The following is a 131,258-nucleotide window of genomic DNA, read 5'->3' as shown; positions in this document are numbered from 1 at the left end:
AATAGACCAATATGAGTTTAAAAATGCAAATTAACAGATGCCCAACCCTACGACAAATGAAATGGTTATAAAATTTACCGTGAGACTTGCAAATACAAGCAAATTCAAGGGAAACAAATTTACAATAAAGCGAATAATTACAATTTCAACTTACTACACCTTTTGTTACAGCACAAAAACTTCCACGAAACTTGACTTTCTAAATTATCGCAAAATAGAAGTGTACGCGGTGAAGGAAAAAGCAAAAGTGACGCTACCCTTATGAACCTACAAAGTACAACATTAGCAAATCTAATTCGAGATAATATTCCGTTCGTAGAAACGCAACCTGCACATATCAAAACTGTTAACTTTTAACAATTCTACGAACCTGTAATACGCAAATTACAACCGAATTATGTGCCACACTTTTTCTACGCCCTCAGTGATTTCGAAATGAAAATAAGGCAAAACCCAAAAAGACGTCTGTTGACAGTTTTGACATTTGTATACTCTTGTTTTTTAACTAGGAAGACGGATTTAAAAGTTCCCGCAAAAATCCTTAGTTTCTATTGGCTCCCGCTGCGCCTGTTTTACACCCAGGTAAAATTGCTATTGACATGATTTAACTGTCAAATTTAATCGCAATTCTCGTCCGTAACTGTTGTACTTATTTTTGAGTTTTTGTGTGTTCTGAGTTCATTTGCATAAATTTTAACAAACAAAAACAGTTCTTTTAAGAACTAAAGTTGATATTTCGCGTCCTAAGTGTACTGGCATTAGTGATGGATTCAACTTCAAGTACCAGTAAAGCAAGCTTGTCTCCTTTGAAAAAACGTAATCGCTTAAACTTGGGTCATTTTATCAGTCTTCGAGAAGCAGTTTATTATAAACAAATGTTGTCTGATATTCCGGATATGAATTTTGCTACCCTTGTGTTGAAGAGGTAACCACAGGTAACGTAAATAATGATGTAGACATATATTTGGTTATTAAAGTATGACACATATTAGGAGTTGCACGATCTACAGTATACCGGATAAATAAAGAATATCGAAGTACTGGGATTGTTACCCCTTCGAAACGTTCCGGTGGTCATAACGCTGTTGCAAATGTGAGCTCTGATGATTGGCGGAATTGTGAGCAACACGTTATTAAGGAAGAAAATAAGATGTGTAGATTGGATGGCCTAATGGATACACTTATAGAACCCTGAATTATTTCACTCTGACCGAAGGACAGTGACAGTTCTAGTGAACTCTCGGAAGACAGTGACTAAATCTCTTATACACAAAGCAGTGAACTGTGTTGTCTAATAATATGAGTATAATTCCATTGTTCTGAATTTGTTCAATAACTTAACATTCGTTGTAAATTGTAATGTGGATTGTGTAGTATTACAACTGATAAAGCATTTAAAACTACAATTCAAAATAATGTTTCAAAGGCCAAAAAATGTATGCAGGATGATTACCTATTATCAATGTATTACCTATTTATTATAATTCGCGTTTAAAAGTATGATGTTTGCATAATATAAAGGATTTCCTACCAAATAATAACCCAAAAGCATAAATAATGAAATCTATCCAAATGTGAAAGAAAATCACATCACGCAACCCACAATACATGTCTGCATAAAATGAGTCTATTATTTTTGTTACTAGCTTCTAGTGACATTTTCAGTGTAAATCAGGTTTTTAAATCCGTCTTCCTAGTTAAAAAACAGAGTATAGATATAATTATCACTTCCAAACGTGCATGATCTATTCTAATTTGTTTCATTGTGCACGGGTGTAGGTAATGGCTACTATATCATGCCTCTAAATTATACCATTGTTTAAATACTACGTTATGATCTCAGTTTCAAGGAGGTCGCAGAAAAAGGTATTATCAAACGTTAAAACAGTGTCTCTGTATTCTATTTACACCAACGGTACTCGTAAGTTGAATTTTAAAACTGAAAAACTCAGTAGGTACAGTACAACGTGTCTGACCTCTATGTTTTTTTTTATAAATTTAGCAGGATGATTCCTGATTCCATAACGAAGCGAAAGAAAATTTTAAAAGGGGAAAATCGTATACCGTATCTACAGACCTATAAATCAATTCGATTTGGTGATTAATCGTTATAAATAACAAATTTATCCGTATAAGTCAGAACGTTAATCAAATTCAGTAGCTTTGGCAATTTAAATACAGGAGGTCGGTATCGCTTTTGTAAATGAATTATTGATGTGAAGAGTAATTCGTGAGAAAGGAAGCCTGTTAAAAGCAAGGCGTCTGAAATCTGCAACCAAGAGATAAAAGCGAAAAATCGAAACCAAATTATACCGTGAAATATAAAAAGCGAGCCGAAGAAATACTGACATTCGTTACTAATTAATTTGGATAACGATTGGGCATTTTCCGAGGCATTTTCCTGGATTAAATCGCACAAATTGACATTTTCCGCTATTTTAAGTCACAGGTCAACTCAATTTTGCACTTTCTGGGCTGTTGTGTTGCATTATTTCGCTAATCAAATAAAAAAACCAATCTGAATTTCAAAATCCAAAAGAAACTTAGTTTGCGTAATAATAAAAGAACAGAGAAAAGGATGAAGGATAAATGCTCAACACCGTGGAAATTAGTCAACCTTAGAGGTAGACAGAAGAGCTCTCCTTAATTGTTCCAAACCTCCTACAAGCCCTCCAAATATTATGTTCGCCTAAAAAGGTAAGATGCGTGGAGACGTATATAAGAAACGCGGTCACTAGGAACTTTTTCCGTAGGATCGTACAATTCCAGAAAGCTCGTATTTCCACGCCAAGATCGATTGCTGTAAACGCAAAGGTTTCCACCTTCGTTTGTAACAATACCGTTTAAAAGTACAAACTCTTAACTTTTTAAGCTACCCACAGACGATCATGATGTATCGCTGTTTCTGCATGTTAGATTTCCATCGAAATTTCACTACAACAAGAAAAAAGATACAGATAATTGTGATTGTGTCTTTCTTGGAAAAAATTGCTACCTACATTAGTTTTTCTATAACAATGCAAGTGGAGATTTTATCTAACGAAATTGCGCTATACACACCAACTTTGTGGTTGATTTTAAACGAGGGATCGACGCCCAATTACGTTGGAGTTTTACGAGACGCCATAAAAATCAAACGCTGAAAAGGATGTCGCTCATAAAAGCATCATCTTACGCAAACGGTTTGTTATAAATATTTTTTGATAGATAGTATCTCGGATATGACCTAGGTACAAATTGTAACACTGTAATAAATGTGTAAACAAATATAGTAAACGAACGCCTGGGTATGGCCATATAGCTTGGCATTGCGTATTATATGCCTAAATTTCATGCAATTCGGTCGGGAGATGTCAAAAGGGACTTCCTTATTTTTTGACGTACATTGCCAATTCACGAACTCCACTCTACAAATTTGATAAAGAACCCACTTGCAAAATTTCATCGTAATTGATCCATCCGTTCTCTTTTAAATCCATGGACATCAAGCCATCAAGAGAGAGCGATCGGACGATTGGAAAAGATACCGTGCTAACGGGCAGACATCGCAAAATGATGAAATCGCTAGGATTTCGTTAGTAATGTACATAGGCAACAGTTCACCTCAGTGGCGGATTTGCCATCAGCAGGCTGAGTAGAGTAGAGCCTACGGCGGCAGGCTTTGGGGGACGGCAATTTTTTTTCTTACAGAAATTTAAAAAAAACCTGGAAAAAAGCAAAACCCAGGGTGTTTTTTTCATTTTCACTATGGCGGGAATCTCGTAAAGAGTAAGAGATACAAAGTCGCTTAAATAGGCAAAGTTATGCAGAATTGTATGTTGTTTAATTTTCTTTTTCAAAGTTTCTGGTAGCTCTACAAATAGCGAAGTTATGGCCAAAAAATAGAAAAATGTCATTTTCGAGAACCCGCGCTGGGGTTTATTTTGTTTCAAAAATATCAAAAAACAATAACAAAACCCTTATTATTTTTTTCTCGCCTTTCTGATGGTTTAAAATAAGATTTTCCTCAAAATGATCTCAAACATCGACATTTGATGAAGCATGCCCAAAAAACTGTAACGTATCTGTATGAAAAAAATATGTAAAACATACTTTTGTGATCAGAAATAGTTCAATAGCGAACCAATATTACAATTTAAATTTGGTAGCTAATTTTGACAACGTTCACAATAAAAATGAAACGTGTAAATGCTAGTACAATTATTTTTTTATAGCAAAAAATTATTTTCTAGAAATAAAACAAAAACTCAACGTCTAAATTGAGCTTAGGCTGGAAACGCACCGAACGCAACATAACGTTGCGAGCGACGCGATTCCTTCAGAATCAGATGGAACTGTCGTGCATCGGCCCCAACACGTGCTTGAAACGTTGCGCAAATAATGCCATTAAATGCCAAAAAATTCCATTGCTTGTACACCAAAATGCCACAACAGAAATTCCCCTCGTTGCGCAACGTTGCAAAACAAAAACGTGATGTTGCGCTGCCGAAGACCTTGCATCAGTTTGTCATTGTCTGCAACATTAAGTGCGGAAGGGCATAATTTTATTACTTTCGTCTTTTTTTCGTGAAGTGAAGTTAACAAATTTTTTTGGATCATCTCGCAAGTCAGTTAAAAATCCAATGGTGTTTTTCTTTGTGTTTATTGGGTGAACACAACAACTATGGCCATCTACTACCATTTGGAAGAATAGCCATAGAAGTGTGACATCGTCAATTATATTATATTATGGATACAACTTCAATGGAAAGCAGCAATAAAGTTGGAAATTTTGTGAATACTAATCCGGATTCTTTTGTAATAACGATCAACTTGACGACTGCGTCATAAACTGCATACTTAAAGATCCACTAAATTGATCATTTTTTCAGTTCAATGTAAATTCTGTGAGCTCTCATTTAAACCACGTGAAATAAAACATCATTTGTCTAATCGCCACAAAGAATAAACTAAACAAATATAGAAAACGAGCTCCAGGGTATGGCTATAGCATGTGCAAAACCAAATTTTAAACCTGATGTTAGTTTTGCTTTTCTTTAAAGTGTATATGTTTGAAATTTCATTTAATTGCTTACATAAATAAGAAAGTTGGCACTGTGCATGCGCAAAACCAAATTTTGAAACTGTCGTTATATTTGCTTTTATTCCAAGTGGCTATGTATCAAATTTCATTTAAAAGCAAACAAAACTGCATAGCAAGGTCTATTTTCGCTTCGGGTATGTTTGTAAATTTGGTCCGCCAGTATTGGCCGCTCTTTTCACACCGGTATGGTTTTATCCATTACACTTGATCCGCCGAAGCAATGGTGTTCAATACCTCCAAATACACCAAATAACAGGTATGAACTTTTAAAATATTGCCCACTCGTTTAATCCTCAAAAGAGCTTTCTTTCGATACTGTACATCGAGTGGAGAGGAAATCGAAACAAGCTTACACGAAGCTGACAGTCAAGCGAATGCCCGACAGGAAACAGACAAGAGAAAGATCCAGATTTACAATATGGCAGGAAAACAAGAACTTTATCAGAAACGGTTCAAAAGGTCAAGTACAAACAATAAACTAAGACTGTAGGCAACACATATGACATACAAACATAAAGCAAATTTGCAACGAATTTTTAATATGTTACACACGTTCACCTCCCCCCCCAAGATTCCGATGTAACCGAATTACTCTTCTCATCTGCTCAGGATATATTTCGTCTCACAGAGGAGTACCAGGGACTTGCACACTTAAATGTAAATCCGATTTGAAGTACAAGTACAAACCCTTGAGAAACGAGTATTGAAACTATTCTCATCAGTAGTAATTCGACCTAGGAGACAGAAGTCATGTTCATTCGAGGGTATTGCTTGAACACGAACCATTGACCTCACTCAGCATGAAAATAGCACACCTAGGACAAACTCTAGCTAAACTTAAAGCCAGGACAAGGACTTCGCGTCACTGTCCAAAGGGAGCTAGAAGAGAGGCTGCTTCATGTTTTGGTGAACATATTGAAGACGCCGCAACGGAAAATAACTCCCACAGTCTACTTTGTTCGGATGACATATAATTATGCCGCCGACAAGGCATCGAGTCAACTCACTACTGTCAAAGCACCTGCCTCACCCGCAACCCGTCGACTTTCTCGAAGTCACAGACGTTTCATGCGCCCTTATCACTGAAAAGGAAACAAAAACTTCAATTCTTAATTACCTGGATCAGCCGGTGGTCTCGACGGCCTATATCCACAAATTATCAAATAATTGATTTGCCACTCAACTGGTGAAGATGCTGATCGCTTGATTAGAGTAATCACCTCTCTACAAAACGATGTCATACAATGTGCTTTGCCAGAAGATATTCGACCATTATTTTTCTGGGCGTCGTTGGTTGTACTACAGAAGAGAAATGGTGGAATTCGTCCAATCGCCATAGGAAATACGTGGCGAAAACTTTCATTTAAAATAGATTTATCAAGGATGTCATCAACATTCACCCACTCAGCTCGGTGTAGCAGTCTGCGCTGACGCTGAGGCCGCACAAATCTACTTCTCAGCAAATTGCACCAATGCCTTTAATGAACTCCGGCGCGACTGGATGCTGAAGGAACTATACTCACTGTTCCCAGAATTCTACAACTTTGCCTCCCAGTGTACAAGTTTGACTCCAATCTTTATTTTGGAGAAAACTTGATCACCGGCATACAACAGGGTGGCCCCCCTAAATGGTGGTCTCCTTGCAAAGCTGATCCGGTAGCCGAGGACAACACATTGCAACAGTTCCAGCAGATAGCTCCTGATATTTACTATTCTGAAACACGATGATGTCGAACTCCTCGAGGCTCCTTTGTCTGTGAACTCAAATAATCGAAGAAATGCTACTCTGAAAGATCGAAAACTTGAAAACGTTTGGTCGGCGTCTGGGTGTAATTTCCGAGAGGAAGATCTACTCATTAAGTACGATGCCGCGTTCTAAAACGCCCTACAGACGGTACGACTTGTCTTACGATCGTACAAGTTGTATCAAACATCGTTTCAACTTGTCGTACGACGTGATTCCATACAAACGTAAATGATAAGTCGAACGACAATGCTACACACGGTACGGTTATTATCGTTCAGACGGTAGTATCGATCTAAAGTCGTACGAAGAGGCGTAGAAATGTTTGTAGCATTTTTATCCAGTAAAATACGGGGATGGATAACCTTCCAACCACGCTTCATCTCCTTTTGTGACAATGGTCAACTTCATTTCCCCATGCAAGTATAGAATGGTGGCTATTTCTGATATAGGAATGTCCCAGGCAGATTATCAAGCATCGTTAGCTTCAAGTGGTAGCTCGGAGGGACGACAAAGAATCTTCCGTGCATCTGTAATCAGTTGTACATATATTAATTTCCAACTTTTTCATCAATTTGCTACAAATTTATGGATATCTTTTACGTTTAAGAAATTATAGGTACAATGCGTACGCCACTGGTCAATGCATACGGACTCGATCAAAAAAAATCTGTAGCAATTAAAATAAAGGCGATATCTTTTCCATTGTAGTATATACTTGTACTCATTACATTTGGCAATAAAATTAAAAGTTATTTTCTCATGCATATTGATCTACGACCAGTTTAAAGCAACTCACATTAAAGTAACCTATAATTACCTGTGAAACAATATTCCTTGTGCGTTTTTTGACTATCACTTCCGCACTTCCGTGCACGACAATGTACCATTGTCCACTAATGTTTTTAAATGCACACTTAGAGATTTAAGGACCACATAAACACGAAAATGCAAATACACCCACGCAATTAGCAAAAAGTAAACAAACTTGAGCTCCGAAAATATGGCCGCCTCAGGCTTCACCGCGCAGCATTGCGCTGGATAGGATATTGTCAGTCCCCTTTCTTTCATAGTCGAAGGTTGTAGCCGTTGTAGGTTATGTCTCACATTTTGTAAACTTCTTTCAACAGAGTTACTCATAATTTGTTTAAACATTGCCGTTTGTATGAGAATGGAATGAGCGCACTAAAAATCAGCGTGTGAAATGTAAAACGGACGCAATCCATGGAGCCTGTATGTAATTTATTAGCCGTGTCCAATTATTTTTCATAATCGTAATGGGCTACTCAAGATTGGTTTTGAAGCTGCGTTTAGTTAATTAAGCTAACTCTGTTGCTACTATTTTGTATTTTAGAAAACTACAATAAGTACTCGAAGAATTAATGTAGGTATGGTGCCAATTACGACTTGCATGGAACACGGAATAATGCACTTTAGAATACTGGGTAGTGCGATGCTTCCTTCCCGGGAAAACTCGTTAAAAGACGCAGCGTTTTGAAGGCCTTAGTATTATCGATAGTTAGGCACCTAATACATTGGCAACTGCAACAATAGAAATCGTTCAAAACTGTGATAAAAAGAGCACAAACACCACCTGAGCTAGTTAGGTAGTAATCTTCAACTTCAACCCTTGTATCTATGAAACTCACATTGCAGTAAGGAATAGGGATGTCAAAACCCTGCAATACACTTCCAATCTAAGTAAAAAGTATTTATCAAATTCTTGTTTGCTGGCATGCCTTCATGGAATATAAGTGAGGTTACGTTGTATTTTGTATTCCTTTTAAATAGTCTTTGACACTTGACAGTTCTAATTTTTAGTTCGAAGTTCGAATGTTTAGAACCAAATCAATCGTAATCTATCAATCTTTTATCAATTATATTCAAGTCGTAGAAAAAGTATAGTACAATTCGAGTGCTAATGCCTATTACGCACTCGATTTTATTACAACACTCGCTCGCTACGCTCGCTCGTGTCGCAAAATACTCGTGCGAAATAGGCTTCTTAGCACACTTATTATGCAATATACTATTAAATAGACTTCCATAGTACATTAAAACACGTCTGTTTTTATAAAAGAAACCGACTCTGTACTGACTTTAACCTCGTGTTGCGCAGCAAAATATTGCTTGAAAAAAGGTCGACTTTTTTCCGTGCAACATTTTGTTGGGCAACAAAATGTCTCGCAACGTTGCGAAACAAAAAGTTGGGCCCGGTGCGTTTCCAAAGCAGAAGCGGCAGATTTTTTGCATCGGCAACTATATAGTTAATCTTTTAGACTTGTGGCAACGTTTCATTGAAACTCCATGACATGACAAGGCATATTATAAATGATCAAAAGTGGAGGCTTAAAAAAATTTGAAATGCAAAAGTGCTTACCGTTAGTGTGTAAACTGTAAAGTGTCTACTGAGGTATCTACCAGACTTTTTGAGTGCAATCATATAGTCGGCAAATGGACAGATTTCAGATTTTAATCAAAGTAATAGTGAATGGCTCTGAAACATGTTTGAGTAATTTTAAATCCAACACAACACGTCAGATTTTCGGTCAAAAGTGGGATTAAACACAGACAGCTGTCATAATTAATTAATGTTATGGAATAATCAAAGTAATGAAATTATAACGTTGAAGTTTCGCCACGTTAATTCACCAACGGCCCAATTTCGATTAAACAATTTATTTCACGGTAACTCAGGAAATGAAATAATCATCCCAAAAAATTGAATTATTCAATTACGTTATTAAAATGCAATTCTCAAAATAAATAACTCTTTGTTGTTGACGAGCACACAGAATTCAAAAATCGTACATGACGTTCAATCAATAGAATCCTATTTAAATGTGGGGAACGCTATAAAGGGAGAGACGGTCTAGGTCTAGAGGGAAAACTTGAACGAGGGCGCTCAAAACATCTCCGTTTAGCTCTAATGCAATAAATTATTTTAATGCAGACTTTATACCAATTTTCGCGAAAACTATATTTCTAAGCACATTGAAACCACCGTAACTTATCTCAGAATTTAATTTAAGCCAAATAAAGCATGCATAAAGCACGAAGCCAATGTAAGTATACGTTCAGGAATTTCTTAGTTGTAACTACCTATTGTAATATCTTCCGCTTGTCAGGAAGACTTAGTAGTCAGCAGCAAGGTAGCTTATATAAGAAAATATCATTCTCCCTCACTGCTATTAATTTAGGGGATTTTTTATTCAATTCAAGCAGTACGCTTAAACCTATCCTTTCGTAGATTCCAACAATTATGGATGACGCAAAAACATATTTTGCCATTGAGATTTTAATTCACTTTTGATTAAACTCGTTCACATTTGCACCTTGTGCTTTTACGTATGCCAGGTACTCAGTACATAGATTTTGAAATTAGATCCTATGGTTCTTTCACGAACTCGCTTTTCATATACGACGTTACATGTGAATAATTATACTAAATTATGAATTACCTAGAGAGACTGACTATTTCATAAGCTTAAAGGGAATAATCTTGCTATTCCAAGTACGTAAAAATTGAAATATGCTACCCTTCCGTGTAAAAATCATAAATTTATATATTACTGTTGTTATATAGACCGGTCAAAATCTACATAAAATAAAGAAAACATTGCAAACGCGCATGTAACTACGATTTTTTTATATGTTGTTAGGTCCCTTGAGAGTAGTTAACACCCAAGTTTGCAACCCTGAAAACCTTGTGCTATCCCCACGGTGCTCGAAAAACTGCGAAATTTTGGCACATATTTCAGTTGTTTAGAAAAATGTACCTTAACGAAGAGTTTTTTCAAGTACGTGTTCTAGTACTTTAATAAAGATAACTAAATTTGCTACAATTTCAGCGAAACCTGAGCACGCTATATCTTTTGGTTGCGAAAATACAGCAAGTCAAAGATGGGCAATTTTCCCGCAGTGCTAGGAAAACTCATCTGTTCAGTAGTTTGAAAGATTAACAAACATCCATGCGTCCATTTCATACTTATAAACTTTCACGTTTATAATATTAAAGGATGATTAGGTTTTCGCTAAATAATAAAAACATTGTGCTCAATAATATATGTATTATTCATGAAGAACAAAAAGTACAAATTTGGCATTTAAGATGCAAGTAAATACAAAAAACAGTAATAAATTAAAACTTTAAATTTACACAAATTAAGAGCTTTAGACTCTCGCCCTTTTGGAAGGACCAGGTCTCAAGTGGGTGTGGAGAGATAGTGTTTAATTTAACTCGACCCTAATAACAACTGTGATCAATTTCCTTGTACCTGTCCGCCTTTGAAATCTGGAACCAGTGTCCCTAAGAGTCCTAAGACGTAGTGAAAGCATTTTTATCCCTCACTACTGCAAATTATGAAGATTCGCGTCAAGACATTGAAAAATCTGGGGGTGTCTCCCTTCAGATTGTTATCTGTTCAAAATCCCAGATCTTTTTGTAACAGGCAAATAAATACCTTACAAACTTTATTCCAGAACAAACAGATTTTCGTACTTTTTAGCATTGGGGGAAAATTGCCCATCTTTGACTTGCTGTATTTTCGCAACCAAAAGATATAGCGTGCACAGGTTTCGCTGAAATTGTAGCAAGTTTAGTTATCTTTATTAAAGTACTAGAACACGTACTTGAAAAAACTCTTCGTTAAGGTACATTTTTCTAAACAACTGAAATATGTGCCAAAATTTCGCAGTTTTTCGAGCACCGTTGGTGCACAAGGTTTTCAGGGTTGCAAACTTGGGTGTTAACTACTCTCAAGGGACCTAACAACATATAAAAAAATCGTAGTTACATGCGCGTTTGCAATGTTTGATGTCGATATTGACCGAGCTAATACGTTTATGTTGTTGTGTAAAGAACGTGATGTAGATTTTATGTTGGTCTAAACGCCGAAAATAATAACGGGACATCCTGTATATGAGTGTAAATCTGGGTTATTATTTACGAATAAGCACAAAGGTGTTTTATTGTTCGTGAATTTGTTAATTGTTATCTCAGTGTCATTTTCCCTTCTGGAAGTGTTTGCAATTGTCTAATCCTTTTTAAATTTTATCACTTTTGTAAACTGTTTATTTAGATTTGTGTATTTAATTGAAAACATAAAATTGCGTCTTAAAATGTAGGGACACTTTTCCATCGACCGAAATTTAATTAACGCACGTGTTGTATCGCTGTTAAAGTAAAAGGCGTTTTACGATGTGAGAGTTATTTCGATGTAAGTGGGGACGCATTCCTTCGAAGCTGGGGATATCAAGTCTAATTGTGATTGGAGGTGTTTATGGCAAAATTGAATTATTGATATTATTATATAGTGGAAATGGTGTTCCCTTAAATACGTGAATCAACCTAAAAACGAGGCTGCTGATAGCTGTTAGTTTTTGCAGCGGTAAAAAGAACGTTTAAATTTGTTTACGCTCAATCCCCGGGCAAAGAATCCTATAGTTATATCTGAGTTTTGTGGAAGACGCAGTTCGTCGGTTTCGAAATAAAGTGTATAGCAGAAGTGAAGCATCTTAACAAAAGATTTAGGCTATTATTATTATTTATTTCCATGCTTTATTACAGGAAGTTCCCAATTACAACGAATAGTTCTATTGTATGTATACATTCACAAAAACAGATAGACACCACAAATAAAGATAACTAAACCTGTAATAACAGCGATTCTAATAATTGTAATACAGGTGATAGAACATAAAATTGATTATTAATAAGTCAAGGTCAAGTGAAGTAGTAAAAGTTTGTTCATATTCATAAAAAGTTAGATCGAGTGTGAGTAAACAAATCAGTTGTCTGCTTAGTGAAAGCTAAAAGTTTCTACCGTTCGAGCAGCCACCGAAAATTTTTATCATCTTATTTAACAAGTTGAGTTCAGTTTAATAATGAAAAAGTGAATTTTATGAATTGCTGTCAGCGAGTGCTTGTGCCTTTGATAAGTGCGCCTGAATATCTCAAACATTTTACGATCAGATTATTTGGATTATTACGGAAAGAAGATACGATAAGATAAGATTCGTTTTATTTTTAATTAGCGACCGGCTGCGTGCGGGGTATTATGTCCATACAGCTTTGTAAGCTTTTCTTTCTTGCAGGGATGTCGCTTTAATTTTGTTTCATGTTAGTACAGTGCAATTAGATTCAAGCTGAAAATTGTTCTGTGCAGTCCACAGATTGTTTGGTAAAAAGTTACATCATTTTAGTCATCGGGTTTGGATGGGAGCAGGGAGGAAAGTTGGAAAATTAGTAGTTATCAACCGTAATATCCTAAGTGCATAAAAATAGCCGATTAAATTTTGACGTTTTCGTCAAATGTTTTGCTTAGAAGTATGTCGAACCAAAATTTGACTTTTGCTAGTGTAGTCATTCGAATTATTGATTCTTTTTGAGTATTAATTACAGTTTTAATGTCCGATTGCCTCCGCGTCAAACGTTAGCATTGCTTACGCATCATTTTATGTCGCAATTTTACTACCCCTTTTATTTGTCTGTTTGTGTTGTTGTCTGTTACACATTGGCAGAAAGCGTCCTTCTTGAGCTCAATAAGGCCGTTGCGACCTGTAGTTCAAAAGGTAATTTTTTTATTTCGTCGACTCCTTGATTAACGTTTGATTACATACCTACTGGTTTTCGATACAATCAAATTGTTATTATTATATTTGCTTGATATTCACTTAACGATTATAGTTCCGCTATTTTCTGCGAAAGCCTGTTTTGATATTAATATTTTCTCTGACTACGTGTATTCCTTTTACTAAAAATTAATTTAAATTAAAACATTGACATAGCAGATCTATATATTACAGTGACATAATTGTAATATTTTTAGAGCATTGATTGAATTACCCTTAGATTTCCGCTGCCCATCAATTAGATTTAATATTCAACGTTAGCAAGCGACGGAGTCTTAAACGGTTTAAATCCCACCGAAGACCTTAATAAGTGATTGTGGAATCAAAACATCCGTCGTTGAAGCGCCACGCACCCTCCAATGCTGATTGCATACGTCACCTTCACCGCCGCCGCCCTCGAATCAATATTTGGTGGCGTCTCGCTGTATTGATATCAGATCTCGCGGAGATTGTATATTATATGAGCTTTTCGTGTTCAGATACATATAAGGATGCGGTTTAGTGTCAGGCTGATTTACCAGCCGATCTGGTTCGCGCGGAAATTCGCAATTATTATCTTTCGGTATATTAAAATCAGATTTAAATTCCGATACATTTGTCCTCATTAACATAAACGTGATGTTTTTGAAATATCGTTTAATTATACACAGCCCATATTTGCATAACGATGAACAAAACTCAGTTTTGACAATAAAACTATAACGCATCGAGTCGTACTATATGCAGCGCCTTAATGGGGCCACCAACTAATTAATTTCATTAGGAATAATTAAATTCTTTTTTGATCGCAGGTAATATAGGTACATAATTACGAGAAAGTCAACCGGTGATTACAAAATGATTTACGCTCATTGGCGAAATCAGTTCGATAATTACGCAATTACGCTAGGCGCCTGATTGATTCGCAAAATTAAATCGTTGATTGTCATAAAAATGCAATTTGTGAACGGGGACAGTTAAAACATTAAACACGTGAAATGCAAAACACTCAAATGAAAGCTTGAACAAAGCTCATCTAAGAACTAATTAAAATACTTGCTAGCAAATCCCAAATGTTTATACAAGTGTTAACATCTATCTCAACGTTTATACGTTGTCTATGTTATGGACAAAGAGATTTGGTTAGCAACCCTCTGATTGAAATTTGAACGCTGGACTTCCAAGTTTAGTCTGCAGTTTATTTTTCTACATGTTTTCTAAAGCTGCCAAAGTTTGATAGTTTCATTTTTAAACGTGTATCGTCTCTACAGCAAATATCTAAAAGTAGGATAGGATATAGTAGGATTTTCCTAAGTTTGCACACACGTCATCGGTATATTACACCTGAATTAGTTATGTTTACATAGATAGCATCTGATCTGCAATCGATAGAACGGAAGAAGTATGTAGGAAACCATACGAACGTGCTTGGTATATTGTAGAGGATCGTTGGTGTACACCAACTACAATGCACACTGTTTATATGGTTTCCATTCTTCCTGTTGTACCGATTTTCGGCTATATTTCGAAAATGGCAGGTCGTAGTAAAAAATTAAAAGCTCATAAAATTTTCGGCCACCAAAAAACAGAACAACGATTAACGTCCACTACTTTCATCCCTCTCTCAGTGTCCGCCTCTCCTCTACTTGAGTTTGCTTCTCAACACCTGTGCTTTCTCATCGGCGAAACCTGCTTATTTCAGCGATAACAAATATCTTATAGCAACAATAAAATAAAATCAAAATACTACGCGATTATTTAAACCAAATGTAACAGTTTAGTTTATCCATATTCAAATTTCAAAATTACCGCTTGCTACATTAGGCAGGATATAGGTGAGATGGCGCCACTTGTACGCGTGCTTCTTTCCTTGCGCAGGATCGCGTTAATTTTTCACTTCATTTCCGTTTTAAAGCCAACGAGGTTGTACGTGTAGAGCGTGGCATTGTGAATTCTTCTAAAACCAGTGGGTAATATTTGCCATCATTCACGTAAAATCTCTGGCAATTTTACCTGTTTATTGGCGTTGTCGAGTAGAGTAACTCAGAAGCCGTTTTCTCCGTTGTGAGGCTATTATCTGGTTGAAGTTCATCGCCCTACCTACATATTCACAACCTCTTGGATAATTTCCATATTTCATTGATTTAAGTATTTTTCATTACCCTCCTGACGATTTCAGGGGGTCCAGGTAGTAGACGAATGCTTGTAGGTAAATGAATTTGCATCTTGCGAATATTCCGGAGTACGAACACCTGTTGATTGCCGGCAGCTATCCGGCGTACCACCGAGTAGATAAGCGCTAACACCTAAACGATACCGGGAGCGACCAGCTGATGGTGGAATTTTCGGAAGATACGATCTTTTACACAACCTTTTTTTTATTTGCTTCAATACTGTTAATCTAGTGTAACCTTCCGACGATTTATGATCGGAGCTTTGTATTTTGTTCGCATCAAGTGTTTGAGGTCGTGACTCTCTTCAAGAGCAACGCACCTGTATTTAACGTATGGGTAAACGAGCCGGCTACGAGTAAGCTATTTTTGGCCCTTCCGGCTCATATAATCGTTCCGAGCGTTGTAGCTTGGGGTTTGTTTTTTGTGTTACAGAACTGGAACTTCGAAGGAGAGCTCTTTTTCGGAGAAGACAGCGTATGTGTTATTCAAGGTAGGATTTTTAATTTACTTGTACCCAGTGTTGCCTATATGAGTTGTTATTCGGGTTAACTTAATTCAATCTTTGAATCCATTGAAATCTTAACTACATTTTTGCTCGATCATTGTTGTAGGGGGCTGGTAACGTAATTATTAAGGAAGTGTTCAGGAATTTATTTGGGGATTATTTTTGTCATTTAAAGTATTTGTTATTGTCGTATTGAAGATACATTTTATTTGCCGATCCTGCACCGTTTTGTCAGGATTAATAAATCAGAATTGCTCGTAGTGAATTTATTATTTGGCTCTCTTGTGTTTTCCCAATTTCTATACAGGAGAGGTCAGAATTTGTGCAAAATTGGGTGGCGCTCAACTAATATTTCTAGTGACTACCAAAGATCAAAAACTTATGTTATATGCCCAAACGAACAAACCGCTGTGGAAGATTCTCATCTCGAGCCCTTCTTTTAATTAAGAATCTGAGCTAGCTGGCCGTTTATGCGGCGGGGTTTGAGTTTTACAGCGCCGAACTAACCTCACGTTATAAAGTGACACCCTTCAACGTGTGGCCTGGGCATAATTTGTTTAAATTTAAGTTTTTGGCCTTATTTTTAAATTATCTCTTCTAAATTGAATTTGTGGTTATTACTGATATTTGTGTATTTCTTGGTATTTAACAGGTACCTATATTGTGTTATCTTTTTATATTTGTATTTTGAATTTATTGTGTGATCATGGCTATGGAAATTAACCGATTAAGAGAGACTGAACTCCAATATGAAATTGAGATTAGAGCGGGACAAATGGGGAGTAATATGAACGAAAGTCGTTTAATTCTCAGAAAATTGTTAGAGTTAGAGAAAGCACCTGGTTATGTTGCTCCAGAGTACCCTTTTTCCTTTGCTCAGGATTTAGCTGCTCTTACTGAATTGACAGTGATCCTTCAGAATAAGATTGACAATTTTGATGATGCTTTTGGGGGAGGTTCATATTTGTCAATTGTTACCATGCTAGCTCATGCCGACAGACGTTTACATAGGACTCGCACATTATTGCAGCCTTCTGCTGAACAATTAAGTAAACTTGGGGAATTAGTTGGTTTATTTCGACAATTAAGAGCTTCACTCGATAACAAAGCTTTTCATTTTAACGACTCAATTATGCCTTCAGCAACTGCTGTAGTTTCTTCTACACCTACTAGACGTACTGCAGAACTACAACCAAGATTATCCGTACCGAGTACTCCTGTACATAAATGGGGATTAAAATTTTCCGGGGATAGTAGAGGTGAAACTTTGAATTCATTTATCGACCGAGTTGAGCGAATGGCTCGTGCTCGTGGAGTAGATCATCCAACTTTATTTGAGACCGCCTACGATTTATTTGAAGGTACTGCGAACACCTGGTACAACATTAATTCTCATAAAGCTACTTCATGGGAGCACTTAGTGCAATTACTACGAGATGCATTTCTACCACCACACTATGAGGAAGATTTGCTCGACGAAATTAAAGCTCGTTTACAGGGTCAGAATGAAAAAGTAGACATTTATTTTGCAGTAATGCAGGGTTTATTTTCACGACTAAAATTACCACCTCCAGAATATGAACAAGTCCGTTTAATTAAACGCAATTTATCACCATTTTATTTGACTAAATTAGGTCCTAATGTTCCTCAGACATTAGATGAACTTTTAATTGAATGCAGACGTTTTGACGATATCAAACATGATTTAGACAGACACCATGCCTTACGCAACCGAACATCATTACCATTACTCGAACCTGGGTTTAGCTGTCCCACCAGTAGTCGACAAATGTCACCACGTCCACCTATTTATGCAATGGAAACTCCAAATTCTCCTTGCTTTAATTACCAAAAATTAGGTCATCATCGTGTTGATTGTCCTGAACCAAGGCAATTATTTTGCTGGAAATGTGGCGCACAAGGCGTTACGGTGCGCAGTTGTTCTTTTTGTTCGGGAAACGCTCCGAGAAACGCTCATTAAGTCGTCGTGACGTTTCTTTAGTACAGGCGACAAAAATGTTGAAAATTTCTTCCAAACCTAAACTTGACTTTTTATTACAGCATGTGGGAAATGACTTGAGACCTTATGTCCAAATTAAAATTTTAGACATTCCTTTTTTGGGATTATTAGATTCTGGCGCTTCACGTTCTTTTATCAATTCCGATACTTTAATTCAATTGCAAATACTCAATTTCAATTTTGTACCGAAAGTTATTTCTTGTACGGTAGCAAATAGCTCCGATGCACATTCGATTGGTTACATCACTGTGCCAATTACCTTAAAGGATCGTACTGTGCTGTTAGATTTGTTGGTGATGCCTGATTTGGTTACTAATTTAATCCTGGGAGTAGTTTTTTGGGATAGGATGGGTATCATTCCGAATATTAGCGATGACTGTTGGCATTTTACTTCTTGCACGCCAACTCAACCTAGTGTGGCCATAGTGGAACAGTCTCGTCTCACTGATGAACAACACCATTCTTTACAAACCCTCTTAGATCTGAAATTTTCGCTCATGGGAGACAAGTTAGGATTAACCCCAGTAGGTAGACACGAGATACGCCTGGTAGAGGGCGCTGTTCCTATTAAACAGCGGTACTATCCAGTAAATCCGATTAAACAGAAAATCATTAACGACACCATTGATGAGATGCTTAGGGACAGAGTCATCGAACCATCGAACAGCGGATGGGCTTCACCTGTCTGTCTGATTCCCAAGAAAGACAAAACCTATAGATTTTGTGTGGACTATAGGAAACTTAACTCTTTAACTGAGCGCGACGCTTTTCCTTTGCCCTATATCAATACCATCTTAGACCAATTACGTGACGCTAAATATCTTAGTTCCCTGGACATTAAGTCAGCTTATTGGCAAATAGAGGTTGCTGAGAATTCGCGCCCTTTCACAGCTTTTACTGTGCCTGGTCGTGGTCTTTTCCAATTTCGAAGGATGCCCTTCGGCTTGACTAATGCCCCTGCGACTTTTCAGCGCATTATCGATACCATTTTGGGACCTGAATTGCAACCCAACGTTTTGGTTTATTTGGACGATGTGGTTATTATATCACAAGACTTTGACTCACATTTAAAAATTTTGAACACCGTTTTTGACAAATTAATTGCTGCTGGCTTCACTCTGAATAAAAACAAATGTCACTTCTGCCGTTCAGAACTTAAGTATTTAGGGTATGTTGTGGATTCCTTTGGCTTACACCCAGATCCTGACAAAGTCAAGGCGATTTTAGATATTCCAACACCCACTACGGTGAATGATATACGACGTTTCTTAGGAACTTGCGGTTGGTACCGTAGGTTCATTCCTGATTTTTCAACCGTTCTTGCTCCTTTAACCAGACTTCTTCGGAAAAATGTTAAATTTGAATGGACGTCTGAATGTGAGGAATCTTTTCTCAAATTAAAAGAACTTTTGGCAACTGCACCTGTGCTCAATTGCCCGGATTTTACCAAACCTTTTGTCCTTCAGACCGATGCTTCTGCTTATGGGCTAGGAGCTGTCTTGACTCAAACTTTTCCGGATGGGGAGCGAGTGGTATGTTATTTATCCCGATCATTATCCCGAGCGGAACAAAATTACAGCACGACTGAACGTGAGTGCTTAGCAGTCATTTGGGCGGTAGAGCAACTTCGACATTACCTCGAAGGAGTTTCTTTTACAGTCATTACTGACCACCATTCTCTTTTGTGGTTGCATTCTTTGAAAGACCCCCAAGGACGTTTAGCACGCTGGGCTCTTCGTTTACAGCCGTATACCTTTACTCTTGTCCATCGTAAAGGCAAGGACAATATTGTTCCCGATCTTTTGTCACGTACTGTACCTGTGATCGAAGCTGTACATTCTTCAGATGTTACGGTGGATCCGAACGATTTCAAAACTTCTAAAGACCCTTGGTACCTTGGTATGTTTGAAAGATTAGAGCGAAGTCCTCATAAATATCCCGATTGGCGAGTGAAAGATTCGTTGTTGTATAAATATATCAAGTCCGCTTTACAATCTCATGATTATGAAAAATGGAAACTTGTTGTTCCTTCTGATTTTAGACAATCTCTTATACAAGAGAACCACAATAATGTTACTTCAGGACACCTTGGTGTTTATAAGACCTTTTGGCGCATTCATCACCGATATTATTGGCCGAGAATGAAGTGCGATATTAAGCGTTATATTTCTCGCTGTACCACCTGTGCACAACATAAACCTGAACAACTTCGACCTGCAGGGCTTATGGGTTCACATCCTCAAATTTATGAACCGTGGCAGATGATCAGCTTAGATTTTATTGGTCCTTTACCTCGATCCACTCAAGGGCGAACTCATTTATTAGTTGTTAGTGACTATATGAGTAAATTTGTACTTCTTTTTCCCATAAGGACGGCGAATGCCAAAACTCTTGTCAAATGTATTGAAGATTCTGTATTTCTTGTGTATGGAGCTCCACAATTCCTTATTTGTGACAATGGCGTGCAGATGCGCAGTAGACTCTTCTTAGATCTGTGTGAAAGCTACCGTGTAAAGGTTCGGTTTACTCCTTTTTATCATCCACAGGCTGATCCTGCGGAGAGGGTGAATCGTGTGGTAAAGCAATTGATAGCCACTTATGTTAAGAACAATCACAAACATTGGGACGTTCATTTAGCTTCGATAGCTTGTGCTCTTCGAACTTCTAAGCACGAAACCATAGGTGTGACTCCCTATCGTGCTAATTTTGGGAAAGAATTTCGTATTCGAGGGAACAGCTTCGACACTGACATGACGGACAATGAGCCGATTGACGTAGAACAACGGTTAGCGCAACAGCAAGGACTGTACGACAAAATTATTGCACGCATTAAAGACAGTCATGACCGCAACAAGCAACATTATGACTTACGACGTAGGCATGTTAACTATGAGATAGGAGATTTGGTTTGGCGTAAAAATAAGACTTTGTCTGATGCCACTAAAGATTATTCAGCGAAGTTAGCTCCCAGATTTTTAGGACCATTTACGGTTAGCCGTAAAATGGGGTATTTGACCTATGAGTTGAAAGATTCTAATGGTAAATCTTCTGGAACGTGGCACGTCCAGGATCTCAAACCTTATATTGAACCCGATGATCATGGTTAGACATTTATTGTCGCCGGCTTGCTTGTTTATTGACGATTTTGAACCACTAATTTTGACGTATTCTTATTCTTGGATTTGACTTTGATATATGTATTTATATGTTATATGTTCCATATTTCTTCTTCTTCTTACTCTTTGGGTGGTTTGGTTGGGCATAGGGGATGGTTTCTAGGATCATAGCTTAAGACCTGCTAGGGGGGGATTTTCTTCTTTTCTCCCGATCCATTTCCTCTTTTTTCTTCCTTTTTCTATTTGCACCTCGACCACTTCTTTTCTTCTAATTTCCACAGGGGAGATTTGGGAGAGGTTGCCCTTTTCTTTTCACTTTCCTATTTTTCTATCTTTTTCTACTCTTCTTTCTTCCGTTCCACAGAGTGTATGTTCGTATGAATGGATGTATGAGTGATACACAAGAGGAAGGGGGTGGGTGCGCCTTCCCTGTGCGAGCCTCGGTGACCATGGGACCCCTGGAATCGGCATGAATGAGTTTTTTTTCTCCGCAAATGTGATTTCTTCTTTCTCTCTTACTGTCTTCTATCCATAGCACCTTCTTCATTTCATTGCGCTAGTGCATGGTGGAGTTGGGTTGGAAAGGTACCTTCTTTTTGGGGGTTTCCTTCTACACTTTTTCGGCAAGGGGGGTCAAAATTTGGGCTTTTGTGTCGTTTTTAGTCAGGGAGGGGGGTTTCTTTATTTTGGGGATTTTGGTGCTGCATCACTTGAAACTGTAGGGTTTCTTTCTTCTGGGTGGGCACTGGATTTGGTTTTCTTGGGGGTGACTAGTAGTTGGATTGGGTTGTAAGAAAGGGGTTGCTATTGTCATGATACCCGACGGCGCGAGATTCCATCTTTACGCGAGGGCATGTCAATACCCGATTTTGCATACCTTTTCCGCTGCTGGAGAACCTGGGAAAATTCTTTGAAGGTGAAATTCTTTGGGGGGGAGTTTTTTTTACACTGGGGTGGGTTTTCGGGTTTTCAATTTGTTTGCTTCCTTTTCGAGTGTGTGTGCTGGGTTTTTCGATCGTCGGAAAACTTGTAGTTTCCCTCCTGTCGAAGGAGAGGGGGGGTGTAACAGTTTAGTTTATTTATATTCAAATTTCAAAATTACCGCTTGCTACGTTAGGCAGGATATAGGTGAGATGGCGCACTTGTACGCGTGCTTCTTTCCTCGCGCAGAATCGCGTAATTTTTTCACTTCATTTCCGTTTTAAAGCCAACGAGGTTGTACTTGTAGAGCGTGGCATTGTGAATTCTTCTAAAACCAGTGGGTAATATTTGCCATCATTCACGTAAAATCTCTGGCAATTTTACCTGTTTTATTGGCGTTGTCGAGTAGAGTAACTCAGAAGCCGTTTTCTCCATTGTGAGGCTATTATCTGGTTGGAAGTTCATCGCCCTACCTACATATTCACAACCTCTTGGATAATTTCCATATTTCATTGATTTAAGTATTTTTCATTACCCTCCTGACGATTTCAGGGGGTCCATGTAGTAGATGAATTCTTGTACCGATCAATCCATGTAGTAGATGAATTCTTGTACCGGTCAATCCATGTAGTAGGTCAATCCATGTAGTAGATGAATTCTTGTACCGACGAATCCATGTAGTTATCCGGCGTACCACCGAGTAGATAAGCGCTAACACCTAAACGATACCGGGAGCGACCAGCTGATTGTGGAATTTTCGGAAGATACGATCTTTGACCCAACCTTTTTTTATTTGCTTCAATACCGTTAATCTAGTGTAACCTTCCGACGATTTATGATCGGAGCTTTGTATTTTGTTCGCATCTAGTGTTTTGAGGTCGTGGCTCACTTCAAGAGCAACGCACCTGTATTTAACGTATGGGTAAACGAGCCGGCTACGAGTAAGCTATTTTTGGCCCTTCCGGCTCATATAATCGTTCCGAGCGTTGTAGCTTGGGGTTTGTTTTTTTGTGTTACAGAACTGGAACTTCGAAGGAGAGCTCTTTTTCGGAGGAGACAGCGTATGTGTTATTCAAGGTAAGATTTTTAATTTACTTGTACCCAGTGTTGCCTATATGAGTTGTTATTCGGGTTAACTTAATTCAATCTTTGAATCTATTGAAACCTTAACTACATTTTTGCTCGATCATTGTTGTAGGGGGCTGGTAACGTAATTATTAGGGAAGTGTTCATGAATTTATTTGGGGATTATTTTTGTCATTTAAAGTATTTGTTATTGTCGTATTGAAGATACATTTTATTTGCGATCCTGCACCGTTTTGCCAGGATTAATAAATCAGAATTGCTCGTAGTGAATTTATTATTTGGCTCTCTTGTGTTTTCCCAATTTCTATACAGGAGGGTCAGAATTTGTGCAAAATTGGGTGGCGCTCAACTAATCATTTCTAGTGACTACCAAAGATCAAAAACTTATGTTATATGCCCAAACGAACAAACCGCTGTGGAAGATTCTCCTCTCGAGCCCTTCTTTTAATTAAGAATCTGAGCTAGCTGGCCGTTTATGCGGCGGGGTTTGAGTTTTACAGCGCCGAACTAACCTCACGTTATAGACGGTTCCGTCGCTATCCGGAACTGTTTTTCGGCACATCTGAACTTTTCAGAATTTCCATTATATATACGCTAGATGTAGAAGCTGCAGTAGGCTAATACTTACTTTCTTATGGACGCCATACTGCATTTTTATGAATGAGATAGACGACAAGAAAAGAAAAATAATGACGCGTCACACTCACTATTTACACAAATATACAAAGATCCCAATATAGTGGGCCACGAATTTGAACCACCCTGTACATGTGTACACATTTTTATCATGATTAATTAATAGATATAAAAAATTAAGTTAAAATAAACAAAAAAGCAACGAGCGGAATTTTCGAGTGGTTACCCGTCCATAAATTCTAACAGGGAATAATGTTGCTTGACTTTAGAAAATAAAATGAAACGAAAGTAAAACAAGTTGTAAATCAGCATACCTATGCATAATGAAAGCGCATTTTTGGTAATGCAAATCAGTATTTCATTAGTAAAGTTTAAAATTATCGATCTCACGAGTAATTTAACGCAAAATAGACTAGAGCCTGCACATCTACACTATAACAGAAAGCTTTTAGTGAAAATGTAAAGTCTCTAGCAATTGTAATTCCTGAGGTCTCAGTCGGACAGTCGGCCATAACGAATATAATAGCGTATTTTTTTCCAAAAATGCGCTAAAAAAGGTGCAATGCGCGCTTTTTGGTTTGAGTTATTATATAATCTGTCCTGTCAAGAATTATTGGTACTTTTGTACCTAAGAAGTCAATTTCATATACAAACTGCCGCAACGAAAATTTGTACCACGACATTGATTTTTAAGTTTCAAACTTTGAAACCAAAGCGCGATTTTTAGGTAACTATTTGATCAATTTGAAACAAATAAAAACGGTTGGATATAAATAATAAAAATCCCTTTCAAATTATTAATCATTTGCCTCTTCGTCCCATATAACAATGGGGGGATTTTTGCACAAAAATTAGCCCCCTCTATATAAAAATCAAGTTGTTTTTAGGGGAAACAAAATTGTGATGTGATGGTTTTGTCCATCTATCTGTCTGTTCCTCGTCTAACTCGAGAACGAAAAAAGACAGCGATGTGAACCTTCGTCAATCGATCTCTACGAGTTCAAGGATCAGTGGCGCTATTGAATATATGAGCCGGATGCGAGTTGATTTAATTCGGTTCGAGCGGTGCACAAACGATTTACTGCGCAGTGATTAACTTATTTGCGGAATATTTACGAAATTCCTCTGGTAGAGTCAAAACTTCATATGCGAATATCTTGAGAATCGAGTGTCGGAAGTCATGTACTCACAAAGGGAAAGTGGTAGGTCTCTCTGACACTCATCCAACCATCGGATAACTAGAATCAGAGATATGATATATTTTAGGGAACGGAGTGTGGGAACAGGTACCCACTCACAAAGGAAAAAGGGACGAGACGCACAGTGAATATTAAAGTTTTTTGCTAGATGCATGTGTGCAAATTTGAATTTGGATATCTCTAGAACTATTTGGTGTAATGAAGTCCTATGTTTTGAATAACCTAATTGTTTATTCTGTCTTTTATTACTATGTATTGTTATGTTAACATCCTGTCACCCTTCTAGAACTTAAACCCCTGGTGCTTGCTTTAGTTCGTATATTAGGTAGGTAGTAAGTATCTTATAAGTTATTAATAGGACTTCCCCAAACGTTAAATAAAAACATTGAGTAATTTCCTAATCCTTCACTCAACGATAAAAGTAAGTTTTTAAGGTGTTAAGTGACATATTTCCGCAAGAAAAGAGTGACATGATGGTAGTTCAATGGGCCGTATGAATAAAAACATACATTTTTGTCTTATGTATGAATAAAAATAAGCAAATGCTTATACTTGCAAAATTCAAAGTAAATACTCGTAACTGCCCCTTTATACTGGTTTGTTTAGCAGCGCTGCATTGCGTCCTGTGACCCTGTCCTTCTGCTTAGCAGCGCTGCCAAGTCGCCTAGAGCGAAGGAGAAGGAGCACTTACGAGTATTTGCTTTGAATTTTTCAAGTATAAGCATTTGCTACTTTTATTCATACGGGCCAATAATTGTTTATATTCATTTGGAATAAACAGTGGTATAGGTAGTACCAAGCAGAATTCTAAAGACCCCACAGAACAATTAAATTACGCACTTGGATTTTTCTAAAATTTTTCTTGAGAATGAAAATTTACCCATATCATTGAATAATAATTTATTATTCAATGCCCATATCTACTCATAGTCTCATAAACACGTATTTCAATTTTTTATGCGTGTGTATAGTTATACAGATATTTCACTTGACCTGAATGAACAATGTTGGAAAACCCCTGCACTTGATTCTATTAATCGATAGCGGTTTCACGCATTTGTACGTTCATTATTAGGAACAACTGTTGAAATATTGCGAAATATGATATACATACCTAAATAAATCTATTAATTTTTTTAAAATTTCGTTTCGCATCCTTTATTCCGGCCTATGACCAGCTGTGCATAGTCTAGGTACAAAATAACAAAACGGAGAGCGATTGTCAGCTGATCAGCTGATCGCTGCCGTTTTGGACCATTTTAATTTCAAGGGCATTTTCGCCCAAACAAAAACAATACAATCTTGATGATTCAGCGAGAGAATCCACAGCAGAGGATCTAATTATTACGTATAGGTTTTTCTGCTTTTGCAGGAGGTGGTTTCTGGTTTTTTACTTGTGTTTTCTCAGAATTGCCTAACCCCTTCCTTGGATACACAGCCAATAAAGTATAAAGATATCCTAATCTAATGTAGGCTCACTTTGTTTGTTTGTCCTGATTAAACGATTTGTGGCATAACTTCATTTGCACACATCATAAAAATGTCTAACAAAATTGGCACATTCAAGCTGTTGAGCGGATATTCAATTCCGTTAACAGTCCGTAAGTTTAAAATATATCTCTTGCATAGAAGACAATTGTTTGATTTCAGTGGGTACTTATCTTATGGAAGGCGATGAGCTTTTCAAATCCTTAGACAAAGCTTTAGCAGCGGGTTACCGAGCGTTTGGTACGTATAGAGAGCAGCTAAACTTGATTAATAATGGGAGATTTGTAGACACGGCTCATATGTACAACAACGAAAAAAGCATGGGCGACGCTTTAAAAGAGTTGTTACCAAAGCACAATTTAAGTAGAGAAGATATATTTATACAAACAAAGCTTGGTAAGTAGCTTTAATTATGAATTGTTGCTGGTTGCATTCTATTGCTGGCATTACTAGATCCATCTCATCATGGTGATAAAGCAAGACGTGCTTTGGAGGCTTCACTAAACAAACTACAGTGCGATTATATAGACTTATATTTAATTCACTGGCCCGGTTCTTATACTGTTTCATCTAAGAGTGGGGAAAATTTAAAGTTGCGTACTGCCAGTTGGGCAGCACTTGTTGAAGCACAGAAAGATGGGTTAGTCAAGAGTCTTGGTGTTTCGAATTATATTACTCGTCATCTCAATGAATTGTTAAGCAATTGTTACGGCGTTAAACCGGTACTGAATCAGGTCAGTAAAACAGATTTGTGACGTTTTCCATTTGCAAACAATATCCAACACAAGTTCGCTTTACCGGTCGGCTATAATTTTTGTTTGCAGATGGAGTGGCATCCGGGTTGTTTCGATAATGAACTAAAGCAATTGTGCGATAGAGAAGGTATACTTATACAGGCATATATGCCTTTAGGTGGTAGTGGAAACTCAAGTCTGTTAAGAAATAAAGCTGTCAGCTCTATTGCAAAAAAATTGGAAAAATCACCAGCACAAGTAGGTCTTAGTTAATCTCGAGTTTCCCTTATGTGTAATTTTGTAGGTATTGCTACGTTGGTGTTTACAACAAAATGTTGGCGTGGCACCTAAAGCTCGTTCAATGGAGCATTTAAAGAATAATCTAGAAACGGATTTTGTTATACCAGAGAGTGATATGGCATTACTTAATGATGTAAATAGTATAAGATTTGATTGGAACCCATATAATGTACTTTAGACAGTCGTTTAACCTTCATAAAATGAACTTTGATAATACAACCTGGCCGTTATAAATAAAAGTAATTCAAGATTAGCTTTTTTATTTGGTCTTAATCTTTTAAACATTCTAACAAAATAACATATTTGGGAATGATTACAACTTGGCAATTCCAATAACACCACATGCTACCCTTGCGCCGGCATTACCAGTAGTTTTGCTTAATTCATGAGTAGTAACTCCAAGATCATCGGGATCGGCGTGTACTACTAAAGTACGACCAATAATGCAGTTGGCACCTTCCAATGAAATCGCCTTATCGGAAATTTTTACCTTTGCAATTCCATCATTTCCAGCTTCCACATTTCCCAAATCGCCGACATGGCGAACTGAAGCGTTGGGAGCACCATGATCTTTACCCTCGGGATTGAAATGGGCACCGGCGGAGATGCATCCATTGGTATTATCACCAAATTCGTGAATGTGGAAACCGTGAAGGCCTTTACCTAAACCGCTGATTTCGCCTGTGACGACCACTGGATCTTTGCCGCTCTGTAATTGTTGAAAAAATATCATTTCTGTCTTAAATTTTACCTTTAGACGTTACCGCTTGGTCGAACCAAAGGGTTCCCTTTACAACTTCACCATTTAAAACACACACAGCTTTAGTAGGCATTCTGCAAAGTAGTTGAGACAAGACCGTTCAAAAACAAGCGCCGGTAATGATGTAGCAGAAATTAATTAAAGCGAATTATCTTAATACCACCGGAATGGAAGGTTTTCAATGTCAGAAGTCAAAGATTACACAATTCCAGAATATAACATGCGAGAAGGGACACGTACTTTGCCACCTTCATCCTTAGTACGCTGTACTGATACTAGAGAGCATTGTTTCATTCTATGGATTCTAGATAACCAAAGTTCCAAAATTTCCCCGCCACTTAACCGTCAGATTCATACGCTTGAAGCATTGTTTATTCATATGGAATTATTCATTTAAATGAATAAACAAAACTTGAAGCTATTAAAATTTAACACGTAGATTACATATATAGTACACTTTAACCTCTGATTTATTATCTTGACAGTGAACGTACAAACTGTGGATCACACCCGTATTCCAACATGTGGCACTTTAGTAGTTTCAGTCTTTGTGTCTACGGGCATTGAGCGCCTTTGTAACATGGGTGGACTTCTTTTTGCACCACTACTTTATTTATGAACCGATTTTAACGAATCTTTTTTTAAAATAAACATAGTAGGTACCTTTTTTTGTATCTCGTTTACTTTCGATGATATAAGACATGCAAAGAAATGACCGATTCTAGTTTTGAAATTACGTCCAACCTATCGGACATTTTGAACTTTCACATGGAAATTTTAAATAAACATCTAATCTAATAAACATTTAATAATAAGAAAGTTGCCCATGCAATCTGGGCCACACTGTATATTAAAGAATTTCTAGTCAAACGGTAAAATTTCTATATAAATTTGAAAACATGTCTTGAAAGGTAAATTCAGTATTTAGTAAAACAGTACTATCATTATGCATACAATACAATACAATCAATGGTACTACATATTAATAGCGTTGTTAAAATTACTTCAAAACTGTTATCTTTTGGAATTTTCCGATTTGGCAACATCGCTAACAAAAAAAAGATTTCTTCATGCAACCTAACCAAACTTTTCTTTTAAAAACTCATCACAAACATAGTGTTTTTCACAATAAATCTGTTGTTACATTATGAATAGGCCAGAGTTGGAGGGCACGGCGCATTTATTGGATGAATTAGACAGCAAGTAATAATACGCAATCTTTAAATTAATTAGAGCATTTTTTCACAGAGAAATTAATCGTAGTCTTACGCGATGGCAGGACATTAATTGGATACCTTCGAAGTGTTGATCAATTTGCCAATTTGGTATTACATAAAACGATCGAAAGAATTCACGTAGGCAAGGAGTTTGGCGATATACCAAGGGGCGTGTTTATTGTAAGAGGTGAAAATGTAGTTCTTTTAGGTGAAATAGTACGTAGGAAATGCTGTCGGTATTTGATAAATAATGCCGTGATTTACAGGATGCTCAGAAGGAAGCTAACTTGCCTTTACGACAGGTTACTGTTGATGACATTTTAGATGCACAAAGAAGAGAACAAGAATCGAAGCAGGATCAACAAAGACTGTTAACAAAAGCGTTGAAAGAACGTGGCTTAAATTTGATGCCCGATTTAACTCACGATGATATGTTTTAAATTAAATTAAGATTAGTATTTACAGATTTAATGAACGGAAATTTCAATACTGTTAGGTTCTAAAATAAAGCTACTGTATTAAAAAAATGTTTCATAAATTATTGGTTTTTCATCATCGTCAAATTCTTTGGGTTGTAATATTAGTTCTTTTGACTCGACAATTAGAGGTGGTGAATAACCATTAAGACAGTGCAGTAGAGATGAGCTCAGTTTGTTATCGCTCATTTCCGCAGAGCAATAATCTTCTGCGCAGCTAGTAAAACTTGAGTCCGTCGGTGATCTCGTTGCTCTATGTTCTAGGTATTTACAGAAACTGGATGATAATGAGGCACCATCTTCAGTATCTTCTTTGATTTGATCAACACTCTTTGATCTCCTCATTGGGTTTGAGGTAACATACGCATCAGATAATTCTTCTTCTATACTATCGATTGAACACTCGTTGGTGGTAATCTTTGGTAAATTGTTTATATTGGTTCGGGACACTAGCAACACAGGCTTGCGACTACGTGGTGTCATCATTGTTTCCTACAATAAGAATAATTATATCCCATACTGCTCTTTAATAATTAGGGCTGTACAGCTACGCATTAATAACTAAATTCTGAGGATATATTAAAACAGAACCTGATCCCGAATGGAAACTGCAAAACTATCATACAATATCTATCTAAGCATATAGGTACCTATACAAAATTAAAATATAGCAATCATTTACATATTATTCATAAATATACTGAGATGAAAACTTGAATATGTAATACAAACGACAATTGCACAAACTCGCCCGTAAATTTGAATGTTTCTGTTCTTTGAATAATCAAAACTTCTGATTGTCATGTATGTATAATAATAATAATACTTTTATTTCCATAGGACATAGGTATAGATAAATTACATAACGTATTTATGGAAACCAGAAAACGGATCTGTTTCAGTTTACCATGTAGGTTCACTGGTCTCCCACCAGACCCAATATCGATGCCTATTATTATTAAACATTTAGTAAAAATTAGAATTGAGTGTTCTGTAGTAATTACTATAAGGAAGAGAAAATGATAAATGTGATTGATAATGGTGTGTTTATTGACTTAGGCGAAGCAAGGTTTTAAACATATTTCAAACTCAAAATGGACAAACTTCGAAACGAGGATACCTAATTTACAACAACAATGTGGATATTTTTAGAGAGTACATCGGCCTTTACTCAAGACACTCAAAGAGCAACAGTAATTTCAACATAAGTATGTTGAAGCCAAAGAGATGTGAAGCATCAAGTTTGGAGATTACATGCTCATCATCACTGTTCAAGCTACACTATTTGCTCCTATTCCTCTCACAATAAAAGAATGGTTTATTCTTTACCTATAGATTTCTAAAAAAAATGTAAGTCTGAGTTGATAAGAATTCTGCATACTTAAACTTGCAATGAAAATATACATAACATGAAGATTATCTTTTGAATTATCTAGATAATTATCATCTTCTATCTGCTTCTAGATAATATCTTTCCTGATTATCTGTTATCTAGATAAAGAAACGGTTATCTATGCACAACACATAACATAAGGATACAAGCAATGTGTTAGTAAAATAAACAAAAGATTACTCATGCATGTACAATACCTGCATAGCTTTTGACATTCGTTGAGCTGACTGTGTTATTGGCGACATTGACTTACGTCCTTGTTCTTCGGGTGTAAATACTAGTTCGGAATACATACGTTTAGAAACGCATGCAGGTGTACTTGTTACGTACATGCTGCATTCACGTTCTTTATGTATTGATAAATTTGGATCGGAATTACTACGCTTCCCTTCTAATACAGGCGTTTGTAATTTTTTTGAAATGTTCTCATCATCCGAACTAGAATCACATTTATTACAAAATAGCTTAGCTCGAACCAACACCCCTTGAAAAGGACTCTGTAAATACATGCACGATTGTTATTTTGTTAATTGCACATATATAACGTTCACAAATTAACAAAAAGTGACCTACGTTTAAAAGTTCTTCACTGGATGCACGCAAGGGTGTTGCGTTTCGTTTGTGAACCTTGGCAATGCTTCTTTGGAAAATATGTTTCTTAATTGAGCTACCTACACTTTTATTCTTGTTAGCTACAGAACTTCTTATTACTTGCAATGGAGTTCCATAACCATTTTCTTTGTTAAATTGTTTTATTAACTTTTGCTTCTTGGAGGACTCGGGGAGACTTTGAATGTACGCATACAGTTGTGCTAGCGCAGTTTCAGTTGGGTTTGACTGATTTTCTTTGGTTGTACGTTCAACATCGACAAAGCTATATACTGTATTTGCAGCAAAATTGTCACTAAGTGATTCATTACAATTTCTAGATGACAGTTTCCGCCGTTCTTGTTCAGTGTAATAGGCTTTAATATCCACTGCCAGCTTGGGAGGTAGCTCAAAGAGTTTTGACGAATTTGTAATCATAAATGAAACAGTATTAGAAAGGATTTGGGAGTTAGTGTGCAGTATTTCCGGTGTCAAATTGCGTGGGCACAATAAATGTGGCGTAAATAATGTTGCTAAACTATCAGCTGACATTTTGTTATTCCTTTCGTACGATGCAGTGTAATGTAATAAATCCAGCACATCCTTTAACAAAATTCTGTTTTCGGATGGAAGTAGCAACAAAAGCAGCTGTAGAGCATGTAGAAGTTTAGCTTCCATCGCCGAATTTTCACAAACACCGCATAATTCTAAAAGTAAATTAGATATGAATGTGTATATCCTGGCATATATGTACTAACCAGCAATTTGACAGTGAGCCGGATAATGAGCTTCAGTAAGTAATGGTTCAGGTAAATCGGCCAGGAATCCTTTCAGTACAGATGCACAATCGTGTACTGAATAAGTATTATTTTCCAAGGAGACGGTAACACCTTGATTTAACAAATTTTTTAATTCCTGTTGCCTTGCTAAAGATCCGGTACGTCTAAATATGCCTTCAGTTGATATATCTAAAGATATGTTAACAGTAAGTGAAAAATTATAAGCCTGCCTTACTTGGTTCTTGCTTCAAAAACTCGATTAATTGATATACCTGACAAATTCCTTCCTGCGTCAAGGGGATACCATCCATAATACCTCTACAAATCTTACTTTTCTTGTTAAATGGAATGAAACTCCATTTCCTTAGTTTGGATTTCTCCGACAAAGCATCTCTGTCAAATAAAAGAATCTCACTACAGGTGCATAAGATTACTAAAATACCTACTCTTCGGTGCTTAAATCCAATACAAACGATAAATGCATTCTTACTAGAGTATTAAACTGTTCCACATTTTCTCTACGAAGTTTTTCAGCAAGACAGTCTCTTTTAAACATTTTCACAGGTGGGTTATGCTCGCGTTTTACCCAAAGTTCCCTCGAAAATTCCTCTTGCAAAATGGTAAATGAACACCACGTCGTGTCGGTTAAAATTTAAATTTGAAAACATCAAAATATAAAAAATACTCTCTTAACTAAAAACATCAAACTACTTTTCTGTCACCTGTGATTACTACACCGTCTTGTATCTTGTGATTAACTACCACCACCAGCTCAACTACTTACTGTACATATACAGGGTGTAAATCGAAAAGTGGAACATAGGCGTTTAACATGGGAAATTACTTTTTCTTTGCGCAAACGTTTCCTAATTATTTTACGCAAAAATACTTCAAATAAAAGTTATAGAGATACCTATACATTCTGCATCTAAATCATGTGATAAGATTATTCTACCTCTTCTTGCCCGCGAACAAATTAATTATAAAGGTTCTGTTTTCACGAGTTTTTAGTCATGGACTATGATAAAAGAAAACTACAAGAATTTTGTCACTTATAATTGCACAAGAGGTTTGTATTTTACCGAGTAAATTTGGGTTGTTTAGGTAATGAAAATCTGTTGCCTAGCAATTAGACGAGAAAAACTGTCAACTAATAAAAATGCGACACCGCAGGTGGAGCATTTTTAGGTTGACAGTTTTTCGAGTCCAATTGCTAAAAGGAAACAGATTTGAATTGCCACAACCCAAATTTATTCGGTTTAAATACAAACCTCGAGTGTAATTCGGCAGGACAATTTAACGAACAAGAAATTCACCAAACTAATCAATTATTGACAGACGTCAAACTAGTCATATGGGAAAGGATAATGCGATTATTGGTTCGAAAATGAATAAGTGAAAAAACCACTAGTGCATTTGTCGCTGGAAAAGTTGCAGGTAACTTTTGCCGCTGTGAAAGTGACAATTACACTGCGGCTTATGTGATTTTTTATACATGAGTTGAATTGTCACCGAAAAATTATCTAAGGTATTTCAAATTAAAGACCTAGAAGAAGCAACGCAATGCCTTACGATACGAATCACAAGGAATCTCCATAAAAGATTGGATCAAAGTGAATATTTAAAGAAAACTCCATTTGATTCCAGCTTCAATAGGTATTTCAAAAGAAGCAAGTACATCATCTATGCCAGGGTAATGTTTAAGTTGGTATTAAAAGGAAGTTAAGTAAGGTTGGTACCACGCAAATGAAAGTCGGTTTTTCACGAACTTTCTACGGAGGTTACGGGTGGATGAATGAAGCAGATTTTTTTACAGACTAATGGTAGGCACTACCAATGACTTTGTGGCGATCCAATGCAAAGTTTTTTCTTAAGATATCTTATATAATTACAATTAGAGAAAAAATTTAAAAAAGAAACACTGCCATAGTCATTTGCTGTACATATCATTAGTCTGTAAAAAAAAAATCAGCTTCATTCATCCAACCATAACCTAGTTATATCCATAGAAAGTTCGTGAAAAACCGACTAAGAATTGTTTTTTTACGGAGTTATCAATGTTCGCGATTTTTGAAAATATTTTTTTAAGAGCTATTATCCAAGGGGCGGCAGACGGTCGATTTTAGCATACTCGGGATAGGGCAAAATGGAACTCGCATCAGTTAAAATTTTGATCATTCTCGTTCAGTGGATTTCGAGCTAGTTCCCCTACTATGACAGTTCGAATTAATTTATTAAGTTTTTCTTTTATTTATAAGAGATAAAGATAATTGTTTCGAAGAGAACATGGTCATTGTAATCACTAAGAAAAATTGTATTGTATGGTCGACCCTGAGAATTAAATAAATTTATCTCATAAATTATGAACGAACGACCAAAGCAGTTTCATATTCACATCATGATTAATTTTATTTAATTCTTGCCCAGAGTTTATTTGAATGTTTAACAAAATTTTGCTTAAGGTAGGTTCGTAGTGTTTTGTTATTGGTCCTTTTTGACCTGGGAACAATGCAAACAGCATTTTTATTTGGCGCCCAACGTGGGGCATTGCATTTACTTTTGGAATGTATTGTAGCTCGAAATTAAAGGGTCACAGCAATAATATCCAACTTTATTTATTCAAAAGTATTTTAAGAGCTTGTGTGACAAACAGTTTTTGATTTATAACACATGGCATAGTTGAATAAGACTTAAATCTTCATATCACTTTGGGCCTCTCATTCTAAATTCCACATTTTGATTAACCAGGTAGGTATAGTACATGCCACAACTTTTAACTTCACTTATTCCGATTCGCTAGTGGAGTTACCATAATCTCCCACTAGAGAAGGCGTCAACTTGATTTTTTTAGCCTGTGTAGGCTTATTAATTAAAACTAATTTTTTTAAATCGTTGTTATTTAACACCTTGATGGCTTTTCGTTCTTTAGCAGGTGTAAAAGAAGTACATGGCAAAGATGACTCGCTGATAATATTCTTTCGGATCAATTCTGTGGTCTTTTCTGCATCCAGTTTGGGTTTCAACTTTAAACTGAGCACAGCAGCCAACTGTTTATCTTCTTCTGCTTCTGGCACCAATTTGATGTTCAAACTGGACTTTTTCAATAAGGCGTTATCTTTTGCAATGGATGTTTTAAAATCATTTTTATTTTTCTGAAAAATATTGTTACACTGTGTGTAGGTACAATGAAAATAATAAAACTTACCCTGAAAGCTTGTCTTAACATACAATTGGCACTGTAATCATCAGCCCATGTTGATTCGTTTCTATTGTATAAATTAACCAGTGCTGTCTTTGCATTCTCCGCATAATTTTGATCATCAGTACCATGCTCCAACTTAAACATTGAATCATCAAACAAGCGCTTCTGCGTTTCTTTAGTTTCAGGCACAACTTGTTCGTTCTGTGTTGGATCCCATCTATTTTCTTGCCGACGTGCTCCCGACAAAACTATGTATTCCAAATTCTACAATTATGAAATTAGCAGAAGATTTCGTTAAACATTTTAGTATTACCCCAGGATCAGTTTTAATCAAAAAGTGATTATCACACAAGTGGCATTTCATTTTAAACTCAAACACGGGCGTAGTATAATACATTCCAACTTTCTTTTTTTCCGCATTATAACGAACGCCCATTCCAATATGATTATTGCAGCCCTCACACCATATATTGAAGGGCATCTCGAAACGAACAATGATAATGCCCATATGAATTTTACGGGCACGTTCCCTTAGTGCGTGTGTTCCTTGCCATTTATTTAAACCCCCCGCTCTGGGGTCATAGTCTGGCGGGTAGTATTTGTTCGTTCCTTTGCGCTCACCCATGCTGTTGTGATTTAAATTGCAGCTTTAAAGATGGAAAAGTAGTTTGGAAATGAGAAACCTGAAAACAACCGATCAAGATTTGTTAACAAACGTTACAGTTCGATGGTTAACAAGTAATAACATAAATAAAAATATAACAATAACATAACCTCTTTAAACTACATAACCTTAAAGACATGGGCGGCGACAGCACATTGCTCTACAGGATTAAAAAATGAAATTATTGAAATACTTGGCTCAATCATTGATTATACGCGGTTGCTCGAAGTAATTGGGCTCTCTGCTTTTATTCGCTCTTAAAAAAGTTACTGTGTATAATCAATGGCTCAAATTACAACACTAAAAATCTTGGCATTCTTGACCGTAAATTATGATTCAAATTTATCTTATCTTGCGAAGACGTGCGAGATTCTAAAGCGAAGTTATTTTAAGAAAAAAGGGCTGCTCTATTATGCTGTTTGTGTCATTCGCAAGCTGCGACCTTGTATGGGTGTTGATGTGGGGAGATTTGTTTGACTGTCTACTTTATTGCAAATTAAAATACCGTAGATTTTAATCCATACCTTGATTCTAATTAAATGTACCCAGAGACCTTAGTCAAACAATTGTACTAAAAATATCTGTACGCACGGGATCATTTCAAATTTTGCACATTTACTTTCATTCCGTAGAACTTTCCTTAATAACATTTGTGCATGCATATCTCGGCCCCAAAGAGAACGAATAAACGTTTTTTGAAAATTTCAAAGACACACCTTTGATATTTAGAAACTAAAATGTACTTAATATTAGTTTACAAAAGACTATTGATCCATTTATTTTGCTACACAATGTAATGTTAATTTGACAGCTGGTTTGAACTTTTCTTTTAAATTTTCAATAACGGCAAATTCAAAAATTATAAAACTTTAAGAAATGTTGGCTTGCATTACTAGCAATCGATTAACGCTTAAACGAAGTTGATTAAAGCATTTTGAATTTTTATTTATTTTTATAACCTGTTACAGGCGAATTTTATTAGTGTGTACCGACTACAGCAGGCGCGATCTGTGTATGATTCTTATGAGAGCATATAAAAGGTGTCCCAGTAGGCAAAGAAAAATGTAATTTTGGCGAAATTTCGTTCAGGTGAAGTAAAAGGGACAACTGTGGCGGATGCTCGGTGAAACCTGCATTTTGTGTTGGATGTTTTGATCCGTGGCATGGCACCTAAATGAAATAAAATAACTGTTTTGTATTTCAATACTTTTTTGTGTAAAAAGAATATATATTTGAGTTAAGATAATGTACTCGTATTAGGCATACATATTCAGTGTTCCTCTTTAAAGGTCCGTAGCCGTTCTGTCCCATAAGACCAAAATTGACGACTCGTGTGGGAGAGTGACCGCTATAATAGTCCTGTTTTTAAAAAAAAATTGAACAAAAATCATGTTTATGTACACAATTCAATTTGTATTTATAATAACTAACTAATAATTTGAATTTAATAAAAAATACCTGATTATTTTTGGACGTTTTCGTCACTAGTACTGGCCACGAATGTGTTAAAGAGGTATATTTTAAAACATGCCACATTCATGGATTTACGTGCAGTCTGTTCGTCATTTATCAAAGCACGATACATCGAAAAATACCTATTGTTTTTGTAATTTTTCCACAGCGGATTTAAAGCATAATCAACAAAGGAATGTCGGCGAGTTGTAAAGTTGAACAAGTACGTTAGAAATTGATTGATAAATAAATTGTGGTCTTTATTTGTAAATTACACCAGCGCCTCTGTAGGGTTAATCTGTATCACGCGGTAGTTTGAAAAATACATTGTCTTTTTTTCAAACATCTTGTACTAGAACTACGTATTACTAGACACACTGACACAGGGAATTCTCTTCTTTTTGACATCTGATTGACAGTTGCAGAGACACAGCAGTTTGTAAATAAGAAAATCAAAATTCAACTGATGAACTGAATTCTTTCTAGTTCTACATAGACAACCAGAGAAATAAACTTGGTTTTGCAGTTGATTTTAATAGCTCAGTTGGAGTACTTTTCTGCTATAAAGTTTCGTCATAATGCCAAGCGGAGCACGTCGACTACCTCGTACGGTTCGTTCAACACTACATCCAGCTGTTGTTCCTCTTGTATCAGGTGATATGGCCAGTAATAAATACACATCTATAGGAACATCATCATTGACAGGTTTAGAACCATTGGCACCTAAACACTTTCCATTCCCTAACACTCCGGTCGATAATGATTTAACTTTTGAATTTCTTATGTTTCTGTACACAATCATAGCTGCAGGATTGCAATTTTTACAGTTGTACCGAAGCGTTTGGTGGTTACCACATTCTTATAATAATAAATCTGTCGTAAGTTGAGATTGACTGTGTTGAATTTTGACTTATTCTTCATTTTGCAGAATTTTTACCTTATCGACATCAATCTAGTGATTTTTATTTTTATTATTTTATCTAGAAGACTTATTTATCTGCTTGGTTGTCGAGTTTTAGAAAGGTGGCTACCAGAAAAATTCCTGAATGGAACATGTCTCTGTTATAGGTAAATTAAGATTTGTCTTTACCGAATACGTTTATGATTTTGTAGGATGTTTCTTTTTGGTTTTATGGTTGTAATGCTGTCTTGGTGTGCATACGAGATTATTCAAAATCATGCGATTGTGAACATATTTTATCTTTGTTATCCGTAAGTATACGCCTGTGTGAAATTAGCAGCTTATTGTTTCCAGCAGCCAAACTGGCAAACGTTTCCTATCCACCAGTGTAACTATGCTACAATAAAAGAATTGTTTAAGTGCTAAAAGAATAGTAGTGGATTTCACTCTTTTAGACCACATCTGAGCAAAAGCAAATTTGAAAATGAAAGTACGTTTAGTCTGCTATAGGCTCCTCAGGCTGCACTGTTCGAATTGTGCCCGCTTAAGAATAATTGATATGCCAGCTCACTGGATCTTAGGTAATAAATAGGTACTGATCTGGCTGTATTGTGTTGTGTATGCCTATTAAACATGAAATAAATAATTTGTTCTCTATTTGGCGCAAGCAAATAAAAAGAATAAGTTTGGTAATGGACGGTCTGTTTTTATAGCCTACAAGCTTAGTGGTCTTAAGTTTTTAGCAAATGTTGTACTGATATAATTGAAAGTCTTTTTATTCCAGCATAGTTATTAGTTACTTACTGGTGGATAACATATGGCTATTTTTTTTTAAATTTTACTGTATTTCTGTTAGCAATGTTTTAGGCATAGTGACTGATGGATTCTGATTGCTAACTTCACACAGACTTAGAATAATACAAACTGTTAGTGTTTTTGTAACAATATCCTTTACAGTATATCTGTGTACGTAATTTTGTTTGGGTTCACAATTGTACCGTTTTTCGAGCTTGTCAGTTGTAATGTGGATGGTTTACCTCCTCTACATGCCTGTACATCAAATGCTGCCGACATAAGAAGTGAAGTGGAAAATTTAAAGGGCAATTTCAATGGTCGAATGAAACAGATTCTGTTTAGCTCAGTTCTTAATGCGTATTATGCCGGATTACTTCCATGCTGTTTTGCACAGGTGTTATATGTAAATGAAACTATTTGCATATGTATCTGTGTGTAATTGCAGAGCTTCGTATATTACGACACAAATTGGGCTACTCAACACGTCATCTTCCTTTGGTTAAGCTGTTTTGCTTCATACGCCATTCATATCTTGCCATTGCGCTACTGTGATATTTTACATAGATCGGCATTACATTTAGGTTACTGGGACAAAGTGGAAACTCGCTCACATTTACCAGTAACACACACATGGCAAGAAGATGTATTGTGGCCATTTGGTTCACTTGTTCGACATGGTCGTGACATTTATCGTGGCTTGGGAGAGATAAATGCTGCAGAACCTGGAAATACAATGTATGCCCGATTTTTTGTAAGTGATACCGTTTTTGTAACAGTTCTGTTCGAATTAGACAAATTTTAGACCATTTTTTGGAATCCATCAATTGTTCTTGCTGGGCTACTGGCAATTCATGTGGCTCTTGTATTATTTCAGCTGACTCTGCTATTGAGAAGTTACTTTTACTGGTATAATATTGTGTCAGTCACTTTACTTTTATTTTTTAATTATTATACATTATTTAAAATAGGTAGGGATTATCTTATAAGTCAAAAAGTATATAAGGCTGAACAGGCAATGCATGATAAATTACCTGAAACATAGTTTATACTTTTATAATTATTTTTAGACAATTAATATCTACCTACACCTACAGTGCTGTGACATATTTTTTAGGATGATTTTGACTGAGTGTGACACTAGTGTTTATAATAGAGGAAACGATAATATTATAAAAGGCCTTGTTATTTACCTAAAATATGGGCGGGGAATGGGCTTTTACATATGAAGGGGTTGAAAACTACTTCTTTCGTCTTTACCTGCCCGCTTCCGACCCGAATTTCTTCTAACACAATTATTGATTCTCGGCTAGCATTAAATGAAATGATTTTAAATTAAGAAAAGTAACGGCCCCTCTTCCTTTTTTGCTTGAAACTTTGTAATGATCCTGAGAGTCCTCAGAAGTCGGCACCTCAATGGTGACTTACCCTATACCATTGAATTTAGTTATAAATTCAATGCCTATACTTACAGTTGGCAACACTGATGAAAAATTTGTACGTTTCGCGGCACTTTTGAATTTCAGTAGCAGTTCGCTCGGTATGTATAGCACAAATGAACTAGAATTCAATGCTCAAACCAAGGCATACCATACTTTTTTCCAAGCTGCGTTGTGAAAATCCCTTAGTCTTCGCATCTGCGCAGAACGGTCGAAATCGAAAATGTAGCACGATTCACAAATCACATTTGTGCTCGTCAGTGTGATAATTTTCTTATTAATAGCGTTTTCGATTGGCAAAACTCGTGCTGCGCGAGTGCAATTTTTACGTTCTATTGGTAATTTTAGGGCAATTTTCTGTGTTCCATTGGCAAATGTGATGCAACAATTACGCACTCAGTGCAAATTTCGACGCACGAGGTCCGAGAGCTCGTGGAGCTGCTAGTTAACAAATTTTCAAAACAAACGTGCGACCATTTGAATTTGTTTCTGGCGTTGGGAGAGTTTTTTGTCGTCATCTAGCGATAGCGAAGATGATGAACTAGCCATAATTTCTATTTTACAAAAAGTTGCAGTTACTCATTAAACTGAACGCCAAAAATTGGTCCTTTACAGGAATTTCAAATTTATATTCCTCATCGTTTATCATAAATAATACTGAAATCGTTTGTCATTTTTTAGGATAGAGATTTCGCGATTACCTAAATCTAAAATGAGGTTATGGACAAATGACAACAAATATTTACGAATATTTATGTTCCATTGAGAGCAATTTTCACATGGATTTTTTCAATTTCTCGTGCAACACTCGTGCAGTACGAGTTTTGCCAATCGAAAACGCTATAAGATACTAATTTCACACCTATCGTTACATACAGTGTGCGTAAATTTTAGCTCTGAACATGTAAATCTCCTACGTTCAATTCTTAAATATACAAGTCAAATAAGTACCTACCCTTTAAGATATGCAACCAATCTTACCTACTTTCATCTTTTTCAAATGTTTTTCAATAAACGTCAATATCTGAATGATTTATTAAATCAGGATTATTAATTATATTCTTAATAAAATGTATGTATACAAAAGAAGAAAAAATGGTAATGTCACAGTTGTATTTCAATAATAAGAGGATTTATTTGCTGCTAAATTTCCCGATAAGCAAATTCCGTCAATTGCACAATTCACAACAGCATTAAACAAGTTAAAAAGTAATCGTAAACGATTTACATAAAGCGCATTTCCACTTGCATTCATTTCCCATTATTGTAAGATGCAACTTCTATTAAAATCGTAAAAATCCGGCCACAAATATGAAAGATAGCGTTGCACATGGGCAATCCATTTTTGACGTGCTACTTCAATTTCAGTTTATGAGAAGAATTTCATTTCAATGTTTTTCTAAATAAGAAAGTTGGAACTGCGCATGCGCAAACCTAAATTTTGAAACTAATGTTAGATTTTCCTTTGTTCCAAGCGCCTAAGTATCAAATTTCAGTTAAATGCTTCCGTAGATAAACAAGTTAAAAAGTAATCGTAAACGATTTACATAAAGCGCATTTCCACTTGCATTCATTTCCCATTTGTAAGATGCAACTACTGATAAAATCGTAAAAATCCGGCCACAAATATGAAAGATAGCGTTGCACATGGGCAATCCATTGTTGACGTGCTACTTCAATTTCAGTTTATGAGAAGAATTTCATTTCAATGCTTTTCTAAATAAGAAAGTTGGAACTGCGCATGGGCAAACCTAAATTTTAAAACTAATGTTAGATTTTCCTTTGTTCCAAGCGCCTAAGTATCAAATTTCATTTAAATGGTTCCATAGATAAAAAAGTTGGCACTGCGCATGCGCAAAATAAAATTTTGAAACTGGCGCTAGATTTTCCTTTATTTCAAGTGCCTATGTATCACATTTCATTTAAATTCTTCCATAAATAAAAAAGTTGGCACTGCGCATGCGCAAAACCAAATTTTGAAATTGGGGTTTGATTTTCCTTTATCCCAAGTGCCTATGTATCAAATTTCGTTTAAGTTCTTCCATACATAAAAAAGTTGGCACTGCGCATGCGCAAAACCAAATTTTGAAACTGGCGTTTGATTTTCCTTTATTCCATGTGCCTATGTATCAAATTTCGTTTAAATTCTTCCATAAATAAAAAAGTTGGCACTGCGCATGCGCAAAACCAAATTTTGAAATTGGAGTTTGATTTTCCTTTATCCCAAGTGCCTATGTATCAAATTTCGTTTAAATTCTTCCATAAATAAAAAAGTTGACACTGCGCATGCGCAAAACCAAATTTTGAAATTGGCGTTTGATTTTCCTTTATTCCAAGTGCCTATGTATGTATCAAATTTCATTCAAATACTTTTATAAGTAAAAAAGTTTGCAATTCGGTTTATGGTCGAGATGCAAAAAGGGCACTGTGAATTTTGAATCGATTCGATTCAACTTTTGGCATTGCGTATTATATGGCTAAATCTATGCCCATATTGAATTTCATGCAATTCAGTGCATAACTAACGGAGATGTAAAAGCGATCGAACACTTCTAAACAAAGTTATCGTTCACACGGACAGATAGATGGACAGACAGACAAAGGAACAGACGGAGAGACCAACCGGCAGGCGACAGATAACAATGCAAAATTATAAACGATCTCTAGGATCGTTAATAAACGGCAAAAGTGTAAAATTATGGAACATGTAAAAACGGTTTTTTGTTTTTTTTTACAATAACTTTTTTTGTAAGCGGTACAGAAAAAATTCCTTCCTTGGTACAAGACTCGACACCATAACGAACCAAATAGCGGAAAAAGTAGAACAATAGCTCTTAAGATAAAGAACTAGTAGCGTCGCAAAACGAGCGGACGGACGGACGGACAAAGTGACCACAATAGCGCATTTTTATTTTATTTTTGTGGAAATGCGCTAAAAATGCATGTTCATTGTTGAATTGTTGTTAATTAACATTACACCAGAAAACGAACTTGCCTTGTTTTAATTGAGGAAATGAAGTTAAATATGTTAACGTACGTAGAAGAAAATCCAATTACATCACTGTTCAAAATTTAGCTAGACAATTTCAAATTTCATCTGTATTAAATATGACAATTCACAGCAAATGAGTCAAATTCCAGTAACTGAAAAAACACTATAAAACCACTGTAAAGACAGTTTCACGGTTAATAAGTTGAATCTGCTCATCAAATCGGTCGAATGCGTATCTAAAATAAACGTGTAAACAAATATAGCAAACGAGCTCTCCTGGCTACGGCTAAAGCATGTGCAAAATCAACTTTTGAAGTTGGCGTTATATTTGCTTTTATTCCAAGTACATATGTATCAAACTTCATTTAAATGCTTTCATAATTAAGAAAGTTGGCACTCCGCATGCACAAAACCAAATTTTGAAACTGGTGTTACATTTGCTTTTATTCCAAGTGCCCGTTTAATAAAAATGCATAGTATATTCGGGATGAGGTAAATGAAGTGGATCATTGTAATTGAAGTAGAGCAAGGAGAGCCGAGTTAAAGTACGTCTACCGCAACCGAATGTTAAATGACTAAAAGATTTTACAATAGAGACATTTATAAATATGAGTGTATATAGTGGGAAATGATCATTCATTAAGCGCCGTTACATAGTGCCAAATCTGTGATGGTAGTTTTGGCAAAGCTCGCCGTGTCATCTTAAGGCAATCTGTTCATTAAGCGAATCCCGAAGAAAGTATTTAAGCCAAGAGAGACCCATCGTGTGCATCAAGTTGGCTTCGCGCTGCCGACGAAGTTTTTCGGAAATTTTTAAAGGAAGGAAGCCGTGACTCGAAAGCATCAAGAATTCCTGGTCTAGAAACTCTAAAGGTATTTGTGAACGTTTTAGTTTAATCACGTTGTAGTATTGCCACTTTTCGTAGTTACTGCCATTTTCGTAGTTTCGTAGTCGCCTTATTTTAGAATATAAACATCGTTGTGGTTATCTTGTATTTAAGTATCTACCAAACAGTTTAAAACGTTTTGTTCAAGCGATTTACAGTTGTGTTATACTTATGAGAATGCGATTAATCCCCTACTTGCGATGTATATCTTGGCGTTGGTGGGCACTGGCCACTGAGTGCAGTAGAATTCAAACATGCGCCTGAAAATCCTTAAAATATTAACGTATTGCCGTCCGATTCATTTTATATTATACACGGTGTGTATAAAGATACAAATAATTTATTGCTTTCAGTGATTCATTATACTCCTATAACATTTTTCTATGCAAACACTCCGTTTTTGCCTGTTAAAATGCAGTCTTATCGCTAGTAAATTAAATCATCTATTTAACAAAAGTAATAAAAGTGCCCATAAATTAAAACAGAACGATAACTTAAATAATTTAACAAAGAAAAATTGATAACAAAATAAACGATAATTTCCCCTACATTTAATAATTCTAGGAATTAATGTTTTAAAAAGGAAAAACAAACCACTTGGATACAACTAACAAACGCAATAAGCATTTTGTGTTTACTGTAAAGACCTCACCAGAATAATTAAATAAATTTGGGAAAAGTGAACGTTTTTTAGAGTATAGGTACACACACAGATCACTAACTATAATCGAAGGATTCTAAAAACGTTTCTAGTAAGTGGAAAGCACTGAAAAACTGAGTAGTTAGTACTTAATAGTTCAGTGGAATAAAGGTAAAGAAAGTCAAACTTCGGAAAAACTCCGGGAAAACTTTCTCACCAGGTAATATTTTCAACACAAATTCATACTCAGCTGAACTACAAAAATGTGATCAACTTTTTAAAAAAACTCCCCCTCGCTTAGTACGTCCAGTCACGTAAAATCTTCGAGGGCCAAAATTTCAGGTAGAGTTTTGCGGGAGGGTTCTCTTTTAAGGGAAAGTTTTCGAAAACGAATTTTGTCACAAAATTGAGTAGATAGGAATGATTTCAAGGGCGAGCTGTAAGTGTACTTTTATCTTACGTGAATGTAGTATTACTTACTTGAAAGCGATATTTTTTAAAGAGGAAAATTCGCAGAGCCAGAGAGTATAGATTGTGCCATAGAAATAAAAATGAATTTAGAATTGAGATTATAAATATTTCAAACGGGAGTTGTGGAGCTTTCTAGAACGTAAATTCTCCTGGGAAGAAGTTTCGGGCAACTCGAAGGGGTGAATTTTCCTTGGAGGCGAAAATTCTTAGGGACAATCTTTCAGAGACGAATGTTTGAGGGGCCAGTATCCTAAGATGAATATTCCAGAGGCGAAACTTCCGAGAGCGAATCTTTCGGAGACGAATTCTTCGGTAGCCGAATGTCACAGAGCTGAGTGTTAACTGATATCTATAGTCATTATTGCAAGTGCCAGTATTGGGGTGACGGAGAATTTTCCTTGAGGACGAGAATTCTGGAGGTCAAACTTTCGGAGGCGAACCTTCCAAGAGCGAATATTTTGAGGGTAGGTAGATCTCTCTGGGACAGACATGCGGGTAATGCGTTTACTTGGAGGAGAGGTTTCTTGTTAATCATCAAGCATCAAAATAATAAAACGACATAAATCTTTATTCATGTTGAACAGTAACCATAGGTTATTTCCATAAAATGTAAAATATAATTACTCTGTTGTTGTCCAAGATTTGTCTTCCATACTTACAACAATGGCTTGTTCGATTTTTTCTTTAAGCCACATTAATGTTTCTTTATCGCCACAAATTGTTAAGTTTTCTGTTGAAGTTGCGTATTTATTTTCATCCTAATGACATTGTAGTTATAGTCACTTTTGTAAATGTGGATACTAAAAAATGAGAATGACCCAACAGACGGTACGACTTTGGATCGATACTACCGTCTGAACAATCGTACCGTATGTAACGGCGTCATTTGACTTATCGTTTACGTTTGTAGGGAATTGCGTCATACGACAAGTTGAAACGATTGATACGACTTGTCGTACGAATGTACGATAAGTCGTACAAGAAATCGTACCGTCTGTAGGGCGTTTTAGTTACCTGTCGCACGTTGAGAACTAATTCTTTTGTTTCTATTTGGGGCACAGAAATGATATCATCTAAATCTAAACACCATTCTACTTCCCAAGTGCCCCACAATCTGCACTTGTTTACTCGAATTATGTGCCTAAAATAAAACACAATGCGTAATTCACACATGTGTAGCAAGAAAGTGACGTGGCATTTTTGAATATCAAAATGATTGAATTTTGGATCAAAAAGCAATTTTTTATTACTCAATATCTTTCACGTCACTACAACGTAGGTGAACAGAATACGTACTGTAAGCTCAGAATTATAACGGACTTTCCCACTTTATCAGTGGGTGCATGGGCCCAATATGAATCTTCAAAGTACTTGTAATTGGCGATACTCTCCAGCAAATGATTCCCCATGGATTCATATATACAGAAAGGTTTTAAGCCCTAAGTGTAATGTAGGTAAAAATCGCAATGGTATAGACATTAAATTACCAGATGTGGATTGCAATACCGCGTCAATCTCTGGTGAATCGAAATAGGTTCACCCAAAATACAGGCTCTCCTCAATGCTTCAATCGCGACTTGTACGTTGTCAGACTTGTCGTCAGGGTGCCTAGTTATAAGTGAAAACAGAGCTTTACCTGTACCTCTGAAAAATACTTCTCCGTCATAATGCATTCCTAAAATATGTTTTGTTTGAGCTGTTAGTATATTGTGTTCTGTTGGGCTCACCATTCTGACTGTGTTTAGCAATTAATTGACTGAGAGCTATTGTAACGCCAGTGTTAAAGTTTTTACTTAGCGTGGTAACACTTTTGGGAACCGTGCTTGTCTTATGATACGAATCATGCCTCCTAATACGATGCGTATTCTCAATAGATTGATGCGCGAAAGTTTCCAAAACACATTGTTCCAATGCAGCTGGTGACATATTGACATGACCTAAGAGGCACCGACAACCAGATATTAGCAAGTTGGCTGTTTTGTCGTATTCTTTGAGAGCACACTGAAATGAATTTCAAAATTTTGCATTAAATAGCTTCGTATGGCATTGAGCTTACCTCATGATTTGCAACGGATTGAACAGAGTAACTATTAACCAGTACCTGTAAACCTAATACTTGGGAGTAATACTGCTGTAGAAATTGAGACTTTAAATGCTGTAGAATCTCAAAGAAGACATCTGCGTTTGAACCTTTGACATCGATTAATTCAAGAGGCGAAACTCTAAAAAATGCTATGATGCATGATATGGAAAACCAGTAAATCTGGTACCTATGCTGCACCCCTTCCGCTGGCATGTAGGGGGATGCATTCAATGGAAATAAATAATTAAATAGGTTGCTGAATAGAATATTAAAGTTTTGATTATGTGATTGATTTCTGCTGGAAATATTTAACTGAACTGTAATAGGAGATATTTGAAGACATTCTATTCTGGTATTCCACATTTCTGATTCCTACAAAAAAATCGATGAGACATTTTACTGTAATGAAATGATGAAAAACCTTAGATGGTGCAATTAAAGGTGCATGGATGCTGCCGATTTCAAGACGGTAGAGGCCTATGACGTTTTCCTTTATTTTGAAAGGTTCGGATAGTAGTTCAGCTACCTCAGTCAGAAGCTGAGATTCTAGATGAAAATAAAATTGTTCGACATTCAACCGTATGTCTTTGTAAACGCTAACATTTGTGTTATAAAACTTAAAAACTGCTAGATCTATGAATGGATTTGTTCCTTTTATGTTGACAGACGGTGTTGGGTGCAAGATGACAAAGTCATTCGAAGATGATTGCTTGTTGTCAATTTGAAGCGACTGTACTTTAACACTAAGATATTGATGGTTACGCGATCTTCTGTATAGTCCATAAATAGCGGAGTTGTAACATCGTCGCAGTTCAGCGAAGAAAGGCTTCAGCATAAACATCTTTTCAAAGTCTATGTGGATGTAGTCCTTTAATTGGCACTTCTTATAGTGCAACCGATATTTATCCTCAATCCAGGAAGCCAGTTCCAGAGTGAGAGTTTTCCACTTGTGACCCACGTTTACTTCCCATACGGCTGGAGCATCTGACACGGATACGTATGCTATCTCCTTCTTGAGGTTCTTACCAAAAATTGAAATTCCAATACCTGACATGGATATCAAGCACTCCACGTCACACAGCCTGGTTAAATATGACTTCATGGTAAAGGTGGCGATTTTTTGCTCTTGAGTAAACAAAAGCGTTTTTTGAAGCCCGTCGCTGTAACAAATCCAATACACGACGATCTTGTCCCTACGAACTTTACGGTTCAGCGTAGTTTTTACACTGTCTGCTGTATCTGAATCTTCGCTACTCGAACTTTCGACACTCGACTTGTTCGGATTTGCACTTCCTGAGGGCACACTGTGAAAATTGATCCTTTCTTCTCCATAACTGAAAAGACAAGTTAGAGTGACGTCAAGTAATAGTCACTCACCCATCCTTGAACACGTCTATAAAAAATCCGGATCCTTTATTGTTATAAACATTCCACAATAATTGACGAGGTTTAATCGGGTCGTCCCACGTATACATTAGTGAAGTGAACGGGTTTAGGAGGGTAACAGGGCTTTGACCTTGTTGTTGAATTTTCAAAAACAAATCTGCGCACATATTTTTTATCAGTATTGGAGCATCCCCTTCCGCGTATTCCTTAAAAGTTACGTGAAACGGTCCGCTTGTACCGCCGGTCACGTTAACACAAATCGCGGTCTGGAATTTGACAATTTACATTCGGACCTAAACGAAATTGGTGATTACCCCCTTGTCCATACGAAGTACAGTGTGGTGGACGGTTGCAATAAAAAATGGCTGAGAATTTAGTTTGCTGTCTCTATACTTGACGTACATTTCCATGGATCCAGTTTCGGGCCAAAAGAGTTTGTGCTGATTTGGGGGTAGGTCAACCCATAAGTCAGTTTTTTCGTTGTGTTCCATAAACCTAAAAGGGCTACATTGTAGTACAGTCCAAGCTTGATCTTATGTGGTTGAAGAGGAAGGTTGTATTAAGACCATACGTTCATAAATTATGAAGGTTTTATACAAATGTGTCTTTCATGATATCAATGGATAACATTTTTTGTCAGTTTTCTAGTGATACAGCGTAAGTGGTAGACTGCAATTTAAAATTTTCGTAGGAAGCAAGTGGTTTGTGTCATTTCTACTGAAATGCTTTGAAGTGTTTTTTGATATCTTAAATAGGTCTATTGAAACGTTTTAGCACAGGTATAGAAGGAAGTACTGAAGTGGAAGAAGGGAAGGAATTTAATTGGACTCGAGTCGTCGTAGAGATCACGTTAAAATAATACCTAGTGTTTTTTTAATAACTCGCATTGGAGTTTCTCTGTGAGTTTAAGACAAAGACCCGTAGCAAAAAAATTGCGCCGAACTATTCTTTAGTCCAAATTGATATAGTTATCAATAATCGAATTCGTAAAATCAAAAGTCGTGCAATTTGTCATTTTGCGTACATTATGAATATACAGCGATAAAAAACTTTTTCGGCACAACCAGCAGGCGATGGATTCGCATTTAAAACTTTCGGACAATTACAAAAGTGTTACGAGGCGATTATTAGCTTGCAGGACACGATGTCGTGACATTTGCTTTGATCCCGTTTCGGTCTTTTAATGGGCAATTATATACTGAAAATTATAGAGAAAAGTGAAAGTTCCAGCTTAAGGGCGGCCGTACTCGAGCCGCATTTTGCAGTTCAGGTAACCACAGAATTGTGGTCCGATCGACTGCACCACATGGTTGACCAAACAACATTTTTGTGGTTGACTTGCGGTCATGTTAACAACACCGATCAATGTATCGTCGTTTCATTGCGATCGTAGAGGTTGAAATGAATTCCGGCACGTCCCGACCCAGTGGGGTACAACCGCCGTTGGTGTGTACGGCTGGAACGAGACGACTAATTGCTTGGCTATGGTTTTAAATTACACGCTGAAAATTCGTCGTCTTCTGTTATTTCTGCAACTCACCAAATTAAATAAAGCTCGATAAAAGCCGGCTGAACCAATGAAAATTAATAAAATATTCGCGCCATAACTTTTTCCACCATTGTGCATTAAAAAATTTATGCGTATTTAGAGAGAGGAATACTTTGCAAAAGTTACATTTATTCGCTTTTGGCAGTGGAGCAAAAAAGAAATAGAGCATTCGAAGAGCCGTTAGTTGAAAAAAGTACGGTCCAAAAGAGATTGATTAATTTGCGTTTTGTTAGTCGAGTTGGTCAGAAAATAGTCTAAATAAATTCATAGCGACCTTAGTGGTCATGTTAGAAAACGCGTTTCGCATTTCGTTGTAAAACGAATGGTGAATAGAAGTCGTACATTCGCAAGTGCGCAGTTTTTTTTACAAGTTTAATATAATGGGTTGATTTGACCTTTACCAAAAGGCGCCGCTGTTCAAACTTCAAACAAGATCTGTTCAGAAATAGGAATTTACCTCTGTACATACGTGCACGTGAAGTTTTTTCATACGTCTAATATAATCGATCCCTTTGTCTTGTCTGCATTAAAAGGTGCTAGTTGCTACCTACTGTTAAAATTTCAGTAGGGCCGGATTAGTCCATTGAAATGTTATATTTTTTGGGCTTAGCGTGCATTTATCAGAGGACGCGATTTTATTTTTTAGATATCAAGGAGAGTTTAAAGTTAAATTCAAGCTTGTGAGGTTTGCAGCCATTGTCCCGCGGCCGCCATCTTGAAAAAGGGGTGAAAATGGTTTTTATGGTTTATCTGACAAACTTTTGGTCTCACAAAAAATTCAGACATTTTTGAATAAAAATAAAATTTTCTACAACTTTGGTTCAGTAACTTTTAGTCGTAGAACCAAAAACAACAAAGTTGGTTCTTATAACTTTTTTTCTGGGCATTTGATAAAAAAATGACTTCAGATCATTTTAATAGAGGGGTTTTCAAGGAATAATTTTCATTACAAATTTTTTCAATTTCAATTTTTATTTTTTTTCAAAAATGTCTGAATAATTTTTTTGTGAGACCAATAGTTTGTCAGATAAAGTTACTTGTGCGCATGCGCAGAGAGATCCGGTCTACTGGTCTGAAAATTAATATAGGTGTCGTCTCCAAGTGGCAAGTAATACGCGTGCAAACATGTACGCTATTTGTCCCATTCAATTTTGAGTTATCGTGCCAACAAACCGGACCATGGACTTTTCTATGATGAAAATAAACCCCTAAAGTGTATCTAAAAAAGCGTCAGAGCACCTCCTCGGAGTGACCATACGGATAATTGGATTTGATCCACTTTCAATAGGATTGTTACATGTAGCATTATAGGTCAACTGTGCAAAGTTTGAACCGAATCGGCCCAAGCGTTTGGCAGTTATCGTGTTCACGGACAGATTGCCTACCCATATATGGGCGCGGAAAAGGAAAAATTATGGTATAAATACAAAATTATGTGGCCATTTCAAAGAAAATTTTATTATCCAAATTGTGACAGGTAGAAAGATTAGTAATTGAAAGGTCAATGTAAAAGGGAGATGCATTCTTAAACAATATTTGACATTTTTCGACTTTGTTCTTTGAATCTAACATTTATTCAAAGCTTTGTTTCAATATAAGATTATATGGCCTTTCAGTGTTGATATTTTGCTGGAAAGTGGAAAGTTGTAGCCAATTTTCTGATTACAAAACGCACATTTCTCACGTAACCAAAAAGAATTATCATGGAGGTAAAGTTTTGGTAAAAAGGACTAGGAGTTAGTCGTCGGCATTTGAGTAATGTCTTAGTAATATAGTTTTATTGTTGAAATTTCAATTTTTATAAAAAACAAAGGACATTTTCAACCCTATTTGTCAAAGCAAGCAATATTCAAATTAATTAAGGACAGCCAGATCTTTATTTGTTTTAGTAAGGTATTTTGGTTGCGTAAAATTAGGCGCCCTTCAGAAGAGATTTTAAAATTTTTTTTAAAGATATTTGGTATTCAGGTGAACCCAATTTTCTTTACCTTATTTAATGTTAGGCGCTCTCTGTAACATAAAAAAACCGGAAACATGCCTGAAGTTATTAATCAAGAAAAAGCTTTAGACAGATGAAATTGTATGTATCGAATAGTCCAGTCATTTTAGAAGTTTTGTATACACCTTTATTACGGCATTTTAATGAATATGTGAAAAATCGACATTGATATCGTGCCGGATAAAAAAGATATTAAGGTCAAAAGGTTTGCGAAAATCAGTTTTTCGCGAATATCTTGTGACCTATTGTTCGGAGGACAATAGAGGTTATTACAAAAATTGTTCATCGTACAAGTATCTACAAAAAATGACTCTTTCGTTTTTCTGTAGGATCAACCGTTTTTTTGAAGTAGAGCGCTCAGAAGGCTACTAGAATGCATTCATATACGGTAGGTATTGTACGAGTATACCGTACACCAAAGCGTAAACTTGATTGCTATTTATTCATGTTTTTAAGTATATTAAAATTAAAGTCATGAAGATGTTTGCAAAAAGACCCGAATGAAATAATTCTGCAGAAAAATTTCGACAAGAAAATTGGGAGTTAAAAAATAACATACTGCAGCCTGTAACAACCTCATTACCACCAGCACCTGATGATCTACGAAAGCCAATCCTTTGTAATTGTAGAAATTATAGCGGCAAATGTGGATACAAAAAAATTGGTTTGAGATGCTATAAAGTTAGAGGATATCGACAATGAATGAATTAAAAAAATTACGTACGAAAGTTTATTGTTTTTGATGTATTTTTCAGTTTTAAATAGAAAATTCCTCACTCTCAAATAAAAACCTTTTATTACATACCATGGATTATGCCTACAGGGGAAACCATGTAAAAAATACGAGATTTGTCTACCTCGGAGTGGTACGAAACGAGTGCATAATCATAATGTAGTCACATTCTCAGCGCTCTACTCCAAAAATGGTTCATCTTACAAAAAATACGATAGACATTTTTTTACAGATAATTGCACGGTGAATAAGTTTTGTAAAAACCGCTATTGTCCTCCGAGCAATAGGTCGCGAGATATTCGCGAAAAACTGATTTTCGCAACCTTTTGACCTTTATTACTTATTTGTGTACCAAGGCCGTAAAAGTGATCTTTTTTGGCCGAAGCTGCTGTTTGCGACCGAGGCGGTAGCCGAGGCCGCAATTCAGATGAGGCCTAACAAATCACTTTTGGCCAAGGTGCACACAACATTTTTTAGGCGATCATCAAAAAAGAATTCAAAAATTTGCTCATAAACATATTTTTTCTGAAAATCATAGTTATCTTAGACAATTAAAAACAAAGCATTTCCTGTCATATGTAATTATAATTAGCATCTTTGCGTGTGTTTTGTGCGTATCAAAATGGGTGATAGCGACAGTTCAGATACCCCAAATGAAATTTTGGAAGCTGCAAGCGTTGCGACCCTAAGTCATATACGTATGATATAAGAGCAGGCGTTTGAGAGTAAAAGTACAATCGCAACTTCCTCCGTTGCACAAGATTTAAATAATGTCAAATGCAATAGGTCCTACGTAACTGTAGCTTCCAAGACCTTATACCTGTACAATTATTGGAAACCTGATTACCTGCTTTGATGGTAGGTATAGGTAGCTACTTGTGTTAATTGCTGGTGATTCTTCGTAGAATAATGTAAACAATAACATCTTCCTCATGTTTTGGTTCTACACTTCAAAAAGTTCTGCAAGCAGCAAAGATTGAAACGTCAAACTATAATTTTAAATGTGAACATTGTGTTTATGCAAAATAGTGTGAAACATTCCTACAAGTCCGAAAATGAAAAAACGCACATAGATGACCCAATTCTTGATGGGGCTAGACCAGATAGACGCTTTGTATCAAACAGATTACTGTTTCTTACACATCAGTTTCAAATAAGTACAGTTTGACAGATGTGTACCTACAATAAAGTAAAGTTTGACAGAAGCGTACAATAAAGTGAAACTTTATGGCCGCAAAGGCGACCACAAAATCAACGTTTTTGTGATGATGCCTAAAAAATTATTTTAGCCGGCATGATATCAATGCCGATTTTTCACATATTCATTAAAATGCCGTAATAAAGGTGTAAGTATACAAAAATTCAGCTCACTAGGAATTTTTCCGAAGATAACATTTATAATGACTGGACTACGAAACCATTAAATTCTGTTAGCAGTATTGGTACCTATATGAAATAATATACCTACACAGTACCTACATCTTTAAATTTTATATTCAAAACCTACATGTTTACTGTAAATCCAACAGTTATGGTTTAGAGTGGACTCAAGGGGTGTAAAACTAAGTAAAATACTGTTTAGAATACCACCTGCTTAACAATTACATTTGAACTTACCTTAAATGTTTCCTGGTACTATTTATAATAATAAAACTGGGCAGGAATGTAACAACTTTTGTGTATTGCGGGCACATTTCAGAGAGTCGTATTGAAAGGAGGAGCGAGTACCTCTTTTTCCTTTCATGATCCTTGCATACCACCAAACCAGTAGTTCCAGCACAATCTAAACCAAAATCATTTGACCAATTTGACTCATACACTCTGAGAGTTATGCTTTGTTTTGTGTGCCTTTTGAACGAAAATAATAAGATATCTTCGTTTGTGCTCTCAAAAATATTCGGATTGGACGTTGCCTATAGATGAACGATTATCAGCAGTCCTACACGTCAAAAAACTTACCTTTAATTGAAGAGGCAGCTCAGTCTTATTTACGATCCAGTACGACGCATAAAAAAATATGTTATAATTATTTTCTTTCTCAATCTTGACGTGAATAGGTAACTGTTTATTGGTCCCATTTGATTTGGCATCCGTCGACAGCATAATAATTTTTTCGTCGAAATCCGCAGTTACGTTTAGTAATCCGGTCCATACAAACCCGGAATAGGAAACTTTTACCAAAAATCTCTGATCTTTAGATAGATCGATGGAGTATATGCTTGACTTCTCCCCTGGTTCGACCTTCATTTGCTGTTTAAGCTCAATATTTTGTACCTCCAATGTGTAGGGTAGTAAATTTTGGAATGCGAGAGGAGGAAGTAGGCGGATAACGTAATTGGGACTCGCGTACAAGTGAGAATTTCGGACGTCGACATTCCGATTTAGTAACACTTTCAGGGCAAATACTTCTAAGTTAGATGTGGATTTTGGTTTACAGGTGATATGATGGGGCATATCCAGTTCAGTTGCCAGATCTTTCCACCATAATCCAGTTTCGGACATATAGTGTCCCCTGTAATGTATCATTAAGACAGCGTAATGAACATCGCGCTGACTTACTCAGCATAAGCGGGCTGAATAAACAATTTGCAGTGATATGCGATGTAAAGAGGCACGTTGTAATGTTCGTGTGGTTCTAGGACTGTTATGCGCATGGTGGTCTCGAAGGGGTTCATTACATCTCCCACCGGTTCTAGGTTCAGTTGTTGCAAAATGGACGGTTGATAAAGCACACTGAGTGCAAAGCACGTTTCGTTACGTATCTGCAGATCAGTTTAAAAGAAAATGACCAATGTTTGCGTACCGGTATTTACCTGCAAAGGCGAACTGACGACGACAGTCCTGCCATGTTTATTAATATTGTGCTTCGCAATGAGATAGTATGTTTTATTATGAGAACTCGATTGCAACGGAATGAACTTCTGCCAATTTTTTTTAGGACAGTTGGTTTGTAACGGTAAAAATCCAGGAATGTGTATTTTCAAAAAGTGCCTGTGGATTTTTTCATACAATCTCGCTGAAGTTGTGATGGGAAACTGAAGGGTGTCTGTTAGCTCATAGTCGTAGCTTAAGTCTAAATCTAACTTTAACAGTTCCTCTGACAAACTAAAAACGAATTTGGGTATTACTTTTCTACCATCTTCCACTCACCTGTCTCTGTCATCATTCGATTCTTCAATAAAATCTTGTACCGTTTTCGTTGGACTATTTGGACATGATTCCTCATTTTCGTATGCCTTACTATGGACCAGTACTTTCTCTTGTAAGAGTTCGGTCCCTTTAGATTCGTATAGTTCCACAACAGTTTTTGGTCCAATATCATTTAATAAGTTAATGGACTTGGTTATAGGCATTATGGACAAAGTCTTACTGGAGTATACAGTAAAAATTTCATTTAACACTTTCAAAAACGCGGGCGTTATAGTGATATTTAATGATTCCTTTGTATCGATCAGAAAGTATGTGGACTTCTTGAATCGTTTTGTTAATTCTACGCTTGGACGAGCACTTTGCAGTTTTGAATCTAGATTATCTTCGGATTCGTCTTCGGCGTCACTTGAGTGATCGTAATCGCTTTCTTCACTTTCATTCCAGTCTCTAAAATCGTTTTATGTGTACAGTGATCAAAGTTTATCTAAGTGCCTACCCTGTAAATAAATCTGAAATAGCGGAAGCTAGTTTTTCCATGGCACCGTCTTCATTCTCTGAATCAGTCTCATCTAAAAATGTAGATAAACTAGTTTTAATGCCTTTGCTGTTGAATTTGTGATACATTTTTGGGGGCTGGAGATACACCATCCCGTCCTTTGATTCGTCATCTTCAGTTGACGAAGGAGAAGGACTCGCCTTTCTAGTTTTGGAATAGTCCTTTTTAACTTTATTATCAGCTGTATTTAAAATAGGCAAAGCTTTATCTTGAAACACTTTGATCATGATATCCCACGGTACATAATTGTTTTCGTTAGCGACTACAGGATCAATCACCGGTTCCCACGTTTGTAAACTTTCGTTGTAGTAGTTTGCTTGGATTGTTATTTCGCAAGTACTATTTAATAACGAACTCCAATCGCAGACGGTCATTTCGATAGTCGACTTAAAAACGATTACGGGTATTTCATCCAGTTCAAATACGACCACGACTTCCGTTTTCGGAAATAAAATCAGTTCGTGTATTTTGTCTTTTGTGCTTATTTTTTCGTAATCATCTTCGACTCTGGTTACAATATCGTTTAGTTTTTTTGGTTCCCAAAGGTCGTCGGAATCCAACTTAGATTTGCTCTTTCTTATTTCGAGAGGCAGTTCGGGTATTTTAAAATGATCAATTATGTCATTCAGTATATCATTAATCGAATGAACAACGCCGCTACAAAGCTGTACACAAAGTGAAGAAACCGTCATGGTTATCTTCTCGCCTTTCACTTCTGTGCATGTTTTTGAAAATTCCACATCGCACCTTTTCAAAACAACGTACGGAGTTGACGTATTTAAACCTAGGTCGTAAAAAAGTGTATGAAAACCAGATAGGGAGAGCGTTAGGTTTAGTCTGGAACTATGCCGCGAATAGTCTGACAAAATTTCAGCTTTCGTGATGAAATACCTCTTCTTGTTCGAAGTTGTCTCAATTAGAAAAATAAATTCGGGTTTATTTACGCGAAGAGCAACTGTAATACTTGAACCTTTGTGAGGACTCGTCTGACCATTATCTCCTTGTATATCACCGATGTATCCATGGTTTATAATACCCAAATCGATATTCTCTCTGGGAAGACATTCCAAAACAAACAGTGCAATTTTTTCGCACAACGGAACTGAAAGGCACAGACTTAGCCGGCCCACAATGATATCTATCGTCTTGTCTTCCGTTTTATTTTGATGAAACGTAATGTCGATTATTGGTGGCTTATTTACGGTGATATTGCAGTTGTTATTTTTATTACTATCTACTGGAGAATGCAAAATTCTAAAAAAACAAACATTACTCGAGCAGATTATTATCTTCTTAACTTACTCTTTATCGTAAATATTAGCATCGGGTCCTAGCTCTTCGATCAACAAGCTGTCGATGGATAGCTTCCCTTCGAAGCTTTTATCCGTGAAAATAATTAACGACGTTAGAATATCTGATATCTCAAATTTGCACAAACCGTGGTTCAAATCGCGAATCGGCGAGCTAAGAAGTTCGCCCGAATCAAAGAACAGAAGCACTTTGACGGCATCTACCGAAAACTTTAAGGATATGTCTTTCTGCTTGGGTTCGCAAAAGAATGCCTCTAGCGTTTTAACCGTGTCATCGTTTTCTATGGCTTCCTGATAAGTTTTTATGGTTGTCGGAATGAGATCGATCAATTTTCCTTCGCCGATATTGTCAACGTAAACTGCTAAGATTATCGAGAGATCACGTTGACCAAGCGTAATTTGGATAACGTCCAAAGCTCCATCTATATCCCACGTGAACAGTTTTTTCACTGATTTTGAATGACTGATGAAGTGCTTCACGTCCAATTGGACATGAACCGGTTCAACCATTGTCTCCTATAATGCAAATTAGAAGTAATCAGTGCACATCGTTAACTGTCGTAAAAAGACCAATTTGTTTTCAATAGTGAAATGTAGGTAAGTCAACTCGAGAATAAAATCTCTACCAAGATTGTGCTCGGATGGGGAAGTGGGTATGAGAATGACCGCAAATCTTTATAATACGGTCACTAGCAGCATTTTGTTCACGGTGGGAGTGGCTTCGTGTCGGAGACGTGTCCATCCGACGATAAAGAAATGTCTATCGAATATCTTTGGAAACTTCTCTAATCCTTTTGGTGCCGGTGGGATTACGTGACGGCATGGATGCGTGAGATAAATTCAAACGTTAAATTATGAGCAATCAGGTTTATAAACGTTTTCATAAACTAGAAAATCTAGACTAGAGAAAAACAAAAATCAAGAGAGAAACAGGAAGACTAACCACTTCTACACCTGTAGGAAAAACAAAGAAGTCGACTCCGTAAGTGCAGACACAGACAACGTATACGTGCAGAGGACAAAGATGAAAAAACTGAAGATTATTTTATCAAGCTGGCGGTGTAAACCGTGGCCACCTTCGAAAGAAATGTTTTGGAATTTGGAATTTTGGATAAAGGATGCTAGAATCAGGAAATAAAGTAACGTCCTAACAAAACACTGAGCAGGGAAGCGGTCCAAAGAGCGTCTAGAAAACAACAAATGAAAAGAAATTATCCATGTGGCTTACACGCAAAAATGAACATTATATTCAGCTCAAGCTGACTCGAAAAAAGGGCCGGACTTACAATCAATGGGAGAAAGTAGATCCGGTAGCGACAAAAGATTGCAATGACGTGTCAAGTGACGTAGGAGTGCAGATCAGGGGAGGTGTAAGGGGAAATAGAAGGATGGAATTGAATAACTGTATTAACGGAAATGTTATTAGGTAACATACGTGTGCATTAACTCGATAATCCGTTAATCGTTAATTAACGCAGTTAAGAATTTGCTTAACGAATTAACTTTTGACTTCTACAAATGTTAACCCTTCTGTAAAGTAAACATTAATCTATGGTGGTACCTATCGCGGTAAGTGATATGAGGTGGGCTTAAGGTGGGAAGGGAGGCACAAATGTTTTTTTTGATATTTCGGAAACGGTGAACGGTTTTCCAGTTATATGTTATGGAATAAGTATCCATAATTTTCGAAAAATTCATTTTTACCCAGCTATTTTTGTCAAACATTCGATTCTAACGATCTTTTGAGACGTTGAGAAACGAAGTTGTAGGGCATTAAATTTCCTTTAATTTGCTGTATCTTGTGCTACTTTTATCTTCAACTAATCAAAAGGTGCATAACACCAAATTTTTTCAACATTATCACAATATCTTCTATTATACGTCGTTTTAGTATAAGAACAATCGCAGGTAGCCGCCCACTGCAAAACTTACGATTTTTTCTTCGCATGAGCCCTATAGAGATAAAAATATAATATCAGAATTTGTGTGCAACTCACAAGCGACCAGTTTTGCAGCGGGCGTTACCTGCGATGATTGACGTGAGTGTTTTTATACTAGAAGATGTCTAATTACGCTTTTTAAAAATGCGTGATTGCATCGCAATTTTGTTTATTTAATTAATTAACGTCGCTTGAATATCACGGATCATAAGGGATTACGTTCTTCACTATTTGTATATAGCTAATTTACATTAACGTTATATTTTATATGTGAAACCTAACACTAAACATTTCATTGTTATATTTTCCCTTAACCTTGAGAGTATTAATACATTTTAATGAGTTGAGACGTTTTCTTCTTCGTGTCCGGGGGTAGATGGTTTCTTCTTCCGAGTTCTATATTGCGATGGAATATAATATTAACGAAAAAAGCACATTTTTTTCATTATATAGGCTCTGAAAGCTTTATTATTATCATTTCATTCATTCGATAGATAATAGGAGTGCTGGTAATAGGTATCTTGACGTTACTTCAGCTAAAGAATTTTGGAAGGTTTTGGATTGCTTGGAAACATAAATACCATACAGAAATCTACGCCAATATTAGTATTGTTCACGTAAATAAGTAGATATATCATCTCTGTCTCACCTGCATTTCTAAACTGGAAGTTAATGTCATTATCCCTCTCAATACAGTAATATCTTTCAGTTTAATTAAAATATTTTCTATTCTTTCAGTGGTGTACTCCTTGAAGAAGTTTTCAATATTCAGTTCACCTGTAAAAGAACATAATTATAGAGCGATAGGTACTCTGCAAACTACACAAATATTGTACCTGTATCAAACACGATCACATTAGGTGAATCGGATTTCTGAGGAAACAGCAGGACAGGACCCTGGATATTGATGGATAAATTAATCTTGGCATGTCCTTTCATTGTATCAGTTGCCCGGTTTAGAGAAGTTCGTAAGAAGTGTACTATACATCGAACAAAAGCGACGCCCTCCAAATTCAAAATAAACCTCTGCAAGAGTACTCAGTAGTAAGCAGTTATAATAAAGGTACTTGCGTACCTGTAGTTGCACGATTAATTTGTATAGGAAAGTGATGTGTATCCGACCCAGTTGGAATTTGAAGCTACCATCGGTGCTAAGGTCTTCGGTGCTTGGAGATATGTCGTTCTTTTGCATAATGTTGGCAGCATGTCGTACGTATTTGATTTCATACACCTTATCTCCATCAGTTGAAATTACCTTTTAAAAAAATGATAGTTTATTATGACGCACATATGTAATTTGTTATACATATATCTTTGGCATTGAAAAAAATACGTCGATATTTTGTTTCAGTAGATACTTTAAAATCGGTAAATTAAATGTGACTGTAGTGTTTCTAAAGTGAGTAGCAGTGTATGCTAGATATTTGGAACAACTGCATGATTTTGTATGGTTGTTGAGGATCAGAGCTTACCTTCGAGTATAATGTACCGTCCGATAAATGTTCAACGGTTATTGTGTTGAGGTATGAACGAAAAACGAATCTTTCGTTCGCTCTAAACAAAAAATCCATTTCTATCCCGGAAAGGCTAATGTTGATTATATCGAAATCGGAATCGCACACTCGAATTTTTAAATTTGATAAATGAGCGGAATGGGAAAACTTCACAGCGCCAGGGGGAACTGGCGTTTCGGGTTGTTTGCTTTGGAGTGATTTTTTGACCTTTTCAACAGCATTCTTTAAAATTCGGATGACATTACTGGAAGTTTGTTTGGAAATCCTAAAACAATAAAACAATATTAGTAAAAATATGTTGTGTTTATTTCTTTCGATTGATTCTTAAGAAGCACGCAAATTGAGATGGTAATGGTAAGATAATATGGGTTGTTTAAAAACTTAAAAAAACAAAATGTAATTTAAAGTTACAGGTTTTAACTGGATGAATAGTAGTTCGAGGGGATCAATGAAATGTTCTCAGTAATCTTTTTAGCGCCTAAACATTAAAAAAATGCGCTATTGTGGCCACTTTATCCGCCCATCTGTCCGTTCGCCCGTTCGTCCGGTCGCTACTAGATCGTTATCTTAAGAGCTATCATTCTACTTTTCGCTATTTGGTTCGTTATGGTGTCGAGGCTTGCGCCAAGGAAGGAATGTCTGTCCGTGTGCACGATAACTTTGGGCCGAAATGTCGGATCGCTTTGAAAATTGGTAAAATTGGGCAAAAAAGTTACAGCCCAAAAACTGGCCAAACCTTCAAAAAATTTTTGTTGCAAAGAACAAGCAACTATGCAGACGAATTTAAATAATTTGCACATGCTCAATCCAGCTTTGGCATTTACGCAATCCAATTTTTTTATTTGTTAATGAAATTTTGTATATACCTTAGACAAGGAAAGAGAGATATATACGCACCTCGAATAAAAGCGACTAATACCAAATTTAAAAATTTGATTTACAAGCTATACTGATCTGAGGGGACAGAATCAACCCCTTAAGGAGGTGTGTGGTGTGGAAATCGAGGCCCATCGAGTTGAATTGCACGTGTGGTAGGGATGTTCCTTAATAATAATACTTCTTGAGCCCGAGAGTAAAATAACATCAATTCACTAGTGGGGAGTCCCAAACAAGCAAATTATGGCATAATGCACCACATTTGAGTAAGGTTTGACAATGTTCCATGTTCATGGTCTAATAAGTAAGCCATATGGTTCCACGGGCCAGTCATCATGTCGGTATAATTTGGGGGTACTAATTTTCCTTTTTACAGCGGTTGTACACGTTTATTAGGATGCCAAAAAATCATGGTTGTTATTTCAAAGCGGTAACTAATAGAAATGATGGCCAATCAAAGATGGCTGATGTTGAGTTTTATAGAATCAACTATACCTGTGGAACTATTAATCCGATTTCATTTTCCTTTTTTTTTTAATTCAAGCTCTTGAATGGTACTACAAATTTTGTCATAAGCACTTCTTCGATCAAATCTACTGTTACGAAGTAATAAAAAAAATGTCTTTTTTTAATTTTTCTTCTGATTTTTGCTACGATTTGTATTAATTGTGCTTTTCTGTAAATTAATAATGTGTATAAGTAACAAATGGTAAAGTTACAGAATACCTAATAATATAGGCACTGTCAAGTAATACCCTCCCTCACATACCTCAACTGATGTAGCAAAAGTACTATTATTTCAGTTCCTCCCCGATTTAGTTCAACAATTATATACCTATACCTACTGTTTGGTTCTACTTCACTTCAATCTTAGGGATTTTCCTCATATTGAAAAGAAGCTCCAAACACACAGTTACTGAACTACTGAACTGGGGCATATATATGACGGAACTGTTGTACACCGTGAAATACCATCATAAATGTTGGGTCAATTTTACCAATATCACGACCCAGAAGCGTTTGAAACGAGAAAAATCAAACCTAAGAATTCAATATAAATATAAGAAGGGAAGCCGATCTAGGAAACCATAATTCCTTCATGTTCTTCACCTTAACACTGATAAGAAACTTCTTGAAATTGCTATAGAAAAACGAAACACAAAAATATTGCAGTAGCGTCTGGAAATATTGTAGCTGCAGATGCATGTTATCATAAGTCCTGTTACCGCGCATATTTTAAAATAACACCAGATAAGTACCAAATGATGATGAAGATTGGTATGAGCAATGGCAAATGGTCACTAAACCACCCACACATACATTTGTCCAGCTAGCTCAATTTAAACTCGGGTACTACCTAACGATACCTTGTACGATATAATTATAATTTTTTCAGGGCATGTCCAGCTTCTGCCACAACTAAAAACCGCAGACTTAATTTGATTAAATTGAGAAACTCAGCAGACTTGATCAGTCTCACAATTCCAAAGAAAAGGAAAAGTTAAATAATCCCTAACATCCGGTCACCTGCGGTTCACTTCAAGTGACGAACAAAGAACACAAACACCAAGCTGATGATGCTACTATAACTTTACTCATCTACTTTAATTGCACTAGAATGTCAATTTAGACGACACTGGATTCGTTGTAATTACAGATGTAAAATTGGCTCTTTGATGGTGGAAAAACCCTTTAACGGGAAAATCTCAAAGAAACCCTTCACATAAGCGATAACGCTCGACAAACAGTGGATAATGTTAACAACAATTGAAATTCAACATACATAGTGACCCAACATTAGTATAGGTTGATGCCAAATAAAACGTCCGCATGACGTAGTATGCAGAACTACAGCAGAAAAGGTGGCATACGAGAAGATTTATTCTAATCTGAGGGTACAGCCTCAAAGTTTTCTACTTTGAAACTTATTTCTTACCTTGGTGCTACAAAAGGAGTTTGTCAATATGAAGTGTATATTGCGCCAGATAACTTTCCATATGTTTCGTTGCTGTTAGATTATGTGACAACAAAGAATACATTGGAAAATCTTACGTGACAATTAGAGGCTCAACTTTCAACAGGACATTGTGGTTCCTCCTCACTCAGACACACTTTCGATGAGCTTCCTGCGGAACTCGTTTCCAGGTCATGTCATTTCAAGATTTGGGCCGTAGCCTCGTCGTTCTTCCGACATCAAGATGTGCGATTTTTTTGTGTGGAAATATTTGATGGAAAGGGTTTTTCAACGCAAACCTCGTAATTTGGATGATCCGAAGGAGGCGATTTGTGAGCTGGCACTAATTACCAAGGAGACACTACAGCGAGTGTCGCAGAGCTTCCTAAACAGAATTGAAAACTGTATTATGGAAGACGAACGTCACCTTCATGACCTTATTTTTGCGACTTAAGAAGTTAAATGGCATATCCTACCAAACATGTTAGAAAAGTAAACCGTTTTTTTAATCAACACTGTTTTTTCGTTGCCACCGATAGATATTAAAATAAGATTAAAGTAAAATTGAGGTTTCAAAAAATCACTATAACTCTCGCCAGGAAAGACTGCCGGTCACAGCACACCTTGTGTCGATTTACAATCTTTGTTTTTATTAAGATGCGTGCGACTTCCGGAATAGGATCGTGCTAATGTTGAACAAAAAGCCTTTTCGTTCAATATTGACACGATACTATCCCGGAAGTCGATAGCACCTTACGAAAAACAAAGATTGTAGATCGGGATCAAGTGTTCTGTACGAAGCCGTACACGGGCCACATATACACTTGGTGTTCTTCTTCTACAAAAAAGTGAAAATTTCGCCAAAAAAGTGAACATTTCTACAAAAAAGTGGAAATTTCTACAAAAAAAGTGGAAATTCCCATAAAAAAGTGGAAATTTCGACAAAAATATTTGATGGCCTTTAAAATGATGGGTCACTCGATGGGGCGGCGGGGGAAGGTCAAATTTCTGCTTTGTTGTCGCCGCTTTCACTTTTTTTCGAAATTTTCACTTTTTTGTCGAAATTTCCACTTTTTTGTTGAAATTTCTACTTTTTTGTGGGAATTTCCACTTTTTTGTAGAAATTTTCACTTTTTTGTGAAAATTTCCACTTTTTTGTCGAAGTTTCCACTTTTTTGTCGAAATTTCCACTTATTTTTGGAATAAGAACACCAAGTGTGTGTATGGCCCGTGTACGGCTTCGTAAAATGTAGAACCTGCAATAAACAAGTTATTGTTTGGAGCAATAAAAGCTGCGTAAAAAATAAACAACGAAATTACTTTGAGATAAGGTGTTAAACCAAAATTGTCGTTCCTCCATCAAGGGGCGTCAATAGGATGGCAATATTTACATTATAAGTAAATGTACGGTTTCATACCGTATTTACATTGAGAAGTTTGTGTATGAAGTTGTACTTTTTGTCTGCTTGTCTGGTTACTTGTCCATATTCCACTGCAAACACAATAACTCAAAAATGGATACAGATTTTTGACTTGCGTGTACAGTAGGTAATCTATAGCCTAAGACTTCCGCTGGGGTGGGTTCGTGGGGGAATAAAATAACAAAAACGTTACAGTCTTCACTTCTTCACTATTGAACTACGGTTTATTTTAAAACTAAGAGTCACTTCACACGGGTGTTATTGTGTAAGGAGATATAATGCAAATTGCATACTCACTTATTGCACATATATCGACTATACTTAAGGATTGTGTGCAAGGCATCTTGATGGAGCAACAGGTTCAATGTTCCTAAATCTGCGACTAAAGATGTTTCCACACCATGGAAATGCGTCCAGAAATCCGGACAATTCGCGTCAACCTACGCAAATGTAGTCAACAATAGGTACAGTTTTTCATTAAGTATTACTCACTCTTCTATACAATATCGTTAACACATCAGCCGTACTCGGCACTGGACTATAAATTAAATCTAAATATTGCCCGCTTCGTGTTGTATATAATTTGTCCGTCAGTAAGATACTGTTAATTGAAATTTGGTACGCCGGTCCGTAAGTCATAAACGCAACATCCATCATAAACGAACCCAGACGAAATAGTAAGTAAGGTCTCTCTGTCACGTCACTTGAGCGTGAAAATGCCAAAGAAAACTGCGAACATTAAGTTTTCCTACAAGTGTTTATACTTACATCATTAATTACTATTCGGAATAACTTCAAAATATTATTCGAAGGTGATGTGTTGTCTTCCAAACCCGGCAAGTCCACGACACGTGCCCACGCTTCATTCATATTTTCTTTCCTCTGAGTATCATCGTTTTTCCTAAAACCTGCAAATATACTCTCACACGTACTCTCAAGCATTTATCACCTTCCATCTTTACTGATTAGTCCATTTCGTTCAATTTTGTTCATTTTGTACTTTATATGTCTTTCTCCGACGCGAACAGAGTTTTTTACTTTTTGTAAGTAGTTGGGGCGAATTTTCTTAACGATTCGATCCAGTTTTAGTATGCTGTGTAGCTTTGATATACGAAATGGTGATGTATGAAAGGAACCATTTCGGGTGAAGTTGTTGAAAAATGTAACTAACGAAGATATTTTTTTCTCAGATAGATTTATTTTCAAACTAGGCATCGTTACATTCCATTTATACCTAAAACAGTAAAGTTCTATTTACAACCAAAATCGATTAGCTTACCGCGGAATGGAATGAAAAGATTGATAGCTGATGGCGAAAGTTGATGAAAAGTTGAGCTTTTGAAGCAAATGCATGTCGCTGTCCCTTTCTTTTCGGGCATCCTTCCAATTTTCCGCGGTACTACAGAACAATATTTGCATTTCGTTGCAATTTACAATGAGACGAGAATAAAGCTGCTCTTCTAATTCCATAGGCGTTGATATTTCGGATATATCACATTTTTCACATAACTCAGTTTCTATCTTCAAATGGCCTAAATCTGCTACCAAAATATTTTCAACTCTAAAATTCAATTAAACGTTATCTTCTACAGCTGTATGGAAATGGCTACTTACTTTTGTACGCCACTTTGCGACCACACCAAGTAAGGTACTTTTATATCAAAATTAAAGGACCAATGTTTCCCAACTTTGTCAATCACGAAGTTGATCAATTTTTGGGGAATTTTCGAAATAAACTCGTATATGTAATCTAATGATATTGTCTTACTGCTGATAAACTTTCCTAATTCGTTAAACGCGTGCTAAAACACAATTTTAAAGTTTAGTTAAATTTGGACTGGTTTACCTCTTGATATACAACTTCAGTGGTACTTAAAGCGCCGTTAACAGAAAATGATGGGTTAGAATTTGGTTTATGTTTTTCGATATCGATTTTAAAAAAATAGGCTGGACTGCTATGAATATGTTCAGATGATATAATAGGAACGAGGTGCTCCTCCAAACTTGCGCCTTCCACCACGATACCCTCAATTTTAAGAAAAAACTTATAGGTGTCTTCTTCAAAATTAGGCACAGTAGATAAAATAAATTGGGTCATTGTTAAAACAAAAACCTCTCGTTTTGATTCCAGTAATGACAGACTTACGTTTCCGATGCGGAAATTGTGCTTGTGCTCTGTAACAACGTAGATTAGATATAAGCAATTTTTTAATTACGTAGACACGCACCTATGCCTTGTTTCTTGTCGGCAACTAGCTGTTCGGAGTATCCAATTTTCGCACATAATTCGGCACGTTCAGGGGAAGGAAGCATTGACCAAAAATTTTTATCTCCGAAGCTGTCTGCACGCACCTGCAATTTGGACCCGTATTTAGCAATTTATCTGTAAGAAAAACCTAAAGCGGATCTAAAAAGTGGCAGAGCACCTCGGTTTGACTCTACGGGGTTCAATAAACTTGTTAGATGTGGCATATAGGTCAACTGTGCAAAGTTTGAACCGAATCGGTCCAAGCGTTTGGCAGTTATCGTATTCACGGACAGACGGACACCATCGACTCCCCTATAAAGCTTACATCGCTTTGCTCTGCCGCTTAATAATTCTATTGCGATTAGGCATAGACAAGGTCTTGAGATTATATACAAAGCAAGGAACAGTACTGTATCATTATACCTAAGGGATTGATAAAAATAGTACTCACCAACAAAGCCGCTTGTTGTCTGGATATTACAATATTTACAATTGATAAAAGATCTTCATATTTCTGTAAATCTAATTTTAATTCGGTGTCGTTGGGGTTGAGTAGAATTTTCTTATAAGCCTCCGTATACTCCTTGTACTGTTGCCTCACTTTCTTAATTCTACTCCATGTATACGGCCGAACTCTTTGTTCCAGTAAAGCCTGATAGGCGTATTTCCACCAACTTCGTTTATTTTCTGAAATTCTGTGTTTTGGTCTTAAGGACAAGAAGTTCCAGCTTATAAACATTCTATCTAAAGCGTCCATAAGAGTAAAAATTGATTGAAATTGTCTTTGGGAAAACTGTATATTACAATCTTGTATTACAATGTCACTAAAGATTTTTGTTATATTCCTATTATCTGATCTATTTATTGTCATTTTCACTTTCGACGTCATTGGCTTAACAACTAAAAAAATAGTCTACGTTATAGTATTGGTAATTATTCCGATGAAATTATTAATTACCGAATTCAAAGTCCTGATTGTTCATCGAAAAATTTTGCAGACTGTTCGACATAACGTTCCTCCACTGATAATATTGTGAAGGAATGTCCCATTTTTCAGTTTTATATTGTGGATTCCAATATACTGAGAGTGCTTCAACTTTAATCAAGTAATAGCATGTCTCACTGCTGCTGGTTGCTTTTGACGCTTTCCATTTGCTGAAACGAATAACATTTTGTAATGCTGATCTCAGAGCTTTCCGAGATACAGTCGTAATTATCAAATTGCGCCCCTTTGTACGTATACGTACAAAGCAACGATCGCGACCCACAACTCACAAGTTTTGGAGATAAAGGAGACATTATGGCATTAAAATTTCACATTTAGAAATAACAACACTGATTCTGCGTATTCTGCGCAATTTGTGTACCGAATTTTAGACATAGGCGCTACGTTTTTTTTAGCTATGGTTAAAATTTCAAAAAAATAACTCCACAATAGGAATCGCGAACTTTATTTTTGACATGGATGCTATGTCTTCCAACACTAGAAGAAGATATTTCAACAAAGACAAAGGACTCGTGGTTAACATATCTGGAAAATATCTTATAAGTACATAGTATATCTTGATTTGCATGGGTTTTTAATAAAGTCTATTCTTTGCCTTTTATCTAGCACAAGCGGTAAAGCGGCCGTTTTGTCATTTTTCGTATGTACCTAAACACTTACGCCTACAACACTACGCTGCGTAAAGTAAGCAATTAAAAAAAAAATTATGTAAGTTGATTCACGAGGATGCGCCCTACATCTACATGCCTGTTATAAAAGAAACTCTTCTTTCGATGTTACTGCTTTTCAATAGCTCACATGATCACGAAACTGTCAGAGCCGCTGGGTGGGCCACCTTTGTTTTGTCGGAAAGCAGGGCAGGTGGAATAGGCGGCCCCATTAGTAAGCGGCATCATAACAGCCTCCATAGTTTGCAGCTGTCCTCAACAGTGGACCTTACGCGAAATAAAGAGAACACCTTGGTGGAACTCAGACCTTGAAAAGGTTCGTAAGGAGGTTCGCAGGTTCTTTAATAGGGCCATGCAAACTACGCTGCCTACAAACTGGGAAGATTTCAAGATCGCGCAGGTACAAGGGCCATATTGATAGGTCTAAACGAGGATTACGGAGGACCTTCTCTGGCTTTAGGGTATAATCCTCCAAAGTTGAAGAAATGTAAGAGTTGTGTACCTACCTAAGACGGGCCGTGCCAAATATCACATGGCGAAGGATTACAGGCCTCGTACCTTATTATGAACTTATTACGAACTAGAATCAACAGCCTTAAGCTGGATTCACATGAATACGAAATCCGACGATACGGTCATCCGAAATGCTTATGATTGGTCAATAGTTTGAAATGGCAAGCACATTTCAAATTATTGACCAATCATAAGTACCTATTTTGAATGACCGTATCGTCGGATTTCGTATTCATGTGAATCCAGCTTAAAGCTTGCAATTTGTTTTAACGCTAACGATTGTTTTAAAGCAGCCGTTGTTTATTTCCGATGAATCAGATTCGATACAAAGATCGATGAGTACATCAAATTCAGTTGCAGTTTTCCATTGACTTAGGGATGTTGCAGAGGAAAATTACAAATTCCATGCGTCAGTATACGGCGCGGATTACGATAACATCTCAAGGTTCAGCAACGGCCCATTCATCGAGTTTCACATCAACTGTATGAAAGACCACATTGATAAGGTACATGGCATTCTTTATTTATGGTCGGTATACCGCCAACATGTATAGGTAGGTGTCTTTTGAACAACGGACAGAATTATTGGTTATCTTTAATAAATTATGTTATATTATAGATTGATTGTTTAAAATAAAGGGCACTTTAATTGTGTCCTACCATGCGCAGGGCAACCTACAGGAAGCAGCTAGGTACAATACAGAGACGCCCCTGTCTGGGAGTCACTGGGGCCATGCAAACCACGCCAACTTTGGCCATGGAGACACTTCGGGGACTAGAGCCTTTACACTTAGCTGTAGAGGTAGAAGCTCGGAAGGATCGAGGAAGCCTTGGGCACGGGTGTATTTGGGAGGAAACCCTCAGGTCCGATCCCCTCCTCGGAAGAACGGATGTGATCCGGGGTGTCTTATTAAGGCCCATTACTCAAACCTGAGGGGCTAGTGAAAAAACATGGGTATACACTATACAGGCTGTTTCACGCACACAGTTACCTAAAAGTATTTAGACGTCCATTAATAATTGAAATCTGAAAATTTGCATACGAACATAGTTTTTCATGATCTCTCGAAAGAAAATATTATCATGATCGTTTAACTTCCAGTTTTACCGGAAGTGGATAGCAACTTTCTTATTTTAAATAGATAACCCTATATTTTATTGCATTTATACCTAGCATCAACGCTTTTCAAGTTATTCAAGATTTTTCAAAATTTTTGACGTTTGTTTTTTTAGCACCCTGTACCTACGGCTCCGTTGACTTTCAAAAAGCATTTCGAAATCAACAATAGTGACGTACGTGATGCTACATACATACGAATGATTAAAAAAGTTGCTATCCACATCCGGTAAAACCGGAAGCGGAATGATCATGATAATATTTTCCTTCCATAAAAAACTATGTTGGTCCCTATGCAAATTTGCAGATTTAAATTGTTAATGGGTGTCTGAATACTTTTAGGTACTTAACGGTTTGCATGAAACAGTCTGTATATGGTGATCAACCGAGAGCTGACATCAGCTTTTCCCTTAGTCAGCATAGCACCGTGTTTCAGGCTTGTGCACAGGAGAAACTCCGTAGAGGCTACCATAATAAGCATATACTATACATATGCACCACCACCTAGTAATTGCGAAAGAAAGGGGGTAGGCACAATGGTGCTGTCTGGCCGGGCTGCCGTGTGAATGGAATAGAATAGAATTGAAATGTGAAAATTATTTGCATGAAACAGATTTTGTGGTGTATTTATTGCTAAGCATCGAATCCCAACAAAGGATTTTTGGTTATTATGTTTCATTGTTTGGAGAATTTCATTTCAATTCAGTGATTAAAATTTGGTGTAGCATTTTGAGGCGCGTGTATATTTTGAACAGAAGAATGTACCAGTAATTTATTATGTGGTAAAGATGAATTTTAGATAAGGATCTAAATTACCATTGTTTGCCCTGGCAATTTTTTCAAAATGGATCGATTAACTTGAAATTTTGACAGAAGATAAGGAATAGCCTAAGGATCAAAATCTATATCACGCCAAATGGCGCTTTCACCCGGGGGACGGGGGGAGGGGGGTTGTCACCCAATTTCGGTGGTGGCAATTTTTTATTATCATTTTAATTTTAACACAGGAATAGATAGAAAAATTAATTCTAAGCAAAAAGTGTTCTATACATTTTTTTTAAAGTTAATACTTCTCCAGTTATTCACGACCGAAGGTACGAGTTTTTCATACAAAAGACTGTACGACCGATACGAACCGAGTTGTGTCTTGTTAAAGGTTAGCTCTTGTTCGTCAAATGCTAAATTAGAGAGTTTAACAGTCAAATAACGGTAAAACTACGCATTTTTCGAGAAAAACTTGTAGATTATTTTAGCTATTTAAAAAAACTTTTCTTCTTTTTTTAAAAAACGAACTTTAGCATAAAAGGTAAGTGAGTTACAATGAAAATAAGTTAGATCCGTACTTTTTTCATTGAAAAATCAGGGCAAGCAACCCTTTAATTACCACCCCAATTAAAATTAGTCCATCCCCTTTCCCAGTTTTCTTTAATTACGTATTATTAATACATTCTAAAAGTGTGACCAGTTTAGAAGACTAATGGCCGTTTGCACCGACAAATTTAAGCCGAGCTTAGGTGAAGCTTAGCTTAAAATCCATGGCAACGATTATTGAGACAATGGTTGCCATGGATTTTAAGTTATGCTTAAGCTAAGCTCCGCTTAAATTTGTCAGTGCAAACGGCCATTAAATTTGAAATAATTGAAGTTAAAAGTGAATAACGAATTTCTGCAATTTTGTGAAAAACGTCCTTCTCTTTAACATAACTACAAAACAGATGGAGATACGTAAAAATGCTACAGTGTTCAATTGTAGATTTTTTAATTCCGAACATTTTCCTCACCGGCAATTTTCTGTACGACAAAAATTAAGTGAAATGCGAGCACTACCTCACCCCATTTTAAAACTAACGGTTTTATAAAGATTTGATAGCCTTGTAGCTCTTTAATGTATTGTTATGTTATGTATGAGGGACCTACCCAAATTAACTAATAATTTTGAAATTATTTATTTTTTTGACTCATACACTTCCCCTGACTAGGAAATCGAACGTTTGTCAATCCTCACCTTGTCCCAAACACAGATGCCTCAACCCTACTTAATTAATTTTTTTCCTACTTTTATTCACCCCTTCAGCAAGGCGGCGCGAGCATGACCTGATACAAAAAAAACCTGACACTCAATATCTCAAGTTTGGGTTCGAAGAGAAACAAAAGAAATGTCAACTTCCCTCTCCAATTAAATAAAACTTCCTCTATTCTAAACTAACCCTCAATGTTCCACCATCTATAATTGTCATAAAAAAAAACTTCCTAACACTATTTCTAATTAGTTCAAATTTTCTTTTTTCAATTTTTGCAAACACTATAGGAGTCTGCACTGTAAAGTCAAGACGCACGACGAACTATAGTAATTAAATACCATGATTCGAATCCATTCTTTGCTAGTGGTAGAGAATCTGACCATGTGTAGACCTTCTATAATTCAATGCTTCTATTATTGACATCATTCGCAAAGTTGAGAATTCGCAAGTGACGCAATTTAATTAACTAAACCATAGTATTACTAAAGTATTTAAACTAAATTCCGGAAAATGCGTTAGACAGACTTAGACAAGCAACTTTGACAGCGTTAAAAAACTTAGTTAAAGTGCGTTTTATGACGTCAAAACCAAATCACGTCGATAATCAACGACCTGTAAACGAGCGTATTAGCGTTTTGTCGAATTGCTTAATATCGTTTAGAAGGGTCGACATATCCTCCTTCTAAAGAAATAGATTCTGCAAACCAAAATCTTAAAATTGTTATTAAGGAAAATACATTTCTCCTCTCTGTTCAAAAAAGAATCAATTAAGAATAATTTTAGGAGGGTAGGTATATTTTTCATACCCGAGGCTGTTTTGCACAACAATTTTAAAATAAACGGTCGATAGCTTTTCTGATAATAATTTCAAGCTCATTAAGCATCTTTAAAGAAAAATCTATTATTTGAAGAGATTACACAATTTTAAAAATTGTGTCCACTTTTGAGGCCTTACCTATTGGTAGTTTCAGCTGTAATACTGCCAATACATAATCCACATGCCAAAGGTTGATTTGCACTAACCGAATCTTCGTACCGTATATGGATGTTTGAAACATTAATCTGCAAGTTGTTCACCAAGTTGGTGAGCAAGTGTTCAGAGAATGAGTTGGGTCCACCAATAAATCTCCTATCTGTATCTAAATCATTTAATATTTTTCGTTTTACTGCCCTCGACAATCGTTTTTCAATTTCTGGATCATATTTATCATATGAAACGATTGGCACAGCAGTGATCAGTATGTCCTCGATTGTCAACACAACGGGCTCATTCCATAAATAGTTCCAGGGTATTTTTAGCCATATTTTTCCGATTGTGCCGATTTTTACCTTAATTGGAAGATTTAATTCGTACTAGAATATCGACAGCAATTAAAGGCAAATAAATCCGTTCTTAATACGTACCAAAGCTTCAGCCTTTAACTGCAGGTCGGTCAGTTGAACATGACCGGAAAAAATTCCCACATTTAAATTTTCCGTATCCAAATCCACAACATATTTTCCCAATAACTGATTTAATAACCTCGCGACAACACTTTCCAACATTTTCGTTTTTATAAATTGAAGGTTTAGTACGTTTCTTTCATACCTTCTTTATTCATTCATAGTGGCATGCAATTCAAAAAATTAAATACAAAATTTGAAGGACCTACACCAAGCAAATGATGTTATATAAAGTTTTATCGATTTGAAAGTGGCACAGAAGCAGTGTGGTTCAGACTGCTAACATTTCACTTTCAGGGGTTGGTAGAGAGAAAGCGCTGATGGATTACCTAGATATTACGGCGCCCACGTTTAAATCGATAGGTACGCATTTATAAAGGATGTATTTTTCCGACCTTTTCCTTCTGTTCACGAAATAACAGCTTTATATTTATGTATCCCAGAGAAAAGTAAAAATAATTAATTCTCTAGAATATGCAACAAAAAAGAAACAGCTTAAACTGCACTGTCCTTTTCGGGGGTGCAACAGATAATGGAATACTGCAATGTATAGTGTCATACCTACACATAAATTAAATTTTATGCATTCTCTGACTCTCACGCCTATTGTTAAGTGACTGAATTAGCCTAATTCGGAAAACTAATTTTTAAATTAATCAAGTTAAAGTTACACGTCGTTTCTTTTTAGCTTTCTTGTCAATCTACCCAAACGGCAATGTCAGTCAAAAGTCAGTACAAAAATCAATCTAGTGAAATGTTTTTTTTGTTGCGACAGATTTTGGCTTCGGGAACAATGAAGCATGATTCAAGAAGCTGACGATACACGACAGAGTATGGTGGAATCCACTTCGCAAGTTTCCTAAACGACAAGGAAACATGGTAATGATTAAAATAGTTACAGAGACGGGTCGTCAATAGCATGTTTGCAAAATAGCGATCGAGATATAGCGATTTGTTAGGGCATTGAATTTATAACTAAATTCAATGGTTAGGGCACCCTGAGAAAGTGTTCGCCAACTCTACGCAGTTGCTCCCTTTCACGTTGGATTTAACAATTTCACCACTGTGGTGTGCTTCCATCTATCCCAATTGTAACGTAAAACCATTAGCCCAGAAGATACCCCATGTCACGTGTGCAGTTGTATGTCCCCTAAGTTTTGTTGCTGGGATGTGTTAAACACCTATGTGAGTATTTAAAAAATTTGGCCTCGTTGTCCCGATCATGGTCGTTTGGTCGCCATACTTAAAAATGACCGCCACGTTTGCTAGATTCTTTGTTTAAGGGTATATCTCCACACAATGGTCCAGGTTTAAGTTTAAGTTTTTTATTTTTTGAAGACAATCAATTAATTTGGCAAATACAAGGTTTTAAGATGCATTAAGTTTCTTTAATAAATCCTCTTGGTGAAGGCTTGTTAATGGTGTTGTAATTACAATATCGTCACGACTAGTTTCATGGAATTAACCAATAATCTAATTTGTGTGAAACGATTTGATAGCACCAAGCGATCACGAAAACAACCAGTGGAATATGGAACACCAAAATAATGACAACATTTCCGTTCCTGTTGATACTGACGCATATTGGGCCCCAGGTAACAACAAAGAATTGCTACAGTCATACTTTGTTGATCGGGTATTTCTGTTACTGCATCTGGTCTCATTCATCTTAGCAAGACATTTTACTGTACAGATGGTATAGAAGAACATACGTTGGAATCACATTATGAAGAAGCAGACCACAGAATCCTAACCCATATTAAGCACTGTGGTTATTTGTTCTACCGACACTGATGTTTTTGCTAGTTCAATCAGTACCTACCAGCGGAAGTGAAAAAATTTAGGGCTAAAAGTTGTCTTTGGATTAGGTACATTGCGACACATTCCACTTCACACCTGCGATCAATTATTTAACGGGCTGCAACCGCGACATTAAAAGCAGCAGAACCGTGTGCCGAAAACCTCTTGCTAGAGTTGAGTAAAGAACCACTGAATGAAGATATGGAAAGAAGGCAGAAGAATTTTTGGTTCGTGTAGTCAAGTGCAACGACTAAATTCTATTTCCGTTCCATCATGGGAAATTAGGACACTTTCAAGATGTGGCCCCTATTTCAAGAATAATCTGTTTTCACATAAAACGCAATGCGATAATAGTTATTTATTTAATCAGTGGGATAACGGCCTCATTAACTTACGAATGCGACAATTGCGCATACGAGGGCGTTAGCCCGAGCTATTGTAAGAGCATGAGTATGTTAATGGCCGTTAGCCCAAGTATTAAATACAACTTTTTATCTGCGACTGTTCTTCTACTGCTAAAAACGAAAAATAAATTTGATGCATTTTTTTAAATTTCAATCGAAGTAGCATAGTTAGCAGTTTTCGACGCCATAGAAACAAGAAAATCCTAACGTCAAGAAAATTTGTACGTCAAAAATTTTGCTTCTGATTTCTTTGCTTATGTCATGAGTGAGTCTGGAACTCTTCCATCAGACGTTAATGTTTACAATATATAATCTTGATAGTTGATTTTTGATCATACATTGTTTTGACAAGGGCTTATTCCACTGAGTGTGGTAATGAAGTTCTTATCCCACTGAGTGTGGTAATTAAGTTCTTATCCCACTTAAAATGACCGGGATAAGTGAGAGTTATCCTACAGACGCAGATAAATGGATTTAGTCTCTGGAACCGTGTAAAAAACTGAATCCGTTCGACTATGGTTAGGTACATAGAAAACGACGATATTTTCATTCTACAGGTGACTTCAGAAAAACTGTATGTTTCTATAGAAGATTGGGAATAATGTTTTGTGTACTTTTGTAAAAATGTAAAGGTAGTGTTTTCGACCAATGAAAAGAACCCTTACATAAGTAATTTAAAGAAGTAGTGGTACATTTTCATGTTGTTTGCCTTCAAAAATCAGTAAAACTTTCTTCAAAAATTAAAATCAAGCCATTGTGTGAGAAGATATACTTTAACAAAAAGTCTAGCAACATGCCGGCCATTTTTAAAGATGGCAACCAAACGACCATGATCTGGACCACGTGACCAATTAGTCCAGTCATTTCGGGCAAAAAATAAGGCCAACCTCGGAATGAGAGATAATAAGCTGTAAACTTCTGTAAACCTTTATTTTGTCATTCTGAAAGTTGTCTCAAAAGTCACATAAAATCTCGTGTCCGCGTCCTAAGATATTCAAGGTCAAACGTCTCAAAATCGTTTCTTTGCAAATAGCTCATTTCCTATGGTTTAATGCCATTTGTACTTATTATAAAAAGTGTAGGGGATAAAATTATCTACAACTTTTACCCCAAACATTTTTCTGTATACTCAACGGTTTTTGAGATAAAGGACGATGAGCGCACGGCGCTTAGTGGTTTACACTTTACAGTCTAATTCAAGGTCAACCGTAAGTCCAGATGAATTGCTTAATACAATATTTTGCAACTGCAAGAATGCATTTGACCCCGAAATTCTGGAAGATCTGGAAACAAATGTCCTTGACAACGATAATAATATTGAATTGCAAATTTTCGACGGTGATGATGATGAAGAAGAAAATTAATACTCAAATATTGCTAATTATAAGATTTTGAAAAATTTGAACTTAAACTGCAAGTAAATTAATGCAATCCAATAGAACATCACTATATTATCATCGTTAATTAATAAACAATGAAAATTATTTATAATTATATATTTTTTAACGATTTATAATCTTTATACCTGGACTTACGGTTGACCTTGAATTACACTGTAAACCACTAAGCGCCGCGCGCTCACCGTCATTTATCTCAATAACCGTTGAGTATATAGACAAATTTTTGGGGTAAAAGTTGTAGATAATTTTATTCCCTACACTTTTTATAATAAGCACAAATGGCATTAAAACCATAAGAAACGAGATATTTGCAAAAAAACGATTTTTGAGACCTTTGACCTTGAATATCTTAAGACGCGGACACGAGATTTTATGTGACTTTTGAGACAACTTTCAGAATGACAAAATAAAGGTTTACACAAGTTTATAGCTTATTATCTTTCATTCCGAGGTGAAACACTAATATGACTGGACTAAATGTTTTTTAAGCTCGTATAGGTGTTTAATAAGAATTCGCTCAAAAACTTAGGGGACATGCCACTGCACACGTGACATTCTCTCGCACTACATTCATAATGGACACGGTATACTTTTGTTTATTCTCGCGAATAAAAATTTTAATTTATTATTATATTCCCGCATTTCCGGGCCGACCGACATCAAAGTATCATTGTGCTGGCAGTTACTAGGTACAAAATGTTACGTATTCAGCCAATTTGCTTTTTTTTACTACAATTGTAACGGGAAGATAGATTTTTAGGACAATTATTTAACAAATAAACCCCTAAAGAGCATCTAAAAAAGCGGCAGAGCACCTCGGTGTGACCCCACTGAGTCATTGGATTTGACCCATTTCCAATTGGCTTGTTACATGTAAAGTTTGAACCAAATCGATCCAAGTGTTTGACAGTTATCGTGTTCACGGACGAACGGACCGACAGACGGACACCATCGACTCCTCTATAAAGCTTGCATCGCTTTGCTCTGCCGCTTAATAATTAAAGACTGTGTAATGTAAGACTTTGAGTGTTGGTTTTGAACTGATTGTTTTTAAAATGGCGTTGGTAAATATTTTTGTTGTTCTGTTTTTAGATCGGTAAATAATTTTGCAGTCGTCGTAATTATAGCAACTGGTAAATACCACGTACTGTCATGGAAACACCCATGGTAAATAGTCAGAAGTGTCCGATCGCGCAAAAAAGTTATAGGCGTTTTACTTTCAGAAATAGCATCTCGGAAAATGAATAATGGGGTTGGCCCCTCTTAAAACAACAAAATTTGAGGGCCGTCTTACGTCTAGCACACCGTCTAGGTATAAGCTACCTATTTCAAAAAATTCCAGACCTCTAAACAATTGTCCTAAAAATAATTCACAACCGCAGAAGTGGGTCCGGACAGACGGACGGACTTACAAAACGCAAACAATACCACTTTTTTAATTCTTAAAAATGCGCAAAAAATAAATTCACAATACTTTTCTAGTCCGTATTATTTTGAAATGTCCAGAGATTCTTGCGTAGTGGAAATTTCCCCTAGGGCTCAGACTCCGATTAAAGTTTTTAGTAAAAGTATCGAATAAAAGTTAATTGGTTCCGTGATAACAATAACACGTGCGAGATAAGCAACGCATGTGGTCATCAATTCGGGCGCGATATGGAATTTTTGAATTGAGGTGGTTTCTTCTTTAAATGGGAAGAATGAAAAATAACATTTACCTGGATAATGAAAAATTTATCCGATAGGAATTTTTATACCGCGTTGTGCGCGGGTGCATCGTACTGTTGAAACCAACAGTTTCCAACAATTGGTTTTTTGTTGTGTGCCATATACATAATGCAATAAGGTTAATGATGATTTCTCAGAAACGAAACGTAGTATTAAAAATCTATCGTCGTTGTCTTGAAGAGCTCAAAAAAGTGGCAAAGAAAGTGTTTCGTATTTTTTGTATTTGTCCAAGCAACATCAAAAAGAATTTAAAACAAAATTAGCCTGGCATAGCTTCGAAAAGAGTCGCAATTTTCTTAGTAAGAGGTCTGGGCCAGATGGAGGACTATCTTTAATATAAGAGGGATATCCAGCTGAATCCTGCATTTGCATTTATGTCCATGGACGAATCGAGTCTTATCTAATGGCTGATTTCTGTTTCAGGGATCTCGTACCTCTAGGACTTCAGCTGAAAACTTGCAGAAGACGGAGTGGTCTGCTCAGCCTATCTCCCTTACGATAGGCTACTGTCGAAATAATGCGCTTTCTCTTGTGGTTGGCAGTGATGCAAACGCACATCATGTTGCGTGGGCCAGCACGGACACGAACTCGAGGGGCGACCACCTTCTGGAGTACTTGCAAACAACTGATTTTACTGTTTTATATCAGGTAGCATCTCCTACCTTCGTCACAGCGCGGAGGTAAGAGATCATTAATCTGACGTTGGGCTCCTTTTCAATAGCTCACATGATCACGAACTAGAGAGTGCCTGATGAGCCGTCGCGTCGCTTTCGGACCACAGTGTACATTCTTTTCCAACTAATCCTCCCATCCCATTGCGGGCCCTGCAGGTTTCGGAATCTCCGATCCACTGGCTGGAACTGCTATGTGGTCATACTGTCAGAGCAGTTGGATGGACCACCTTTGCTCTGTCGGAAAGCAGGGCAGGTGGAAGAGGTGGCCGCAGTAAGCGATACCATAACAGCATCATATGAGGACAGCTGTAAACTGCATACCTTTCGAGGAAAGAACCTTACTGGAACTCAAACCTTGTAAAGATTCGTAAGGAGGTTCGCGGGTTCTTTAATAGAATGCGAATTATGCTGCCTGTGGACTGGAAAGATCTCAAGATCGCTCAGTGCAGGTATAAGGACCATATTCGAAGGTCTAAACGAGGATCATGGAGGCCCTTCTGTGCTAATATGGATGGATCTCCATGAAGTTCAAAAACATCGCAAGATCCTTTTGAAAAACCCGGTGCAAAAAGTGGAGACACTGAAGCTTTCATGTCTTCTGGAAAGACATTTTCCAGGCTCTGGGAACTACGTAACTTCGGATTCAGCAAAAGGAGCTACCCCGGTCGGCGTAAGGCCGATCGATTGGAAAGTAACTGCCCGGGTGGCTACTGAGGGATCTTTGAAATGGGCGGTCAACATGTTCGGCCCATTTAAGAGTGCAGGACCGGACGAGATATTCCCAGCTCTTCTGCAGAAAGCTCTTACATTTTGTTGCCCTTCTTTGGAGCCTCCCTGGCTTTAGTAGAGTATATCCGTATAACCCCGAAATCTGGAAAAAGGTAAAAGTTGTGTACGCTACCTAAGTCTATTGTGTAGACTGGAATAGGGAATATCCGCCGGGGGGGTGAGGGGTGGCCCTGGGAGCGTTTTTAGATATTGATTTTGCGTTTAACAATACCACGTTCGATTCAATTAGTGACGCAGCTGAAAGCTCGTATCCCATATTGTTTTAAACCAGCACCATGTAGTTATCGCTGAATATTTTTCGTTCCCTTCTAGCTCTCACATCTATAGTATCTCTCTTATAAGTTAGGGCGTTGTGTAGGGCGAAATTTAATTAGTTTCAAGATAAGCACGAGTAATCGCCAATAAGAAAACAACAGGTGTGAGCTAGCGTTAATCCAATTTGGTTTTGATTGTGTGTTTACGAAATCTTAAAGAATCGAGTTCGTGAGAAGTTTTAAGCGCTTTATCCGCATCCGCAAAAATAATAGTTTGAGTGTGTGTCAAGCAAACTGTTCAGTGCATAGTTAGGCCTTGCTAAAAGGTTCTCCAAGTATTAGCTAAACTAAGCTTTTTCTTCCCACCATTCGAGAAGCCACACATTTAATCATAAAATTCAACAAAACAAGTTAGGGTGATCAAGATCAAGTGTAATAGAAAAAAAGTTTTTGAAGCTGTCAGTGAGTGTGTGTTTAGTTCTTTGTACGCCAGAAAATTGCAGTCAACGACAACATTCTTGGATTATTAAAAACTGTAAGTAATTAAGATTTCTTCAATTAATTGTTTATCGATCGCTTGATGGCGTGGTATCTGTAAACATGCCCTGAGGGCCCTCTTTCTTTCCGCTTGGTCAATTTTTGTGTAGCCCAAATAAATGACATTTTGTTTGTCAATGAACAATTTTTTGTTAAATGAATCCTTCATTTTACGACCCAGGATTAGAGTTTTTATGTTAGATTTCATATTCGTGTCCAGAGTTATGCTAGATTTTTTTCAAAACTTGTATAAATAATTCCTTGGACTTCTGATGTGATCAATGCTACTGAGATTCCTAAATTATTACAAGTCTTTATCGAGATTGTCTTGCATTGTAGCGGAGGCCGGAGGCGTATTGAGAATTTTATAATGAAGTTTATGAACTAACTCGACAGGTGTTTTGTGGGTGTTGTGGGTTGCTTAGCGACCGTTGGCGATTGTACACAGCTTTATGTGTTGTTTGTAGTACTGCAATAATTTATTGCAGAATGAGATTGCCAACGCAGAGTGCGTAGTAGGAAATCCAATTGAAACGTGTGCTCTGAATGAAGAATGAGAGTACTATGCGGGAGTTCATAACATAATCGTACTAGCCACAATTATGGGACGGATATATTCTTACTAATTTACTAAGTGCTTAACTTGTTTGTTTATACCGTAAATGAAGAGTACTTACTACGACTTTTTCGGTATGATGGTGAGCAGAAGTAAAACCTGTTGCTAAAACTGGAATTATTTCATATTATGCAAAAACTAATATAATAAATGCGATAGGTTTTCCGTTAAAAAAACTTACCTTTGCAGTCATATACTAATATCAAATTTCCAAACACATACATAACTAATTAAAGGTGAGTTGTCCCTAAAGTTCACGTTTCTCATTTTTCAGTATCATTCCTATTAATTGACATTTTTCGCTAATTACCACATATTAAATTGCATCTTATGATATTAAATCGTCTTTCAAGGATTTTAGTAATTCACATTTACGTAATCCTCTAATTAAAAAAAAAACAAAGGATATTACTTGAAACATTTCACAGTACTAATATCGAAAGGGGAAGGTCTACATTTTAATATAGAGCTTTCATAAAAAAAAGTTTGTAACAGGTTTTAAATGCTATGAAATTGATGAGGTTATAGTGTGGGAGATTATGCTATATCAGACTGGGCAAATATCTATCTGTGTAAGTACCTACGTGCGATTAGAATTGGAAGTAGTGTTCTGTCGGCAGTCAACAACCAACTTCCGAGTTATTCTGTAACTGACATTTATTGTAGGTGATTAACATAATGTGATGATATATTCGAAACCATAAATCAAGTTTGGTGTTTTCAAAAATACTCCCATCCTAGTTCCTACAGGATTTTGATTTTGTACAAGTAAGTTTGCAAAAGAATTTTGTATTTCAAATGTCACCTATATTAATAGATTAATTTTAATTTACCTTCATAACAATTTTTTTCACATAGGTAGACACTCATCAAGTACCCATTTAGACATTTTTAGTGGCCCGATAAAGGGTAAAAAATTAGAAATGAAAGGTATGGTTTCGCGTTGAACTAAAATTATTTACACGTATTTTGTGTTTCACATCGATTAGGTGAAATGTTCAAAACTCAGTTGAAATTTAGTAAATTATTATTTGAAATTTGGAATTATTTCCAAAATTAAGATCAATGCCGTATATCCTACAGAAGTAATTTTAAACTCGTTCTTCAATTTTGTGGTTCGCTAAAATCCATTTCTAACACACTTACACATCATACCTAAAGCAGTTTTACTTAATGTTCTTACTTCACTTTTCTGAAATATTACACAAATGGCCGTAAACCGCTGAACAAATTTGAAATTGGTACCTACCTATTGTTTTCAGACTATACAGATCACATGTGATTAGGCAGTACATGTTCAAGTTCTAAGAGTTGCTGGATGTTCTTTTGTAGGTTTTCGGAACCCCAAAAATAGCAATTTGGCTTGATAACAAATTCTTTAACTAGAAAATGACTGCAGTAAAACAATGAAAAACCTTGACAATAGACCAAATTCGCGGTGCCGGTAAATTATGTTTAAAATGAGGAGTTGGTCGCTTCGAAAACTGTTGTATACCATTTTCATTTACATGCATTACTGATAATTTACGGAATTTATCAATAATTTACGAATTACGAATGTACTCAATTTACCTCAGCATTTACCAATAATTTATAAAAATTGCAAATATGTTTATCATTTGTTATACTAATTTATTACTATAACGTTCCACGTAGTCACACTTGAGAAAATAATATCCAAAGGTACACCTTTGGTGATGAGGCACAAAGTATATGTAAATATAAATAACACAGTATCAGATTGTATTGAGAGTGTGTCCGGTACATTCGCCCCTGAAAATTCGCCCCAAGAAAACTCGGCCCCAAGTAAATTCGCCCCCAATAAATTCGCCTCCGGAAGATTCGCCCCGGAAAATTCGTTTCCAACCAATTCGCCCCTAGAAGATTTGTCTCCGTAGGATTCGCCCCAAAAGATATATTAACCCGGGAAAGTAATAGGTTGGTTTGGCGAATCTTCCTTACTTTATTCAACCTTATCTTGATTACCTATTCATATTTATTACAAAAAAGCCTGGAAGTCGATGTCTCTTATTGTCTCATTACAAACCTCTTCAGAACCGAACGTCACATTAGGTTCAATGGATGCCGCCCGCGGCATCTTGGTCAGCGTCGAGTTTTTGAACTGAGGCCCGCGTTCTAGCTAGTTCTTGGATAAAGACATTACTTGAATATGCGAGCACTAGAACTACTTTTATTCGAGGTGTCTACATACAACATCAAAATTTTATTGAAATATCTTAATTAAAACAAGTTGTAAATTTTCTTAAATTATCGATCTCATAAGTAATTTAACTCAAAATAGACAAGAGCCTGCACATCTACACTATCGCAGAAAGCTTTTAGTGAAAATTTGAAGTCTCTAGCTATTGTAGTTACTGAGATCTCACCCGGACAGCCGACCAGCCAGCCATAACGAATATTATAGCGTATTTTTTTCAAAAATGCGCTAAAAATCGGATTGTACATTTAAAAAAATAGATGTGCCCATAGTTAATTTTGTAGTTTGTAGTGGAGATAGGAGTGAAGTAATTTTTCTTTAATCTTAAGATTTTGACGCTATTTGTTCAAGATTTGCTGTGAAAATATAAGGTTATAGGTATGTTATATTATAACTTTATAAGAATTGAATGGTATACAAGAGTCCAAAATAAAAATTCACAGATTTAGCAATCCTTGCAACCATCGGAGACATTTGAAATGATACCCGTATGATATAACCCCATTAGTAAAACACAAATAACCCTTATTAACACGAAATCACTTGCTCCACTTCGCAAGCTCGCTCGTGTTGCAAACGTAAACTTTCTGAATAATTAGCGTCGTAACATGCTTATAATAACTATCAAGGGCGATGTGCGAGAATTTTAGATGCGAATTAACGAAATCCTTGCGCACTGTTAAGTACCGTATCGACAGTATCCGCGACTTTCCCTGAATCTACCGATTGCAGTTGAGTACGGGACAATCATCACTTGATGCGACACCACTGTCTTCTTTTCTGCTTGACGAAACCGGTAACTTCATACCCATACAAAACCTAAGCATTTCCAATGCTAAAAAACAATTGTTTTAATACTATGCGATCAAAAATTAATTGCTGTCGCGTCACCTTTGGAATTTTGTTTACGTGGAAAATCGTACTTAACTTGAAGTCCCAAAGGCGACTCGACAGCAATTAATTTTTGAACACCCGTTATTAAGGATCCCAAATCTTTTTTTTGGGAGTCTCAAAATGTGCTTCTTTGATTTTGTTCTATGCAACCATCATGACCCATGGGAAGTTAGCCCGCCCACATGAAATAATTTGACAAAAAGCTGTCGACAGTTAGTGCTACATTAGTGATCTTTAGTGCTCGAAACTTATTGTTAGTGCTGCTACATAATATGAGAAAAATAAAAAACGGGGCGGGATGCACACGATGTTAGTGCTGTTAAATGCGAGACAAAAAGTATTTCAAATTTTTTGCTGTTCCTAAAAAATCAAGTGTCAAATTAGCCCCCCCCCCACCCCTCCACATATTTTTAATTAGAAGAAATCATGTGTAATTATTAGTGCTACGTTAGTGTTGTTTTGGGCCCGAAAAAACTAAAATATTGTGTGAAGTTGGCCCCACTCGTTTTTCGTTTTGTTTTTTTAAAACACATATACGATCGTTAGTGCTATGTTAGTGCTGTTTTGTGCTCAAAAATAACGATTCCAATTTTTTTCGTTTCTTAGAAAAACAGAAGAAATACTAAAATATGGTGTGAAGTTCCATCCATGACCCTTTTTTAAAAACACACATGCTACGCGCGATACATATTGGCCCGTATGAATAAAAGTAAGCAAATGCTTATACTTGCAAAATTCAAAGTAAATACTCGTAAGTGCTCCTTCGCACTCGGCGACTTAGCAGCGTTTCTAAGCAGAAGGACAGGACGCAGTGCAGCGCGGCTAAACCATGCTAAACAGACCAGTATGAAGGGGAAGTTACGAGTATTTACTTTGAATTTTTCAAGTATAAGCATTTGCTTACTTTTAATCATACGGGCCATTGAATGACTTTATCTATCCATCTGGTTTGAGCAGATATTCGGAATATCGTCGTTTTCGTTTATCAGTTTCGTCTCTTCCTCGGTCTCTTCAAAACTTAATCCAATCTTAACCACAGTCAATACATAGGTGTAAGAAACAGGGTTGACAGTGACATTCAAAATTTTTATCCAGATCGATCAATGCATTCCTAGATAGTGTAAACCATAGCATCGCGTAGCCATACACATCCAGGTATAGACGTCAAGGCAAACAAAACCTTGTTTTTTTTTAGATTTGTTTGGTCCCCTTTAAGTAATAAATAAGTTTAGATTCGTTACTGTTATGACCAAAAGGTTACCTCGAGATCAGAATGTTTTCGCACCTCTATTATAACTGTCTCAAAGAGATGTTGAGATCTTAAAAAATTTTTGACAAAATATGAAGCAAAATGGAAATGGGAATAAAACTCAGATAAGGCTCTTAGTTTTACCCCTTTATTTGTTGTGATTGCAGGAAAAATATTAGGGAACAAACACACAAACTTTGTTGAACGTAACCTTGCAAAAAAAGCTAATTCCTCAGATCTTATTTTATTTGACGCATTTTTGGAAAGATCCATTTTCTTGTTTAAAACGTTTATTATGCGCGTTCTACATATTATATAAACAGACTAAATTGTAGAGAAGGCGTAATTACTTATTAAGAATAAGTATATGTACTGCAGGCATGGCACTCAAATACGAAGCAATTTTTAATACGCGACTTTTGACATTAAATAATTCTTTTGCGGATTCTTACATGTCAACCCTCGTGTTGGCAATTAGGAAGCAGAGCGTTCTCAAGTGCTGAAATCTGAAATCCTCGCAAAGAAGAGCACTGGGCAGGTGAAATACTTAATTGCATTTTTTATAAGAAAACACCTGATTTTTTCAAGTTGGTCCAAAACATCACTTACCGAATCATGTATTTTAGGATAACTGCCAAGTCAGTAAATCACGTAAGTGAGTTGATTGTATGGTATTTGAAATGCAAATTTCCTTTAGGTATTATCCCGACTTGCTCTTCCTCTGAATGACAAAAATACAAAATTGCTTACGGTAGAACTTCTCCTTTTTCCTGAAAATTTGCTTCAAATTTGTATAATTAATTGAACAATTTGCTTGTAAAATCAAACACCAAACTACCGTAATGTTTTTAATATTATATTGATTAAAAATTTAAGGTGCTCTCTTTCCAATCACACTTCGTGTTTACAAATTTTCTTAGGAAATTCTAATTCTAAATAATTATATCGCAAAAGAAAAATTTGCCAAAATATGAAATATGAATGAAATATACTTAAATATACCTTAGAATTGCGTAACAAAATACACAATGATATTTTTACATGAACAATTCCGGTTACTCAAACAGGATGGACGCATGTGCACAAAAATGTACAATAAACGGCAAAAGTGGAAAATTATGAGAAGCGAAAAAATAAATTTTTTCCTATAACTGCCTTTGTAAGGGACACAGAAAAAATTCCTTCCTTGGTGCAAGCCATATAACGAAGTAAATATAGCAAACAAGTAGATCTTAGGATAAAGATCTGAAAGCGACACAGACGAAGGGATGGACGGATCCACAGACGGAAGCACAAAGTGGCCACAATAACCATTTTTTTATTTTTGTGGAAATGCACTAAGACCTTAGCCTGGGTACGCGCAATCCATTTTCTGACATACGTTTTCAATTGTCTTTTATAAGAATCATCTTCTGTTAAAATTTTTTACAAATCTGTCTACCTATCAAAAAAGTTGACTGCGCAATCGCAACCCATTCCTTGGAGTGTGTTTTCAGTTTATTTTGTAAGAATCATCTTCAGTTAATATTTCAGGAAACAGTTTTGCACAAGTAAGAAATTTAGATCTGCGCATATTATGTATAATCTATTTTTTGACATGTGCATTTATTTTGCATTTATGATGCAACTTCTGTTAAAATTTTGTAAAAACTCAACAACAAATAAGACAGTTAGCGTTGCACATGTGTACTCCATTTTGGACGTGCTACTGTAATTTCACATTATAAGGAAAATCCTATCCTGAAATTTCAGAAAGATTGGTTCACAAATAACCAAGGTGGGTCTGATCATGAGCAAATTGTTTTTCATGTTGTTAGTCTACGTATGTACAATTTATTTCAATAACGTACGAAAAATTAAGCAGCGTACTTTAAGTGTTGCATAAAGGACGTTGCCATGGACGACGTACTTTATAAACGAAATGAATTATATGAAAGAAACGAATTTAAATGAATCTTAGAAGAGGTTTAAAATGTCAGTGTTATAAAACATATATTTGTTGATTTTATTATTATTATTATTATTATTATTATTATTATTATTATTATTATTATTATTATTATTATATTAAATTTAAAATCGGCTAACAAGATCTTCTTGGTGCGTTAATTACAGATAAAATATATAACTCTTAAAATAAAGATCTAGTAGCGACACCGCTATAAGGACGGACAGACATACTGATGGACAATGCAAAAATAAGGAGTTCTTTGGTTACCATTGTGTTTATAGAGTAGTACAATGCCATTAAATATGAGTTGCTTTGAAATGTTTGTTTACATGGAAAATCGTACTTAACTTAAACTTCCAAAGGTGACTCGACAGCAACTCATTTTTGATCGCCCGTTACCAGCCATCCTTTCCGCTTTCTATGCCGTTACACGTATACTGAGCTGTTTGTGGCGGTAAATTTGAATTTTTGAATTTTCGGATGTCTGTCATTTTGTGTCGCTGTGTTTCTGACGCCAATAGGGCTCTAATTAGTAAGTAATTTTGCAATTGTGCTGTGTTGTGATTGGCTGCGCCATTTCAAATATGCAAGGTGTAATGATACTTATACACAGGATGTTTGTGGTAGGCCACTTTGCACCCGGGGTGTCATATTGGCACTAAGCTGCCAACCATTCAGGGTATGGTTGGTACCCCTACTATGTACTTATGTCTATTATTTGCAACAGAATTCAAATTGGAATCCTCCATCCTGAATTTCATAAATGTGGTGCATATTTCCGCAACTAAACTCATAATAACCATCCAAAGAGCTCGTTTCAGCTTCGATGTCTTGAAGGCGACACTATGTAAGGATGTAAGGATGATGACAAGATTTCTGTCACAAACTATGATATCTACACTACCGTGCAAGAATACTGTTGGGATATTGGTCAGTTTAAGGGAATTAATCAATATTAATATTGTTCGTTCGATATTCCTTCTTCTCCGAATTGGTTCCATCGAATGATCTCACAAACTTGGTGTACAAGTACCTATGTGTCTTAGTACTAAATGAGCAAACAGGTTTCGTACAGATGGTAAAATAATTATTTATGCGCCAATTCCGACTGGAAAACGCTCGAACGTATTTGATAGATTTCTAGCTACGGTAAGATGAAACTACTCTACTTTATTTTACTTAATCACACACGACACAATAAATTTCTAAACGACACCATATTCCCAAACTGAAATATTTCTGTGTACTTATAATAATAAGTTGATTCAACATTTTTACCATTTGTATAATTTCGAAAAATACGTTTCCCTTTCAATGCAAGTGAAATGGACCAAGTATAGATATCCAATAATGTCTTACAAGTAATAATTGTACAATTTACTCAGAAACTGAAACCAAACCTTTCAGTCTCAAAAATGTGACAAGTTTTGATGAAAACTTACATACTTTGACGCGGATTTTTGAAAATTTTCCAACGTGACATGATCAATCGTTTCTAAGTTATGACCCATCTGGTTTGTGGAAGGTGAGGAGCATAGAGAAAACCATATTCTCTAGTTGAGAACCTTTATTATTTGTGATGCGGTGTTCCGCCAGGTTCTATTTTTGGGCCTCTATTTGTTCAATATGAAGGTGCAACAGGAAGATGCTTCGAAAGGATTAAAGAAAAGTGTCATTTTTAGAAAGCAGTTATGTAATTTCACTGTATAAAAATCATGGTTACAATAACGGGCTAATAAGTCAAGCATATCAGTGATAATGACAGTGGCAGAGATATTCGTAAAACGCGCCGTTTTCTACACGAATTGTTTTGTTAACGACGCTTTTATGCACGCGTTTTTGGTCGCATACGAAACAATAAAATTGGGGTAGAGAACGCCGCGTTTTTTCTCGGCATCAGCCGACATTATCTCTAACCATTCTCGACAACATGAAATGTGCTTCACACTGTGTTTCTAATATCATCGGTATTTATGAGTATTTCCTAATAGTGCCAATTGCGCCATTTGAATGCTGCCTCAATAATATACCTAAAGAAGGGGTTGTATCATTTTGGCCTACTTTCTGTTGTAATATTTGTGAATTTAATTTGCAAATCGATTAATGGCTTAAGTACTATGTTATCTCTACTCAGCTAACCACAATATTTGGTGCGCATTGTAAAGTCCCTGTTCTTATCCTTATCCTGCCCGTCCACAAGCCACAGAAAACTGATTTCCTTTATTGTTATAATTACACAATAGTATTGCGTACTATAGATTTTTAATTAATGTATATTGTACATCATGGGAGTCACAAATTCGCTATAGTTCCGTTTCCTTATCAAGCACTCTTCCATTATTACTTAATCAAGACCAAAACATTTTTTTTTCTGAATGCGTATTCAGACATAAATTAACAACAGGGTAATTAATGTTGCCGTCAGTTATAAAATGTAATGTATAAAATGTAATGTCATGCATGTAAGTGTAAATTAATTAATCACTTTTTCGGCGTCTTTATACACATCAGTGTATATATACGTAAGTATCTATAAAAGCGAGGCCCGATATATCGAACAGGCCACCCGAGGCCCGCCATAAAGACCACTTGTAAAATTATAAATTTTGGTTTTTTGGAGTGTCCTAATGATACTTAACAACATCCGCCCTTGAGGGGTAATGTTTTTAGAAAATTCAGATATACAAATGTGCAATGTACATACGAGCCCCTGTGGTATATCCAACGAACATGCGAGGCCCGCTGTATATAATTGGCACTCTCAGCGTACATGCGAGTCCCGACCACGTTGCCAAGTCTAAAATATTAATCAGGTCAGTTATATTACCTATTAAAATAACTGAACTTGCGTTTTTAAGGTCGTTATCATCTGACATGCAATTATTTAGTTTTTCTTTTCCTGACCTGCATATTCTGTATTCTTTTTATACGGTACTAAGATGATTACGTAAATAAATAATTCGAATGGTTTTCTACTTCCTTCTGTGCCGTTTTGATTTTCAAAACGAGACATTGCAGTTTAACATTTAAGGATTTTTTAAATTCATAGTAGATTACCCTAAACTAGTGTTTTTCATTTCCAATAAAGCAAAGTGCCTATTGTATGAAATTAGTGCTCGCATAAAAAAAGGAGAGGGTAACAAGTTCTACCCATGTTCAAAAGTCAATCACAGTTTTTGGCGAGTCTCTTAGTTTTTGAGAAATTTTGAATTGATATGTTAAACTATTTATAATTTTTTTTAAATTTGCATTTTTTTCAATAAGTAATCACCATACCGAAAAATGTTTTATTTGTAAAATTTCGGTGGTTATCCATAACCTGCCTGAAAAACTCAAAAATCTCAAACCAATAAGACGTAATTTTTAAAAACGTTAGCATACGATATTATATTCAAAAGAAAGTTTTACTAAAGATGCGGTTGTTGATGCACTTTATATAGAATTGATGTCAAAAACAGTATATTACGAAACTAATAGTCTATAATTTAATCCTTAATGCACCCGAAACGATTTTAAAGGCTCAACGTGTAGTGTCTCTAAAAGTTGCAATTAACAATTGTTTTTGGGTATCCTATTTTGGAAAAGCAATTGATGCGACCTGTTTCACTTAAAATTAATTAATAAATGGGCCGATCATCTTTATTAAGGTTTACGCAAAATAAATGGTTCACCAAAGCAATTTTGTTCCCCTTCCAGTGTAATGGTCCTAACAGGTGGTGTAGGGGATAAAACAGTGTTATGCTGGCAATGCATTTATTGGTCAACATACGCAACTTAATAGGTTGCAACACAATTCTTTAGTGACATTTGTAAAAAAATGTTTTTTGAACGTGGGGGCTTTGGGTTCCATATTTTGGTAAAGCAATTGATGCGGCCTGTTTGGCCTAAAATTAATCAATAAATAGCGAATCATTTTTGTTAAAGTTTGCGCGAAATAAATGGTTTGCCAAAGCACTTTTCTTTTCCTCCCAGTCCAGAGTACCGGTAGAGTAGGCGGTAAGGCAATGTCATGCAGGAAATGCATTTTATTGGCCAACATACGCAACTTAATAGGTTGCACACAATTCTTTAGTGAAATTTGTAAAAAAATGTTTTTTGAACGTGGTGGCTTTGGTACCATATTTTGGTAAAGCAATTGATGCGGCCTGTTTGGCCTAAAATTAATCAATAAATAGCCCAATCGTTTTTGTTAAAGTTTGCGCAAAATAAATGGTTTGCCAAAGCTTTTGTTTTCCTCCCAGTCCAGAGTACCGGTAGAGTAGGCGATAAGGCAATGACATGCAGGAAATGCATTTTATTGGCCAACATACGCAACTTAATAGGTTGCACACAATTCTTTAGTGAAATTTGTAAAAAAATGTTTTTTGAACGTGGTGGCTTTGGATACCATATTTTGGTAAAGCAATTGATGCGGCCTGTTTGGCCTAAAATTAATCAATAAATAGCCCAATCATTTTTGTTAAAGTTTGCGCAAAATAAATGGTTTGCCAAAGTTTGTTTTCCTCCCAGTCCAGAGTACCGGTAGAGTAGGCGATAAGGCAATGTCATGCAGGAAATGCATTTTATTGGCCAACATACGCAACTTAATAGGTTGCACACAATTCTTTAGTGAAATTTGTAAAAAAATGTTTTTTGAACGTGGGGGCTTTGGATACCATATTTTGGTAAAGCAATTGATGCGGCCTGTTTGGCCTAAAATTAATCAATAAATAGCCCAATCATTTTTGTTAAAGTTTGCGCAAAATAAATGGTTTGCCAAAGCACTTTTGTTTTCCTCCCAGTCCAGAGTACCGGTAGAGTAGGTGATAAGGCAATGTCATGCAGGAAATGCATTTTATTGGCCAACATACGCAACGCACACAATTCTTTAGTGAAATTTGTAAAAAAATGTTTTTTGAACGTGGGGGCTTTGGATACCATATTTTGGTAAAGCAATTGATGCGGCCTGTTTGGCCTAAAATTAATCAATAAATAGCCCAATCATTTTTGTTAAAGTTTGCGCAAAATAAATGGTTTGCCAAAGCACTTTTGTTTTCCTCCCAGTCCAGAGTACCGGTAGAGTAGGCGATAAGGCAATGTCATGCAGGAAATGCATTTTATTAGCCAACATACGCAACTTAATAGGTTGCACACAATTCTTTAGTGAAATTTGTAAAAAAATGTTTTTTGAACGTGGGGGCTTTGGATACCATATTTTGGTAAAGCAATTGATGCGGCCTGTTTGGCCTAAAATTAATCAATAAATAGCCCAATCATTTTTGTTAAAGTTTGCGCAAAATAAATGGTTTGCCAAAGCACTTTTGTTTTCCACCCAGTCCAGAGTACCGGTAGAGTAGGCGATAAGGCAATGTCATGCAGGAAATGCATTTTATTGGCCAACATACGCAACTTAATAGGTTGCACACAATTCTTTAGTGAAATTTGTAAAAAAATGTTTTTTGAACGTGGTGGCTTTGGATACCATATTTTGGTAAAGCAATTGATGCGGCCTGTTTGGCCTAAAATTAATCAATAAATAGCCCAATCATTTTTGTTAAAGTTTGCGCAAAATAAATGGTTTGCCAAAGCACTTGTTTTCCTCCCAGTCCAGAGTACCGGTAGAGTAGGTGATAAGGCAATGTCATGCAGGAAATGCATTTTATTGGCCAACATACGCAACTTAATAGGTTGCACACAATTCTTTAGTGAAATTTGTAAAAAAATGTTTTTTGAACGTGGTGGCTTTGGATACCATATTTTGGTAAAGCAATTGATGCGGCCTGTTTGGCCTAAAATTAATCAATAAATAGCCCAATCATTTTTGTTAAAGTTTGCGCAAAATAAATGGTTTGCCAAAGCACTTGTTTTCCTCCCAATCCAGAGTACCGGTAGAGTAGGTGATAAGGCAATGTCATGCAGGAAATGCATTTTATTGGCCAACATACGCAACTTAATAGGTTGCACACAATTCTTTAGTGAAATTTGTAAAAAAATGTTTTTTGAACGTGGGGGCTTTGGATACCATATTTTGGTAAAGCAATTGATGCGGCCTGTTTGGCCTAAAATTAATCAATAAATAGCCCAATCATTTTTGTTAAAGTTTGCGCAAAATAAATGGTTTGCCAAAGCACTTTTGTTTTCCTCCCAGTCCAGAGTACCGGTAGAGTAGGCGATAAGGCAATGTCATGCAGAAAATGCATTTTATTGGCCAACATACGCAACTTAATAGGTTGCACACAATTCTTTAGTGAAATTAGTAAAAAAATGTTTTTTGAACGTGGTGGCCTTGGGTACCATATTTTGGTAAAGCAATTGATGCGTCCTGTTTGGCCTAAAATTAATTAATACATAGCACGATCATTTTTGATAAGGTTTTCGCGAAATAAATGGTTTACCAAAGCACTTTTGTTCTCCTTCCAGTGCATTGGTACAGGTGGGGTATGATGACAAGGCAATGTTACGCAGGTAATGCATTTTATGGTTAACATACGCAACTTAATAGGTTGCACACAATTCTTTAGTGAGATTCACAAAAAATTGTTTTTTGAACATGGTGGCTTTGGGTACCATATTTAGCTAAAGCAATTGATAGGACCTGTTTAGCCTAAAATTATGTAATTAATGGACCGATCATCTTTGTTAAGGTTTTCGCAAAATAAATGGTTCACCAAAGCAATTTTGTTCTCCTTCCAGAGTAAAGGTACTAACAGGTGGTGTAGATGATAAAACAGTGTTATGCTGGCAATGCATTTTATTGGTCAACATACGCAATTTAATAGGTTGCACACAATTCTCTAATGAAATTTGCAAAAAAATGTTTTTTGAACATGGTGGTTTTGGGTACCATATTTTAAAGCAATTGATGCGTCCTGTTTAGCCTAAAATTATGTAATCAATGGACCAAATAATAAGGTTTACACGTAATAAATAGTACAACAATGTACTTTTGTTCTCCTCCCAGTGCAATGGTACAGGTGGGATAATAAAAACAACGTCATGCAGGCAATGTTTTTATTGGTCAACATACGCAACTAATTTGGTTGAACACAATTTTATAATGAAGTTTATTAAACATGGTGACCTTTGGAACCCAACTCGTAGTCTGGTAAGGCAATGGATGCGACCTTTTTAGCATAAAATCGCCCCCATCATGTTTTGTTAAGATTTGCGAGTGGGTTCGAACGGATAGACAAAAAACGCAATAAGAAGCACATTTTTTTTTAATTCTTAAAAAATGCGCTAAAATGGATTGTGCAAATACAAAAGTTGCAAATGCTCAAATTTTATTTTTTATTCATCTGCATAGTTTCTTGAGGTTTAAGGAATATTTACTTACACAGAAAACCGTGCATTCATATTTTCTTTGCAACAAGACTTAAAAAATGAATCTTTTTTTAATCGGAATTTTGAGATGTTGTCGGGTTATAACTTTGTGCCCTGATAATCTACGTAGCTTAACAACAATAGCTACCTTTCTTATACTTTTAAGGACATGTGTACTATTTTTTTGTTTATAAAGAAAGATATCGTGCACACGGACAGAGAAACAGCAACACAAAATTATAAACAGGCTTGACGGTCGTTGAAAAATTAAGCCATATGTTGATGTTCTTACTTTTTTATTTTTTTTTATTTTTCTTTTGTCCTTTATTTTTAAGTGGGCGGCTAATAGGGTAGCTAATCTTAGAAGGACCACATATAGTCTTTCAGACCTTCTCTTTCTTTCATGTGAGAATATGCCTAAAATATCGTCAAAGTGCACAACACGATGACTATCTTGTAATGTAATACGTATTTGTTTGTATTTACCAATTTGTGTTTCATGCCATTTCATTGTTATAATTGTAATTATTGTAATTCGTAATTATTTAAAAACACAATGGCAGTTCCATGCATCCACTTCAATTTTTATCGTTCAGTACGCGAATGAATTTGAAGAGTGTTTTATAAATAGTCAAATATGAATGTTAATCAACGCAGGCTCCACAAAATCTTTATTGATTCTGATATAGCGTTTAAATTGTTTCCAAATAAATTAGAAACCGCTGTTTTACTGTATCAAACATTTTTCAAAATTCAGTTCACAAATTTAGGGCCAATATTCTTCAAATACATTCAAATGCCCAAACCCCATTAATAAAAAATTCAACTGGTTTAAAATTCGTAACTTATTGAAAGGATTAATTATTAGAATCAAAAATTGCTTCATACTGCGGTTTTTCATTCTTATAATAGAATAGCGCTGTTGCCACGTATACGGGCCTCGGAACCAGCAAGAATTTTGTAAATGTAATGTATGTACGGAGGCCTCGCACTGTTATACAGAATCTTATACAGAACTACTGCAGCGACCCCTACTTCTTATTTCAATTAACTAAAATCCGTATAAGTGGTGATATAAATGGCACATGCGAGTCCCCTGACAAAATCCGTATAGGGGTGTAGGGGGGCAAAGGGATGGAAAATAAGCTGATATACACGCACTTACACTGCGAGGCCCGGAAACGGGCCTCGCATGTGAAAACCGGGCCTCGTTTGGTATAATACACATATTTCGGGCCTCGGATGTACAAGTTACGTATCTACGTATAGGTACCTACTTATGCGCTGTGCCCAAGATGAGAATGTCTATCATGGGAATTTCCAGCGCGTTCTACGAATTCCTCAAACCCTTAGCTTAGACCAACGACGAACGGAATTCACGCAGGTATAAGCTATATTTTTCATTAAAAAATCGCTAAAAGCTTATGAGTAAGTACTCAAAGAAATCGACTTGCGACATGCGAAAAATGCCCCCAGCAGCAAAGTCGTAAAACCAATCTTTGGCAGAAACAAAGCTCTGGTCTACATCTGACAACACTCAAGACGAGTCAGAGGAGGTTTGCTTCCCGCAGGCCCCAGGTGAGGTCGTGAGGTAAAGCTACTTCGGTAGCTGAACTGAAGATACCTACTAATTTGATAACACATTTTATGTGACTGTTGACTATATCGAAATACTCAGTTAATCTGAGCCGAAATTGGTGTTGACGTTTATCTACATCTGTTGTTCTACATTTTAGAATCGTAGCAATATTTACAGGATGTTTTTTATTTATCACGACTATTCACGAACAGTGGGTGATATGACTTTTTTCCCAACTTATTGGAAGAATTCAATCGCCATAACAATATCAATTGGGATGTTCCCTGTTAGCACGTGTGCGGTTGACCTATTGATTGAGCGCGAGCGTCTTAAATAAATGCTGCACCTTTATATATTAAGGTCATTCATGATGATGTGGGCTCATTCTGCTAAAGATAACGTTTGTTGTGCAGTTCGTACATTTGGACTACGGTAGAGGATATATATAAATATAACCTTGTTCGCTGTTATTATTATTAGTAAGTCTACGTAATAGTTCACTTCACATTAAACGCGCGAAGCGTAGGGACCGAAAAAATGACGTATTTATTTATCTTCGCAATTTCGCTAAACTTAATAATAGCGAGTCTTTCTTCCGTATGCGTTCCAGATACAAGACAGAGGTCTGATGATCTGGCTCCAGACGGAAATTCTTACAGTGCTGTGTTTTTTAACAAAAGCTACACTAGTGATTGTGGTTGTGACAGTAAATACACTTGTGTGCGTAAGTGTTGCGATGAAGGCTATTTCATTGACCTAAACGAGGAAACGCTTGAACTTAAGTGTTTACGTAATGACTCAATTAAATTATCTGTTCCGATCTATAAGATGGGAAATGTAATTATCGATAATAATCCGATAATCGATTTCCGTTACTTATCGGGCGTTAACGAATGTCTGCTTGATGACGATGACAAAAATGCCTATACGGCCACAATGGATGAATTTTATATTCAAAAAAATGGAAAATTATGGATGTCGAGTTTGAATACGTACTTTAAGCCGGAGCATTATTGTCTCGAATATGATGAAGATAATGGACCGATTGCGTATTTATGCCTTCTATCCTACGATGTTCAAAGTTTAGAAATATCTAGTCGTATAACTGTGATAGGTAAGCTTTAAAGTATTTAAACAATGATGTAATTTAATAAAAAAAGGAAATGGCTATAAAAAAACTCGCCAGACATTGATGGTTTTCTAAAGCGGTAGTTATAATAAGCGTCGTGTTGTCTTGAACTATGAGTTTTCGAATAAGTCATTAAGTAATTACTGTATTTTACTTTATTTAAATTTCATTATCTAAATTTAATAATATGTGAAAGTAGTAGGTCGTGGTAAGATAAATTACTTACAGTAAATTGTATCAATTTCTTGCAAATTGAGTGACTTATTTTTTTTAGGTATGATGATATCACTACCTTTTTTACTGGTGACCTTCATAGTTTATGGAGTATTACCCCTTCGAAACTTACATGGAAAGGCGCTAATGTGTTATATATTCTCACTATTTACAACATATTTATTGTATATAATTATACAATTGCACCCGGATGCCGAAAGTTTAGATGCAGTTCTATGTAAAACCTTGGGTAAGTCGAATTATGTACTTAATGTGTTTATGGTAATGAATAAACAACCGTTAAAAATAAGTATTTCAAGGATTCAGGCCGCTACTATTTTCGTGTATTTACTCCACCAGAAAAAACAACTTTAAAAGACCAGGACAGGGACCAATAATTACAATTATACTTTTAGGGCAAGGCTATGATTTCACACACTACATTATGATGAAGCGTCCATTGTATATGCAGGTACCGCGCATGTAATTTTAAACGGTGTAGACATAACATGGATAGGTACTCAGCATAGACAAAGTAAAATAAGGTACTCAGTACATACAGAACGGAGTAGGTAAAGTTGCCTATTGTCAATCCCCAAATTTGGCTATTATAATATTAGTTTGTGTTCGATGGTAGAAACATAAACTTAGGGCAATTATAATGCACATTTTCTATCTGTATAAAACAAGCCGCGCGGCGGAAACTATTTTTTCGCGGTCTCGAGGTAAACTTTTAAGTCGTTTTTCCAAGATAATTTCCAAAATTGCTATAAGCGCGTAAAGTTAATATCTAGGCAATAACGCTAGGAAAATTTGTTTCCTTTTTTCTTTTTCAAAATATGGCACCCTAACAGCCCTCTATGTTATACTAAAAAAAAAGATTATTTCAACACATTTTAAGAAATCCCGGCGTTATTGTCTAGCTAAAGCATTCACCTTTCACAGGAATATTCGACCCCTTCTGCATCTTCACTCAAAATTCAGATATCGTGGAACGAAATCAAGCGTTTTCGGGCAACGAAACGGGTGTACTGTTCAGTGTTCAGCCTTAACAAAGATAAGAGTATTATCTTTGGCCTTAATGAGTGGCAGACCGCAGAACTAATAAAAATAAACTTCCAGTACAATGTAGTGGGATTCAACCCCTTCTTTTTCGAAACATGTTTGATAACTCAATTGTTAAAAATTGCGTAAAAGATTTGCGACAAATTTTACTGTCGACAGTGATTCGCACACCATGTATCCAAATGTCTACAAAAAGCTTATTGCGCGTTGAAATTACCTACTTCAGTCAAATGGCAAAGGCATTGCTGTTCATGAATAATCGACCAATCAGAGCGCGAATCTGCGAATTATTTCTGCCGATGATATGTATGTACCTATACAAAATCGCAATCAAAACCCAAATCAAATTAAAACCCGTGAATAAATTCGGCAATGTTATTTAATTGATCCAATTTAATTAAAATTTCAAAGAAATATTTCAATTAATTTAATTTAATCAGAGAATCAATGCGCGAAACCGCGAATCAATTGATTGACCACACGAATTAAATAAAATTAGTTCCACGAATTAAACCACGTGAATAGAATTCAAGATGGTGGAAAAAGGTGTACCGCTTCTTATACTTATGTTGATGCCGAGGTTGATGCGAAGAAGCTAATGCACTTTATTTGTTATAGCGATGATCTTTATGTACTTCTTTGAGGCGTCGTTTGTTTGGATGAACGTCATGTGCATCGATATTTACTTGACGTTCAGGTACGTTTTTAGCGCATTTTCCTGCATGTTGGAGAATGTGATAAATTACTTGAATGAAAGCGTATTTAGCTATCTAATTATCACATTAACTTATTTGATTTCTGGCTATGGCTCACGCGCACGGAGGGGGGGGGGGGACTTGGATCAGTACATTCGTTACATATAAATTTGACGTGTTTGAGCATTGTTTTTTTAATTACCTAATTACCAGGAAGTAATATGAATAGAGGGGGCACATTTTAGTTTTTTTAAACACAGTTGTGAGTAATTTCCGCTGTTATCCTTCCCGATAAATAGTTACTATTTTTGTTTCTCGTTCTCGACACAGGTATGCAATCACCCGACGAACTACTTACTTCGTGAAATGTACCTATTTCCATTTTTAGCGGCATAAAATTGATAATATCCGAAAGAAGAAGGATAGAATCGAGGCGCTTCATCTACTACAGTATATATGCATGGGGCGCACCTCTGCTCTTACTGATCCTGGTCATAGTCATGAGTAACTCCGTAAAACCTAATGCTTGGTATAACCCGGGAATATCTGATCAACAATGCTGGTTAAACGGTTAGTATAGTCTGAAGGTCCAACAAGGTACCGAATTAAAAATTTTTCAGATGGAATACCCACACTGTTGTACCTTTACTTGCCCATGGCTATTCTGATTATTACGAATGTAATACTGTTCGTAATAACTGCACACAAAGTTAGAGTAGCAAGCCGAGCTACAGCGATGTTAAGAACGGGAGATAATCGAAGTTCGAATGATGATACCGTCAGACTTGGGGTTTATGTAAAGCTTTTTTTATGCATGGGCGTAAACTGGGCTTTAGAAATAGTCACATGGGCCATTGATTGGCAAGTTGAGAATGTACCACGGGCCCTTTGGTATGTCGCCGATTTATGTAACGCCCTGTTCGGATTACTTATTTTTATTATCTTTGTGTGTAATAAAAAAGTTTGGAAGTTGATGAAAATCAAGTAAGTTAGTTTTGTTTAAATTTCCATTTCCACCTAACACCATTCTAGGTATTATGAAGTCACCGGTAAAACACCGCCTACTGCAGTGTCTTCAACGGATGAAGTTACGTTGGAAAAATACAAATAAAACGTGATAGCACTAAATAGCATTCCATTCCTATGACTTTTGAGAAGAGAAGAGATTACAGAGTGCCTGTTTGATACAAATGCTTACGTCAATGTCCACTTAATTATTTTGTGAGGGTTCGCGTCAACACTTTTTTCCTGGCTGTGATTGGATATAGCTCCAAAACGAAGATTTTTGGTGGTTACTTGTCATGGCAAACCACCGACAAAATGGAATGTAAATAGCAGAAATTGTTGTTGCAATTCCGATTTAATAATTCTTCCCATAATATGCTTTATTTTTGACGGCCAACGTCCTTGCACTTATTGAATTTTTTTAAAACTACGTTGACCAATTTCCCTTTGATCTAGACCCATTAATAAATTTTTTTACTGACGTACCTACTTTTTTTATCGAAACCGCGGTTCTCAACAAGAAGCTTTAAAGATTTTCTACTCGCCGAACATATTGTTTGTGTTGCGACTTCCAAAGACGTGGAACAGTGACTCTTGTTCTGCCATCTTGGGGATTTATTTGCAGTTTAATTCGCTGGATCAATCAAGGTCAATTAAATCGCTTTGTCAATTAATTAATTAAATAATGTCGCGAAGTCGCTGAATTAATTCGCGGACTCGCAGTCTGATTGGTCAATTATTGTGGCGGTTCAGCGGATTTATTATGATTAGTCAGTCTTTGAAATTAGACCGCGAACCGCGCATCATTTCAGCGAAACCGCGAAATTAATCTATCAATTAGAGCGAGAACTAAATTAATTGGTGAAATAAAAGTTTAAGTCCCCGACAACACTCTTGTCCGCGTGGGCGAAACCGCGAATTAAACCGTGAATAAAATTGAAAAGTGGTTTATTGTTGTTTTTGTTTTACTTCTTGTAAGTATGTATATGTAAGTATATTTGATTAGGTATTAGTTTTACAACTTTCGTCATCATTCTACCACAAAGAAAGGTTCGGCGATTTTGAACAAGGGAAACACAAATGTTCTTGGTACCCAAACAATAAATTTGACCATTCAAAAATTCGATGAACCAGGCGAAGATGTTGCTTTACTTGTCCACAAACTTTTGTTTTTACTAACTTTGACGTTGACAGACATTAAATAGCACTTACCTATGCTTGTAAAGAAACTTTCGTTTAAAGATGGAAAGATATATTGATACCATAAGTAGTAAATAAAATAAATACATAAGTAGTAGATGGTAATGGTATACGAGTATAATGTTCCTGTTGAAAATGAACAAGAACAAGCAATAAGATACGTTAGCTACGAGACCACCCACCAAAAATGAAAACCATGCACTCTCCTGAAATGTTTTTCAGTTTCAAATACTGCGCTCTGGAAACGGTTATTCAAATTAAATGGTATTAATGAAATTTCAAATCAATCTCTCCCTTTCATTGCGTCAGTGTTTTTAATTATGCCGGCGAATCTTTACTGCGCCGTCTCTTTAATCCTCCCGGAGATAATTCAATCCTATTTTTCCACGAGATCTCTAGTTTTGTTTGTCATAGACGAGTTTTATAAATAGCGAACGTTGTAACAGAAATACGATGAATTTAGTACACGCGGCAGTTTATCACCAATAATTATGAAATGCGGCAACATAATTAAGTATTTTTTATTTGGCCATTTATTTATAAATTCGGTGACATATTCTTGTATTACTGACACCAGAAGTGAATCCTTGAAAATATCCAGTGATCATAGTTGGTATTTACCGACCATATTCAATAAAACAAATACACAGGGATGCGGCTGTGATACAAACGAAGTAGTGTGTATAAGAAAATGCTGTGATGTAAATTATGTAGAAATAAATAAAACATGCTCGTTTAATAGCACCCTAACGATGGATTTGCCGATTTTCGAACACCAAAATGTAAAGCTCGAAGGTGAGGATTTGCCCAGAATACATTTCATTTCCGGTATTAATCAGTGTATCATGGACGATGATATGTTTTACGAAGCCCTTCGTGATGAATTTTATATACAAGACGATGGACGAATATGGTTACCGGCAATGAATACATATTTTGGCCAAGAACACTATTGCTTGGATTATAATAATGAAAACATTGTTGCAACAATTTGCATTTTGGATTTTGATATCCAAGGTTTACTTATCTCGGAACGCTTAACTGTTGTAGGTAAGATTTGTAAATTTTAAGAGATTGAAGTAAGAATTTTTTTTCATTTTAAGTATGTAGGTATTCTCATGAAGGGTTTATTGATTTTTAAAATTTAGTTACGTATGTGATCCAAAGTTTAGCAAAGGAACAGGAAATTGCAGTTTAAGATTAAATTCGAACGTTTTGTTAAAATGATCATTATTTACTTAAAACTGTTTAAAATTTTAACCATCAATTTCCTTTGTGTGTACGATGCGCTTAACTTGCCTAAATGTCCGTGCCGTTCGTCCTCTTGCTCTCTACTAGACCTCAAATATATCTAAATCACAGAAGATAGCCTCTAGGAGCCATCACAATGATATAGAATATAGATGATGATAGAAATATCGTCAATCACTTCCGAAAAAAGAATTAATTTCGCATTTCACTTAGGCTACTTCTGTACACGCAATGGTCTGTCTGAACTTTCACAACATTCTAATAAACTGTTAAACCGAGCGTTGCTACAGCAAATGCAAATGGGCGGACCTGGAAAATGCAGTCAATACGATATTTCTTGGTCAGATGTGCTATTTTCTCTTTGTGACCGCACCAACAGATAGGTACTTCTCGTCGATAGCTCCCCTTTTTCCTTTGCAAGTACCTTCTTCTGAGGTTGCGTTCCCGAGATTTTCGCATTTGTCCATATATTGTGATCTGAAAGTTTTTAAATTAAGAGTTATTATACAGGGTGGAAATTTTGGCTGGAACGCTGAGTATATCTTCAAAACTACAATTACTGCAAAGAATTTGTTTACGGTATCCACAATTATAAAAAGTTTGCTACCAATCTATACCATGCGTAAACATGTGTAAATATGTGCCCAGTGGTGTAATTCTGTATGGCCAAGGGGGCATTTTTTTTTAATGGCAACTACTAGTTTTCACAGTCTGTTTGATTTTTAAGTGTCACAGCAGATATCTCGGCTACTGTTAGAGATATGACAAATTGTTACAGAATAAAATTTTTACATTTAATTTTGTATTATCTGTGATAGCAAACAACAATTTTAAAATGAAACGAATGGTGCAGGTCTTGGACTAATTTAATTTTTCACGGAATCATCTTATTTTTTTTTTTTAATGCGCTGCCTGTCGTCTAATAATTTGGTATAAATTTACTGAATGAATTTGACAATAAAGTTATAGCGATTGTTTTCATGGCCTTCTCAAAGCTTGTTTTTTTTAATATAGCAGCATAAAAAAACATAAGTTTACTAGTTTGCGTTGAAAAAGTTAATCTTTTGATAATTTAAACAACGCAATCTTTTGTATCAAAAATGTGTAAATAAAAAAACCATTTTAATATTTTTACAAACAAACACAAAAAATGTGACCGTCTTTTTTAATCCAAAGAAGTGTGGACTTTAAGAATATGTAAAAATAGTCTTTGCTATTAAAAAATATATATCCCCCCTTGACCCTGCAGACGTACGCAAATAACCACAATTTTAAAGTATGTACAATGTACGTTGATAGTAAGCTTTATATAATTTTGGATACGTTCAACAGCTTCTTTAAAAAATGTTCTTTTGAAGAGAGATTCAGTGTTCCAGACAATATTTCTAACCTGTACTTTAGTTGTCAACTTTAATCTAATAAATATAATTGTTGACCAATAGATGTACCTACTATTACGAAGTTTTAACTCTATCGCTTCATGCCTCTTATCCAGATCACACCATTTGTGGGTAGTCGCTTCACGCAGATACTCTCTAAAAGCATTGAAAAAGAAGCCCTAGATGCGTGGTATTTGCGGATTTATTTCTACATCTTATAAATACGTTTATTTTGTTTTTGTTTTGCAATTTTTAGACGTTTTACAGAGACTGGAATATGGAGGATGGTGTGTTTTAAAATGGACATACTGATAGGTGTAAGAAAAAAAAACACCTAAGAAACAAATTATTCTTTTTCAGGGATGATCATATCTTTACCGTTTCTATTTATAACATTCGTTGTATACGCATTGTTGCCTGTGAGAAATCAACATGGACGATGTTTGATGTGCTATGTTTTCGCCCTTTTTCAAACCCAACTTTTAAATGTGATAACGACTTTACATCCTCATCCAGACAACTACAGTGCTTACGTATGTAGAACGATTGGTGAGTATGCCATAAAATATGGACTAGAAAATTGTTCTTATAGAGTTGGATCAAGTCTATCAAATGTGTTAATTTTAACATTTTCAGCTATGCTTTGCCTATTCTTCACACTCGCCTCTGCTTTATGGGCAAATGTAATGTCGATCGACATTTATTTAACATTTAGGTAGGTAGGTAAGTTTCAACAATCCAATAGGTCTTACGCGAAGGGTTTTGAGAATAAAAAGTTATGGTGAGATTACTTAGTCGCTAATTTATCAAAGAAGGCTATAAACCTTTCACCTATGGCTTCATCTATCCATTTATCCATTCGGCCGTTCACATATCCACATTCTATCTCTCTTTACCTTTTCATCTATCTGTGGAATTGTCTATTTGGTGCACACTCTCATTATACTTCCCGCAAGGCCATTACGATATATTAAAAAGTGTTTAACATGTACCTACTAATCCTGACAACTTTTTAGTGGTTCTCGTGGGTTCCAGGGAAGTAAACGGAGAACTGAAAAGAGACGTTTTACGGTGTACAGTATTTACGCCTGGGGTGTGCCGATGTTATTTGTAATCTTGGTAATGGTTCTTAGCTCGTTGGTAAAACCTAACAAGTGGTACAATCCTGGTATTGCTGATCAGGAATGCTGGTTGAACGGTATGGTAACGACTCAACTTTTCTAGTTTAATTTATGTTAATATTAGATGGAATACCTTCGTTGCTGTATCTCTATCTACCAATATCTACAATAGCTATTGCCAATATATCACTATTTACTATAACATCAAGCAAAATACGAAAATCACAAAAAGAGACCGCGGTACTTAGGAAGGGAATTAATTCACGAAGTGATGACAACAAAATAAGGTACAGTTAAAAGAAAGCAAAAGTAAAAAAAATACACCTTGCTCTTACAGATTTTCGGTATATTTGAAGCTGTTCGCAGTGATGGGTATTAACTGGACGATGGACATAATCGCATGGGCGGTAGATTGGCAAGTGGATCGCATACCGCATGCCATTTGGTACGTTACTGAATTCTGTAATGCGGCATTCGGCTTGGTTATCTTTTTAATATTTGTTTGCAAAAAGAACATTTGGAATCTGCTGAAAAGGAGGTGATAGCTGTCTTTTGTTTATTACCAAACTAATTACCATCATTCTTCTTAGGTATTACATGATTATGGGGCTGCCTAACACAACAATTCCAACATTAGAAATTATGTTACCCAACGGATGCGAACCAAAGAGCTGACATACATATGTTTAGTCCATCAATGAACTTTATTGGTTAGTCGTTTGAGTTAGTGAATTGAAAAGTATTATTGTTTTGGTCAAAATGTGAAACGATATGGTCTGTGATATTTGAAAAGAAAATGTGCGTTGATAAAGAGAGTACCCACATATATCTTCCCGTTGTCATGATGCAGCTACATTCACCAGGAAGCAAACTACATTGCGTATTTCATTGAAGTCATTCAATAGTCTTGCAGAGACTATACCTATATTTGAATGCGATTTAAACACAATTCGCATTAACAGCTCATCAACCATGAATATTCCGTTAGAATAATTTTTCTTCATCAGGTTTCCATCTTTTGGGAGATTTGAACTGTAACTGGTGTTCGCAAGTACTTTTATTGTTATACCTACATTGTTGCATGCAGCTGCAATATTTTAATGATTATAGGTTTAAGTAGATAAATTTCTAATAAGTAATATTTACCTATGTTCAATATTAAATTTAAATGTAGGTATCAATTACGACAACTAAAGGATTGTAATGCTAAATAACTAAGTAAGCTCCAACGTGTAATAATCTAAACATACGAGTAAACAAAATTATTCAATCACTTGATAATTACGTGCAAAATGAGATTTCAACCCTTTCCTACTGTCCAATTGCTGACTAGCTTATGCTAATAATCACCATTTCGAAAAGGGCAAACTTGTCCCATGTACTAAAACCACTCGGCTCCTCGGTTTCAAAAATACGCAAAAAATTATGAACGAAATCTAAAAACTGATTTATTTTCATTAATTTAAATCAACATTTTCGTTTGTTTTACAGTGGTGCATTACCTGAATAAATTAAAGTCGTTTTTGCCGATTTTCTTTCACGGCTCGTGGTATCTTGACCATGTGTCCAGCACATATAAAATTGCATTACTGAACGCTAAATTTGAATGTGTCTACATACCTACGAAAAAATAATTAGACATTTGAGAATTCGAGAAAGGTTCTTAAAAACCCTAAATGTGGATTTATTATATATAGGTACGTGCAAGAACGTGTAGGTAAATGGTTTAATTTACTTAAATCGAAATTTATAAAGCTTGATCATTTAATCAAGTAAATACCTTCGAAAGTAGGTAAACTCTAAACCAGATTGCGATATTCATTATGCAAGTTCAAATACACTCGATTTTTTGTGTCTATTATAACACCACCTGTTTAATTTCAATAAATGTGAGTGAAAGTCGTATGTGACCTGTATCACTCAAGCAAATTTTGTCTTAGTCACATTCACTTATCGACAATATCTCAACGTGCAAAGATTATGAGTGCAGTTTTGATCCTGTGTCTTCTTTCATGGTTTGTTAACGCGGTAATTGATTCCATAACTTCCCAAAAGAAATTACCTATACCTACTGTATTTTTTATTGTTATATTATAGGGCGCGGTCTATGAAGAATTTACACATCATGTAGCAGTCCCCTTGAAATTAAGACAAGCTGAAAAGGAACAATTACAGGATTTGAGCAAAATTCCGGGCGTTCCTGGTGTGGATTATCCCATTTACCATAGCGTACCGGAAACTGGCTTCTCTTGCCATAACGTACCTGCTCTACCTGGAATGTACGCAAACGTCGAAACCGGATGCCAGGTTAATTTCAAAAGGACCGACTTATCTGGATTTTAGTTGTTTGAATAATTTAGGCATATCACGTGTGTCACGATGGTCGTGAAGGTCATCAAGGCGCTTCTTTCCTCTGTACAAATGGAACAATTTTTAATCAAGAAGAATTTGCGTGCGATTGGTGGTACAATGTAAATTGTCACAATGCCATCAACTTGTATCGGTAAGATATACGATTTTGCCCATTTTTTTTTTATTTACTTTTGAATTCAGGGTAAACTTGGATCCCCATAAGAATCCTTACTTTCCAAAAGTTAAGACGGAGGAATCATTACCTGTACACCATTAGGGATTACGATTCCGTATATACCATACTTACTTCACTTGTGTATAAAAGTAATGTTATTTAGATAAAGAGAAAACAGTAAAGAAAACAATTACATTTGTGTCGCAACGAGGGTTGACCACTCCTTTATTGGTCTTAAATGATTTGACTTGTTGTGTTGTGAAATTAAATTTTTTTCTGCAAAGAAAATAGTGATCCATGGCTTGCTCTACGTGAATTATTTTAAATATTAGTATTAGCATTGAATAATATATAAATCTGAATATTATTCAATGGTATTAGTATAGGTATATACATATAGTATGCATTACATTTTTTTCTCTATAAGAAACGTATTTAGACTTTTGCTCTAAAATAATTAGGGGAGCTAGTAATTGACTATAAAGAAATTACCATTGAAATCCCTATGCTGCGTCGCGCTAGGCACCACCGTGTATACCGCATGTGACAAGCCTATTGAAAATGGATCAAATTCAATGACCCCGTAGGGTCAAACCGAGGTGCTCTGTCGCTCTTTTAATCCATTTAGGTTTTTTTCTTTGTATAAAAGTGAAAACTGAAAAGTATCTTCAAATATTCTTTTTAATACCTACTTGGTTTGACTATCCAAAACGCGAGACTAGGAAAAATGCACAATGTCATTTGAGATTCATTCGTATTGGTATTGCAATAAGTGATAAGGACCCTAATACAACAAACCAAAAGAACGCAGTGAAAAAAAAAGTAATTAATTGTATTAATATTATTATTAACATACTTATACTGTATCAAGAAGAAACTAAGCTAGGTAGGTATACAAATGAGAGTGATGGGCTGATGACCAATAAAAGTACCTACCTACCTATACACACAACATTGACATTAAAACAAACTGTTGATAGTATTAATGAATTTACGCATTAGTCAATCTTATAACAGTGTATGGTAAACCAACGTTGTTTTCCTAAGCAAAGGAATATGGAGGTAACGCTCTTGTACGTAGATAATATGATCCATACCTAAAAGCAAAACGGCAATAATAATTAAAATATTCCCGTAAGTAACATGTATGATAGGTATAGGTGGAAACTATGTAAACATTAGGAATGTACCTACTTATGTGCAAGCTGTGAATGTGGGAAACGTGCGTGCATTGAAATATTTAGTGCGAAAAACAGTCTGTGAACCTTTATGCGACATAGGTAAGGTTGCAGTATTTAGAAACAAAAACCCTATATGGCGAGAAGCACGTGACGCATGATTGATGGATTTTTACGAACATTCAACCAAGTTGGTAGAAATTAGGTGATAACACTGATCACGATTAGAATCAAACATTAAGTATACCAAGAAATATTAGCCGAAGTACATTTTTTGACGGCCGCCTGCCAGTTGTCGGGTTTAGTAGCAATGTTCGCTTTAATTTTATTCGTAGAACAATCAATTACCCTTGAATTGAAGGAATTAAATTATTTATAGTAATATATTTTTTTAATAGTACACGCACTCGTAAGTTTCTTCTTGTCCCATGTAAACCTCAGTTTGTATAACGCAATAGTCCAAGTTGGACACGTTAACGTGAGCACAACGATAAGATTTAAAGGCTCCCTTGTTTCTTATTGTTTCCGCGAAGTAGTGGTACGCACGGCCATGATTACATTCCAAACTATCAGTGACAGTCCCTGAAATTGATAAGGGCTGTTACTAAATGTTGTGATAACTATAGGTACGAACTTACATATATCTGCCAATTCCGGACAGCCAGGTTGAAATCTTCCTCCATTGGGATAAAAATCTAAATGCCCTTGGGGATGCGAGAGGCTTAGTAAACGCATGTTGGTGTGAATTACATCAACTAAATGTGCATCACTGGGATCAAGGCGATAACTCATCGGAACGTCATTGTAACCTGGGCCGGCAGGATCTAAACCCGTGATGCGATGTATTTTCCCACCTTGTACTTTATCGGCGCCCATCGCAGCAACATGGGCACCAAGACTATGCCCAATAAGGTGAATGTTTTCGTAACCGACTCCTTCCTGAATTAAATACCTCAGAAAGGCTCCAAGATGTGATCCAGCAATTTGGGCTCCACGCATCGCCGTAAAATATTCAAATTCACACAAAACTGACCAATCCATTCCAATCACATTGTAATCCCCAGTTTCCAAATAAGCTAAAATGCTAACCTTTTAGGTCTGCAGTACCTATACATATTAAAGCGATTCTATTATTTACGATTGGACGGTATAGTGTATAAGAATTGACAAAAACCAAAGTTTAAATTAATCGGGAAAATGTTGCTAAGACATATTATATATTAGTTTCGAGAAGACGTCCTGCCAATTGCCATGATACCAACCGTCTTTATTTATTTGAAACACCGTTTCCCTTATGCTGCTAATAAAGCCGTGGATGATAATTTTAGTAGGATTGCTGTAGTTAAAGTTGGATTTTACAAAGTTTTCGTGTGCATCCAATTTTAAATTGTAAGGAAGGCCATCTCTAAAAACAAACCTTCTTATAATCACGCATTTCCAACTAAATCAAGTGCATTACCTTGTAAACAAAATAAATTGAACGTTAGGCCCATAAGGGTCTAAGTAAGTTTCGTTAACGGCAGTGGTTGGTTTTTGAACGGGCGTAGTTTGCGGGTTTCCTCGTCCCACTGCGGCCGCGCGATCAAGAAACATAAAACAAAATGGAAAACGAAAAGAAGAATTAATTACCTTCAAAGTATTCACTCCAGTTAAAATTGGAGATTGTTTCTTTCAATTTATTCAAATCAAGAATGGGTTTGGAAAGAGCAGTTGAAGATTCAAAATTAGTCTCCGGCTTGGCTGAAATTCAAATAGATTTCTTAAGAGATGTTTTTGGTTTCATGTGTGACATTCATTGTTTATACAGAGTGGCACAGCGAAAACGAAACAGACTGAATAACTCGCAAGGGTGGCAACCCTGCTTAGGGGGTTGACAGCAGGGGTGTACATTTTGAAATAAAAGATGTCCTCCTACCAACCCAAATTGACGTGTTTTTGCGTTTGTTTCAAAAACTATTTCCTTACGAGTTATTAAGTCTGTTTCGTTTTTGTTGGGCCACCCTGTATAATGTTTTTGGTAATAAAGATTTTTCAGTTGTTTAATGATAAAGAATAGATTCGGGAAATTTAGAGCGGAGAATTTTTCCCAACTTTTAGCGTCGGAATCGGAAACTAATGCAGCTTGAGTCGGTGAAATGGGGAAACAATTGCAATTTTACACTTAAGGAGCGCGGTACCTTATTTTAAGATTTTGTAAATAAATAAATCACGTAATTAAATGTGCGTTACAATTACCGTTTGAGAATATGTAGAAATTTAGCGCCCCGCCACGCCTACTAACTGTACGCACGAAAATCATAAAAAGTAGAGAAGATAGACTTGTACCTACTCTTCAAAAGGGACAAGCTTTCTGATGAAGATTATAAAAATATTCATCGAAATCGGTTGAGTTAAATCTGAAATATTCGCTGGTAAAAATGACCTTATTTTCTTTCAGGTGTTGGGTCATACGCATCAAAAGAACTAAGAAAATTGTATTTGTGAAAAATTTAGTCATAGCTTTTATTTTTTTACAAAAATCATAGAACGCAGGACTTTCCTCATTTTATCGTCCTTTTGTCTCTGTGTAACATATTTCACTAATTAGTCCATCAAGGGTTAGTACTTACATAAGGTCACGAAAAACATTAAAGTTGCCACCAACAAACCATTTAAAATGATTAGGGATGTAGTTAAAATCCCCATCATTTACCCACCCACAAGTATTTCAAGACTAACACAGCAATATCGACATACGTTTTTAAATGTTTGTCCTTCCGTATTTCCGCAGATCAATCAACATTCATGATACTATCTCGTCTGCTCTTTGTTGTTCTGAATGTAAATCATTTCAATTATTGTTCTAAATTATGGGTTATTCAAAAATATGATTTTCCAGTGTCGCAATTAGTAAATAGGTAGGTAAGTGCCTACGTATAATCCCGTTGACTATACATATGTACCTACTCGTATGTGGCCAGTACCTAATAGATTATTATTTATACGTATGACGAATTGGCTAATTAGAAAGCACGTAGGAAACTACTTTTCTCCAATTTTGTCGCGTTTCAGAAAAAAATATTTCCTGTATTATACCATTGAATTTATACATTGTATAGTTTTGGTGGTGCCATTTTATTAAGACCCTAGCTATAGGTGCAGTAATACGAGTATCTATATATCAGCTAAAAAAAACCGAAAAACGAGTGATCCTCATCTCTGTTTATTGCTAATTGCTATATCATTGCACAATTATTATATAATCATCGGACGGTGCTTATACAGGTATCAATTAAAGTTGTGTACGTGATCATTTCAAATGTTCTCCAAAAACGTAACGTATGAGAATGACACCTTTGCTATCTGAAACAGAAGTATAAGAACGAAAGTACATTTTCCTATAATGCGTTAAATTACCACCACGAGTGTAACTATGCAAAATGGTGCAAATTTTCCAATTGTAAACCGAACAGGTCTCTTCGCCTTTCCGATCATCAACATTAACGCTTTTTGAAACTTTAAATCGGTACCGACAAAATCAACGTCATAACAGGAACTAGCAACTTGATCACTTTCCGTGATTACACGTTGTGTAAACCAGCAATCAGCAACAAACATAAAAGAAGATGCGAACAAGTAGAAGATTATTAACCAAAATTCGGCGCCGTAAAGAGGAATCTAAAAACGTAATTAGAGGATTCCAAACACATGCTTATATGTCCACATTGATGTACACAGCGTTGGTCCTTTCTCTGAATCAATGACGAGTAAAAGGATCAGACATCGGCTGTGAATGTGGTGGGGGTGAATCATATTCATGTTAAGCGATAGAGCCAAATTCGCTATACTTACATGACTCATCCCCAAATATGTGCAGCACAGATACAAAGAGTAATTGATGACTGTTGAGAACACGCAAAGGTTAAAAACGTCTTCAATTTTTGTACAAATATCTTTGAGCGTATCCCAGTAGATATTAACTTTTTTAACTTCATTTTGAAGGTATTCCCATGAATCCACACCATCTTCCGTACAGCATGACAGCAAATTTAGAATGTCCAATCTTAAATTCTTGAAGTGCATTTGAAGTTGTATCAGAATGCCCACTTTTAAACAGTCTATCATTACATATTCGTGAGCAATGAAAGGAAACGTTATCAGTTGAATGATTAGGCAACTAGTAAAACTGTAGTTAAGAGCCCATTTGGGCATAATACCAAATGGAAGGGGAGTTAACCTAGTAAAATACCATGTAATGGTACCAACAACGACGACGCTTAAAGCAAGGCTGCATGTGATCTGAAACTGAAAAGAAAGTGTCTCGTTACAAATTGTAAAGTTTGGACTTACCACCCATTTCATGTACGTTTCGATTACAGCTTTGAATTGTCTTCGACGGTCGGAATTGCAGATATTAACTTCGTCCAACATCCGCAATGTTTTGACTAATTTTAATTTGTGAAATCTAATGATGGCTGTTCGAGGAATTACTAAAATTTGTTTCAAGTTTTATAATGAAACAAAAAAGTACCTAATACGACCATTTAAGTAACCAAGCGTGGGAATAACGTCATTTATGCCATTACTCTCATTCCACCCTTCGTACAATATAGAGCAGATAAGGGAAAAGTTAAAATAGACAAGAGAAAGCAAACCGTACGAGAACATTTTTTCACGTATGGAAACATTTTCTTTTAAAAACAGGCCAGTTCGCTTTGCATACTTTCCTGCAACGGAAAAATACGTATCGCTGGGGTGGCCCGTCATTTTGCACTGCGGTAAAAACAAAGCGAGCTTCACTTTATAAATAAAGAGCGATGCATAATTTAGTCTAAATTAAGCGATCAAAGGTTTAACTTTAAATAATTTATAAACACAGACAGATAACGAAAATCTAATTTTGAGGATGTCGAAATAGAAAAATTAAAGGTTGTTACGTCAAAACTACGTATTTTATTATTTATTAAAGTGTTTTTATTCAATGATACGACATGGGTTTTCGGTTTGACCAAGACCAAGAGATGTCAAAATTTCCCATTTCAACGTAAAAACGTCCAAAAGCATCTAAGTCGGTCAGTGATAACTAAATCTTTTAGTAGAGGCATTTTTTCTAATTACTAACTTTTTTTCGGTGTTTATGTGAGGTCTGGATGTGATTATTCTACTCATATAAACATAGGTCCGCAAACTCTTCTTAACCGATCTATAGGGTGTTAGTACAATTTCACAATTTTTTAAGTTTTTTATTTACCTCCTGCAGTTTTTGAGATATTAGCTGAAACTTGGAATATTATAAGTTGAAGTTGAAGGGCTTACATGATTGTTCATGTCACTGAGAAGCTACAGAATGATGATTTTTCAGGAATCATGTTCTATTTTTTGTCCCTGATTTTTTCGGTGCGGTGCGGTGTACGTCCATTGAACACATATTATTCAAATAGCGAATTGCCTTAATAAAAGCGGGTATTATTCTTAGAACGACCAGCTTTGTAATTTATGTACATTAACTACCTATATAATTTAATGTTAAATTAATAAGTACCTATCTAATTGGTAGGTATGTTGGCTTTTGGATCTTTTATAAAGGCCCCGCAAATATAATTTGAAGTTCCGTGCTCTTGCCATGTTTTTCAGAAAGTAGGTAAATTACTAACTCCATAACCAACCTGTATAGATCAATACATTTTTGAAAAGAATCCATTATAAGTAACGCACTTCATTACTATACAGGGTGAAAATTTAGTCCGGAACACTGAATATATCTGCAAAACAACATTTTTAAATGAAGCTTTTTGTGGTATCCAAAATTATAAAACAAAATCTACGTACTTTAAAGTCATTGGTCATTGGCGTACTTGCGCATGGTCAAGGAGACATATTTTGTTTTAATATGGCAGCTAGGTACCTATACTAGTTATAAAAGAAAAACCCAAATCAAAGAAAATAGATACCTAATTAATTTTATAATTTATTTTTGATTCATAAATCAGAATAAATAAATCCATAAAGAGCGTTTAAAAAAGCGGCAGAGCACATCGGTGTGATCCCACGGATTCATTGGATTTGACCCATTTTCAATTGACTTGTTACATGTGGCATATACCTAGATCAACTGTGCAAAGTTTGAACCAAATCCGTCCAAGCGTTTGACAGTTATCGTGTTCACGGACAGACGCCGGACACCATCGACTCCCCGATAAAGCTTGCATCGCTTTGCTGATACTCACATACCTATCTAATAACCTAAAAACTTTTTTTTTTCAACGCAAAGTAGGTAGTTTACGTACATTCGCAGTAAACTTTTTATAATTTTGTAATTGTACTATAGAAGGCCTTTTTAAAAATATTTTGTTGTGATGATATATTCAGTGTTCCAGACAACATTTTCACCATGTATAATGAAAATTCGACGTTGATACAAAGTCTAGGCCAGGGGAATTATTGTACTTGCACACGGACAAGCGGAAATACCAAAGCATGAGCATCGCCAACGTGAGTTGATCTATCTAGGATCTAACATTCAGTATTATTAACGACCCAATCAGAATCACAAAACAGACAATCTTCCCGAAGCCGGATGCGTAAGGGTCTTAACCATCAAAGTTTAATAATTGTTTCCATGCTATCCTGAAAATTTTCCGAAAAATTCCAATGAAATGTAACTTTGCTACTATAACAAATGAATTTAGGAAGAAAACTCTATCAAAAACAGTATAGAAACCAAATCGTGCCATTTAAAAAATGTACGCCAACTAACTCTCAAAGTATTAATTAACAATCTTAATTATGCCGCTTTTATAGTATTTTTGTAGTTATGAAATATAGTTTTTCATTCGTGCAAATGGGACGCTACAGTTTGCGGCATTATTTCAATCACAGTAGGTAGGTACGTACCGAGTGGTACTTTTCCTCCGAGAAATTAGCAGAGAGAATTACAGTATCATGAGCACATAAGGATGCAGTTTTTGATTTCCGGACCGGAAACAATGCATAGGCTAACTAGATAAAGTGCAAAAAATGTTTTTGGTATTTCGTTTGACAGCTCTGGTACATAGATTTTATAAAAATTTACAAAGGAATAAGTTCCAAGGCCTGTTAATAATCACTATTATATCACTACAGTATCAGGTAGTATTAGTCAAAGAAGCAACAGCTGGCAGGAGGCTACGAGTTGTCTGATCATAAGTGAAGTATCCTTGTTTCTTTGTGTCTATATTGAGGTGAGGTTAACTAAACGAAGTACTCACAAATACATTTGCTTAACTTTTTACTTAATAATTATACATAGATTGTCACGTAGCAGACAATATTACCTATAAGTGTATACCATAAAACAATATAAAAGGAGGTGAGGCGTGTATACAGGTGTTCAAAAACAGGCTACAAACTATAATTCAACTTCAACTATAATAACCAAAGTCAAATTTGCATGTCATATTGCTACCGTCTAAAATAATTTTAGTTAGGTCATGGACAAAGACAGCACAAGTAACCCATGATATACCTAATGAAAACATGTATCATATGCAAGTAACCGATGTACAATTTTCGCCCTACACTGGACCAAATAAAGCAGAAAATTATTGAAGTGTTCATACACAAACACATTTACATAAATGTACAATAATTTTAAACACAAATCCTATTTTTGCTTGGACAGGTTGACGTTAATAGACTGATGGCGATGTTGATGCGATTACCTACTCCACTTTTTTTAATGTTCTGAACAATCAAAAATATATCTTTAGCGTAGTGAGGTCAGGTCAACTTCCTCATAATTACATATACCTAACTATAAGGCCTATCACGTCTTATTGTGTTATGGTATGCACTAAGATTCTTAAAGTTAATAGGTTACTTTACTAATAGGACGAGTTTAATAGCAACAATCCACAAAGAAATCTTTGCAATCGATAGTAGAAATAGTAGATTCTTCTATTTCCAGAATATCTGAGACTCTGTTATTTACAAATACATTCTAATACATTGTAATTAAGCGTTTAAAGTCAAGACTTACAGAACGATGAATATAAAAATATAAATAAGTAAACATTGTAGTGCGCTACAAGGCACTACATTCATCTGATTCATCCGTTATCTTTATTGGCCTAACTCGAACTGCTGTAGCCTTTGATGTAAGTAACAAAAAATAAAACAAAAGCACCCATAATCAATTGGAGTTTTTGTTTTATTTTTTGTAAATTATGGCGAGTTTACGTACTGCAGTTGCAGATACATCGAGTTACTATAAAAGAATCCGAATTGCGTCTTAATTTTTCAATTTCAGTTCTACCAGGTTCTCGAAACTAAAATCTTCCCTCTACACTGGAGGATACTCTACGTGAGGTAGATGACGTATTGACAATGGGTTGATATAATCTTTATTTATACTTTCAGTCATGATTCATCTACATCCAATGAGAAGTAATCTACATATTCAGTCTGTTCAAAATATTTCTTATTTAATTGTATTATTATTTTGCTTTTAAATGTTTACATTATAATTATTATTGTTCACTGCATTCATGCAGAGAAGGTAATTGATGTGGTAACCTATTAATTTTAGTACCTACCTATTCTGAATGTAACTACCTACTACTTATTACTATAGTTGCCTACAATAAGTTTAGATGCATAGTAGTCGATCGGCCATTAACCTGAAGCGATTGCAAAATAAGTGCGCCTTTCTTAAAAAGTCTATACACATCCACTAATCAGGTTAATCCCCAAACGAGAACTATAGACAGATTTGTCAAACATCATCAGTTCAATATTTGTTATCACCAATTCAAAACATTTATCTCTTTCTTATGACAGTGGAAGTAGTGCCTACTTATTCAGGCGCGACATTTTTAAATGCTTTCTAAATATTGACACAGCATTAACATTGACTTATTTTGAAATGCGTTCAAGTAATTTGAGAACCTACATTTAAAAATCGGAAGAATCTTTCCCGTGCGCAGATAAACAACTTATCTTCGATGGATAATCCATCTCATAAATTGCTATACGTTACGCCAAAAAGAAAACCTATATAAAAATACAGACACGGGTCCCCATTGTTTTGGTGTTACGTAAAATTGGTACAGACTTACGAGTACATCTTAAATAATAACTGTGAGGTTTTCAATACGGTAATATCACATTGCTGATAGTAAATTTGTTAAAACCATTATTCCTGGAAAGATGTGTCCAAATCTACAAACTAGTTCAAACTTACAAAAAAGTCTCCAAATTGCATTGTTTGTGCGTTTAAGGAGGTTTCGGAAAAAACATTTAAAAATTTGACGTTTCTCTGCACACGCTTCTTGCTAATTGTACAACTTTTATTAGCGTTATTAATCGTTTTGATTAAGACAGAATGCAGGAATTGCGCTTTCCGTGACGGTCTCGTATTTGCTGCAGATGCTGAAGCTGGACGGCAGATGGAATTGCAGGATGAGGCGAAGATGAAGGTGGAACACCGGCTTGTGATGGCAAGGATTGCCGGCGGCGTCTACGTAACGCTGGACTTAAATTATATTTTACCTTCGCTTGCGCTAAAAGCTCTTTGAACACTTTCGAAACATTAACATTGTCTTTTGCCGAGCATTCGACGAAACCGTTCTCCCAATCGACCGTTACAACCGATTCCGTCATCGCTGTGTCCATCTGTAAATGCCAAAAGCGGTGTTAAATGCATATTTGTCACATTTCGAAAACAAATGCTTTTAGACTTTAACGAACTTTTACGAAAATACACTGGTAGCGAGCGGTTGTACCACTCCCATCACATGAGGGCCCATTCACCCAGTCGGCTGTTGGGTCAGTCCTACAACGATAGTACTCAACGCATCCAACATGCGTAGGGGGTCACTCGGATTTGAAAAGAGATTAAGAAAACACTCACCTGAATCTGGTTACAAGCAATCAAATAACCAGACCCAAAGTTCTATACAGGGTGACAATTTGAAAACTTACCACCCCCCATATCTTAGTAAATAAACGAGATATTTAAAAAAATCAAAATCCGTTTCGGTAATTCGGAGGGGGAATCACAATGACATAGTTGGCGACGCACCCCCTCCAACCCCCTGCGCCCCAGCCACCCCAACTTTTAAATCTTAAATAGTGACCCCCCATGTGTGATACGTCGTTGGAAAGCTCTGAAAAAATGCTTTCCAACCATACCAAATAGCATTACATTTAGGTTAGTAATTATCGTGCAAATCAAAAAATAAACTAATATGATACATTTGAAATCTGTCATTTTTACAACGCAACCGGCGAACATAGACGAACTAAGACAGAGAATAATTCAATAAATGTCGAAATATTGCAAAACCAACATTGGAAAGGTTCGACAAGAGTTTGAGAATAGATTATAACTGGCGATCAAAAAGGAGTTGCTGTCGAGTCGGTTTTGGAAGTTCAAGTTAAATACGATTTTCCATGTTTATTTTTTGATTTGCACGATAATTACTAACCTAAATGTAATGCTATTTGGTATGGTTGGAAAGCATTTTTTCAGAGCTTTCCAACGACGTATCACACGTGGGGGGTCACTATTTAAGATTTAAAGTTGGGGTGGCTGGGGCGCAGGGGGTGTGAGGGGGTGCGTCGCCAACTATGTCATTGTGATTCCCCCTCCGAATTACCGAAACGGATTTTGATTTTTTTAAAATATCTCGTTTATTTACTAAGATATGGGGGGTGGTAAGTTTTCAATTTGTCACCCTGTATATTCCAGCGATAATTTCCATACACACTCTCAACAAATGTAAGTGATTTCTAGATTTCCAAATATAACAGTCAGCCATTGCATAAAACACCTAGTATAAATAATTTCAAAACAATAGAACAAATCCCCTGTGGCTAGCACAGATACCACTGCCACACCTGGGCATGCGCGATTTTGACCTTTTACGACTAAGAATATGTGTACCAAAATTAGTTCCAATCGGTTCAGCCGTTTAGCCGGAAATGAGACAGTGACACATACACACTGGCGCATGCGCGATTCTTCCCAAAAGCTTTTCAGCTCTTCCTTTGGTATCTACAAAGACGATCCTCCGATGTGTACAAAACTTTGTTCCAATCGGCTCATCCGTTTGGCCGGAAACGAGAGTACAGACAAACAGACCGATCGACAGCATCGAGAAAAATACGTTCTGTTTGAAAATTATCTCAAAACGAATGTGTAGATGGGAAATGATCTTACAGGCTAAATTATATTTATAAAACTAGTATCCTACTTGCCGCAAATGTATGCAACATTCATTGCACCTAGATTTAACTACACTAAACTAACCGCTACAACTACGTCTATCCCTATACGCTGTTTTCAATTGCTACAGAGTGCCAAATCGGAGTGGGGGTAGGTACCTCTGTTCTACTCACAACTATGACAATAGCTACGTGCCAGTAGTCAACAACTATTACTTTCCCACCCCTACCCCAATATGACAATGTACTAGGCAAAACTACCTCTTGAAAATTAGGCAACAATCGTAGAAATGTGTCTACTCTACCGGATGTACCTACACTACAATAAATCTGAAAATGCGCTACCAACCTCCCTATTGCCGACTAAATCCGTCTTATTTCCAACAACGACTATGGGCACGGCTGAACTGCACTTTGTTTCGTGTATTAAATCTCTTAATGATCTGACTTCTTCAAACGTCGGGGCGTCGTTAACGTCGTAAACAAGAATAAATGCGTCGGCCGAGGAAATTGATAAAGCTCTCATCGCGGGAAACTCATAAGCTCCGGATGTGTCAAGTATATCCAAAGTTAACTGGACCCCGGAGACGTCAAAATCACCTTGATGCATTTCCTCAACAGTGCGCTTATATTTTGGCGAAAATGTTCCATACAAAAATTGACTAATAAGGGAAGACTTGCCGACTTTCGCTGCTCCGAGAACAACTATTTTGTGACGCACTATCGTTAGTGATCCAATTGTATCATGCTTCTCCTCCAAATCCGACGCGTCCTCACTTCTTTGCGATCTGAAATTTTGTAGTTTATTAAATTAAAATACGATATTGTAAGAAAGTAACATATTTCTGAACATGAACTGCTCAACAAAAAAAAGCACTGTTCGCCAATCTACAAGGGGGCAAATGTGGTAGTTTTTGTATTGTAAGCAAACGGCTGCATGTGTTTTAATTGTATAAAATGTATTTTGAAGGTGGTTGAATTCCGTAACAAGTTTTAGTTCTTCGTATGAGTGAACTTTCACATACTTGCTACTGTGCGCAAAATACAATTTAGCCCATAGTATTCTGTGTTCATCTGACGCTGTCTTCAGTTCTAGAGAATTCGTCTACCGCAGTTTGCTTATGAAACTCCCCGTTTTGTTTAATCCGAACGACAACGATTTCAGAATGCCACTGAATATTAACAGTTACACAATTTGCATATAAATTCAGGTTGTACGGCTTAATCTACATTACAAAATTTGATCTTATTGATACCCATCAAGAGCATAATATGCGATCAACTCATCCCATGCGTTTACTTTTGCTATGGCTACAGCTCGTTTTGCCTCTTCCTTTCTTCTTTTGATCGTCTTCCGCTCTTTAGCCTATTTCTTTCTTTAGCTCCCTTCTTTGACTTGACCTAGACCTCGTTATTCTACCACTATGACTCTTTGCTCCCTTTCACTTGTGATTATTAGTAAACTTTTCAAAACAAGAATTGGTAAAAAGTTATATGTAATGTACAGAGGCTTCGTTGTACCTAAAACGTTTTGCTTTATTCGCACTCATCCATAGAACTAATACTCCCATAAGAATCTTTTTTTTGGCCAACCTGAAATGAATAATTTGTAATTTTTAAGAGTAACGTAGATGTGCAATAAGATATCTCTTTTTTTCTCGCCCGCCACATGTAGCCAAGCAATAACACCATTAATGTTATCCTATATTGGTTTTTAATATGTTTAATTACTTATGCAAAATGACCTAACATTGTCATTTTTATTGTATTATACTGCATATTTAAACGTACAAATTAAAGACTTATATGTTTTACAAATTTATAGTTCTTTAAAGATCTTTAAAACAGTCCTCATCTTAATTCTGTCCTTATATTAATTTCAAAGAAATAATAATTAAAGTCATGAATCAAAGCGCGAAATAAATTAACTCCGCGAATTATTTCCGCCAAAAAGCAAAAACCACAATCAAAACGCGACCTTTATTGAAAACCGCGAATAAATCTGCCAATTAAAGCGCGAAATAAATTAATTGGTCAAATCCAATTAAAATTTCAAATGGATTATTAAATTAATTTAACGAGAGAATCAAAGCGCGAAATCGCAAATCAATTTACCGCGAATCAAATTTAATTGCCCTTGATTGAACCTGTGAATAAAAATGAGTGTGGGTAAAGCGAATCCCTTCTACTCCTGTATGTGTAAGTAGAAAGAAAACAGAAGCGCATACCTGTACCAAAAAAAATGGTACATTCCGGTATCTTAGTTGTCAACACGCATTCAAATTGGGCCCAATGTGTTTGTTATTATCAGGACAAGGTTTGTATGAAACATAATTTCCAAAAAATTGTACGCAAAGATGTAAAAAACAATTTTTCTCTTTTCCGTCATTTTAAATCGGAATATAACTATAGGTAATAATAGATGAAGTCAAAGCGAGATCTACTATACGACTCTAAACCGTCGACTTCGGGCGAGAGGCGAAAAAATAGACTGTCAAACGTATCAATTACGTATGCCCGCGAATCCTGATGTAGTAAAATATACTTTTCGAAACTTCAACGCGAACGAGAACAGTCCTGTTTTACAGTCGACAAGAGGCTTGACATTTAGAATATAAATTTCTTTGAAGGCGTTAAGGTGAACTCCAAAAGAGACTTCCCCAAGTTCCTACGGGAACGAAGTACCTACGGGAAAAAAAAACGGATTTTCCCAAACACGGTACGAAGTTCCCCGGAACTGCTAGTTTGTATTACAAATTTACAAAGTATAGCAGGTTGCCCGATATTCGCGATTTCACTTTTTCATTCTTAAACAACAGCGGCATTATTCTCAATCCAAAAACGCCCTTCCACTGGAAATACCTACCTATCGATATTGCTTCACTAACCTTGTATGATGGTGCCGGTCATTTTCTGGTTCTTCTTTATGAAAAGATGGCTGCAAACTGAATCGTCTGCGAAACTGATGGCGTCCTTTCATTACGTACGAGTACTTACGATGATACTCTAAAAGAATATCTGAAACGAAAGCAACAATAAGACATATTAATACCTAATAGTACCTAACGTGAACACTGTACTAATTGGTATTATATCGAAAATGGGTACTCTTATGTTTTCTGAATATTCTCATCAAAAATGCAATTCTAAATGCCTAGATATAGGTACTCGAAAAAGTTCAATGTCAATTTTTATAAGAATTAAATATAATAAAGCCACATGTTCAATTCGAAGATGATTGACAATGGAGGTTTTCGGTTTTAAAATTCTTCTTCTACAGCCATATCTCGGGGCGGACTGGCCCGGGGGGGCGGGGGGGGGGGGGGTAGCGATTGCCACCTGGCCTATACGTCATAATGGCCCGTTGGAAATTTATAAGTATGTGCTGTATTTAGTTTCTTGCACTATTAATAAATTATTAACACGTTTCTCTAATTGGAGTTGATGTGAGGTTGTTAAAAAATTAAAAAATTCTGTTTTAATTGAAGTGTTTTACAATGAATTTATCATTTTTTGGCGTAGCATGAAAGTGCTGAAATACAATGATAGGCGACGCGCCTCGTTTGGATTGTATATTTTGTATACTTTTAATTATCAGCTGCAATTTAAAAAAAAAACTTCATGACTACACTAATACTTTAATGGCCCGTAACCTGTGCAATTCCACCTGGCCCGCCCCTTTCGAAAGAAAATTCAAAGGGCTGTAACTTTTGAACTAGTAGCCCAATCTTGGAACTGTTTGAAATTATGGATTCTACAGGCCACATTCTATAAGAAAATTTTTTTCCGGGTCGATCTGAGATAATTTTTTTTTCGGGGCTCAAAAAAAGGCAGTGTATAACCTTCCTTTTTTACCAAAAATTGACTGCACCAAAATTTCTCGGGAAAACACTTTTTCTTATTAATTTTGGTGCGTAGAATCTAAAACAATTCGTACTTTTTCGATTAGACTGCTCAATCAAAAGTTATGGACTAGAATTATATCTCATTAAAGTCTAAGCGAGAAGTGCACAGCAAGTCCGCAACACGAAAAGATTCTGTTTTGATAACTAATAACTAATAAGATATAATAATTTGATGAAGGAAGGGACAGATTCTGCACGGACAAACTGTAACTGGGATTTACATACGAGTAATATAATGAAAACTAATTTATCGAGTTCTTTTTCTTAGTTTTTTTGTAAATTAAGTTCTTTATCAAGTTCAATGGATACAGGATAAGTAGCACGACTCAACAAGATTTTGGCGTGTTCTTTGTCGTTTTACGAAAAAAGGAAACATTAAAAGGATCTAGGCTTTACAGGAATACATAAATATCTATTTTTAGAAACCGTAAGATGCAACTCTGGGAATTACTGAACCGAAAATCCAGTAAGCTAAAACAGTATTGATCCTCTGGATGATGTTTTTTATATGAATTTGTATCTTCGCAATCTAACGTGAAGCTAGGTGGGCTATTTCCCAAGAAATTTGAATTTCTGTACAAGCATTTATTTCAACAGTCGACTGCGACCTATAGAGATTGAGAAAATCTGTAATTCAAATAAAATAGGCACGTTAAGGGTGTCAGGAAGGGGGTGATTTGTTTATCTTTGCAGAACTAGTGCATTCTTGGGTGATCGATGAGAATTCGTGTTTATAGGTACCTATATAGAAAGTGTAATAATGTTGCTTAAATGCAAGATTTTCATGCTGATTATAATTTTCAACATTAAAGCATTCATTTCAGTTTTAACACAGACAATTTCGGAGCTACCCTAAAAACATACCCTGAATGGGAATCCTGTAAATTTTTATTTCTGAAAAACAATGTTGGCATTTACTTTCGCAGGTATTATCAGTATACGCATATATTCGATTTACTGAAAAATACGCTACGTTTTCATTGAAGTAAGTACGTACTTGGGAAAAGTTATAATTAGTAACATGTTAAACTTTCGTTTTTCTAATATTTAGATCTTCGGAGTAATGTGCAAGAACCTTAAATAATCCTCAACCCCTTTATTTTGCATCACAAAGCCCTCAAAGTGTATCTGCTTATTGTTTGATATAATTAGCAATTAAAGGTTATCTGGGAGAAACATGCTATTCGCGTTGATTGACAAACATATCTACTAAATAAAACCGAGGGATAAAAGATTTATAATGGTAAATCCGCAACGCTTAATTATAGACTTCCTAACTGGACGTGAATAATGGAGATTCATTCTCCATTTCTTTATAGTGTTTTCTCTTTGCAACGCTATTAGGTGCAGATAAATTTTCTTCTAATTGCGACGTTGGAAACAAATACATAAAATGATATTACCGATTTCGTATTATAAATTTCCACGCCCTACAGAGGGTTTCATTACGAACAAACTTCTTCCTTATTGCCCACTCTATGTGTTAACGCCTATTAAAAATCTTCTATGGATTCCGTTTGCAAAGATTTCAAACCGTGAAAGCGACTGACGCAGAGGGAATGGAAGACTGGTATAGACTCATCTTGTTCTCAAACGTCGAGACTTCTTGGCGTTGTGGTTGTATCATCTCGATACATCAAGATGAGACAAATCTCTACGGCTTTTTTGCACTTTATTCGTTTTTGGTATGAATTTGAATTTGGCAAGTCAACATCCTTTAAACGTTTACTTGGCTGCCCAAAAAAAGTTTCTTATAGAAAATCATAAATTTTTATGTTACATTTAGTAATGAAAATCTTTTTCCATTGGTCCGTTCTCGTTTAGATTGCTCTGCGTTTGGCAAATTTCCAGCACCTACAACTCTGAAAAAGCGAATTTCTAGTTGTCAGCTGTATACGCAATCGTAATATTGTTTATCCAATATGGTAAACGCCTAATTGAAGAATAAATTAAGTTAATTTTAAGGAATCACTGACGCTCGAATACGTCGCAGGGTGCAGTGAAAATTCGCACAATGCCGTATGCTCAGTCCAAACCGAGTGGGCCGTTATTTTATGGAAACAAAATAATAAAATAAAATTGTTCAGACATTTCGTAGTAAACACGTTAGGAAAAATTAAAAGAAAAATAGTATACTATTTTGTATGTCGAACAAACTTATTACTAGCAGACCCTAAAAACGATCCGATTTAAGGCTAGGAAGAAATGACCTTTCGTTCAACACCGGCACGATCCTATCCCGGAGGTCGCTCACATCTTTAGAAAAACACAGATTGTAGACCGGGATCAGGTCTTCTGTGACCGGCAATCTTTCCTGGCGAGAGGTTTACTAGCACTATATTTAATCTGTGCTACTAGAAACGTTAAATAAACCTATGCGAACCTATAATGAAGTAGCGCGAGCATGCGTTTTGTGCCCTAGAAGTACATGTACCTAAGATCCCATGTGCAGATAACATCAGGTACCTACATACTTTTTCGAGTGCTCTTGATAAGACATAACATAACATACTGACGAAAACAAAATATATTTGATCCTTGACCCCCCAAACCTAAAATTGGTCACTATCCTCTCTCTATGTGTGCCAAATTACAGCTCAAAGCCTTTTTGATTTATCATACGAATGGGCAGCAGGTCGAACTTTTTTACGTGTTTGATAAAGTAAATAGGTATGTATAAAACGATGGCATTCCTGCACTATTCGGGAGCCGCAACTGACCAGAACATTAGTAAAATAAAACTCACCACGCTACCTACACATTTCAACGTTCAACATTCCCTAAAGTGACGACCAAAATCTTGAGAAAGAAGTAATCCTATTTTTTTTTGTTGCAATGAAATGTTTTACGTGGCGGTTAAAATTATATCGCAACTTTTACCCAATCATGTGAGGTCTTCACATTTGCACCATTTACACATACCTACCGAGTGTCTTAACCCCCGCAAAATATTTTGTTTACGTTTCGAATTATAAGTACCTACCCACACCACATGCATTAACAACTAATAGCCATTTTTCAAAATTATTCATTGGGAAAATTTATCATCATTTCTACTCAAATTAACTTTTATGTGCAACCTTTTAGTCGCAGTATGAAGTGGAGTATTAAGATAGTGTTCGCTCTACTTAACACACGCTCCAATGGCTTGGAACACAAAGGGAGAAAAAAAGAAGGAAGCGTCGCCAAAAAATGTACTTACGGATACTTGTCGCGCTGCAGCCTTATAAACTTGATCAGAGTTCAATGCTGAACACTGGACAAAACACTGAGACCAACAGGTTGTAAGAGCTGGCTACGGATATTTGACTGCTCCCGGAGCGGCTCCGGACGGGCTCCGGGCTCGCTCATGCGCTGATCTTACGTTCAACATGTGCTAGATTAGAAGAAAAATTCTGAATGATTTTATTTTCTCCCTTAACATAAAACTTCACCTTTCAAATTATTTATTTAGGTCTCTCGCGGAATACTACCCCATACATTTTCGGTTCGACGCGCTTTCTAATTAAAATCCAATATTTCGCGCTCGATTTAAGAGTAACGTAAGCTTACGCCGGAACAAAAATTAGGCTTATTCGATCTCAGTGTAAAACCCAATTTAGTTTAGGTTTTCACTCTAAACATTCCGTTCATAGTTCAAAACTCGGTATAGAAAATCTTCGAAGGAGAGTAGTATAATTGACTTGACACAATTTATAAGGTCCACGTTAGACTTTACTTGCAGTGCCTAGGATTCAAAATTCCATTCCCTTCATTTCCCCTATATGTGGTGCTAATTTATGTCGACAAGCGATATATGTACTTTATTTGTATGTGCACACACTGCATATGAATAGGTACCGCATTTATATGAGGTTGGGGGAAGATAAAATGTAAAAATGTAATCGATATGCCTACATTATTTTAATGAGATTCGGGGGAAATTCTATTATCAGTTGCGCTACATTAAATGCCATTTCAGATTCTAAGAGCGGAAGTTTGAACACAGAATATCCATCACGTAACTAACTATTCATGTTCATACACTCGGAAAAGTGAAACTATTAATAGTAACTACCTTGTGGAACTATAGTTTTAATTCAAAAGGCAGAGGAGGCAACCACCTGCACAATAAACAACAACAAAATAACGTAGGTATAAAATGCGAAAAAGGTGGTGGGACTGGGACTCGTCGTTCCTGCAGTCCTTCGATCGCCTTTTATGGCCTCTACACGACAAAAATTGGCGAAGCGTGACTGATTGCATCACCAAGTGAC

The 131,258-nt window shown here is 36.1% G+C and overlaps 13 protein-coding genes and 1 long non-coding RNA gene across 21 annotated transcripts; 7 read left to right on the top strand and 7 right to left on the bottom strand.

The window, feature by feature from the left end:
• Positions 1 to 24,355: 24,355 nt before the first annotated feature.
• On the top strand, positions 24,356 to 25,581 carry LOC116180385. Its single transcript, XR_004147112.1, has 3 exons — positions 24,356 to 24,624; positions 24,785 to 25,099; positions 25,164 to 25,581. It is a non-coding gene; the product is annotated as an uncharacterized LOC116180385 (long non-coding RNA).
• Positions 25,582 to 26,335: 754 nt separating this feature from the next.
• On the top strand, positions 26,336 to 27,880 carry LOC116180383 (glyoxal reductase-like). Its single transcript, XM_031500349.1, has 6 exons — positions 26,336 to 26,697; positions 26,747 to 26,824; positions 26,873 to 26,980; positions 27,038 to 27,318; positions 27,409 to 27,576; positions 27,623 to 27,880. Exons 1-6 carry the CDS (start codon positions 26,637 to 26,639, stop codon positions 27,794 to 27,796), a joined length of 870 nt encoding a protein of 289 aa, XP_031356209.1. The 5' UTR covers positions 26,336 to 26,636; the 3' UTR covers positions 27,797 to 27,880.
• LOC116180384 (superoxide dismutase [Cu-Zn]-like) lies at positions 27,862 to 28,586 on the bottom strand. Its single transcript, XM_031500350.1, has 2 exons — positions 28,383 to 28,586; positions 27,862 to 28,327 (listed from the first exon to the last, which is right to left on the bottom strand). The coding sequence occupies exons 1-2, from the start codon at positions 28,449 to 28,451 to the stop codon at positions 27,932 to 27,934; spliced, it is 465 nt and encodes a 154-aa protein (XP_031356210.1). The 5' UTR covers positions 28,452 to 28,586; the 3' UTR covers positions 27,862 to 27,931.
• Positions 28,587 to 29,425: 839 nt separating this feature from the next.
• LOC116181234 (U6 snRNA-associated Sm-like protein LSm1) lies at positions 29,426 to 30,127 on the top strand. The gene is made up of 3 exons (XM_031501533.1): positions 29,426 to 29,577; positions 29,627 to 29,811; positions 29,862 to 30,127. Exons 1-3 carry the CDS (start codon positions 29,526 to 29,528, stop codon positions 30,033 to 30,035), a joined length of 411 nt encoding a protein of 136 aa, XP_031357393.1. The 5' UTR covers positions 29,426 to 29,525; the 3' UTR covers positions 30,036 to 30,127.
• Positions 30,048 to 33,557, bottom strand: LOC116181232 (rho GTPase-activating protein 19-like). Of its 2 annotated transcripts, XM_031501531.1 has the most exons (6): positions 33,278 to 33,557; positions 33,067 to 33,224; positions 32,811 to 33,020; positions 32,038 to 32,759; positions 31,662 to 31,961; positions 30,048 to 30,563 (listed from the first exon to the last, which is right to left on the bottom strand). In XM_031501531.1, the coding sequence occupies exons 1-6, from the start codon at positions 33,385 to 33,387 to the stop codon at positions 30,114 to 30,116; spliced, it is 1,950 nt and encodes a 649-aa protein (XP_031357391.1). In that variant the 5' UTR covers positions 33,388 to 33,557; the 3' UTR covers positions 30,048 to 30,113. The 2 variants fall into 2 exon arrangements, with proteins under 2 accessions (XP_031357391.1, XP_031357392.1); XM_031501532.1 differs by lacking the exon at positions 31,662 to 31,961 and having other exon boundaries at positions 33,278 to 33,552.
• Positions 33,558 to 35,426: 1,869 nt separating this feature from the next.
• On the bottom strand, positions 35,427 to 36,834 carry LOC116180660 (coiled-coil domain-containing protein 130 homolog). 2 transcript variants are annotated; one of them, XM_031500765.1, is made up of 4 exons: positions 36,808 to 36,834; positions 36,347 to 36,716; positions 36,037 to 36,297; positions 35,427 to 35,983 (listed from the first exon to the last, which is right to left on the bottom strand). In XM_031500765.1, exons 2-4 carry the CDS (start codon positions 36,656 to 36,658, stop codon positions 35,615 to 35,617), a joined length of 942 nt encoding a protein of 313 aa, XP_031356625.1. In that variant the 5' UTR covers positions 36,659 to 36,716; positions 36,808 to 36,834; the 3' UTR covers positions 35,427 to 35,614. The 2 variants fall into 2 exon arrangements, with proteins under 2 accessions (XP_031356625.1, XP_031356624.1); XM_031500764.1 differs by having other exon boundaries at positions 36,347 to 36,824.
• A 1,613-nt stretch (positions 36,835 to 38,447) lies between these two features.
• LOC116180659 (transmembrane protein 39A-A) lies at positions 38,448 to 41,008 on the top strand. 3 transcript variants are annotated; one of them, XM_031500760.1, is made up of 7 exons: positions 38,448 to 38,588; positions 38,636 to 39,027; positions 39,078 to 39,217; positions 39,263 to 39,361; positions 40,008 to 40,239; positions 40,291 to 40,596; positions 40,648 to 41,008. In XM_031500760.1, exons 2-7 carry the CDS (start codon positions 38,728 to 38,730, stop codon positions 40,885 to 40,887), a joined length of 1,317 nt encoding a protein of 438 aa, XP_031356620.1. In that variant the 5' UTR covers positions 38,448 to 38,588; positions 38,636 to 38,727; the 3' UTR covers positions 40,888 to 41,008. The 3 variants fall into 3 exon arrangements, with proteins under 3 accessions (XP_031356620.1, XP_031356622.1, XP_031356623.1); XM_031500762.1 differs by having other exon boundaries at positions 38,556 to 38,584; XM_031500763.1 differs by having other exon boundaries at positions 38,565 to 38,803; positions 38,855 to 39,027.
• A 5,810-nt stretch (positions 41,009 to 46,818) lies between these two features.
• Positions 46,819 to 75,985, bottom strand: LOC116180809 (vacuolar protein sorting-associated protein 13C-like). The gene is made up of 33 exons (XM_031500939.1): positions 75,720 to 75,985; positions 75,271 to 75,668; positions 69,949 to 70,145; positions 69,442 to 69,890; positions 68,971 to 69,094; positions 68,589 to 68,917; positions 68,357 to 68,544; positions 68,022 to 68,303; positions 67,692 to 67,976; positions 67,511 to 67,643; positions 67,235 to 67,471; positions 67,040 to 67,182; positions 62,450 to 62,756; positions 62,053 to 62,232; positions 61,814 to 62,003; positions 61,627 to 61,754; positions 59,030 to 59,553; positions 57,668 to 58,981; positions 57,172 to 57,618; positions 56,835 to 57,126; positions 56,581 to 56,783; positions 55,981 to 56,533; positions 55,639 to 55,934; positions 50,055 to 50,235; positions 49,732 to 50,006; positions 48,776 to 49,688; positions 48,542 to 48,726; positions 48,328 to 48,493; positions 47,999 to 48,272; positions 47,759 to 47,946; positions 47,568 to 47,710; positions 47,286 to 47,412; positions 46,819 to 47,029 (listed from the first exon to the last, which is right to left on the bottom strand). Exons 1-33 carry the CDS (start codon positions 75,858 to 75,860, stop codon positions 46,892 to 46,894), a joined length of 9,930 nt encoding a protein of 3,309 aa, XP_031356799.1. The 5' UTR covers positions 75,861 to 75,985; the 3' UTR covers positions 46,819 to 46,891.
• A 23,566-nt stretch (positions 75,986 to 99,551) lies between these two features.
• Positions 99,552 to 103,738, top strand: LOC116180273 (G-protein coupled receptor Mth2-like). Its single transcript, XM_031500181.1, has 6 exons — positions 99,552 to 100,264; positions 100,554 to 100,742; positions 102,176 to 102,254; positions 102,641 to 102,822; positions 102,873 to 103,236; positions 103,285 to 103,738. The coding sequence occupies exons 1-6, from the start codon at positions 99,688 to 99,690 to the stop codon at positions 103,361 to 103,363; spliced, it is 1,470 nt and encodes a 489-aa protein (XP_031356041.1). The 5' UTR covers positions 99,552 to 99,687; the 3' UTR covers positions 103,364 to 103,738.
• A 124-nt stretch (positions 103,739 to 103,862) lies between these two features.
• Positions 103,863 to 109,481, top strand: LOC116180272 (G-protein coupled receptor Mth2-like). 2 transcript variants are annotated; one of them, XM_031500180.1, is made up of 7 exons: positions 103,863 to 105,507; positions 107,448 to 107,636; positions 107,724 to 107,802; positions 108,104 to 108,285; positions 108,333 to 108,495; positions 108,546 to 108,746; positions 108,799 to 109,481. In XM_031500180.1, the coding sequence occupies exons 1-7, from the start codon at positions 104,949 to 104,951 to the stop codon at positions 108,881 to 108,883; spliced, it is 1,458 nt and encodes a 485-aa protein (XP_031356040.1). In that variant the 5' UTR covers positions 103,863 to 104,948; the 3' UTR covers positions 108,884 to 109,481. The 2 variants fall into 2 exon arrangements, with proteins under 2 accessions (XP_031356040.1, XP_031356039.1); XM_031500179.1 differs by having other exon boundaries at positions 107,448 to 107,802.
• A 145-nt stretch (positions 109,482 to 109,626) lies between these two features.
• On the top strand, positions 109,627 to 110,946 carry LOC116180274. The gene is made up of 4 exons (XM_031500182.1): positions 109,627 to 110,236; positions 110,306 to 110,515; positions 110,569 to 110,711; positions 110,762 to 110,946. Exons 1-4 carry the CDS (start codon positions 110,189 to 110,191, stop codon positions 110,835 to 110,837), a joined length of 477 nt encoding a protein of 158 aa, XP_031356042.1. The 5' UTR covers positions 109,627 to 110,188; the 3' UTR covers positions 110,838 to 110,946.
• A 619-nt stretch (positions 110,947 to 111,565) lies between these two features.
• Positions 111,566 to 114,643, bottom strand: LOC116180271 (pancreatic lipase-related protein 2-like). Of its 3 annotated transcripts, XM_031500178.1 has the most exons (9): positions 114,523 to 114,643; positions 113,543 to 113,653; positions 113,373 to 113,481; positions 113,176 to 113,318; positions 112,866 to 112,989; positions 112,552 to 112,811; positions 112,321 to 112,495; positions 112,183 to 112,262; positions 111,566 to 111,832 (listed from the first exon to the last, which is right to left on the bottom strand). In XM_031500178.1, the coding sequence occupies exons 1-9, from the start codon at positions 114,599 to 114,601 to the stop codon at positions 111,744 to 111,746; spliced, it is 1,170 nt and encodes a 389-aa protein (XP_031356038.1). In that variant the 5' UTR covers positions 114,602 to 114,643; the 3' UTR covers positions 111,566 to 111,743. The 3 variants fall into 3 exon arrangements, with proteins under 3 accessions (XP_031356038.1, XP_031356037.1, XP_031356036.1); XM_031500177.1 differs by having other exon boundaries at positions 112,161 to 112,262; positions 112,552 to 112,989; XM_031500176.1 differs by having other exon boundaries at positions 112,552 to 112,989.
• Positions 114,644 to 115,099: 456 nt separating this feature from the next.
• On the bottom strand, positions 115,100 to 116,654 carry LOC116180270. Its single transcript, XM_031500175.1, has 5 exons — positions 116,434 to 116,654; positions 116,243 to 116,382; positions 115,745 to 116,197; positions 115,310 to 115,570; positions 115,100 to 115,255 (listed from the first exon to the last, which is right to left on the bottom strand). Exons 1-5 carry the CDS (start codon positions 116,558 to 116,560, stop codon positions 115,208 to 115,210), a joined length of 1,029 nt encoding a protein of 342 aa, XP_031356035.1. The 5' UTR covers positions 116,561 to 116,654; the 3' UTR covers positions 115,100 to 115,207.
• Positions 116,655 to 119,210: 2,556 nt separating this feature from the next.
• Positions 119,211 to 130,307, bottom strand: LOC116180212 (ras-related protein Rap-2b). The gene is made up of 4 exons (XM_031500095.1): positions 130,205 to 130,307; positions 125,986 to 126,115; positions 123,447 to 123,885; positions 119,211 to 121,543 (listed from the first exon to the last, which is right to left on the bottom strand). The coding sequence occupies exons 2-4, from the start codon at positions 126,075 to 126,077 to the stop codon at positions 121,244 to 121,246; spliced, it is 831 nt and encodes a 276-aa protein (XP_031355955.1). The 5' UTR covers positions 126,078 to 126,115; positions 130,205 to 130,307; the 3' UTR covers positions 119,211 to 121,243.
• Between the last annotated feature and the right edge of the window lie 951 nt (positions 130,308 to 131,258).

Source organism: Photinus pyralis, unplaced genomic scaffold (assembly GCF_008802855.1).
Source record: "Photinus pyralis isolate 1611_PpyrPB1 unplaced genomic scaffold, Ppyr1.3 Ppyr1.4_LG9, whole genome shotgun sequence".
Lineage (NCBI taxonomy): Eukaryota > Metazoa > Arthropoda > Insecta > Coleoptera > Lampyridae > Photinus > Photinus pyralis.
Note: the sequence above shows the minus strand (reverse complement) of the source record. Positions and strands in the feature narration are given on the sequence as shown.

What these genes read in the sequence shown, in the direction of transcription:
- LOC116180212 (XM_031500095.1), bottom strand. Translation starts at nt 126,077, where the DNA reads ATGAAAGGACGCCATCAGTTTCGCAGACGATTCAGTTTGCAGCCATCT. An exon ending in GACCGGCACCATCATACAAG is followed by an intron (nt 123,886 to 125,985) that starts GTTAGTGAAGCA and finishes ACAAAATTTCAG; the next exon opens with ATCGCAAAGAAGTGAGGACG. An exon ending in ATTTAGTCGGCAATAGGGAG is followed by an intron (nt 121,544 to 123,446) that starts GTTGGTAGCGCA and finishes TGGCATTTACAG; the next exon opens with ATGGACACAGCGATGACGGA.
- LOC116180273 (XM_031500181.1), top strand. Translation starts at nt 99,688, where the DNA reads ATGACGTATTTATTTATCTTCGCAATTTCGCTAAACTTAATAATAGCG. An exon ending in AGTTCTATGTAAAACCTTGG is followed by an intron (nt 100,743 to 102,175) that starts GTAAGTCGAATT and finishes TATTTGTTATAG; the next exon opens with CGATGATCTTTATGTACTTC. An exon ending in GATATTTACTTGACGTTCAG is followed by an intron (nt 102,255 to 102,640) that starts GTACGTTTTTAG and finishes TTCCATTTTTAG; the next exon opens with CGGCATAAAATTGATAATAT.
- LOC116180660 (XM_031500765.1), bottom strand. Translation starts at nt 36,658, where the DNA reads ATGGGTGAGCGCAAAGGAACGAACAAATACTACCCGCCAGACTATGAC. An exon ending in TGATTAAAACTGATCCTGGG is followed by an intron (nt 36,298 to 36,346) that starts GTAATACTAAAA and finishes TCATAATTGTAG; the next exon opens with AATTTGGAATACATAGTTTT. An exon ending in TGTTAAGACAAGCTTTCAGG is followed by an intron (nt 35,984 to 36,036) that starts GTAAGTTTTATT and finishes AATATTTTTCAG; the next exon opens with AAAAATAAAAATGATTTTAA.
- LOC116180809 (XM_031500939.1), bottom strand. Translation starts at nt 75,860, where the DNA reads ATGTTGGAAAGTGTTGTCGCGAGGTTATTAAATCAGTTATTGGGAAAA. An exon ending in CTTCCAGTTTAGAAATGCAG is followed by an intron (nt 59,554 to 61,626) that starts GTGAGACAGAGA and finishes TTTGCATTATAG; the next exon opens with GAGACAATGGTTGAACCGGT. An exon ending in TACTTCGTATGGACAAGGGG is followed by an intron (nt 50,007 to 50,054) that starts GTAATCACCAAT and finishes GTCAAATTCCAG; the next exon opens with ACCGCGATTTGTGTTAACGT.
- LOC116180659 (XM_031500760.1), top strand. Translation starts at nt 38,728, where the DNA reads ATGCCAAGCGGAGCACGTCGACTACCTCGTACGGTTCGTTCAACACTA. An exon ending in CTTATAATAATAAATCTGTC is followed by an intron (nt 39,028 to 39,077) that starts GTAAGTTGAGAT and finishes TTCATTTTGCAG; the next exon opens with AATTTTTACCTTATCGACAT. An exon ending in ATATTTTATCTTTGTTATCC is followed by an intron (nt 39,362 to 40,007) that starts GTAAGTATACGC and finishes TATCCTTTACAG; the next exon opens with TATATCTGTGTACGTAATTT.
- LOC116180272 (XM_031500179.1), top strand. Translation starts at nt 104,949, where the DNA reads ATGAAATGCGGCAACATAATTAAGTATTTTTTATTTGGCCATTTATTT. An exon ending in GGAACGCTTAACTGTTGTAG is followed by an intron (nt 105,508 to 107,447) that starts GTAAGATTTGTA and finishes ATTCTTTTTCAG; the next exon opens with GGATGATCATATCTTTACCG. An exon ending in TGGAATCTGCTGAAAAGGAG is followed by an intron (nt 108,747 to 108,798) that starts GTGATAGCTGTC and finishes CATTCTTCTTAG; the next exon opens with GTATTACATGATTATGGGGC.
- LOC116180270 (XM_031500175.1), bottom strand. Translation starts at nt 116,560, where the DNA reads ATGTTCTCGTACGGTTTGCTTTCTCTTGTCTATTTTAACTTTTCCCTT. An exon ending in CACGCTTGGTTACTTAAATG is followed by an intron (nt 116,383 to 116,433) that starts GTCGTATTAGGT and finishes AACAAATTTTAG; the next exon opens with TAATTCCTCGAACAGCCATC. An exon ending in CATATTTGGGGATGAGTCAT is followed by an intron (nt 115,571 to 115,744) that starts GTAAGTATAGCG and finishes TTACGTTTTTAG; the next exon opens with ATTCCTCTTTACGGCGCCGA.
- LOC116180271 (XM_031500176.1), bottom strand. Translation starts at nt 114,601, where the DNA reads ATGATGGGGATTTTAACTACATCCCTAATCATTTTAAATGGTTTGTTG. An exon ending in TCCGGAATTGGCAGATATAT is followed by an intron (nt 112,496 to 112,551) that starts GTAAGTTCGTAC and finishes TATCAATTTCAG; the next exon opens with GGACTGTCACTGATAGTTTG. An exon ending in GCAGGCGGCCGTCAAAAAAT is followed by an intron (nt 111,833 to 112,182) that starts GTACTTCGGCTA and finishes TTTTGCTTTTAG; the next exon opens with GTATGGATCATATTATCTAC.
- LOC116180274 (XM_031500182.1), top strand. Translation starts at nt 110,189, where the DNA reads ATGAGTGCAGTTTTGATCCTGTGTCTTCTTTCATGGTTTGTTAACGCG. An exon ending in TTTCATGGTTTGTTAACGCG is followed by an intron (nt 110,237 to 110,305) that starts GTAATTGATTCC and finishes GTTATATTATAG; the next exon opens with GGCGCGGTCTATGAAGAATT. An exon ending in AATGCCATCAACTTGTATCG is followed by an intron (nt 110,712 to 110,761) that starts GTAAGATATACG and finishes TTTTGAATTCAG; the next exon opens with GGTAAACTTGGATCCCCATA.
- LOC116181234 (XM_031501533.1), top strand. Translation starts at nt 29,526, where the DNA reads ATGAATAGGCCAGAGTTGGAGGGCACGGCGCATTTATTGGATGAATTA. An exon ending in TTTATTGGATGAATTAGACA is followed by an intron (nt 29,578 to 29,626) that starts GCAAGTAATAAT and finishes ATTTTTTCACAG; the next exon opens with AGAAATTAATCGTAGTCTTA. An exon ending in TAGTTCTTTTAGGTGAAATA is followed by an intron (nt 29,812 to 29,861) that starts GTACGTAGGAAA and finishes CGTGATTTACAG; the next exon opens with GATGCTCAGAAGGAAGCTAA.
- LOC116180383 (XM_031500349.1), top strand. Translation starts at nt 26,637, where the DNA reads ATGTCTAACAAAATTGGCACATTCAAGCTGTTGAGCGGATATTCAATT. An exon ending in TTCAATTCCGTTAACAGTCC is followed by an intron (nt 26,698 to 26,746) that starts GTAAGTTTAAAA and finishes GTTTGATTTCAG; the next exon opens with TGGGTACTTATCTTATGGAA. An exon ending in AGCGGGTTACCGAGCGTTTG is followed by an intron (nt 26,825 to 26,872) that starts GTACGTATAGAG and finishes GGAGATTTGTAG; the next exon opens with ACACGGCTCATATGTACAAC.
- LOC116180384 (XM_031500350.1), bottom strand. Translation starts at nt 28,451, where the DNA reads ATGCCTACTAAAGCTGTGTGTGTTTTAAATGGTGAAGTTGTAAAGGGA. An exon ending in CCCTTTGGTTCGACCAAGCG is followed by an intron (nt 28,328 to 28,382) that starts GTAACGTCTAAA and finishes CAACAATTACAG; the next exon opens with AGCGGCAAAGATCCAGTGGT.
- LOC116181232 (XM_031501531.1), bottom strand. Translation starts at nt 33,387, where the DNA reads ATGTTTAAAAGAGACTGTCTTGCTGAAAAACTTCGTAGAGAAAATGTG. An exon ending in GGCTCACTGTCAAATTGCTG is followed by an intron (nt 32,760 to 32,810) that starts GTTAGTACATAT and finishes ATTTACTTTTAG; the next exon opens with AATTATGCGGTGTTTGTGAA. An exon ending in GAATGTCAAAAGCTATGCAG is followed by an intron (nt 30,564 to 31,661) that starts GTATTGTACATG and finishes TTCTTATTGTAG; the next exon opens with GAAACAATGATGACACCACG.